This window comes from Lacerta agilis, chromosome 7 (genome assembly GCF_009819535.1).
Source record: "Lacerta agilis isolate rLacAgi1 chromosome 7, rLacAgi1.pri, whole genome shotgun sequence".
NCBI lineage: Eukaryota > Metazoa > Chordata > Lepidosauria > Squamata > Lacertidae > Lacerta > Lacerta agilis.
Window position 1 is genome coordinate 76,645,901 of NC_046318.1, and position 132,004 is coordinate 76,777,904.

General features: G+C 46.1%; 3 protein-coding genes and 1 long non-coding RNA gene across 4 annotated transcripts; 3 read left to right on the forward strand and 1 right to left on the reverse strand.

The window, feature by feature from the left end:
- The first annotated feature begins 296 nt into the window (after nt 1-296).
- On the forward strand, nt 297-2,115 carry LOC117050305. The gene is made up of 3 exons (XR_004427074.1): nt 297-401; nt 1,282-1,361; nt 2,039-2,115. It is a non-coding gene; the product is annotated as an uncharacterized LOC117050305 (long non-coding RNA).
- Nucleotides 2,116-12,432: 10,317 nt separating this feature from the next.
- On the forward strand, nt 12,433-25,457 carry LOC117050447 (thyroglobulin-like). Its single transcript, XM_033156111.1, has 7 exons — nt 12,433-12,463; nt 12,694-12,828; nt 14,361-14,525; nt 16,367-16,589; nt 19,544-19,637; nt 20,971-21,133; nt 25,228-25,457. Exons 1-7 carry the CDS (start codon nt 12,433-12,435, stop codon nt 25,455-25,457), a joined length of 1,041 nt encoding a protein of 346 aa, XP_033012002.1.
- Nucleotides 25,458-26,292: 835 nt separating this feature from the next.
- Nucleotides 26,293-52,210, reverse strand: SLA (Src like adaptor). The gene is made up of 8 exons (XM_033155883.1): nt 51,900-52,210; nt 44,988-45,081; nt 39,136-39,235; nt 36,457-36,543; nt 34,115-34,218; nt 33,222-33,353; nt 29,186-29,333; nt 26,293-27,155 (listed from the first exon to the last, which is right to left on the reverse strand). The coding sequence occupies exons 2-8, from the start codon at nt 45,049-45,051 to the stop codon at nt 26,948-26,950; spliced, it is 843 nt and encodes a 280-aa protein (XP_033011774.1). The 5' UTR covers nt 45,052-45,081; nt 51,900-52,210; the 3' UTR covers nt 26,293-26,947.
- Nucleotides 50,334-100,334, forward strand: LOC117050448 (thyroglobulin-like). The gene is made up of 7 exons (XM_033156112.1): nt 50,334-50,429; nt 74,396-74,560; nt 75,611-75,778; nt 82,675-82,856; nt 87,762-87,869; nt 99,237-99,377; nt 100,319-100,334. The coding sequence occupies exons 1-7, from the start codon at nt 50,334-50,336 to the stop codon at nt 100,332-100,334; spliced, it is 876 nt and encodes a 291-aa protein (XP_033012003.1).
- Nucleotides 100,335-132,004: the final 31,670 nt, after the last annotated feature.

Sequence of the window (132,004 nt, forward strand, 5' to 3'; positions counted from 1 at the left end):
GTTTGCTCCTGTCACAGAACACGCTGAAGCCGGAAAAGACTTTTGCTGCCCAGGGAAGTCCTAGCCTAAAGCGAAAGCTTTCTTGTTGCGGAAAATCAGTGGTCACAACATGGCTCCGGCCTGTTCGTATCCCCCTAGTTGTGTGTGGGACACAACCCCTACAATGACTCCAACCCCTGTAGCATAATGCAAGTACCTGCTCAAAGAGACCAGTGGGAACTGGAACAGGCTTCAAACTAGGATCTTTCAATATTTCTTAAAATTGTTAATGTTGTTGTTTGTTTTGCAGTCTCTCTCAAAGGCGCCATAAAGAACTTTTACACCCGCATCCCATTCCGTAGAGTATCGGGGATCTCTGTGAGCAACAAGATGGATGTGTCTGGAAGAACTGTATCAAACGGGTATGCTTGCTTCATCTTTGCTTTGGAATGAGAGGCTCTTTGCAACTTCCTCTGAGCAATTTAAGATTTGTCCTGTATAGGCAGGAGGCTAAAATCAGAGGACTAGACAGGCCTCAGAGCCTCTCTCTGTGCTGCAGTATTAACTGCATCTTCCGTAAATTAACCGCATCTTCTAGACCACAGATGGATTACTCTGTTCCCACTCCATGTCAGTTTTACATGTGCTTATTCATAAATTTCTTCCATCCCGTTTGAGATTAAGGTCACCCAGTTCACTTCGTGGCTGAGTGGGGACTCGAACTCTGGTCTCCCAGGTCCTAGTTCAGCAAACATTTTCAGCAGGGGGCCGTTCCACTGTCCCTCAGACCTTGTGGGGGGCAGGACTATATTTTGGGAAAAAATATATGAAAGAATTCCTATGCCCCACAAATAACCCAGAGATGCATTTTAAGTAAAAGGACACATTCTACTCATGTAAAAACACGCTGATTCCTGGACTGTCTGCGGGCTGCATTTAGAAGGCAATTGGGCCGCATCCGGCCCCTGGGCCTTAGTTTGGGGACCTCTGTCCTAGTCCAACACGCTAACCATTATGTAGCCAGTGCAGACTTCTGAGCACTGGAATGATGTGCTGGAGATTGTCTATCCCCAACCAACAGTCCAGCTGCAGTTCAGTTTTCATCGCTCAAGCTCAAAGTGACATCCTGTCACCCCTTAGGCATCCTATGTGCCTCTTTTCCTTAGAGTAAGGCCCACTGGACACAGTAAATATACATTGGACCATGCTGTTAGTCAAGTACAGAAGTGAACCATGGCTCACAACTTAGTTGTGAAATGATCTCAGTTTTTGTGTTTCAAATACTTTCTGTCTTCCCTGCAGGTTTTTCGACTGTGAGCATCTCTGCGACGCTGATCCTTGTTGCTTGGGCTTTGGACTTTTAAATGCTTCCCAAGGAACAGGTGTGTGTGTGTGTGTGTGTGTGTCTCCCTGCAAACCTATAAGTGGTGGGTTGTCTTATATCACAGGGAAAATAAAAGATGATCTGGCCATCTTGTGTGGGATTCCCCAGCAAACTGACAACTACCCCTTCCCTCACAACAGAAGCTGAGCTGCAAACTGCTTTCTTTCCCAAGTGACAAAACCTTCTGAGCTTGCCACACCAGCTCAGCCAATCAGAGCCAGATGCTTTTCTGCCACAAGTGCCGCATAATGCAGATTTATTTACATGTGTGTCCTCCCACATCTGAAAGACACAGAGGGAGGCAGTAAATTTGAAATAAGCTAATAAAACATCCCTTTGAAATAGTCAGTATTTCACTATTGCTAACCCATTATTTTTTTCTGAACTTGGATTTCTGGTCCTCCTCCCAAAACAGCAGGAGCCAGCACAATGAGTCCTTTAAGCAAAATGAAGCCTTCTCCCTTCCATTCTTGTGCCTCTGTGCACCCTCAAATCAGCTCTGGGGAGGTCAGGACAACCCCCCAGAACAGCAAGTGGTGGGAGGAGATAGGAGATCGTTCCGCCTGCTAGGCAGAAATGCTTGCACTGACGGAACAATTGTAAGAACGCAACATTGAATTCCACCCAACTGTAAAAAAGGGGGCCACCAAAAATGTATATTCCTTCCCCTTGCAGGCGGCAAGGTCTTATGCTTGGTTGTGAACAGTTTGGGAATCCAAACATGCAGTGAAGAACTAAGAAGTGACTGGCAGCTTTCAGATTGCGCAGAAACAGAAACCAGGGTCCATCCCTTTGGTTGGTATCAAAGAACAGGTGAGTCGCAGCACGAACGCTGTAATATTTTATATATACAGTCAAACCTTGGTTGTCGAACGTAATCCATTCTGGAAGCCAGTTCGGCTTCTGAAATGTTTGACAACCAAGGTGCGGCTTCCGGTTGGTTGCAGGAGCTTCCTGCCCTCAGCGGAAGCCGTGTCGGACGTTCGGCTTCCGAAAAACGTTCGAAAACTGGAGCATTTAATTCCGGGTTTTTGGCGTCCGGGAGCCGAAAGGTTCCAAAATGGAGGCGTTCGGGACCCGAGGTTTGACTGTAATATTATGTAACAAGGTATATGCCGTGTTAGGGGTGGGGTGTCATGTTCCTTCCGGGGTAGTTTGCCCCCCCCCATTTGATCCCCACCCTGCACTCAGCTCTCACCTGTGGCTCCTAGAAGCTGTCAGCATGCGACAGCGGCCACGCCCTGGAAAATGGCTTCGGCTGGCTGGCTAAACCAGGTGAGGGTAGCTAAAACCTTTGGCGAGTTAGAGACTTCCGCTGCATGCGAAGACAGGCTCTGGCGAATTGAGAGGAGTGAACCCTACACAAGTCTGGATTGGAGTCCCTTAGGTGGTTGGATGGTGACTGGTATGCCTCCTTTCTTAAGAATGGATAGGTTTCCTTAAGAATGGATAGGTTTGATCTTCTTGCAGTCCATGGGACTCTTGAGAGTCCCATGGACTGCAAGAAGATCAAACCTATCCATTCTTAAGGAAATCAGGCCTGAGTCCTCACTGGAAGGACAGATCCTGAAGTTGAGGCTCCAGTACTTTGGCCACCTCATGAGAAGAGAAGACTCCCTGGAAAAGACCCTGATGTTGGGAAAGATGGAGGGCACAAGGAGAAGGGGATGACAGAGGATGAGATGGTTGGACAGTGTCCTCGAAGCTACTAACATGAGTTTGGCCAAAATGCGAGAGGCAGTGAAGGATAGGCGTGCCTGGCATGCTCTGGTCCATGGGGTCACGAAGAGTCGGACATGACTGAACAACAACAACAACAACATGCCTCCTTCTGGCAACTCCTGCAGCCAAGCTGGTGCCAAACGTATTGGTCTGCTTTCCTTTGGACCACATCAGTGAGGCCGAGATGGGGGTCTTGTCATCTGGGAAGCCCATGACCTCTGTGTTCACTCCTGGAGGTGCACTTCATTGTCTCCCGAGACAAATGGATGCCAACAAGAAGTGTGTGTGTATAAACATAAATTAACCTTCTCCAACATGATGCCATTCCAGTTTTTTGGGCTACAGCTTCCATCATCCCTGACCATTGACTGTGCTGGCTGAGGTTGTTGGTCAAAACATATGGAAGGAACTAAGTTGGAGAAGGCTGCACAAAAACACTCCCTGCCCCGCCACCAAAAATGTTAGAGATTTCAGAGTTGCCTACGTGCAGAAATGCAGCTGTTATCTCCAAGCAATTAAGCAATTAACTAGTTGGCAGAAAGCCCAGATCTGCTCTCTCTCAGACCCTTAGCAACGACCTGTGATTGGTCAATGAGTTCCTGATAAGGTGAGCTCTGTGTAAGAGTGTGTGTGGTTAGAGTGGTTAGTGTGTGGAGAAAGTGGTCAGTGTAGAGAGAGAGAGACAGAGAGGAAAGATTTTATGTTTTGTTTCTTTTATTCTGTAAAGTCTGTAAATAGTAACTTATGGATGCTAGTTGCTTCAATCAATAAATACTGTATATAGTTATCCAGTGAGTTGCTGAGTTCCTGCGTTGAGCTGTCTAGTCAATTTCACAACAGCCAGAAGCTTCCAGAAAAGTCTGCGTCTAACTCTGCGGTGTCTAGGAATACGTTATACTCCTGACACTAAATCTTAAGAAAAAAAACACCCAACCTGAAAATAGCTTCCATTTAATTGCACCAGGAATTCAATGAGATGAGCCACCTCATCCAGCTTTCGAGTGTAGCCAGCCCTGCCCATTTCTGCATCAAAAGATTTCATTCATATTGTCTCATGCACATCTGTAAGCGATTATTTGTTTAACGCAGAGACAGCAAAGCTTCCCTTTGTATAGCTTAATATCCCAAAGGCGTAGGCAATCTGGAATGTAAAGAAGTTTAATTTTTTTTTGTAGCTGAACTCCACTGAACTTTTGGGCCTTTTTATAGAGTAGGGCAGATAATTAGAAAGAACCCAGCTCGCAGATGATGGCTTTTTCTGTAGGCACCCATATTTCAGCCTAAAAGAGTGTTTATATTTTATTCATCTTCTCGCTGACCCTTAAACTATATTGAGCAGCGAAGCTCTGTTCTCTATAACTAGCTGACCACATTGGCATCCTGTACGGGTGGGTGGAGTTTCTTGAGATTTCCTTTCAAGCAAAGCTGGCTTTTGTTTACTCAAAGAAATGGAATCAGAAATGGAAAATGTTGCCTATTTATGTATTACTTTTATACCTATGCTATTACCCTGTATGGTTCTTTACAGTACAACACTAGCAAAACAACGACACTCCAGTTATGTCCACACTGTGCATTTGTTGTTGTTGTTTAGTCGTGTCCGACTCTTCGTGACCCCATGGACCAGAGCACGCCAGGCACTCCTGTCTTCCCCTGCCTCCCGCAGTTTGGTCAGGCTCATGTTGGTAGCTTCAAGAACACTGTTCAACCATCTCATCCTCTGTCGTCCCCTTCTCCTTGTGCCCTCCATCTTTCCCAACATCAGGGTCTTTTCTAGGGAGTCTTCTCTTCTCATGAGGTGGCCAAAGTACTGGAGCCTCAACTTCAGGATCTGTCCTTCTAGTGAGCACTCAGGGCTGATTTCTTTAAGGATGGATAAGTTTCATCTTCTTGCAGTCCATGGGACTCTCAGGAGTCTCCTCCAGCACCATAATTCAACTAAGTTTGTTCTTGGTATAAGCTTTCGTGTGCATGCACACTTCCACATGAAAGCTCATACCAAGAACAAACTTAGTTGGTCTCTAAGGTGCTACTGGAAGGAATTTTTATTTTATTTTATTTTATTTTATTTTTTGTTTTGACTATGGCAGACCAACACGGCTACCTACCTGTAATCAGATGTGAGCGTTGTCTTGGGGGCGACAACATTAGAAAGGCACTCTGCTCACTTTATTTTTTACCAATAATCGGACAGAAGGACTTTGCCACGTTCCATTGATTTCTGTGCTCCAAGATTATTATTATTATTATTATTATTATTATTATTATTATTATTATCAAATAAAGGCATTTATAATGTTTACTGGGGTTTTTTTCCTCCTCCAACAGCTAAAGTCCCCACCATCTGTCCACCTGTTGTTCTACCCGGAAGGCAAGAAAATGGTAAGGAGAAAACAAGAACGCCAGAAGCATTAATAATGAAGCATCTCTGACCTTCAATCCTTCCTCTTTTCAATATTGCTGGCCCTCCATTTTTATTTGTTTATTTGTTCTGAACCAAAGAATCCTGGTTTTCCCCACAGTCTTCATGAGGTTTAATGCAGCTTTTTCATACAGCCAAAACAACCAAGGGGTTTCCGTTATAAAGAAAGCTTACAACGTTTGGGGATTTTCAGCTTAGGGAAGGAGAAAAAAAAGATGAGCTGGGTGAAGAGGAAGCATGATAAGAGATGGCTAAAAGTATGGCTAAAAATGGACATAAATCTGATAGCAGGAATCACAAGACAGAGAAACCAGTAGGAGAACACTTCAATCTCCCAGGACATTCTATAAAAGATCTCAAAGTAGCTGTCTTAATACAAAGGAATTTCAGAAATAGACTGGAAAGAGAAGTGGCTGAATTGCAACTAATCACCAAACTTAAAACCATGGAGAAACCTGGTCTGAACAAAGACATTGGATTCTTATCTCATTATACATAACAAAGCTACCTTTAGCCATCTCACCCCTTGCCTTTCCCTGCAAGACTAATTGCAGCCGTTAAGAGTCGTCAACAGGTTTTCCACACCTATCTGCTGATCACCCATTCCCACCACCCTTCTGAGTAATACCCCTCCCCACTCTCTCACTATATTTAAGGATCTGGTGACTTCTGTTTCAGTGTATCTGAAGAAGTGTGCATGCACACGAAAGCTCATACCAAGAACAAACTCAGTTGGTCTCTAAGGTGCTACTGGAAAGAATTTTTTATTTTATTTTGTTTCGGCTAAAAGTAGGTATTGTATGGGAAAAGTGGTCAAAGAGACTCTTGTCCATTCTTCCATAATACTACAACCCAGTAAGCTCATACCAAGAACATACTTAGTTGGTCTCTAAGGTGCTACTGGAAGGAATTTATTTTTTATTTTGTTTTTACTGCAACCCAGTGAGGCTGATTGTTGACAGTTTCAGGACAGGTAAAAGGGGATAGGTCTTCACATGTGGTTCCATAGTTAAACTATAGAATTCACGCTTGCAAGTTGTAGTGACGGCCGCCATCTTGGATAGTTTTAACAGGGAAGTAGACAAATTCGGGGAGGACAAGGCCTTCAGCTGTTGCCAGCCATGGTGGCTATGTACTATACCAGGGGTGGCCAACTCCCAAGAGACTGCGGTCTACTCACAGTCCGCAGTCTCTTGGGAGGTGGGACTTTGGCAGACCATCCAAGTGTCCCTATTTCCCAGGGACGTCCCTGATATAGAGAAGCCATCCCAGTTTCTGGTTTGATCCCGGAATGTCCCACTTTCCCTTAGAACATCCCTATTTCCATTGGAGAAATGTTGGAGGGTATGGAGTTATCCACCCCCCAAGCCGTCTGAAGGCAATACTGTACAGTCGTACCTCGGTTCTCGAATGCCCCACAACCCGTACATTTTGGCTCCCGAACGATCAAAAACCGGGAGTGAGTGTTCCAGTTTTTAAACGTTCTTTTGGAAGCCGAACGTCCGATGGGGCTTCCACAGCTTCTGAATGCCTATCAGAAGCTGCACTTTGGAAGTCGAACGTTTCGGAAGTCGAACTGACTTCTGCAACGGATTCCGTTCGACTTCCAAGGTACAACTGTATATGGAAGGGGTTTTTAAAAAGTTTTTTGATGTTTTTATGTATGTTGGAGCTGCCCAGAGTGCCTGGGGCAACCCAGTAGGATGTGTTGGGTATAAATAGTAAAATTATCATTAAAGAATGGGATGCCCCTATTTTCATTGGAGAAGAGTTGGAGGGTATGCTTTGGTTTGCTCTAGGAGGGCTCGCTCTCTCTCTTCATGGTTTTTATGAGGTACTTCACTTTCAAGCCAGAATAGGCCACCTCTCATCTCTGGCACACTAATTTGGGCTCTCTGGGAACTCGACTGAAGTTTTCCTTAGACCCCAGAGGGGGGACTTGCGGTGCTCCAGTTGTGAACAGACTAGAACTCCCACCATCTCTCACTTTGGCCACGTTGGCTGTGGCTGATGGGAGCTGGAGTCTGACAAGATCTGGAGTGCTATCCCTACTTTAGAAACCCCTTTCGAAGCGTGCTGCAAAGTAATTCAGATGAGATTGTTCAGGTATATAACCTCAAATAGGCCACGGGTATGCGGCCTCACTGGGCTTGTAAGTACCCATTTTGGAGAGGGAGGCTGTGCCCTATTTATAAGCAGCCTATTTTAAAATGGAGATAAACATCTGGTGCTCTCGCTTTCCCCCGCGTCCGATGCCCTGTGCCACAACAGGCACCACCCAAGGAATGCAGAAGGCTTCCATTTCACATCTGATAGCTTCTCCGTGCCATGAAATAACAGCTTTGTGTGCAGAGAAAAGTAGTACTCCCAGGGGCAAGATTATAGTTATTATACAAGAAGAGTTTTGTGGGTGTGGGTGTGCGGGGGGGATAGCACATGGTGTGTTCTGTCCTTTCCACCTAGACTGACTGGCAAAAACATGTGTGCAGGGCGCCTTCTTGAAATAAATGTAATTCGGTGTGAATTTCTCCTAAATAAGGGGGGGGGGGGAAACATCCCACACATTTTGAATGGCACACAATCCTTTGTGCAGCATGGAAAAGTACCTTTCGGAGTATTCAGAAAGCACTGGCATTTCCAGATTTTGGGAATGATGATTTCACACTGAAGTCCTGCATAGACACTTACCTGGGAGTAAGTCCCATATAACCCATGACCCAACCCCGCCGTGCTCTTGATACACTTCCTGCATTCCAGCGCAAATAACATATGGAAAGCAGAAACCACCTTCACGGAATGCCTGTAATTTAACAATAAAAGTTACAGGCATCGTTGGATGCTGGAGGCTACAATTATGCGACGAAAGCAGCTACTGAAATGTGGTCGGGTTGGCACAGTCTGGTTTGAGTAGAATAGGGAAATTTCTCAGCGACATGGAAGCTGTGTAGAGCTGAGGCACCTGCAGGGATGCTGTAGAAAGTCTCTTCATCATGGTCATTTCAGGCACTAACCAATTGACCTGGGGTAGGATGGAGTCCCACCCAGAGGACAAAGCAATGGCAGGAAGTTAAAGACATAGGAAGAGCCTTTTGGGTCAGGCCAATGGCCCATTTAGTTCGGCATCCTGTTCTCACTGCGGCCAACCAGATGCCTGTGCGAAACCAGCAAGCAGGATCTGAGCATGGGAGATCACTCTCCCCTCCTGTGGTTTCCAGCAACTGGTATTTCGAAGCATTGCTGCATCCAGTCGTGGACGCAGAACAGAGCCACCTTGGCTAGTGGCCATCAATAGATAGTCCTATCCCCTTTTAAAGCCATCTAAGTTGGTGGCCATCACTGCCTCCTGTGGGAGAGAGTTCCGTAGTCTAACAATGAGCTGTGCGAAGAAGTACTTTTTAAAATCTGTCCTGAATCTTCCAAGTTACCTTAGGCTTTTTTCTTTCTCTCTCTCTCTCTCTCTCTCTCCAAGCCACTGTGGTTGTAAATTTCTCTGTATGGCCTTGCAGTGATGCCACACTGCATTAGATGGCTGCTGATGGCGTTAGATTAGATGGCGTTTCCGTGCGCTGCTCTGGTTCACCAGAAGCGGCTTAGTCATGCTGGCCACATGACCCGGATGCTGTACGCTGGTTCCTTTGGCCAGTAAATCAAGATGAGCGCAGAAACCCCTGAGTCGTCCGGGACTGGACCTAATGGTCAGGGGTCCCTTTACCTTTACCTTTACTGCCATGTCGGAACATTTAAGACAATGGCCTGGTTCACAAGGCACAGGTATCCATGCTATGGATTACTGGGGAGTTAATAGGCAGGCTTATAAAGGATCTTGGGGCCACTTCTCTTCAGTCCTTTTCGCTCCCACACTCCAAACCAAGGCTTGGGGTTAAGCTCTCTCCTGTAACCATGAGCTGAAGAATCAGGGTTTGAACAACACGACTGGTTTGGCTTAGGTGAGTGTCATATGGCAGTCATTAGTATGCTATGGAGAAGGATTCAGACTCTCTTCCCATTATTCTACTGCAGTTCTATTGGTAGGGAGCTTTTGTTGAATTTTCTGTGTGCCCAGACATGCAATACCCTACCTTTAGCATGGCATGGTATTACAGTTCAGTTCAGATAAAGCATTGCCGCTCACTTCCGCTGGTAGCACAATCTGGTTCTGAGTTTGCTGCTAAATGGGACCAGTGGTTGTCTTTAGATCCATACGAAATGTGAATGATACAACTGAGAAGGACTGAATGTGGCCCCCCAAGCCTTTCTGCCTGGGCCCTGAAATGCTCCTCATGCTACACCCCCTCCCCAAGCCATGCGGATGGATGCGTGGGAGCCGGTTGAAGTTAAACCCTTCGAAGATAGAGGTCCTCTGGCTGGGTCGAGACGACATGGGGTCGGGGGGCCAACTCCTATCTCTTGCAGGGGTGCAATTAGTGCCAGCGCCTTCTGTCAGGAGTTTGGGTGTAACCTTTGACGCCTCACTTTCTATGGAGGCGCAGGTTACAGCTACAGCAAAGGTGGCATTTTTCCATCTCCGCCGTATTAGGTTGGCCCCCTACCTCTCTCGCCCTGATCTGGCCACAGTGATCCATGCGACAGTCACCTCCAGACTTGATTATTGTAACTCGCTCTACGTGGGGCTGCCCCTGAAGCTGACCCAGAAACTCCAGCGGGTGCAGAATGCCACATTCATCCAGTGCTATACCAGCTGCACTGGCTCCCGGTGGAGTACAGGGTCAGGTTCAAGGTGCTGGTTTTGACCTTTAAAGCCCTATGCGGCTTAGGACCCTCATACCTAAGGGACCGCCTCTCCTGGTATGTCCCAGGTAGGACCTTAAGGTCCTCAAATAATAATTTGTTGGAGGTCCCGAGCCACAAGGATGCTAGGTTGGCTTCAACTAGGGCCAGGGCCTTCTCAGTACTGGCCCCAACTTGGTGGAACAGTCTGGCACAAGAGACCAGGGCCCTGCGGGATTTGGCATCTTTCCGCAGGGCCTGCAAGACGGAGCTGTTCCACCTAGCCTTTGGGTTGGTTTCAGTTTAACCCTGATGTTTCGTTCTTTTGGGGTGATTGGTGGGCTACTTAAAAATGAGGCTGAAGTTTAGATTTAGTTTTAAATTGTATTTTAATCTGTATTTTAATGAACTGTTTTATGTTTTTATTGTGATTTTATTGGTGTTAGCCACCCTGAGCCCGGTTTGGCGGGGAAGGGCAGGGTATAAATAAAAATTTATTATTATTATTATTATTATTATTATTATTATTATTATTATTATTATTATCCTTCACTGGTTCTGTGTTGCAACTTCCTTGAGTGTTTCTGCCCAGCTGGAATGTGCCCTTCAACTCTGGTTCATTCTTCCTTGGATGGAAGCCAGAGGGGAGTGTGGATGGGTGTAGAAACCGGCTTACAGTACGAAGATTTACATTCATTGTTTCGCCTGCTTTTGCCTCTTGTCCCACTCACCAATGACATGTCCCCACCCTCTCCCCAGGAAGACTCCCCAGGAGGCAATGTAGGAAATGGTTGCCTACTTGTGAGTTGGATTGCAATTGGATCTTCCCTGTGCCATGGCTATTTCAAAGCACCCTGGCCTTTCTGCTCGTTTGCAAAGTCTGTGTTAGGACTCTGCGCTTTGAGAGCCAGTGTGGTGTTGTGGTTAAGAGCGGTAGACTCGTTATCTGGGGAACCGGGTTCGTGTCTCCACTCCTCCACATGCAGCTGCTGGGTGACCTTGGGCTAGTCCCACTTCTTTGAAGTCTATCAGCCCCACTCACCTCACAGAGTGTTTGTTGTGGGGGAGGAAGGGAAAGGAGAATGTTAGCCGCTTTGAGACTCCTTCGGGTAGTGATAAAGCGGGATATCAAATCCAAACTCTTCTTCAAACTCTTCTTCATAGAAGGTGGTCTCTGATTTGTCGAAAAGCAAATAATAAGATTCGTTTCCCCATGGTAAAAGAGACTCAAGTGGGCCCAAACGTACCGTTCTGGCCATGTTGTCATCGACAAGTTGAGTCACGTAGAATTATTCCCGATTAACATGCCCGAAGGCAAAACGTTTGCCTCTGTAGCCGTAATATTGCGGCACACGAGGTTTCATGACTTGCTCAAGTTTGCTGACTGAGTCAGTAGACGTGATTGTGAACGGGAACGCTATGGCAATGAATGTATCTGAAAACCATCAAGGAAACCAGACAATTTGGCTCACAATGGAATCCAGACAAAGCCTATTATTTTTTCTAAAGAGCATAACTAGTCATTTTCAGCTTTGTGTCTGGACCTAGACATACCACTTCCACCGCTTTGGAACGCAGTTGCTGACTGCAGAAAATTGATGTGTAGTTATACTTTAAAAACACGTTGCTTACATTCATGTTGCCGAAAAGCTTCCCCTTTTTGTCGTTGTTTTCAAGACAAAAGAGGAATGCACAAATTGCAGTGTTATTATTTTTTAAACGCAATGTGGTACTTTTGAAATGCCCAATTCCGCAAAACGTTCACTCTGGAAATGAAACATTGGGACCAAGTATCATATAAGACAAGTATCGTATGAAATAAAGAATACAAAGATCTGATTCACATAGTTAACTTTCTCAAGGGTCTCTTTCAAAGGGGTTGGCTGATGGGAGTACAGATCCATACTTCCCTATATCCTTAGGGGACCCTTTATTATGTTACTCTTAAAAGTGTTTGTAAGGTAAATTAAGTAGATTTTCCCCTCGGTGACTGAATGCACTGAATAGTTCTTGCGAATGCCCTGGCAAATCCAGGACACAGTCCATAAAAGCTTATTGAACCAGGAAGAAAAGGGTCGTGCGTCTAAGCTTTATCTATGCATAATGAGAAAGCTCTGTCCGGCGTGTGTTTACTTCAGGGGTAACCAATGCGGTGCCCTCCAGATGTTTTTGGACTCCGGCTCCTGTCAGCCCCAGCATGGTCCCCGTGATCAAGGATGATGGGTGCTGTAGTTGGGCAACATCTGGAGGGAGCCATGTTTGCTATTCCTGGTCTACTGGGTTGCCCAGCTGAGCCACAGAATAGTTCCATTATTAGATCAAAGCCAGAGTCGTGAAAAGGGGTACCTTTATCATCCAAATATTTGACCACTGGGATACATGAAGTTGCTCTATGTTGTTCTGGAAAATATCAATTAATACTTTGCGGAATTTTACTCTTCCGAATTTTGATTCCTAGTGATTTTGGAAAACTGGCAGCGTGTGGACAGGGCCTCAGTTCTCATCGATCCCTCCATTTCAAAAATTGACATTCTGCACATCAGCAGAGATGGTTCCAGTGATTTTGCCACCTCCCGAGACTTTTGCCTTTCAGGTGAGAATCCCATTGTTTTTTTCTTCAGGCTTTTCCAACGGTGTTCCAAATATACCTGATTTCACCCATCACTTCTGGGACTATTTAATAAGATATTTACAGAGGTGATTGAATCTTTAAAAAGAAAAAAAGTGAGAGGGATGTAGAGTAACTGTTTCAAACTGGATCTGCTAATTAATCGACAGAGAGGGCAAGATAAGTTGCTGAATTGTGAAACTTTTAAAAAGCGCAATATAGTTCCCTCAAGTTCTCTTTGCTTTGTTTCCTGCCACTTCCTTGCATCGCCCTCCTTTTGTTCAAAGGTTTTGTGGTCTGTAAGGCAGATAAACGTAACCGAGAAACCTTCCTTGGTTTTGCAGTGTTTTTCTATGTATGAACAAATAAAGTATTGCCTGAGTATCTAACAGATGGGGCGAATCGCTGTGTTTTGTACAGCCCAAATCTCCATGAGGAACTAGGCCTTAGTTCTTGATTCAGCTTTCTGAGCCTGCTTGTTAGTGTTATTTAGGGTTTTTGCTTGGCTTATAAAAACACACAGACACACACACCCACACCCACCGAAAAACATCAACCCCAAATCAGACTCACAGTTGAATCTTATCGTCTGCTTGTCTGAGGGTGAAAATGGTAACATCTGTAGAGCAGCAGGGTCAGTTTGGAAGTTACCTCATTTCAAGCGTACTTTTCAGCCCAAATATTTTGCTCCTTTCGGGTTGAGCTCTGAAAACATTACTCTGCACATTTGCAGCATAGGCTGGCTGTGGATGCCATGGATTGGCCAGTGCTTGTGACGTCACGAAAGCACAACCATCAATTCTTGGAGCAGTTAAAAAAAAAAAAGTTTTGGGTGTTGTTGTTTTTTCAAGGGGGGGGGAATAATGAGTGCATGCACAAATAAACATGTTCATGACTCATTGTTAACAAGTGAGTGCAAAATCGTATTTGAAAACCACTCCCTAACTTGATTGCGTTCTGTCTCTTTCCTTTTCCCTTTATCCCATCAATCTGTCTATAAATTTCTTTACCTGTCTTCATCCAGCTACCCATATATTTTCCTTCCTTCATTTGCTTCTCCATCTTTCTCTGGGGTTTTTTGGGTGTGTGTGTGTGTGTAAGACACTATGAATGAGCCATCAGCGGAGGAGAGAGTGCTTTGTTCATTAACTTCAGTCAGTGCAAGACATTTTGACCCCTGAGGCGAAAATGGCAAAGGGGTGAGCAAAGATCTACATTGGGACCTCCTGCCCCTGTAGCTCCTGCTCCTGAGGCGGCCGCCTCACCTTGCCTCATGAGTGGGCCTCTTCTGTGATCCTTACTCCACCTTCACAAATGGTTCCCCAAGTACACTTCCCTTCCCTGGCAGATGCCCAACCTTGGGTGGTGCCAACTCCAGCCATATTCTCCATTCATTTACCTATATATAATGATATCTCTCCTCATCGGTCTATCAAAACAGCTTTCTGCTTCTTGTTGCTTATCTGTCTGTCCATCCACCCACCTAACTCGCAGCCCTTTTCTCTTGTTCTCAACAGCCTGCTCCAAGGACAAGTCATGCTTGGTGACTACTCTTGAACTACAGCCTTCAGTGATGCAGGTGCATATTTACCCAGAAACACAGACTTGCACATTTGGCCTTGAAGGCCCCCACTGTCGACTTTTGCTGAAGGAGCCAGCTACCTATATTTATCGCAGGCAAGGTAAGCCTGTGGCACAAGGGTCAGAGAAAGCAGGAATGTGTTTTCTTATTTCCCTACAGTGTAATACAGAGTGGACACGGGTGGTGCTGTGGTCTAAACCACTGAGCCCCTTGGGCCTGGTGATCGGAAAGGTCAGCGGTTCCAGTTCCCCACGACGGAGTGAGCTCCCATTGCTCTGTCCCACCTTCTGTTCAAAAGCACGCCAGTGCAAGTAGATAAATAGGTACCTCTGCGGCAGGAAGATAAACAGCATTTCCATGCACTCTGGCTTCCATCACGGTGTTCCGTTGTGCCAGAAGCAATTTAGTCATGCTGGCCACATGACCGGAAAGCTGTCTGTGGACAAATGCCGGCTGCCTCGGCCTGAAAGCAAGATGAGCGCTGCAACCCCATACTGTAGTCGCCTTTGACTGGACTTAACCGTCCAGGGGTCCTTTACCTTTACCTTTTAATAGCAGAGTATTTGACAGAAGTACACGAGCGTGACTGTCAATGACCTTGTGAAAAGGGGATAATATTAGGTTCAGGTAGGAGGGAATATTCTGGTCTGCAAACCTGTTACTCGTAGTTATGCAAGGCTGGCAAATGAGAGTGAGGGTATCAGCTGCCTGTACCCCAGGCCTCCTCTTCCACACTCCGTGCTCCTGTCACATTTTTTTCTTTCAACGTTGCATTAGTAGTGGCTTTCTGCTGCTCCCTACACCTTCTCCCTGCCTCAGTCTAGGAAAGGGGGTCCTTCCTCGGAGCGAGGCATCCTGGGTGAGATGGCCAACGCAGTGCTTGTACCACCTTCACAGTTTGCCGTAGTGGCTATTAAAAACAACAACAACAACTCATTCATGGTAGCTCAGTTGGCAGAGCATGAGATTCCAAATCTTAGGGTCGTGGGTTCGAGCCCACCTCTACGATTCTATGATTCTAACTCTTTAAGCGTAGCGGTGAAAGTTCTTTGGTACTTTGGTGAGTTGGGTTATGTTTTTTTCATTGCAAAATAATAATAATAATAATAGTAATAATAGCACCCCATCCATCTGCCCCAGGCACTCTCATTGCAGACACAACCATTTTGACCCCAAAAACAACTGTCATTAAAAAAAAATGGTGTGATGGTGATGAGCCCAATTAGCGGCTGTCACCATTATTTCTTCTTCCTGAGTGAAACAGCTTTGAGCCACTTTCTAGGAACAATGTATGTTAGGGATCCACAACCGGTGCCCATTAGGCTAAAATCCCCGCCCCCCCAAATTGTGAGCCTAGAGGTGAAATATGTGTGGAAGAAACTAGAGTACCAACAGGACATATTGGGTGTGGCGGGGGTCGAGTTTGGAAATCTCTCCGTTCTTTCCAAATGGACCTTCATCCGAACAAGATGATGGATCAATGAAACAGAATTATTTTAACAAGCCTAACAGGAAATAGTAAGATTGAAGAATCTCAAAGCACTTTCTGAAATGTCTATCTAGGAAACTTGGTTTGAGGATAGTCGTTGCTTCTGCAGGGTGATGCTCAGGCTTACCCAAGCCTTTCTTTGACCTAGATCTACGCCCTAAAACAGATTTAATCATAAAATTGAAGAGTTGGAAAGGACCCCGAGGACCATCTAGTCCAACCCCCTGCAATGCAGGAATATGCAGCTGTCCCATACAGGGATCGAACCTGCAACCTTGCCGTTATCAGCACCATGCTCTAACCAACTGAGCCATCCAAAGCCAGACTTAGACCTAGATCTAGGCTCTAAAACAGACTTAATCCCAAATGGAGCCCAGCCTTGTTAGGAATCTTTCAGTTAATCGGGAGCAGATTCGTAAAGGTTTGATTTATTCTCCCTTCGCTCCGTACAGAGGCATTCCTGTCCGTTGCTGAAAGAAGTGCTGCTCCCTCTGTCCACATCCCGTCGCAAGGAACCTTGTTTGGCACTTCTCAAGCAGTTCGTGTGGGTTCCAGCTGGAAGAAGATCAGGCAGTTCCTTGGGATTCCCTATGCACGTCCTCCAGTGGCTGAGAACCGGTTCCGTCCTCCACAAGCTTTCATCTGGGAGGAGTCCTGGAACTCTTCCACAACTCGGTGAGAAGATGTTTGGAAACTTGGCTGCCAAATGTAATCTTGTTCACTTACTTTTAAGAACATGAGAGCTTCCATGTTGGAGCAGATCAAAGTCTACTTGGTACAGTCATACCCTGGTTTGCGCACTCTCCGTGTTGCGTACGTTCGGGTTAAGAACGCCCGTAACCCGGACGCATTTCTGGAGTGCGCGCGACCCCTGGATGCGCAAAATGCTTCTGCGCACTTCGCACATGCACAGAAGCACTCAAATCGAGCTACTTATGGGTTTTCAGGCATTTTTTGTGTGTGTTCAGGATACGCACGCCCGCGCTATGCACTGCGACCCAGAACAGATTGTGTGCGTAACTCGGGGTTCCACTGTATAGATCAAAGTCCTACTCTTTGTACTCACAAGCAGGGTGGGGAATTTGATGGTTGCCCCCTCTTTGAACCCTCTTATCTCTGGTAGCTCCATGGCTGTCCCTAACATATGGCAGGTGAGATAATGAGTTCTGGGATACTGTTAAAGAACAGCAGATTGTCAGTTATAGTATTGTTACTATTATCATCATCATCATCATCCATGAAGGGGCACCATTTGAACTCTTTTGCCTTAGGAAACAACATGGTTTGGGCTTTTTTTGGCTAATTAAGTGGCACAACATCAACAAAAACAGTTTTCGATCAGCTTGCACAACCAGATTTTTGCAGGGCAATGTCACTGCAATGAGAAATATCCCTGTATCCTTAATTGTTCAGACTCTTAGCTGTTAACTTCCACCCCTAACTGTTAGTTGCTAACTGTGCACAAGCTGGCAAACAACAGTAATAAAAAATATAATAAAAAGCAATTAAACAGGAATGAAATGCAAACCCCAGTCAATAATAGTCTCTCAGTTTCTCATTTTATTCCCAGCCTTAAATTCAGTTCTCCACATTTCTATATCAAATTGTACTTTTTTAAGAAAACCTTTGTGAGAATTCAGCAGCAGTAAGAATTCCTGCAGTTTTGCCTCGCATGCACATTTTTGCAAAGCAGTTTCCTTTATTGTAATGCGTTTTAGGTGTGACTTTTACTAATTTTTTAGGAGAAACTTTTATGTACGCTTCCCCATATCAAATGCATGTTAATAAATGCATAATAAACACATTATTGGGCGTGGAGAACTGCGCTGCAAAATTCAGAGAAGTGTGAATTTCCAAAAGTGGCTCCTTTTTGGTTTGCACATTGCTTTCTGAACGCAGCAGCAACATCGAGAGGGCCACAGGTTCCTCATCCTTGACATGGTACGTTTTCTGACCCCACGGAGTCTCCCACGGAGATGCATTTATAAGAAGAAATAACAGTGTAAGTCCTATAGGGCTATTTCAGCTTGTGGCTGAAACGACCATATAAATGTCTCCATAGAGCTTGATGTTTCATACTCGTTTCTTTAGGGGGTTAGAAAAAATGTGGTGATCTTCTACACCTTATGGCCGCCCTCCTCCGCCTCCTGCACAGTGTCGCTGGTGGGTGATAGAACCCAGACCTTTGCTGACCTAATTTCTTGTGCACCTGAGTCGTGTGGGTGACTCAACCACATCAGACTCGCTGTTCCCCACCAGAGAGTCAACATCTTGTTTATCCAGGTGTGCAGCAACATACGGTTAAGACACATGGTTTTATGCACCAGCTTCTTCTGTTTTCTTTTTCTTTTTAAAAGTGTGCTTCAGAAAACGTTCTTTGCTTATGCTCCGCATATATTTGATTTCATCTGCAGACATCCTTTGTCAATGGTGCCGTGCTCTTAATATGAAACATCTCTGGCAAGGTGAAAGCATGGATGTTTCTCATGGGAAAATGCTTCTGGGGAGCTGTTAACACTCAAGTAGTGGCAGAAATGATTTAATGTTATAGAAATACTCTTTGTACTAGAATCATAGAATGGTAGAGTTGGAAGAGACCTAAGAGGTCTTCTCATCCAACCCCCTACAATGCAGGAACCTCAACTAGGTCATCATACATGACAGGTGGCCATCCAACCTCTGCTTAAAAATCTCCAAGGATGGAGTGTCTACTGCTTCCCAAGGGAGTCTGTTCCACTGTCGCTGTTCTTTTGTTGAATATATGCTATATGGTAATTTATGGACCTTGTTGTTGTTCAGTCGTTCAGTTGTGTCTGACTCTTCATGACCCCATGGACCAGAGCACGCCAGGCACGCCTGTCTTCCACTGCTTCCCACAGTTTGGCCAAACTCATGCTAGTTGCTTCGAGAACACTGTCCAACCATCTCATCCTCTGTCGCCCCCTTCTCCTTGTGCCCTCCATCTTTCCCAACATCAGGGTCTTTTCTAAGGAATCTTCTCTTCTCATGAGGTGGCCAAAGTACTGGAGCCTCAACTTCAGGATCTGTCCTTCCTGAAGTTGAGGCTCCAGTACTTTGACCACTTTGGCCATTTATGGACGTAATAGGTATCTAAAGCCATTTGCCCATGTTGCCATGCAACCAGTCCCTGCAGAATGTAGTCAACCTATATATAGAAATGAGCAAACCAGTGATATTTTAGGGACCAGGCTAGCAGGCGGGGCCCATGACTTACATCATAGGAGCCTACACAACACAAAACACTGTTGCTGTATGTAGGTTTTATTTTATTGGTTTTTTTATCTTATATTTTGGAAATGAACATCCAATTTTTTTTCCTTTAAATTTTTTTGGGGGCCCCAAGAGAGTGGGGCCCTAAGCTATAGCTTGTTCAGCTTATATGTAAATCCGGCAATGGCCTCAGGGGGTGCCACAACAATGACGAACAACGGAGAGCGAGAGGCGGGGTGGGGGAGCCAACTTTTGGCATCTCACAGGGTTCTACTGATATTTTAAAACCCAAAGCCCACCACTGGTAGGGAACCAGGCCGTCTGTTTCCAGTGTTTCTCATTTAAAAAGCAAGCAAACATGGACACCCGTTCGTAATAACGCTTCCTTATGTCTCCAGGGCGAGTTGCTGGCAACCAGGGGATGATGGAGATGCTCTTTCCTCCGTCAGCGAAGACTGCTTGTATTTGAACATTTATGTCCCACCTAATACTGTAAGTACTAAATCATGGACACCTCTTTCCAGTTGTTCTTCATGCACAGCAGCACTGGGCTGCTGCTGCTATCAGCGGTAGATTTCGGTCTTTTCAGCGGCACCCTTTGCGAGGTCAAAAGTTGCTGCCCTCCGATCCTTTTGCCGTCAGTTCTGCTCAGTTCACTGCCTTATAGCTGCAAAGACCTGCAGCGCTCAGTGTGGAAGAATTGGTTGCGCTGCCCTAAACCTGCCTCTGCTGGTGTGGGAGGGGGAGAAACTCGATTTCCCATTGCCCTTTAATGAGACACTACATGAATTGCACTCCTCGAACTGATATGTGAGCCCTTCGGCACAGCAACCCATCGAAACAGCCCTTCTCTGAATTTTGTGGCGCAGTTCATCAGCCAAGTAATGCATGCAAAAGCGTACCTCTTAAGGGAAAGTTTGGAACTCTAGTGAAACTAAGAAATGTGTGTATTTGTGAAACTGCATACATTAGTGAATCTAACATGCAGGATAGCAGGGGGAATTGCTCACTTAACTATATGCATTGGGGGAAATTGTGTGTGGAAATATGCATATCAGGAGAAATTTGTGTTACGAGAAAAAATGTTGATGGATTTTCATGGGGGATTTTAAATAAATAAATTTGCAAACCGATGCAGAAATGTAAGGAAGTGAACTTTAGACTGGTACATGCAGCTCTGTCCTTTGACACCGTGCTGCCACTTCCTAACCCCCCCCCCAGCACATCCACTACCCCCTCGTTCTGTCCAGTGGTAGGGCTCGCCCTATGGGATGGTTCCAATTAAAAAGTAAGGCTCCCTTCAGCTTCTTTAATGTAACAAAATGATGAGAGATCAAACCAAGGATCTCACACAACCTGGCTCTTTATTGACCTTGAACTCCCATTGTACACCGTTTGATGGAGAGGGGGACTCATTAGTCTTTACAATAAAAATAAATATATTAGGCAATATTGGGTGGTAGTCATACTCAAAGCAGAACCTCAATGCCAATAGATTCAAGTTCATTTATTTCAATGGGTCTGCTCTGAATACAATGAACGTTGGAGATCACCCATAATCTGTGTCTCCTTAAGGTTGGGACAACATGAATGGATATTACCTGTGGCTCCTTTTGGTTGACCTCAGTTCTCTTTACTCCATTGATGGCCAAACTCGGCCCTCCAGTTGTTTTGGGACTACAATTCCCATCATCCCTGACCACTGGTCCTGTTGTAGTCCAACAACAGCTGGAGGGCCGCGTTTGGCCATCACTGCGTTGTCATTCTACTGTAGACTCTTTCCAAACGTTGACTGATTTCATTTTTCTGCCTGTTGCTATCACAGGGTGGAAATCTACCAGTGCTGGTGTTCTTTCACAACGGTGTAAGTGGTGAGGATGTCAAGGCTCAGAGGACACTCATCGATGGCTCATACCTAGCTGGAACTGGCAATGTCATTGTTGTAACAGCGAACTACCGAGTTGGAGTCTTTGGCTTTCTAAGCACTGGTAGGTCATAGACTTTGTCGAACGCACAAGCGGTAGATGAAACCAGGACTTTGCTGTGTGTAGGGGTTGTGTGGTTTGGATTAAAAAAACATGGAAAGAGGTCTGCTGGATCAGATCAAAGGCCCATCTAGTCCAATGTGATGATCCCACAGTGACCAACATGATGCCTATGGGAAATCCATAACCAGGACATGAGTCCAACAGCATTTCCTCCTCTTGTGCTCCTCAGTAACTAGTATTTAGAGGCCTACTACCTCCAGTCTAGTGACCCAGGTAGCACTGTGGCTTAAACCACTGTGCCTAGGACTTGCTGATCAGAAGGTCGGCAGTTTGAATCCCTGCGATAGGGTGAGCTCCCGTTGCTCGGTCCCAGCTCCTGCCCACCTAGCAGTTCGAAAGCACGTCAAAGTGCAAATAGATAAATAGGGACCGCTCCGGCGGGAAGGTAAACGGAGTTTCCGTGCGCTGCTCTGGTTCGCCAGAAGCGGCTTAGTCATGCTGGCCACATGAACCGGAAGCTGTACGAAGGCTCCCTCGGCCAGTAACGCGAGATGAGCGCCGCAACCCCAGAGTCGGACACGACTGGACCTAATGGTCATGGGTCCCTTTACCTTTACCTCCAGTCTTGGGGGGGTAGTTTCAAGACAACAAAAGGCTAAGGAGTAAACCCTACACAAATCCAGAGAAGAGTCTCTAAGGTGCTCTGAAGCATTGTGGGATATTTAAAATGGCAGTTCATAGCCAACCAAGGCAGGTGTCGTCATCACCAGGGAACCAGTGGATTCCATCCACCTCCCTCAAAATAAGCATCCTATTTAGACTGTCCCAAGTGTGTGTCCTTATTGGTCATGAAGATACTTATTAAATATATGTCTTGTTTATTCTCTCAATGCTTTTACACTATAAATGTAGCTTGCAAGGCAGTTTTCTGTAGTATGAATAAGAAGGAAGTGTTGCAACTCTGTGTAGCTCTCCAGCAACTGTGTTTTCCAGCCACAAAGCGTTATTTTTGGCCTTCCCTTCCCATTTCAATGAACATCTTGCAATTTTTTTGTTGTTGAATGCCTTGCGTAGACTTCTCTCCTCTTGCATTAATCAATGGCAGCAGTGGCGTAGCATGGGATGTCAGCACCTGGGGCAAGGCAAGTAATTTGCGCCCCTTAACCCATGGATTTTAGCTGGGAGGGGGAGCGAAGGAGGCTCACCCCTTCTCCCCGGCTCCCTTTAAAAAAACGGGGATAAGCAGCTCTGAAGGGGCCCACGCACCCCTTCAGAGGGCTTATCCCCACTTGCTTTGAAGGGAGCTGGGGAGGAGGGGTGAGCTTTCACCCCTGTCCCCAGCTCCCTTCAAAGCAAGCGGGATGAGCACAGGGCGTGGGGTGGTGGAGAAAGCAGCAGCATCCCCGCTGCTTTCTCCACCACCCCGCGCCCAGCCGCCGATCCCAAAAGCCTACCGCACGCTTTGGGATAAATAACATGCAGTGAGAGAGAGTGAGTGAGCCAGGCAGGGGCAGAGAGCTGCGAGTGCGAGCGCCCCCCCCCCCCAAGATGTTGCGCCCGGTGCGGCTGGCCCCCCCTGCACCCCCCACGCTACGCCACTGAATGGCAGCAAAGGCACCAGAGTCAATCTGTGGTGAGGCAGAAGGCAACAGTTAAGTTTAGCTTGGTCCGATAGATTGTGGCACATCGTTGTTGTTATTTCATCTTCCCCTTTTATTATTTCTGAGAAATTTCTTCCTTCTCCAATTCTACGCTTCTGCTGAATTTCGGCCAGCAAAGACCTACAAGCAGTATTTCCTTCTGCCATCTCTCCCCCCACTCTCTCTCACACACACACAGTTCTCTTAAACACTTGCACCTCCTCCGTACCCCAATTTTATCATTATTTCTGCCCTTACCAATTCTATTGCCGAAAGAGGTTTCCTTACGCGAGTCAGGTCATTGGTCCATCTAGCTAAGTATTGACTGTTAGCAGCTCTCCATCAGGCAGGAGGTGTCTTCCACTCCTACCTGGAGATGCCAGGAGTTGAACCTGGGATCTCCTGCATGCAGTCATGCTGGATTCCACCCAACATTGTGGGCACCCACAGTAAAAAAAAAAAATTGTGGGCGGCCTGGCACCCACGGTCCCCCAGAGATGGTGCTTAGGTCTGTAGGCAAAGCAGATTCTCTACAGTTTGCCAAGGAGAGGAGGAGTCAACAACATGTCCTCTCGAACTGCAGCAAGATTGTGCCCTGGACTGGTGCCATAAAATAAGACACTGTCCTTGGTACTTTGGGACAGTTGGAACGTGTTGCGTCTGTTCTACCCCACTGTCAGAGTCAGTACGCCTCTGAATAATTGCTAGGAACTGCAAGTGGAGAAAATGCTCTTGCGTTCAGGTTTGGTTTGCGGGCTTCCAGTACCGGCATCTGCTTGGCCGCTGTGAGAACAGCATGCTAGACCAGATGGGCCTTTCGCCTGACCCAGCATCGCCCACCTTGTATTCTTATCCGTGAGAAATCAAGAATTGAAATTGATTTTGAGAAATGAACTTGCAAGGTGAACCGCCGTGGATAAGTTTCGTGATTAGAGCAAACGGAGAATTGTATTGTGTCACCAGTGCACCCAACTTCTCCTACTGGAAAACGCAGGTGTCATAGCATCCTCTATGCTGCCATCGGAATCGCGCAGCTAATATTATTTCCTATGCAGCCGTTGGTACAAAATCTGCATTTGAATTTAGGAAGCACGAGTGTCCAAGGGGTGTAAATTGCAGGCCAGGAGCCCAGAAGAAAACGGACGTAGCAGGAGAAATGGTTAACAGGGAGGATGGAAGTACGTGGCCAATGTTAATTATTCCTGCAGCTGCTTTGAAATCCAGCCATTTTAAATGTGCCTAAATATAGAGTTAAAAGCCTAAATGCATACTCCTGCTTGTGGGCTGAAGACAGCATAATAGCATGGTACTCCAGGGGAATTTTGTTCCATAATAATAATAATAATAATAATAATAATAATAATAATAATAATAATAATTAATAAAAATGCTACTTTATTATATGATGATGATGATTCTGTTCTGCCGACTGTGCAAAAATATATTCAGGTACCTTGTTAACCCTTGAGACCAGCAAACCAAGGTTGGAATTGAAACAACCAGGCAAGATTTAAAATTTGGTGCATTCCTCCACCTGCCCGGCCTGCTGTCTTGATGCGTCTTCCTTTCCTGCTTGTCTGTTCATCCTCTGACATCTTCAGCTGCTTACAGCCTGACTTATACATAGGCTACCTGTTTCCCTCCATTCCCCCTTCCCCCAGCTTGTTGCTTCCTCTCAAGTCCCAGCCTCTCAGTTCCCTCTCAACACTCGGATGTCACACTAAACCATGGTTTAGCAGCCTTTCTCAACCTTGGGTCCCCAGATGTTTTTGGCCTACAACTCCCATGATCCCTAGGTAACAGGACCAGTGGTCAGGGATGATGGGAGTTGTAGTACAACAACATCTGGGGACCCAAGGTTGAGAGAGGCTGGTTTAGTGCAATGTGAATGAGCTGCAATGGGAGTTGGGCTTCTTAATTCCCATCTCTCCTCTCGCAGAAGATTCTTGCCATGTTGTCTGGACCCACAACTGTGATCAGTCTTAACTGCGGTTAGTTCTGGCCTTCACATGTTTGTAGTTGTGTTTTATCTCCTACTAGTACATTAACCCCATTAAATTAATGGGCGCTAGAACATATGTGGTCAAACTGTTGCCCTAGCAATGCCGGGGACATGCGCAGAGCTGACTGAGCAGCTCTCGCTTATCTCATTTTCCCCCCTAAAAACCGAGCAGCTCTCGCTTGACATCGCTCGCCCGCTGCCACTTGTAACGGCCGCTGCCGCTTAGAAGTAACTCCACGCGAGCGCGCACCCGCCGCTTCAACAGTTTTGCCCGGCCGCCCAAAGTCTCTGCACTCCAAGTCCCAACGGCTGTCCGTGGGGCACATGCGCAGTAGCACAATCCCACGAACACAGGGACTGGACGCAGAGACACTTGCACTTTATTATAGAGGATAAGTACAGTGATAACATCTTTTTCCATTCATATTCTCTCTCCCCCCCTCTCTTTGTAGGTTCCACGGTGGCAAGTGGAAACTGGGGGCTTTTGGACCAGGAAGCAGCTCTAAAATGGACCCAGAAAAACATTGCAAGTTTTGGAGGAGACCCTGGTCAGATTACAATTGCAGCTGATCGCAGCGGAGCAGATGTTTCCAGCATTCACCTGGTTACAGGGGCTGTGGATTCTGGGCTCTTCAAGAGGGTTTTGCTGATGGTGAGTACCAATTCTCTCAGATTATGGTAGTGGGGGGGGTGTTGGGTTCAGTTCACACTGAAAGGCAAATCTATCAATGTGCAATTTCTACAACAAGAACTGAGTCACAGTCACCCTTGAAAATTAGCTCCTTTGTGAATTTTGCAGTGCAGTTCTTCAGGGGGTAATGTGTACAAAAGTGCACATTCAAGAGTAAATGTGCATAAAAATGCATATATTAGTCAAAATATTATTAAAATGTGTATATCGGGAAAAATTGTGTATATTATGAGAAATTCACCTTAAAATGCTGCTGAATTTTCATGCAGACTTGCTTAAAAAAAAATCAAGGTGATGTGGAAATGTGAGAATTGAAATAGTGGAAAAATGAGAAATTGATATGTATTCGCCCATCCCTTGTGGGAGAGTGCCATTTCTTCCAAAGATAGCTGCTTTATTGTAGTTCAGATGTATGTGAAACATATGGTAGTCTTTTACCCACAGAATGTTTGTTTAATAATGTTTTATTACTTGGGGTTTTTGTTTTTTTTACACCTTTATACACGTTTTCCTCAGCTTCACCCAAGGTTCATACACTGTTACACAATTTACATTGTACAATTTACATTGTACCCACATAAATAAGTTTATATACGCATATCTGGGACCTCTGAGGGTTATTTAGTTAATAACTCCAGTTATTAACTAAAAACATGCTGGCTCTGGATTTCATAAGGCAGAACCTAATCTGGATTTGATTTAGGCAAGCACAGCAACAGCAACAGCTGGACTACTTTGCTTGAAAACGTAGATTTTCTCTACATTAAAAAAAACAAAAAACAAACAAAAACCAGGGCATCAGAGGGAAAGGATCTAACTGACTTGTCTCCCTGTGTTAGCTTTCTTCTTACATGGAATTGTAAAAAAGAAATGATTCTTCCGGCCGCATTCTGAGGTACAGGGTAGGGCCGTACCACCTGATTTTGATAAGCAAAATAACCCAAGCTTTGGATTATCTGAAGCTGTGTGACGAACTCTCCTTTGTGTGATGAACTCTGCTAAAGGTCTTGTGTGGTCTGGCCAGGTCAGAGGAAGGCCTGATGTTTGGAACAAAAATTCCTCAGGGCAGAAGATTAAGATCTGATAATATTCCAGTTCTATGACCTAAAATGCATGTGATGGTGTACTGCTGTGCATAACTCGCGCCTATTATAAATAGAGTGTGCATTGTGGGGGAAGAAGTGCCTTTGACTTGGATAAGAGCCTATAGAAATAGTAACTAGCCAAACCTGAACGACCTGGTGGATACACGTTTCTTTGTTCTCGCAACCAGAGCCATTCCTGAAAGAGCTTTCCTTATCAGTCGGCGTCTACTGCTTTTCGCTGTACACTTTAAGCCCAGTCTCCAGGCTCTGTCCCCGAGGACATGGTCTCTTGTGGACTGGAAAAAAATGGTGGTCGCGTTATCTCCCAACAGTGCAAAAATTTTGTCGTTTGAACATGGAGTATCTTAAGTTTCTTCCTGGCCACCTTCTGCTTTATCAGGATCGGTTCTCGTGATAAATGAAGGGTGGTTCGAACTTGTTCCGTAATATGACAGACCGGCTTTTCTGCTTCCTGTTGTTTGTGTAAGAGTCAGTTTCTCCAGTTAGGGCAAGATAGGAACTGATGCTGTTCCTCAGCCCAAAGCTCAGGCCAGAGTCCTCTATTCCAAGAATGTCTACAATGTCACTGTCATCTTCAGTTGATCTTTAAAAAGAAGAAAGGAGAGGTTGTTTATTGTCTGAGGTATTGACACAAAATAGGGTACCTCAACTGCCTTGGCTTCTTTGCAGTTTGGCTTAATGCAGTTGGCATCCCCAACCTTCGTGCCCTCCAGATGTTTTGGGGCTACAATTTCCATCATCCCTGACCACTGGTCCTGCTAGCTAGGGATCACGGGAGTTGTAGGCCAAAAGATCTGGAGGGCCGAAGGTTGGGGATGCCTGAGACAGACAAATGGGTCTGGGAATGTGGAACAAAATGGGTTTGTGTGTCCCCAGGCCATTTTGTGTTGTGCCACCCATGTTGGTGCTATCCTGGTCTAACATTTGGACCTGAAGGAAATCGGCATGAACATTTCTGCAACTGGAACTAGAGATGGTTTCTCGTTGAAGAAGAATGGTTTGTCCTGCTTCCAAACCTGGTTTCTTTCTTACCCTAATGATATCATTGTGGTGTGTGTGTGTGTGTGTGTGTGTGTGTTTTAAAGACAGAAATGCACATGCTCCAAGCCATCAAGTCAATGTATCCATGCAGCATTTCCAGAGTGTTTTGGCTGGTTATAACTAAGTTGGAGACATCATGTGTATGCACATTGTAACGGATTGGTTCTAGGTTGAGGGCTTCGGAGTATCCCCAGGGAGTTAAGAGTTAAGTCGCACTCCGTTAGAGTGACAGTTCGCTGTTGGGAGGCGGGACATTCCGCACTTTAAAAGGAGGGAGCAGCCCTCGAGAGAGGTGAAGTGGGTGGAGGGAGAGTGGTGACTGGAAGGTAGAGGGTGGGGGGGCCAGGATAGTGGTGGTTAGGTTTGAAATAATGTTGTTCAACTGAAGGAAGATATGCTCTATCGTAACTAAGCTTGTAAACAAAAGAAATATTAAGACTGTTATGTTTGGTGAAAAATAAAGCCTTGTTCTTGTTGTGCCGAGACATATCGTCGATTATTTGATCCAGCAAGTTAGGAGGGCTCAAAAGAGGATGAACTCGGAGAAGTGGACCGAAAGACTCACAGGGTGATAAGTTAGGTCCTGGAGTGACTCTAAGGAGGGGTGCAGGGACTAAAAGCCTAGAAGTGCCACATAGTTGCCCTGTGAGCTGAGGTAACAGTAGCAGGGAGGGATCAAACATGAGTGAAGCCCTGGACTATAGGCCAAAAGGACTTTACATCCCAGTAGCCCAGAGCCAAGCCTAAAACTGGCCATGGTAGCTGGATTGGAGTACCCTTGTTACTACAGGACACCGAGTGGAAGGGGGGGATGTTGGCAGTTTAGACGGACCTTGAAGTACAGGTGGGGTGGGTGTGTAAGAGTACACGGCACACCACCACAGAGAAATAAATAGTAACAGGGGGAATTTGAGAGTCGCACACATATGCACATGCTACAAAAGTGAGGTGGCTTCTCTGCTAAGGCTTTGCTTGACATAAATCATGCAGGCAACCCTTTGTAAAAATAATAATAACTCTGACATCCACACAACAGAATACTGTATGAACCAGGCTTCAGTGAGAACATGACTTAGAGTGTGCAGAGGGATTATTAAATTATTGTATCACTGAGTAGGTGTGGGTTCAACAAAGTAATCAGCCACTGCCTGTCGCCGTCTCCCGAATTTCAGTTTCCAACCCCTTTATTCCCCACCCCGCTTTTCAGATAATTTATTTTAGCACCCCCCTTTTTTGTCTACAACATCAGAAAAGGAATAAACTAGGCACAGAAGTGTAAATTCTGGAGTCCAAAACTCAATCCCACTATTGCACATGTCGTACGAAGCATGAATGCTTTAGCAAGCTTATATTGGTCAAACAGAGTAATTTATTCCACTTGCAGAACTGGGGTTTTGTAGCTGCAGAATCTCAGAGCACCATCTGCATTGAAATAGCCCTCCAGACCTTTATGGATGACAACTCCCTTAATTCCTGACCATTGGGCCTGGACTGATGGGAGTTGTAGTCCAAAACATCTGGAGGGCGCTGAGTTGGGGAAGGTTGGCATCAGCTGCCCCGGCGAAACATTACCTCTGTTTATCCTTCCATGAGAAGGTCTTGCTGCGCATCACGACGGGGGTTTCTTGGTTCCTCGGCTCTTGATTCCTTACTTCGTTGCTGCTCGTGTGTTGGGTGAGACAGGGAGTGGTGAGTGTGCAGCAGAGGCCATCGGCTACCTCTGGAAGAAGAAACGGGCGCAATATGAGTTGCAAGTCAAAATGGTCTCTGCCTCTTGCAATGTTTTTGTTTCTTTCTTGGTTATGTTTCCACCCCATCTTTTCAGTTCAGTAACTCCCAGGGCAGCTTACAGTGAGAACATTAAAGATGAAATTAATTCCTTAATGTTTTTGTGTCTGAGCTGGCAGAGTTGCTGGAAACTACAAGAGGGGGAGGGGTCCCAATTGTGGGTTTCCCACAGGCATCTGGTCGGCCACTGTGAGAAGAGGATGCTGGGAGAGATGACCCATTGGTCTCTTGATCCAGCAGGGCTCTTCTTAGGTTCTTGAAAACAGGGAGAATGTTTGAAAGCTGACTTTGATTTATACAGACCACACTGCTTACAGCACAGCTGGAGTAAAGCAAGAACTCTGCTGCTCTTTCGTTTTGTTGCTGAAAAGAGAGAGGCAGTGTGGCGTAATGGTTATAGTGTTGAACTAGGACCTGGGAAGGCAGGGTTCGAATCCCCACTCAGCCAGGAGGCTCTCTGGGTGACTTTGGGCCATTCAGCATCTCTGTGTATGGGGGGGGGGAGAAACCTCTCTCTGCAAAACAGCCTAGAACTGGCTACAAAATAAGCTGTCGATCAACGTGTCTCTTCCACTTTTTCACATCCTCTATTGCAAACTTTAAAAAAAGCAAAAGCAAAGAGCTTTGAAATGCATGATGAAGAATGAGATTATCACTCTGCCTTTGGGCTGTTGGATGTTTCTATCCACAAAAATGGCCTAAATATAAGTGTGCTGCCTGTTGATATTTATCTAGCGCCGAGCTGTGAAGCTGTGTTCCATTCTCCCTTCCCGCATTGTGTCAGCCACCACTGAGTTCTGAGAAAACACATGGCTTCTAGGCAAATGTTGTGGCTTCACACTATGCAGAATGCATGTGATATTGACATTAATGGCCAAACGTTTGCATTGTGTGTCCCGTCCCCCCCCCCCCCCGCGCAGGAAGGCTCCTCCCACTTTCGTTCTCTTTGTTCTGAGGGGCACATTCTGCCACTCGGAAGTGGTGTTGCCTTTTGATGGCGAGAGCTTGCGAGCGTGCAGTGAGCTTTCAGCATGACAGCGTTCTAATCGGCCCCAGAGCTCACGTAGCTCAGATTACAGGTGTCAAGCTTGCAAATAATAATCCCTGAGAAGTGCATTGTGGAGACTAGCCCTGCAGTGGCCCAGGGCTGATTTCCTCCAGAATGGATAGGTTTGATCTTCTTGCAGTCCATGGGACTGCAGGGTGTGCAAATATCATATTGGGTGAACCCGTGTCTGATTTCAGCACTGAGCTAGGGGGGAGCTTTTCCTCAAAGCTGTTGCCTCTTCCCTGTGAAAAGCGATGCCTCTCCTTTTTGTCCGTTTTCTTTTACTTGCACCCCTCTGAAAAAGGGAGTCGAAGTGCCCACAAGAGAATGAGTGCTGAGGGAAGAGGGAAATGACCCCTTTGCCAAGGAAATCTGGCTGATCTCCTTTGCCCCCAGTCCAATTGTGCGGGGATGAAAATGAACACTGGAATATGTGTCCTGCTTAAAATAATGCAGTGGATATGGATTTCACCTGCACCCTGCAGGTGCTTCTGAAATAATAATAGTAATAATAATAATTAATAATAATTTATTTCTATCCCACCCATCTGGCTGGGTTTCCACAGCCACTCTGGGCAGCTTTCAACAGAACATTAAAAACATCAAACATTAAAAACTTCCCTAAACAGGGCTGCCTTCAGATGTCTTCTAAAAGTCAGATAGTTGTTTATTTCCTTGACATCTGATGGGAGGATGTTCCACAGGGCGGGTGCCAACACCGAGAAGGCCCTCTGCCTGGTTCCCTGTAACCTCACTTCTTGCAGTTAGGGAAATGCCAGAAGGCCCTCAGAGCTGGACCTCAGTGTCTGGGCTGAACAATGGGGGTGGAGACACTCCTTCAGGTACACTGGGCCAAGGCCGTTTAAGGCTTTAAAGGTCAGCGCCAACAGTTTGAATTGTGCTCTGAAACGTACTGGATTCAGCCTCTGATTCCTGCCGGTGTAGAGATCCCACTGCTGCAGCATCCCTGATAGGATGGCTAACCTATCCGGGATACTGCCTTTCATTCTTCCTCATTGCATCGCTTTCAACAAGATGTGGAGTTAGAATCATGGAATTGTAGAGTCGGAAGGGTCCACCGGTGTCAACTAGTCCAACTCCCTGCAAAGCAGGAATCTTTTGCCTAGCATAGGGCTCAAACCCACAACCCTGAGATTAAGAGCTGCATGCTCTACTAACTGAGCTTTCCCAGAGTTGGTGAGCTTATTCACAATCTTCTAATGCTAGTTGCACCCAGCTACATATAACTGCTGTCGGCACGGGGCCAAAATCTTTATGTGCAATGTTAGCAGGCCATCAAACCATCAAAACAGGATGTGTTGTTCCCATCGCCCCAGAAACAGGAACATTGTTCTCCCCCCCCCCTGCTCCCACCCACATTCAGACTGAGGACAAATGTGAGTACATACATAGTTAGCCACCAGTGGTATCATTACATAGCTATATCTGTTTGGCTCTGAATAGTTCTGGGTCATGATCTTGTTCACCTTGATAGACAGGTGAATGACCCAAAATCTTTGAAGTAGCAGCATTGCAGGGGGGTTGACTAGACAACTTTAAAGGTAAAGGTAAATGGACCCCTGACCATCAGGTCCAGTCATGTCCGACTCTGGGGTTGCGGCGCTCATCTCTCTCTAGAGGCCAAGGGAGCCGGAGTTTGTCCACAGACAGCTTCCAGGTCATGTGGCCAGCATGACAAAGCTGCTTCTGGCGAACCAGAGCAGCGCACGGAAACACCGTTTACCTTCCCGCTGGAGCGGTCCCTATTTATTTACTTGCACTTTGATGTGCTTTCGAACTGCTAGGTGGGCAGGAGCTGGGACCGAGCAACGGGAGCTCACCCTGTGGCAGGGATTCAAACTGCCGACCTTCTGATCAGCAAGCCCTAGACTCTGTGGTTTAACCCACAGCGCCACCTGGGTCCTTAGACAACTTTACAATTCTATGATTTTTTTACTGGGGCTACAAATAAGGATGAAGGGTCCTGGCTCAATGGTGGAGCATGGAAAAGGTTTCAGGTTCAATCCCTGGCACGCAGGGCTGGCAGCGCCCCTTGCCTGAAACCCTGGAGAGCTCCTGCCGGTCAGTGCTGGCAATACTGAACTACATGGACTCCATAGCATTATTATTCTAGATTGATTAGTTTTGTGCTTCATGCAAGTCACCCAAAGCAACTGGCAAACACTAAAACCAGCTGCAACAATCGATGGAAACCTTAATAGCTCCACATCCGCACAAATAAAAGACAGGTCCTTTCAGAGTCTGCCCAACCAGAAGAGGAAAGGCAGTTTTCCTAAAACTAAAAACAACATATTTCTAAAGCAGGGGAATTTTCAGGGGAGTTTAAACAGTTCCCAAGAGCCCACTGTTCATGTAAGAAGTGATTGCATATAAGAGTTTGGCACAATATTGGCACATCCACGAACTTGTGAAGTGTAGGAAGAGAATATCTTGCAAAACTGGATACTTGTTTCCTGAGGACTCATAGTTTGACCCTTGGGTAACTGTTATGCAATGGCCACTACATAGGAGGCGAGCAATACTTGTCCCTGTGCCCCTGCACATCTTTCAGGAATTGGATCTGCAGCCTTGTCAAAGCAGAATAACTGAGCATCCCACGGGGATTACCATTTGCGATCGTGCATCATGTTTCTCCACTCAAAAGTCAAGGTAACCGTATGAATTAAAGCAGACTTATGCAGTGAGCTGTGTTTCTGAAAGCTTGAAAACACTTGTTTTGGTTTTTTTTAATATCAGAATGTGCCTCCTTACCAGAATAGTGATTTACAAGGTCCTCAAGGCACTGGAAAGTTTGCCGAGGAGAGATATAATACCAGTTGTTTGGCAGGCGGAAGATTCTGTAATGTTTCACTTGTACGTGCCGGACTGACAACGAATATAAACCTAGAGAAGGGAGAAGAGTCAAACAATCATCCATTTGTCTGGATACTGAGAAACCCAGGAGCAGTTAAGACATTTTAGAGGAATAGAGACACTGCAAGCACACCTTGTTTTTATCCCATTTGGCTTGTCATGCCAACCTCTAAAGAGTAATTGGAACACCCAAATTAAATACAGTGGTGCCCCGCTAGACGAAAATAATTCATTCTACGAATTTTTTCGTATTGCGGTTTTATCGTCTAGCGAAGCGGCAATGACAGCCGCGCTCCGCTAAACGGAAAAAAGCAGCCCTATTGACTTTTTTGTCTTGCGGGGCGGCTTCCGCTAGATGAATGCCGTTCGTCTAGCGAGTTTTTCGTCTAGCGAGGCATTCGTCTAGCGGGGCACCACTGTAATAATACAGCATTTAAGCCAGTCTGAAATACAGTATTTAAGCCTGCTGTTCTCTAGATGTTTGGACCTCCCATTTGAAGCTTTCGAGTGCATACAAACCACATTATTTCCTTCAAAGAATTCAGGGCACTGTAGTTTACCTCTCACACGGTTACGATTCCCAGCAACGCTTAACAAACTACGGTGCCCAGAATCCTTTGAGGAAAGGAAAGTGATTCGATCGTGTTTTGAAGGTATATAGTGTGTACGCAGTCATGGTCCAAAACATCTGGATGACACCAAGTTTGCGAAGTCTGGCTTAAACTGCTCTTAAGAGGAAGTATCAGACAGAGAAGTGGCAAAAGTTGAAAGCAAAATCTCATTTTTCTCACCTTTCGTTGTTTCGCTCTTTCTAATCATGAACGAGCCAATTCTGGTATTGGGAAGCAGCAGAAGTTCTTCAGCTTTTTCTCTTCCCAGACCTTCAAATAACCAACTGTAGGAGAAGCGAGACTGAGTGAAAAGGCAAACAGGTCTTGTCCACAGAAATGCAGAGTTAACTAGGGGAGTACCGTATAATGTATTTTTTTAAAAAAAATAAATTTTTATTGAAAAATAATAATATTAAAACATACTAATAGACACATACATACATACATTCTCCCATACATTGTGTAGAAAATGATTGGTTACGACTATAAATAACATTTTACATTCCTTCTCACCCCTCTACCACCCTTAACCTCCACCACCCCCTACCTCACCCAGTGCTGGGCTTCCGATCTTCTCAGCTGCAATATCTTCTATCATTTCTCTTGTATACTATTATTTATACTATTATTTTCAATACTAATATTTTGAATTCCTTCTTTTCTCCTTCTAACTTATTTTTCACACGGAACTTATTTCATTCTGATAGGAGTTCAGGTCTTTCAATATAATTTTGTATATATCCCCTAAAGGCATCCCATTCCTCTTCCAACCTGTCCTTTGAGATCACTCCAATATTCCCCATTATCTTAATCGCATTATGGCACTCTATTAATTTGGTATAATGTATTTTTGGTACTGCTACTTAAAAAAAAAAAAATTGCTGCGAATGTAGATGTCCCCCAGTAGCTGGAAAATTGCTAGTTATGAATGGCAAGAGAGATGCCCCAAAATATGGTGCTTTGTGCATGTGTTGGAGAGATTTATATCAGGACGGGGAACCTGTGTCCCTTTAGATGTTGGTAGACTCCAACGCCCATCATTAGGAATGGAGGGCAAATTCAATTCAGTATACATTTTAAGTCAAAACTATCAAATCTATCAAATTCACACTTCCACAATGAAGCAGATTGGAGAGATTTGGGGGTAGCCCTCCTCCTGAGCTGAAGTGTGATGTCAATATTCCCCCACCCAAGTTGAATCAGCACCCCCCCCCCCGAGTGCTATGCCCCTCTGTATTTTTTCTGTACAGAAAGCAGCATGTTTTTTTTCTATCTACCTTATCATCTATCTCTAGGTCCATGGGTTTTGCAAGAGGTTGAGGGTGTCCAAAATGTCGCCTGCAAAGCACTGGAAAACTCTGGGTTGTTTTGCTGTTGTTAAAGCACAGCGGTGGGGAGTTTTTCTTCAGTTAAAAGCTTCTCTTAATTTTTTTTAAAAAACTCCTACACAGCTCTTCTTTATCACCCCCCCATCTCTTCAGAACTCCCCTAGCAGTGTTCTAGACAGTGTTGCGTTGCAAGCAAAGTTTTTTTTTTTTTAAATGTGCATGCAAAAATTTACACCGCTCAGCCACCTCTTATTTATTTTAAGGCTGGAAAGAGCAAAATAAGTGGATCTCCCCTGAGCAAGAGACAACCCACACTCTCCCCACTGCTTATATGGGATGATGGAAGAAAGTGAATCCCTTTGGCTTTCCACACAAAAAGTTTGGGTTCCTCTGCCTGTAAATTACTTCCACTTTGGTCAAAAGATGGGGATGTTGTAGTTGGTTTTAGATTCTTCGTTATGGTGAACAAAGAAACACAGAGGTTCATTTTATACAATGGCTCACAAGCCAAAATACCATAATTTCTAGACACATTATTCAGGTCCTTATCTATCATCTGTCTGTCTATCTATCTATCTATCTATCTATCTATCTATCTATCTATCTATCTGTCCTCTATCTACTGTATCTGTCTGTCTGTTTGTCTAGCTTTTTTATACAGATTATGATTATTATCCTTTATATTTGTATCCCACTTTTCCTCCAAGGAGCCCAAGCTGGCCTACATAGTTCTCCTCCCCATTTCATCCTCACAACAACCTTGTAAAACAGAATAGAAAATTCTTTCCAGTAGCACCTTAGAGACCAACTGAGCTTGTTCTTGGTATGAGCTTTCGTGTGCATGCACACTTCTTCAGATACACTGAAACAGAAGTCCATCTGAAGAAGTGTATCTGAATAAGTGTATCTGAAGAATCTGAAGAAGTGTATCTGAAGAACAAACTCAGTTGGTCTCTAAGGTGCTACTGGAAAGAATTTTCTATTTTGTTTCGACTATGGCAGACCAACACGGCTACCCACCTGTACTTGTAAAACAGGTTAGGATTATAGGCCCCAAGGTCATATAGTGAGCTTCATGGCTGTGTGGTGATTTGAACCCTGATCCCCCAGGTCCTAGTCCGACACCGCTACCTGGCACATTTATATGATGCAAAAAATACAGCTGCGCCAAGACAATACTGGGAGTTTCCTCACCCGTGGTAAACTTTTGCTACACACTTCTCTGGGATGTAGTTTTCTTGACCTGTAGTGAGGGAACGGGCTCTCCACCAGCCCCCTTCGCTGCAAGAGAGAGAGAGAGAGAGAGAGAGAGAGAGAGAGAGAGAGAGAGAGAGAAAGCCATAAAATGCATGTTGAAATTTACCTAATTGTAGTGAAACAAGTCGAGTGAGGAAAATGGTCTAAAATATATCCCTGTGGGTTGTGAACTCCGAGAGACATATGAGGATAAAGGTGATCATCAGTGAAACTTACTAGACTTCCTCTTTCCACCCGTTGTATAAAAAAAGAAACTCAGTAAAGTTAATGAGACTTCCTGTTTCCAGATGAGGTAACACCTCCCCCCCCCAATCATATGTCAGCTGCTCATTTCGCTGTTGTCTCTGCCGGAGATTAGCAATTTACAACTCTGTCATCTGTCTGGAATGCCCACATGCCCCTTACAAGAGGAAGATCGTTTCTCTGTGCTACTTTTGGTCAAGGATGAGGAATCTCAAGTCCAGCGATCTAATGCGGCCCTCTAAGCCTCTCTGTGTGGCCCTCAAAAGTCTTCCCAGGCCACGTACCAGTGTAAACAAGAGATGCATGTCAGGGCAAAAAATATATATCTTAATTTCACATCCACTTTAAAAATATTTGGGAATGGCTGGCCATTCAATAGGATGCACTCACGTTACATTGTGCAAATAAAAAGGATAAAGTGAAGGTGTTAGCATATTAATAAGCATTCCCAAAGAATGACACACATCTAGGGAGAAAATAGGGCTGCCATACGTACAGGTTTTCCTGGACACATCCGGAAATCGGACTGAAAAATGGTGGATTTTTGCTGAATAGGTAATATGTATGGGAAAACCCGGATGTATGGGAGGTAGATTGAAGAATACACTGTCCTTGGGTTGCTTAAGGTTAATATGAAGCCACTGTGATTGTTCACATGCTAACTTTAGCAGGGCCCAAGTGGTCTGGGTGATATTTGACTAAATACCCATACTAAGTAGCGCCAACGAAATCGACAAACTCAAGCAAGGCATGGCTCATTCAAGTCCATAGTTTTTGGTGGGTCTACCCCGAGTAGGGCAGCCTGATACCGTCCTGCTGTATATTTGATTGCAAAGCTGGGATCTTTGCAGAAACTTTTCAAGCCCCCGTACCACTGATTACAACAGGCAGACTGTTGAAGGATAGGGGAAGTAACATTTTCTGCAGCTCTTGGTACAGAAGTTGGCAGCGTAGCCCCATGGCCCGTTCTCTCATTTGAGTTGCAGCTTTTGGCCCGGGCTGCAAGTTCCCTTAGCTTCCTTTCGTGCCTCAGCAGAATCAAAACAGGAAAAGGAAACTTCAACTAAGTGCTGACTTTCACGCTTGTGGGCTACGGTCTCCAATGCGTGATTGGTACACAACAGGTAAATTTGAGCAAAATCCACCCATTGTTTTTTTAATTATTTCTTTATAGAAAAAGCAAACGTCCGTTATGAACAAAGCCCTTTGAATCACCAGAGCCATGCAAAACACCTCAGAGCCCTAACCCCTTAACAGAGGAGCTTTCCCTGTTGCCCAGTTATTTACAAAACAGAGACTTTCGGTTGTTTCTCGCACATAGGAAAAGTGACTTCACCCCCTCAGTTTCACATGCAGAGATAGAGAGGAGGGGGAATTTGTTGGAAACTACTTAAATCAATTGCCCGTTGGTAGGGTTCGGAAACCATTTTCTCCCCCAGCTCAAATGGACTAGAAACTTGAGAGTTGTGTGTTTTATTTCCGGTAGCCCACGGGAGCCCTTTGGGTCTCCTCTGCAGCCCCTCACATGTCCCCTCGCCGTTGATGCTGCAAACCAATTTTGTTGCCGCTGCCAATTTTTGTGGCACAGAGGGGATGGGGGCGCCTACCCAAATCGCATTTCTCGGCAGCACAGCATTGAATAACGCGAATTTCTCAGCTGTCCTTCAATTTAATCAAAACAAAATAAAATAAAAAATTCCTTCCAGTAGCACCTTAGAGACCAACTAAGTTTGTACTTGGTATGAGCTTTCGTGTGCATGCACACTTCTTCAGATACACTGGAACGGAAGTCACCAGACCCTTAAATATAGTGAGGGAGTGGGGAGGGGTATTACTCAGAAGGGTGGTGGGAATGGGTGAAATTTCAGATACAGACTGAATACAAAGAAATTTCAGAAATAGACTGGAAAGAGAAGTGGCTGAATTGCAACTAATCACCAGTCTTAAAACCATGGAGAAACCTGGTCTGAACATTGGATTCTTATCTCATTATACATGACAAAGCTATCTTTAGCCATCTCACCCCTTGCCTTTCCCTGCAAGACCAATTGCAGCCGTTAAGAGTCGTCAACAGGTTTTCCACACCTATCAGCTGATCACCCATTCCCACCACCCTTCTGAGTAATACCCCTTCCCACTCCCTCACTATATTTGAGGGTCTGGTGACTTCCGTTTCAGTGTATCTGAAGAAGTGTGCATGCACACGAAAGCTCATACAAAGAACAAACTTAGTTGGTCTCTAAGGTGCTACTGGAAGGAATTTTTTATTTTATTTTGTTTTGACTATGGCAGACCAACACGGCTACCCACCTGTAACTTCAATTTAATGCAAGCTTCTTTTTTGGAAATAAAATAAACTAGGAAGGTACTCACTCTGATATCACCCGCAATTTTTCTCCAACGTGAAATATAGGCTGGCTTATATCGGGAGCAGGGTAGTTGTCAAGGACAGCAAGGAAGTCACTTCTTTGGCCTGAAGAAGAGTGAAGGATGCAAAATATGAAGTCAGTTGAGGACTGATCAATATGTTCAGCAAAATCCAGTCATAACCTTGGTGCACCCAAGGCCTTGACCCAGTATACCCGAAGGAGCGTCTCCACCCCCATCATTCAGCCCGGACACTGAGGTCCAGCGCCGGAGGGCCTTCTGGTGGTTCCCTCACTGCGAGAAGTGAGGTTGCAGGGAACCAGGCAGAGGGCCTTCTTGGTGGTGCCACCCGCCCTGTGGAACACCCTCTCATGTCAAGGAAATAAACAACTGTCTGACTTTTAGAAGACATTCTGAAAGTGTGGCACAGAGAAAAAAATTTTTTTTGAGAACCACTGGAGGCCCCCATTACCCCTACCTGAGAGCTGCATAAAACCTTTTAAACCCTGTTTAGTTGCCATCACTTATGTGGCACCTGAATGCCATCTCCCAAAGCCTAGCTGGCAACAATCTCAGGTACATATTCAGCCCTGTTCGCTACTAAGACTAGGCCTGCTTTTGCCGCGATGGCTGCTATCTCCTGCCTCTGGGTGAAGATTTATCCTGGGCTGCTACAATCTAATCAACGATGGCGCGTGATTTTCTTATGTCAAACAAGCAGTACATCTTTTATCTTGCCAATAGCCTAAAAATAGTTTGAGGCTTAAAAATAGCACAGGGCGGAAATGCAAAACCACAGGAAGTCTTAAAAATCAAGGTCGCCTTCCTGTTCAGTTAGCAGTTGGGTTGGGCACCTTGGTGACTTGGCTAGTTCCTCTGCCAGCAGCACAGCTGCCATCGGCAGAGAAAACATGACACCTTCGTCATAAAAGGCACAAGATAACATTTACATGTCCCGTTTGCTCATGCGTAAATTTATCGGGAAGTGAGATTGTAAGGACAGACCATAACATAGCGCTTTGCATGCAGGAGGGGTTTGCAGTCCATCCTTGGCGCCTTACCATTTCTGCTTGTTTTCTTCTCCCTCCCAGTACATTTTCCTTTGTGCCGTGTGCTTCTAGGCTGTAAATCTGAGGACAAAAACTGTCCTGTTTGCAGTGACCTGTAAACTGCTCTGGAAGACTCTTTTTTGGGGGGTGGGGGGGGGGCTAAAGAACCGGATGAGGGTGGATATATTGGGAAAGTTAAGTAGCTCAACAGCACACTTCTAAATGTAAGAAGGCATCGTTTTCCATTAAACCCTGTATTTGCCTCATGCAGTAATGTTTCCATTCTCTTGCAGTTCACCTTCCTCTGAAAACAACATTGCTCATCTCACTGTCTGCTTGTAATGACATCACGTAACTATATAATTTACATTACCACATAAATTAAGCTTCCCATTACGCTATTCCAACCTGTTCATTTCAGTGCAAAGGAAGCACAGTGCAAATGGGAACGAGGAAGTGATGAATTGCCTATTGTTTCTGAACTAAAAGCAACAATGACATTGGATACCAATTGTATTTGCTGGAGCGATTTCCATACCAGACATGGGACAAATAAGCAAACACTGGGACTCGCCCTCCCTGACGTCTCAAGTTAAGATGACCCAAGAGCCTGTCAGGGTTTTGTAACCACCCATTGCACCAGATTTGCAGCCGGTGGCACTTGTGAGCAGGGTATTCTTGCCTTGTGTAACGCATGGTGAGTTTTGTGTGCCCAGGGTCAATTCCTACCACGTGCATGTTGGAGTCCAGTGCAAACTGGCCTGGGCTTGTGCTGCAACATCTCTACTTGTCTCCATGGCTCCTGTTCTTTGTTCCATATGGCTAAGCCATATTCTTGAGAGCCAGTGTGGTGCAGTGGTTAAGAGCGGTGGACTCGTAATCTGGTGAACGGGTTCGTGTCTCCGCTCCTCCACATGCAGCTGCTGGGTGACCTTGGGCCTAGTCACACTATTTGAAGTCTCTCAGCCCCACTCACCTCACAGAGTGTTTGTTGTGGGGGAGGAAGGGAAAGGGAAAATGTTAGCCGCTTTGAGACTCCTTCAGGTAGTGAAAAAGCGGGATATCAAATCCAAACTACTACTACTACTACTCCACTTCTTCTTCTTCTTCTTCTTCTTCTTCTTCTTCTTCTTCTTCTTCTTCTTCTTCTTCTTCTTCGAGTGTGGCCCTGCAATGGCTTTATCCTGCCTCCAGGAGCTTCCCAGAACCATCTGGCTTGGCCACCATGTGTGTTTGGGAAGGTGGGCAAAGGATACTGGAACAAATTGACTTTTCATCTGATCCTGCAGGCTGGATTTTCTACATTGTCACCTTGATGCCAACTTGGGTACAGGCCGTGTGACAAAGTCAGCTGCCCTTCCCCATTAATTGCAAGCATCCACGGGTCCCAGCATAACACAGTTCCTGTTTTGTGGTTTTAAATTGCCATAGTTTCTGGGAAATAGAAGCTGCTGCTTGGTTTTAACACCTACAGCTAGCTTGGACTCTGCGGGGTTCTGGTGCAGAGAGGCACGGAAAGGCAACTTAACTGCTTTTTAAAATAATCAGAAGTCAGACGGTCTTATCGGCTATGTTTGAAAAGCAGCATAGGTAGGTATTGCATGGTCGCAGGAGTGGAGCTGGGAGCTAAGGAGTGGAGACCCTGGCGTGTGTGTGATGGTGCAAGGTGCCCTCCAATGAGCAGGAGGGCAGAATTTATTAATGGCAAAGCGGGTTCTCCTTCATGGAGAGCACATGTGCGGTGGGGGCCAGCAAGTCACCCCTCTGTTGCTGGGCAGGATCGTATAGATGGCCATTGCTGTGATTGGGCTCTGGGTGTCGTTGGGGAGATTTCTATGTTGCAATTGTTGATGGACAGCCCAGAGGTTATATATTACTTTGCACGCAGCGTGGGATTCCTCTTTGCTGCGTGTATCGGATCACCCACCCTCCCTCCCTATCATTAGGCTTCTGCATATGACCTTGCTATGCCTGTCATGGGGTCGGTCGTCTGCTTTTGGGGCAGGGGCCTGGTAGGAATTTTTTTTTCCATTTGGCTGATTGGCTGGTGCCATCTGGTTTTCGCCTACTGTGTAGCAATTAGTCACAACTTGTAAGGTTGGCGGTTAGGCATTGGTTATTCATTTGGTTGGTGGAGGGGTCAGGATTGACTGGGGCTGCCCCTCCAATGCTGCTGCTGCACGGGGAATTCCATTAAAGGAATCCAGGGGCTCGCCATGCTTTTGTCCGTATCCCGTGGTCGGGGGCCAGAGCCCCTGGGAACATTTGGGGAGAGGCGAGGGTCAGACCCCTGACTCCCATTCTCCCCCAAAGTGTTTTCCCTTTACTGACTTCCACAGGTGGGTGGATGTCAGTTCTGTCCCCAGTGGGACAGATTTGTTGTTGTTGTTCAGTCGTTCAGTCGTGTCCGACTCTTCGTGACCCCATGGACCAGAGCATGCCAGGCACCCCTATCCTCCACTGCCTCCTGCAGTTTGGCCAAACTCATGCCAGTCGCTTCAAGAACACTGTCCAACCATCTCATCCTCTGTCATCCCCTTCTCCTTGTGCCCTCCATCTTTCCCAACATCAGGGTCTTTTCCAGGGAGTCTTCTCTTCTCATGAGGTGGCCAAAGTACTGGAGCCTCAGCTTCAGGATCTGCCCTTCCAGTGAGCACTCAGTGGGACAGATAGTCTGAACCAATGCCTAAGCAACCACTCACATATTTTGTATTTTGATAAAGTTGCGGCCAAAATTATGCCAAAAACCTTAAACTTAAATTTCTGTGTGAAGTGTGTTTCATTTGAGCGGTGGTTTGGGGACCTAGACACACAAAAGCTTTCATTGGGTCATGCAGAGCACAGCCCCATTCCACACACCCAAACCTTGACTCTAACCCTTTCCTGAGAGACTCCAAAAAGGATACTAAAACTCAGGAAACTAAGGGCGAGCAAGTTTCTGCGAGAAAACATTGCTATGTGGAGTGATCCTGTTCAGATTTCTAGTCAAGCAGCCAAGCCCGCTTCCAGGATATTCCATTCCGCTCCCCACCCAAGTTCTCTTCTCCCTCATCCCAATATTTAGCATTATGTGGAACTTAGTCCTCATTGCTTATTTATTATCCTTTACACAGGTATGTTTCTCTAAGGGCTTTTTTTGTATTTCTTAAAACTTTGGGAACAACCAAGCCACAGGCCAGGCTTGAGCTTACTATTTAAAGGTAAAGAAGATCTTTGTTCTTTTGCGTAAAGGTGTGCTTTTTAAAAAGTCTTACAAAACCCTTTTCACACTTAGCAGTTCAAAATGCACTCCTTGACTTTGGTATGAGACGCAGAGACAGATTAGGGGAACGCAACCAGTTTTGGCCGTGCTGGGTGCAGAGCCTCAGGGGTGCCAGAACTATGAAATAGAACAGAAGGTGAGGGGGGTGGGGGGGGGGTGAATTTTGGCGTCGCAAAGGGTGCCGCTGAAATTTGAGACCCCAAGGTCCGCCGCTGCGAGATGCAAACTATAGCTTGCAGGTGATGAATTAAAGGTGTGAAGCACCCAGTAGCTAAGATTTAGGATTGGGGCAATGCTCGGGTTTATTGGGGGTGGGTGTAAGTAAGTGAGCCCTTAATGAAATCCACAAGACACCCCCACCCCCCATTTTGACCAAACTCTGATGGAACTGTGATTTTAATTCCCCGTCATGTCATGGTGTCGCTCTGTGATAAGGTGGGAAATTAAAATGCGACCCCGCAACTGTGGGGGCCTTGTGGGCAGTTAAAATGGCAGCTGCCCAATTGACTGGAGTCCCATTTGAGGAGGGTCCCAGGTCAGAGTCAGTAGTGGGACCTGTTGGAGGTTTGGGATGCTGACAATTGCCTGAGGCCACCATATGCTGATGGTGTCTCTGAAAGACATTTTTTTTTTTGCTCATGTCATGTCAAGTAGAATCATAGAATCATAGAGTTGGAAGAGACCACAAGGGCCATCCAGTCCAACCCCCTGCCAAGCAGGAAACACCATCAAAGCATTCCTGACAGATGGCTGTCAAGCCTCCGCTTAAAGACCTCCAAAGAAGGAGACTCCACCACACTCCTTGGCAGCAAATTCCACTGTCAAACAGCTCTCACTGTCAGGAAGTTCTTCCTAATGTTTAGGTGGAATCTTTTTTCTTGTAGTTTGAATCCATTGCCCCGTGTCCACTTCTCTGGAGCAGCAGAAAACAACCTTTCTCCCTCCTCTATATGACATCCTTTTGTATATTTGAACATGGCTATCATATCACCCCTTAACCTTCTCTTCTCCAGGCTAAACATACCCAGCTCCCTAAGCTGTTCCTCATAAGGCATCATTTCCAGGCCTTTGACCATTTTGGTTGCCCTCCTCTGGACATGCTCCAGCTTGTCAGTATCCTTCTTGAACTGTGGTGCCCAGAACTGGTCACAGTATTCCAGGTGAGCTCTGACCAGAGCAGAAAACAGTGGTACTATTATTTCCCTTGATCTAGACGCTATACTCCTATTGATGCAGCCCAGAATTGCATTGGCTTTTTTAGCTGCTGCATCACACTGTTGACTCATGTCAAGTTTGTGGTCTACCAAGACTCCTAGATCCTTTTCACATGTACTGCTCTCAAGCCAGGTGTCACCCATCCTGTATTTGTGCCTTTCATTTTTTTTTGCCCAAGTGTAGTACTTTATATTTCTCCTTGTTAAAATTCATCTTGTTTGCTTTGGCCCAGTTGTCTAAGTAGGCTGTTCGTCAACAATTTATGGTCTCCCTTTCTCTTCCCACTCCTCCTCCTCCAAAATTGTAGTTTAATTTAATTTAAGCACACTTACCAGATTGCCAGGGTGTGATATTTATCTCAGGCGTGGTTTTTGTCGTTCTTATAGTGTTCCCCATTGTTCTTCCTTCAAAACGCGAGTTTCAGAGCTAAAGTAGCAAAAACAGATACAGAAACTTGAGGTTAGCACCTGCTTTGCTTACTGGCATTTAGTAGCTTGTCAGAAGAAGAAGAAGAAGAACGCAGACACATACTTTGCATTGATTCTTCTTCTTAATTATTTGACGTTCTGCATATGTCTGAGAAACGCATGCATTCGCTTAAGTTCTCACAACTTCCCTGAAGTTGTCACAACAGTGGCCGAAAACCGCAACCAGAAACGTTGCCAAGAACTGATGTATTAAACAGTATTTTCCACCGATGTTGTATTTGCATAATAGGAAGTTGCAGTCAAAGCATGAAAAGAGAGTGTGTGTATGTGTTTGGGGGCACCAGGGACAATAAGATGTCAATAGGCTTAGTCCACGCAAACTCAGGCATACAAAATACCGGTACATGCTCTGCCTCCTCAAATCCATCTCTGTTCTCCAGGGTTCCTCCCACCCCCCCACTCTGCCTCAGTTTGCTCTCAGCTGAACCACAGAGGGATGGAAACCATTCCCTGAAACGTAGCCACATACTGTACCCTCAAGAATTAAAACAGACAGCGCTGGTTTTATAAGACACAGCTTAGTTTCATAACAATTTGAGCAAGAGACAGAGGCTTGGTTCAGATTCACCTAATTTGCACTCCCCGAAACAATATGCACACTGAAAAACAGCTAGCCTTCAAAGCCCACACTTCTACGAATTTTGTGATTCTCTGACCGAAAATGTGTATAAAAACGTGTAAATCAGGAGAGAGTCTGCATGGGAATTGGCCTATGAAATAGTCACTGGCAGACTAATAAACTAAAAGGCTGAAAATTCCATGGAGTCAGTGTTATAATTTGCCAGATTGAATGGTGGCGATCTTCTGATGCCAGCTCTAAGAGGTCTTTTTGTCAAAACAAAATAAAAATATTTAAAAAATCCTTCTAGTAGCACCTTAGAGACCAACTAAGTTTGTTCTTGGTATGAGTTTTCGTGTGCATGCACACTTCTTCAGGTCTTTTTGTGTATTCCTCAGTTGACATAGGGTGTGGAAATCTGGGGCGTTTTGAAGCCAAAACAGTTGGAGATAATACAGAATAGATTTATTTGCGCTTTATTGGGTCTCCCACCAGGAACACATGTGACTGGAGTATGTCCAAATTTATTTTGTGTTGGAGGCTGTCGTCTTATTTTTTTTTTAAAAAAAAACCAGACATTTGGTAAATGAACTGACAGCATTGTGTACAGAAGGGCAGCCTCATTTATCCTCCCCAAACACCCGAATAGCTATCAGTAAACTGTTACTGGGGAAATATGGACTTGATCATGATTTTATCCAGATTTTCCAGTACTTTGCCCGCCTTAAAATCACACTGTGGGGGAAGAGAAATACTTATCGGAGGACCTTTTCTCTGCAAAACAATTACACCCCTGGATTTTTTTGGACTTTGAAGTCTAATTTTCTGGAAGGGAGATTCAAGAAAATCCCCAGAGATTAGCCCTTTTACCTGGGTAGAAGATACCACATACTACATGTTATACTGTAAATTGTATGAAACAGGCAAATATAATTAGAGAAATCTTTAGTGGTGGTTGTTCCCCGCAGTAATATGGGAAAAGGTACCGGTAAATATCTGTTGTCCAGTTCAGAGAGGTATGTAATGTTTAACATAGCTGTATTTGCAGTAAAGGCTGCTGAACTTAGACAATACCATGTTGCCTCCTTTGAGATCTAAGGTTCTGTTTTCCCTGTATATTTTATTCCTTATATGGGCCAAGTTTTTATTTTAATGTAATAACGCTTTTAATTTTTGGCCACATGTTTCTGTTGGGCTACAACCAGCATGTGGTTTCTCCGTTAATCATTTTGCACACAAATCCATATGTCAGTGAAGATAACATACAAAAATAAAAACGTATTAGGGGAAACTGCAAACCAAAACGGTCCTTTTAGGGAAAAGGCACACTAAAATGCTGGGAAACTTTTTTTATGAGGACTTAAAAATATTGCAAACTCATGCTGAACTGTGGTGAAAGAAGATTTGAAAAAATGAGAAATTGATAGGCACTAAAAATTGCAGGGTCGCCTTATATCATGTGAGTCCACTCAGCTGCTTCGATCTGCAGAACAGGCACTGATAAATATGCAACATAATACTCTTTCTACAGTTGTAACAAATTGATATTTTAGTGTGGCAGAACTTTGGAAGTTCCTGCCTACTGACATCTGTCAGGCGCCATTGCTGTATACTTTTAGACACCTACCTATAATATTTTTGCTTAGGCGAACCTATCCGGACACATAAATGTTGATGCGCCTTAATCTCTCTCTCTCTTTTATATATACTTTTACTATTAACTATTAACATTAATTAATATTGATATTAACAATATTAACTATTTTAAAAGCTTATTAATTGTATCTGACTGGGGTTTTTTTAATTGATAACTTTAATATTTCTTGTAAACCGCTTAGTTTTAAAACCAATCAGCTGGTAATTTTTGTCAAATAAATAAATTGGCGTATTCATCCGTTCCAAATTCCAGCCTGTGGTAGCTCTGGTTTTTCAACAGCCTGTAGGGACTTTTACTTACTCTGTCGGGGTCTCACACAGTTACCTTGAAAGCCCAAGCTACTATTTTGTGCCATTCCAAATCTTCATCATACCTTTCGGTGAAAGGTATGTGTGGACTCCCTTGTTCTGTGGGATTTCGTGCTGCTACGGTATTGATTGTTTCGTCATTTATAAATGTTATTATCCTGCCCTCCAGGTCCACAACTGAAATTCGTTTCTTAATTGAAAGGAAAAAAAGGCTGAAATCCTAACCAGACTTATTTGAGAGTAAGCCTAGAATCGTAGAATCATAAGAGTTGGAAGAGACCACAAGGGCCATCCAGTCCAACCCCCTGCCAAGCAGGATCCAAGCCTCATTGGATCCATTGGGACTTACCTCTATGTTAACTTGACTAGGATTGTGCTGTTAAAATACTAGCAAAAGGCAGCAACAAAATGAGGAATAAAGGAGGCAACTGGTCTTTACTGAATCAGGCAGTTGGTACATTTAGCTCAGTGCAATGTCTACGTTTTCAGAAAGGGTTTCAGAAAGGGAGTCTCTCTCAGTGCCACCTGAAGATGCCAGGAGATGAGCCTTCTACATGCATCTATTAAGTAATATTATATTATATTGTAGTGAAAATAGCATAAGAAAGATGCATTGTGTCAGGAGAACCTGCCCACTAGAATGCGTACATTAGTCAAAACGGCAGACAGGAATGGGTTTATTGGGAGAAATCTGCACTACAATGCTGGCGAATTTTCAGGGAGGGTTTTCAAAGGAACAGAAAATTCACAAATTGCTGCTGAAATACGGAAAACTGGATTTTAGATTGGGGGAAATGAGTAACCGAGAGAACAAAAATTGACAGGTCCACCCCTAGTCAGAAGAAGAGTAGAAGAAGAGTTTGGATTTGATATCCCGCTTTATCACTACCCGAAGGAGTCTCAAAGCGGCTAACATTCTCCTTTCCCTTCCTCCCCCACAAAACACTATGTGAGGTGAGTGGGGCTGAGAGACTTCAGAGAAGTGTGAGTAGCCCAAGGTCACCCAGCAGCTGCAAGTGGAGGAGTGGAGACGCGAACCTGGTTCACCAGATAATTAACCACTACACCACCGCTCTTAACCACTACACCACACTGGCTCTCAGGGGTGATGGGGGTTTGTGCAACAACAGCTGAAGGACATCAGGTTAGATATAAGGCTGCTAGGAACTACCAAGGCAGGATGCAATCCTGAGGTCGAGGTGGAAGGTGCTTCACAGTGACCCTCCAGGAGATGAAAAGGGGTTTCTAAACTTGCCTGTCCAATTGCATAGAGCAGACCCTTAAGGATAACAGGAGATTTTTGCTGGCCCCAAAATGGAAAAATGATGAGATACCAACTAAAGAAGAATGTCAAGAAAAATTGATGGGATATGCTGAAATGGTAAAGCTAACTGAAATACTTCGAAAATTCTTTCTAGTAGCACCTTAGAGACCAACTGAGTTTGTTCCTGGTATGAGCTTTCAAAGTCAGTTGGTCTCTAAGGTGCTACTAGAAAGAATTTTCGATTTTGTTTTGACTATGGCAGACCAACACGGCTACCCACCTGTAACTGAAAGACTTCGAGACAAGGACAAGAGAGAATTAAAAGATTTGGTAACCATTTATGTTGTTACCTACAGAAACACTGTATAGAAATGGACTCACTAGCAGGGTTAGAGTAAACACTTACAATTAACAAACAAATATAGAAATTACAAACATGGTGTTAAAATGATAATAAAATAATAATAATAATTAATTTAGAGAATGCAATATTAAGGTATAATAAATAAGCAGAAGAATGAATGTAAAAAAAAAACCCAGAAGAGGTGCTTGAGGGAAGTCGTGGGGGGAAAGGGAAAACCTGGTATTTTTCTTTTAATTTGATATGATGTTATTGTGATGAAGATAAATATGTAAAATTCAATAAAAACTATTTTTTAAAAAAGAGGGATAACATTAGAATGAGCTGAATGAGCATCGATCTCATTCCCACCCACCAGTTGTGCACACATCCTGCCTCCCTAGAATCCTGGGAACTGTAGTTTACCTATCACAGACCTAGAATTCCCAGCACCCTTAACAAACTACAGCTCCAGGATTTGGACAGGGGAGTGCTTTAAATATATAGTGTTTTTTGTTGTTGTTTTTTTAAAGTAATTCATTTCAGAGGTAGTCAGGAAAAGTAATTCATTTCAGAGGTAGTCAGGACTCCCTCTCCCAAGCCAAAAGTGGGCTTAGAAAAGAGAGAAAGGGCTCTAGAGAGAATGGTCAGTTTCAAGATACTGGAGTGAAATTGCTTCTCATATCTTCCACTGTGACCCTGTCAAGGCATGCAAAGTATTCTGTGAAATGCCGTGCTTCTATTATTTGTTTAACACGTTCACCGAAGGGCTTCTCACTCTGCTTTGGAACAGGAAGCTAATGCGCCCATTTCTCTCGGTGTGTATGTCTTGCAATTTGCAAAAGGCAATTTGAGAGAGGCTGTTTGTGGTGTGGAAATTCACCCTGCCTTTTGCCTCTGCTGAATGGGTTTTGCAGGCTTTTTTATGGCTTCGGACACCTGCAAAACCCACATAGCCAGAGGCAGCAGTGCGGTGGAAGGAAAATGTGTGCATTATATACCATGGGAAGTGATGCGCCTCTCAAAACGCTTCTGGCTTTGCTTAAACAAAGCAAGCGAAAAATGGCTTTTGCCTCTATCCGTGGGGCCAAACGAGACATCCCAGACGCAGCCATGTTTGCTGCCCACTTTGCCCTATTCCTGAGAAGGGAACAGAGGGTAAGAAACAGCTCTTATGTATCAGACCACTGTCCCAAGCCGTCCAATCCTGTTCTCACAGCGGCCAACCAGATGCACAAAGGAAGCCTGCGTGCAGACCGCAAAGCACAGCAGCCCTCTCCCCTCCAGTGGTATTCTGGTATTTAGAAGCATCACTGCCTCCGACGGAGGAGGCAGAGCACAGTCACAAGGGTTGGTTGCCTCGGATATAGCCTTATGCTCCTTTAAAGGTAAAGGGACCCCTGACCATTAGGTCCAGTCATGTCTGACTCTGGGGTTGCGACGCTCATCTCGCGTTAATGGCCGATGGAGCCAGTGTACAGCTTCCGGGTCATGTGGCCAGCATGACAAAGCCGCTTCTGCCAAACCAGAGCAGCGCACGGAAACGCCGTTTACCTTCCCGCCGGAGTGGTACCTATTTATCTACTTGCACTTTGACGTGCTTTCAAACTGCTAGGTGGGCAGGAGCTGCGACCGAGCAACGGGAGCTCACCCCGTCGCGGGGATTCGAACCACCAACCTTCTGATCAGCAAGCCCTAGGCTCTGTGGTTTAACCCACAGTGCCACCCGTGTCCTTTAAAGCCTGCCAAACCAGAGTCCATTGCTACATCCTGTAAATTCCATTGTGCGAAGAACTAGTTTATCTTGTCTTTCCCCCCTCCGAATCTAAAAGAAGCTGGGGGTGGGGACAGGGCAGAGAGTCACCCAGAAGGTCAACAGGGCAAGGCAATTGGAGAATCCTCCTCCATCTCCTTCCTGTTCACACTGCTTAGATGCTCAGAGAGAACGGGAGCCACGGGGCCCCCTGTAGGGAGTTTAGGCCTCGGCAGATGCACCTGTCCTTTTCTTTCACCCCCAAACTTGGCCCTCCAGCTGTTTTTGGACTACAACTCCCATCATCCCTAGCTAGCAGGACCAGTGGTTGGGGATGATGGGAATTGTAGTCCAAAAACTGCTGGAGACCCGAGTTTGGGGGGACACTGCTGTATGTGACGGGCGAGGGAAGGGACTTAACTCGGTGCCAGAGCATCTCTGCCTTTTGTGCAGAAGGTCCCAAGTTCGTTCTCCAGCAACTCCATCTAAGGCTCAGGAAGTCCCCCTACTGGAGAGCAGCTGCTGGTCAGTGTAGACAATACTGAGCTAGATGGACCAAAGGTCTTATTCCATATACAGCAGCTCCCTATAAACCAGGCTGTGCCGGAAAGTGTATGAGGCATTGGGGCAGGTTTAGCACCTCACTCACAGCTTTCAATGGAATCGATGAATACAGACATTTTGTTGCCTCCTCCTATCCCATTTTGGCCTCGTTGAGGAGCTTCTTCCTTGCACCAGCCTAAAGAACCGATTAAACCCCCCACAACCTTTTCTCCAGCAAAACCGCCACAGCTTCCTTGCGTTGTTGTGCAAGAACTCTCAACGTCGCTGTGCGGCAGGGGGCTAACTCTGCGCTGGATTCCAGCAGAGCTTACCTTGCGTTTAGATGCCAAGCATAGTTCCCCGCCCCTCTTCCTTTGCTTCTTCCTTTCACCAGCGGCTCCTGGCTTCCATGTCGCTTGGAAACGCCAGAGGGGAAAGCAGGTTCAGTTCTGATGCACACAGCTGAGCGAAGTGAGGCTTTTTGCAGAGTTCGGCAGCCTATCATGAAACGCCGTTCTTGCTAAACAAGGCTCATACTTCCTCTGTGAGAAATAAGGAAGGGCTCCACGTATTGCGCGAGATAAGTTCCTGTTGCTAGTTGCTAGCTGGGCTGGGAGGTGGTCTGGGGCACTTTTGCTCTCCTTTTTCAACAAGCTGTTTTCACGTCAAGTTTTGGGGGGCCTGCGGGGCAGTGCAAGCGGCTGCTGTGGCTGTACGAAAAGCAAAGGAAGGGGTCCCCCTGTGCATACGAAACCTCTGTGCACTACAGATTTCCAGTACCTGTTGCTCGCTTGTGCCGTTTATGTATTTATAGCTTGCTGCAGGCCTTCCTTCCTCCCAAGAGCCCAGAATGGCATGTTGCATCATGATACTCAGCTGTGCTCAGCTCAGAAAACTGGCATTGTGGGCATGCAGAGAAGCAAGCTTCGGTGTCAGGGATCATACTTGTAGGATTGTAGAGCTGGCTGGAAAGGGACCCTGAGGATCCTCTAGTCTGAAATTTCCCAAACTTGGGTCTCCAGTCGTCATTGGACTAAAAATCCCATCATCTGTGACCACTGGTCCTGCTAGCTTGGGATGATGGGAGTTGTAGTCCAACAACTGCTGGAGACCCAAGTTTGGGAATCTCTGCTCTAGTCCAACCCCCTGCAGTGCAGGAATCTCAACTAAAGCATTTATGACAAGCGGTCATCCAGTTTTAAAACCTCCGAGGAAGGAGAGTCAACAACCTCCTGGGAGAGTCCCTTCCACCATCGAACAACTCTTACCATCCTAAAGTCCTTCCTGGTGTTTAGTCAGAACCTCTTTCCTTGCAACTTGAATCCATTGGTTCAGGTCCTACCCTCCAGAGTAGAAGAAAACAAGCTTGCTCCATCTTCCATATGACAACTTTTAAGATACTTGAAGATGGATATCTCCTCTCAATCTTCTCTTTTCCAGGCTAAACTCCTTCAACCGTTTCAAATCAGGCTTGGTTTCCAGACCCTTGACCATCTTGGTCACCCTCCTCTGCAGATGTTCCAGCTTGTCCATATTCTTCTTAAATTGTGGTGCCCAGATGAACTGGATATGTGGAACCCCCTGGGTCTCCAGATGTCAATTGAGTCCACAAGCCCCAACCAGCATGGCCAAGAATCAGGGGCGGTATGAGTTGTGGGCCACAACATCTGAAGGGCCACAGGACCCCCGTTGCTGACTTATTCACATAAGAGTTGGGTCTAGCAGATAGACAGACACCGGTCAGTGTAGATTATTGCTCAGGGAAAGAGTAAGACTGACCTGGAAACTTTTTTTATTGGATCTTACAAAAATCAGAGGACACCAATTGGTTACTGCCACAAATGGAGGCAAGCTGGAATTCAGTGATATGATACCCCAGGGACCTTTTGATACATACACAATGTGTTTTCAGGAAATTGTATGTTAGGCAAGCATTCTCATAATGAGTCAATGTTTTCCATTGATTCCTATGGGGAAGTTTCTAATGCGTTCCTGAGTGAGCACAGAACCCCACAAAAAAACCCAGGAAAACCCTCTGAAACTTTGCAAAAATGCTCTTAATTTGTCTGATCTCTTCCCTTCCCTCCCACACACCTTCCCACCATGCTTTCTGGTGAAACAGCTACCATGGGCCATCAAGACACAGAAAGTGAGGCTTGTTTGAGGCTGCTTACTTGTTTACAGCACTACACGCAGGTCCAGCTGTTTGGATATCTGAATCTGGGGTGCGTAATCCTTGTGTTTGGATAAGCGATTTTTTGTATAATGATCATTTGGATGGCAAAATCTGCGCGAAGATCCAGAGGTTCTCTGTGCTAGCCCAGTGGCTTCTGACACACCCCTGGTAATGTTTCCTTCACAACAACCTTGTGAGGTAGGAGAAGTCAAGAGGCGGTGGCTAGCCTAAGGAACTTCTGCGGTGAGTTCCCTGTCACCACCATTATTGCTATCTTCTCAGCACCAAGTTAAGGCCTTCCTCTACTCCCAGGCACCCGGTGGTGTTGGACTGATTATAATTTGTCAGGTGGCACTTGCAAAGCAATTGTGTCTTTTAGTGTTTTTATGGGATGGTGCAGTTCTAAATATTGCTTGGTCAAATGGCAGTTCATGGTTATGTTTCTAATCATGCAGAATCTAGTATTCTGGCCCTCGGTTGGCTTGGGCTGGGAGACAGGGAGCATTAGTGAGCACTGTTGATCCCACATGTTCGTATGTTGTGGGCCCACACCTTTTATTGAGCTGAATAGAGTGAAAGACAGTACGAGTCATGGGTGTGTGTGTGTACAGTCTGAACAGTGCTTCGTTTGCCGTTCGGCTGCTCTCTTGTTAATGCTGCTAACACTGTTTTATAGATTATAAACGCTGCATTGATTTGTTAATCGTATAATATACGGCTTCCGCTGTAATCGTGACGCTTAGCTTGTTTCCGAGTTGCCCCCTTACTAATGGTGTTTTGTAGATTGCAATTGATTCACTGACGATTTGATAATTGTTTTATATGAGCGATGCTGTATCTGCGATGTTCAATCGCTTTATTGTTATTTGTTGTTTGTGAGCCGCTTTGGGATTCCTTTGAATTAAAAGCGGCAAAGGCATACAATAAATCGGACCAAGCTCCCATTAGCTCAAGCCAGCGCTGTAACTACTCAAGGATGTTGGGAGTTGTAGTTTGGAAGCACCTGAAAGGCGCTATAGCCACCTCTGTTTAATCTCTTTCTACTACAGATATTCTTCAGGTTCTTTTTTTTCAAAAAATAATATTTTATTCTTTTTCCATATCGTAAGTTACATTTTGTTATTTAACAGTTATATTCCAATTCAACAAAACTAGTGACTCACTCAACATCAATGCTTATAACCCAAATTACATACAGTTGTGTTTTAAGGTTTTGTCTAATCTAACTTCATCCTCCACTTCCACCTGGCCCACTGAGGGGAACGGAGGGTCCGTTAGCATACAGAGAACCCCAACGCCAATTCAGCAGCAGCACCTCTTCCAGCGGGGAAAGCCGCCACACCTCCAGTGGGGAGGAGAGAGGAGGAACCAGCCAGGAGGGGAGTGGGGCTTAGGGATGCCACTGAGAGCCCCAGCGCCTCTTCTAGCCAGGAGCCACAAGCAGGGAGCCTGGCGGGGAGAGGGCTTGGGGATGTTGCTGAGACCCTGCGCTCACCTCGCCTGGCTGGTCAGGAGGGAGGCACGCCATTTCCGGCGCCCCAGTTGCGCAGAGGGGTGAAACGCAAGGAGGGTTGGGGTGCCGAAGTTCTTATGCTGGGGGAGAAGCCGGAAGGGGCCACTCCCGGATTCTGCCAGCGACTGAGACAGACATGCTTTTGTAGCTCTGTTTAGGCTCCTGCTCCGTTACTCATGAAGCACCATCATGCAAACCTTACACTCTTTAACATGTTTCTTAATATATTCTGCTATTTCAAATCCTGCTGTGGTCTTCGCATATGGGAAATAACTTTTTAAAAAGACTGGAAAGGGTTTCCAGGCCTCTTTAAAGGATTCCAAGTTTGTGTCTCTTTATCAGTGCCGTCAGTTTTGCCATCTCTGCGTATTCCAATATTTTCACCAACCTTTATTCCTTTGAAGCTGTCCTCTCTCCCTTCCATTTCTGTGCATAGATAATCTTTGCTGCTGTAGTCACATACAACAGGGGAGTGGGTGGCGCTGTGGTCTAAATCACTGAGCCTCTTGGGCTTGCCGATCGGAAGGTTGGTGGTTCGAATCCCCGCCACGGGGTGAGCTCCCGTTGCTGTATCCCAGCTCCTGCCAACCTAGCAGTTCGAAAGCACACCAGCGCAAGTAGGTAAATAGGTACCACTGCGACAGGAAGGTAAAAAGCATTTCTGTGCGCTCTGGCTTCCATCACCGTGTTCCGTTGCGCCAGAAGCGGTTTAGACATGCTGGCCACATGACCCGGAAAGCTGTCTGTGGACAAACGCCGGCTCCCTCGGCCTGAAAGCAAGATGAGTGCCGCAACCCCATAGTCAACTTTGACTGGACTTTACCACCCAGGGGTCCTTTACCTTTTTACCTTTTTTACCTTGTTGTCGTTCAGTCGTGTCTGACTCTTCGTGACCCCATGGACCAGAGCACGCCAGGCACCCCTATCCTCCACTGCCTCCCGCAGTTTGGCCAAACTCATGCCAGTCGCTTCGAGAACACTGTCCAACCATCTCATCCTCTGTCGTCCCCTTCTCCTTGTGCCCTCCATCTTTCCCAACATCGGGGTCTTTATAACCTAGTCACATACATAATACCATCAAGGCTTTCTTGGGTTTATCTCTTTCTGCTACAGATATTCTTCTGGTTCTGACCTACTGTGACCTCTTCTGGAATGTAGCAACGGAGGAAAAATCCCCTTTCCCCCCAGTAAGAGCTTGTGCTGCTGATGATAAGGCAGTAAGGGAAGGAAGAGACATGATTCTGTAGCTGTACACGGAAGCAGCAGAAAGGACAGTGTGTTACATACGCAACACACTACTAACGCAGCTACTTCAGCATTCGAGCATTTTCCCGAAGTGCCCTGATTCATAACGCAGTGTGCAGAGTTGCATAATTCGCAAATGCCGGGCTTCTGTCCATTGCTGCTGAAGTTAGACTTCATGGAGGAGGACAGGCTCCAGAATTGCTTCACTCCACTGGAGCAATTAATTTTGAAACATGATAACATAAGAGGATGCCCGCTGGATCAGGCCAATGGCCCATCTGGTCCAGCATCCTGTTCCCACAGTGGCCGACCAGATGCCTGTGCGAAACCCACAGCAGGACCCAAACACAAGAGCCCTCTTCTCTCCCGTGGCTTCCAGCAACTGGTATTCAGGATCATTACTGCCTCTTGGCTGTGTAGGCAAAGCATAGCCATCATGGCTAGTAGCCACCCATGAACTTGTCTAATCTTCTTTTAAAGCTGTCCATGCTGGTGAGCACCACTGTTTTTTTCCTGTGGCAGTGAGTTCCACAGTTTAACTATGTGCCATGTGAAGAGATGCTTTCTTTTATCTGTCCCACATCTCCCAACATTTAGCTTCATTGGGTTTATAATTTTATCATGTCACATCTAACTCACCTTTTTCTCTAAATTAAAAGCCCCAAATGCTTCAACCTTTCTTCACCTTTCCTCCCCTTGATCATTTTGGAGGCCCTTTTCCTGAACCATTCCGAACCCCAGAATATCCTTTTTGAGGTGAGGCATCCAGAACTCTACGCAGCCTTCCAAACACAGTCACACCCTAGATTAGTGCAATGGCCTTTACGATACCGGTGGTTTTATTTTCGATTCCTTTCCGAATGAGAGAGCGAGATTTACGTGGGTGTTCCTTTTTCTCGTGGTTTGAGTCAGACGTCGAGCGGCTTCCCAAAAGTCACTGGAGGTCATTCCCCCTCCTCCACAACAGGGAGGCATTGTGGAGATTCTTGCATGATGCAGCCAACGTTCATGCTAGTTTGAAGTATGTTGCATTGTATGTAATAATAAGCGTAAAGCACAATCTCTGTATCACAGGAGCGGGGAACCTTTTTCACATTCTTCTGGGCAGTCAGATGAGTTCCATGCACCAGCTGTGGGCTGGAGCAGCAGCAAAGATAGGAACCAGCGTGTTTTTACATGAGTAGAATGTGTCCTTTTATTTAAAATGCATCTCTGGGTTATTTGTGGGGCCTGCCTGGTGTTTTTACATGAGTAGAATGTGTCCTTTTATTTAAAATGCATCTCTGGGTTATTTGTGGGGCCTGCCTGGTGTTTTTACATGAGTAGAATGTGTCCTTTTATTTAAAATGCATCTCTGGGTTATTTGTGGGGCCTGCCTGGTGTTTTTACATGAGTAGAATGTGTCCTTTTATTTAAAATGCACCTCTGGGTTATTTGTGGGGCCTGCCTGGTTTTTTTTTTACATGAGTAGAATGTGTCCTTTTATTTAAAATGCATCTCTGGGTTATTTGTGGAGCCTGCCTGGTGTTTTTACACGAGTGGAATGTGTCCTTCTATTTAAAATGCATCTCTGGGTTATTTGTGGGGCCTGCCTGGTGTTTTTGCATGAGTGGAATGTGTCCTTTTATTTAAAATGCATCTCTGGGTTATTTGTGGGGCCTGCCTGGTGTTTTTACATGAGTAGAATGTGCTTTTATTTAAAATGCATCTCTGGGTTATTTGTGGGACCTGCCTGGTGTTTTTGCATGAGTGGAATGTGTGCTTTTATTTAAAATGCATCTCTGGGTTATTTGTGGGGCCTGCCTGGTGTTTTTACATGAGTAGAATGTGTCCTTTTATTTAAAATGCATATCTGGGTTATTTGTGGAGCCTGCCTGGTGTTTTTACACGAGTGGAATGTGTCCTTTTATGTAAAATGCATCTCTGGGTTATTTGTGGGGCCTGCCTGGTTTTTTTTTTACATGAGTAGAATGTGTCCTTTTATTTAAAATGCATCTCTGGGTTATTTGTGGAGCCTGCCTGGTGTTTTTACACGAGTGGAATGTGTCCTTCTATTTAAAATGCATCTCTGGGTTATTTGTGGGGCCTGCCTGGTGTTTTTGCATGAGTGGAATGTGTCCTTTTATTTAAAATGCATCTCTGGGTTATTTGTGGGGCCTGCCTGGTGTTTTTACATGAGTAGAATGTGCTTTTATTTAAAATGCATCTCTGGGTTATTTGTGGGACCTGCCTGGTGTTTTTGCATGAGTGGAATGTGTGCTTTTATTTAAAATGCATCTCTGGGTTATTTGTGGGGCCTGCCTGGTGTTTTTACATGAGTAGAATGTGTCCTTTTATTTAAAATGCATATCTGGGTTATTTGTGGAGCCTGCCTGGTGTTTTTACACGAGTGGAATGTGTCCTTTTATGTAAAATGCATCTCTGGGTTATTTGTGGGGCCTGCCTGGTGTTTTTACATGAGTAGAATGTGTCCTTTTATGTAAAATGCATCTCTGGGTTATTTGTGGGGCCTGCCTGGTTTTTTTTTACATGAGTAGAATGTGTCCTTTTATTTAAAATGCATCTCTGGGTTATTTGTGGAGCCTGCCTGGTGTTTTTACACGAGTGGAATGTGTCCTTCTATTTAAAATGCATCTCTGGGTTATTTGTGGGGCCTGCCTGGTGTTTTTGCATGAGTGGAATGTGTCCTTTTATTTAAAATGCATCTCTGGGTTATTTGTGGGGCCTGCCTGGTGTTTTTACATGAGTAGAATGTGCTTTTATTTAAAATGCATCTCTGGGTTATTTGTGGGACCTGCCTGGTGTTTTTGCATGAGTGGAATGTGTGCTTTTATTTAAAATGCATCTCTGGGTTATTTGTGGGGCATAGGAATTCGTTCATACTTTTTTTCAAAATATAGTCCGGCCCCCCACAAGTTCTGAGGGACAGTGGACCGGCCCCCTGCTGAAAAAGTTTTCTGACCCCTGGTAGCAGGTTATCAGCCCACTGAGAAGTATCTTTTGCCCCCTCCAGTTGCGAACCTCAAGGCAAAGCAGATAAAGTTCTGTGGGGGGAGAAGCTTCCTCCATGTGGAGATAACATCCCTTCAGACAGTTTCCATTCGCACGTGGCTATTCTTGAGGTCCCCAGCAGAACTAACATGATTAGTAGCAGGGCTAGTATATGTTTCTTTAAAAAGGACACCCTTTGCATATTTGTTTTTGCAGCTCTTTTTTGCAACCCTCCAGCGACATTGCCGCCATCAAGAATAAGAGAAGGATATTAAGCCCCTTAATAGAAGCCTACAAATCTATTTATTTTTGTGGGATTAAGTGAACGCAACTGCTGCTACTGCAGCCTGGAGCAAATTTGAAAGCTGAACACAGACTTTTCTGGATATATATATAAAAGTTATCCAAAACATTCACATGTGGGAAGTGGCCTGTAATACAGAAGCCAGCAAGGCACTCAGAACTGCTGAATGTATTGCAAACTTACAGCTAACCAGATCAAGCAAATGCTTGTTTATAGCAAAATGACCTCCAAGGCAAATCTGCCTTCAAGGGCAACCCCATGTAGAGGGCATTACAGTAGTCCAGTGTGTGTGTGTGGGGGGGAATCTATTCAGTTTGCATTTAATGACAAATACACCTAATTCACACTTTTCTTCAAAACAACACAAGAACCAAAACACAGCCATCCTTCAAAATTCTCACCATAGGTCTCCAGGCAAATAGTGCACAAAAATGCCTATATTAGATGGACATTGCTTTGCAAAAATACAGCGCCTCCTCTGTGCAATAAAATAAGGTCAGGCCAAAGCTTGGGTGTGTCCGGTGTTCTTTGGATCATACCCGTTGTCTTTAGATGAGTCAGGCTGCAACGCAGCTCCCTGTTTCTTTTCGGAATTCTTAAAATAGTTTCCCTGCAAAGCAGACAGTCGAAGGGCAAAATCCTTGGACAGCAGAAAAATAAGTGGCCTCCTGGGAGTCCTTCACATCTGGTGAGAGTGCAGGATTGACTCAGCGCCTCTTTCTGATTACATTTGGAAACCTATGATAGACATAATCAGAAAATAAAGGAAACGAGTTGCCTTATTTATAGAAACATGCAGACTCGCTCCCTGGGGGTAGGGTGGGGAGGAAAATTTCTTACACCAGCTACCTACTGCAGCCCTCGCCAAAGTGGTACCCTGCAGATGTTTTGGCTGCACTGCTGGGAGTTCTGGTTCAAAACATCTGGACAAAAACCACCTGGACAAAGGCTGGGACAGAATACAATGAATCCATCACCCATAGCTGGCACCATCTTATAAAATCTCCATACACCCCGAACTTCTAATGTAACAGAGAGGAGGGAGAACATCAGGCCTCCTTAAAGAGAAAGTAGCAGATCAAACTTATCCATCCTTAAAGAAATCAGCCCTGAGTGCTCACTGGAAGGACAGATCCTGAAGTTGAGGCTCCAGTACTTTGGCCACCCCATGAGAAGAGAAGATTCCCTGGAAAAGACCCTGATGTTGGGAAAGATGGAGGGCACAAGGAGAAGGGGACGACAGAGGATGAGATGGTTGGACAGTGTTCTCGAAGCGACTGGCATGAGTTTGGCCAAACTGCGGGAGGCAGTGGAGGATAGGGGTGCCTGGCATGCTCTGGTCCATGGGGTCACAAAGAGTCGGACACGACTGAACGACTGAACAACAACAACAAGCAGCTGATAGGAAAGCACACAGATAATTTCCCCCTATCCTTCCAACCCCATGCCCCAACATGCACATGTGTACACGCCCCAGATGTTTTGGATGCACAGACGTCTTGGGATGGGGACAACAGGCAGGAATTCACATGGCGATCATCTAGGCCTAGTGGACAGACTGTATCAATGGGTTCTTGTCCGTCATCAGCACTTACCACTGGAATGGAAGCTGAGCTGGAGATTTTTGTTGCTGACATCTGTGTGTCAAGGGACTATGGAGTGCGCCTCCGGGAGTGAAACCAAACTGCTGGAGAATCACAGTGCCAGCTGTGGCTGCAGAGACCGGTAACTCACAATTGCTGCCTCCTGAATTGTTTTTGCAATATTAGCAGCACCAAAGTGACTTTGCCTGGGCAGTGTGCCTGGAGTTCCTGGGCTGCCCAGACGACAAGACCTCCCTCTTTGCCTCGCTGATGTGGTCCAAAGGAAAGCAGAGCAATGCGTTTGGCACCAGCTTGGCTGCAGGAGTTGTCAGAAGGGAGGTGTACAAGGTGCCACCCAACTTGCCTTAGGGATTCCGCTCTGGATTTGTATAGGGCTGATTCCTTAGCCCTTTCTTTTAGGATCATGATTTGGCCAGGGAGGGTCATCTGTTGTGCAGATTCCCTAGCATGCCATAGTGGAGCCAAGAGGAAATGAGCATAAAGCACTTGGAAGTCAGGTTGAAATAATAATAATAATAATAATAATAATAATAATAATAATAATAATAATAATAATAATAATAATTTATTTCTACCCCGCCCATCTGGCTGGGTTTCCCCAGCCACTCTGTGTGGCTTCCAACAAAAGATTAAAAATACATTAAAACATCAGTCATTAAAAACTTCCTTAAACAGGGCTGCCTTCAGATGTCTTCTAAATGTCATATAGTTGTTTATTTCTTTGATATCTGATGGGAGGGCTTTCCACAGGATGGGCGCCACTACCGAGAAAGCCCTCTGCCTGGTTCCCTGTAACCTCACTTCTTGCAGGGAGGGAACCACCAGAAGACCCTCAAAGCTGGACCTCAGTGTCCGGGCTGAAGGATAGGGGTGGAGACGCTCCTTCAGGTATACTGGGCCGGGGCCATTTAGGGCTTTAAAGGTCAGCACCAACACTTTGAATTGTGCTTGGAAATGTACAAAGGTAGCCCCACATAGAGCGCATTGCAGTAATCCAAGCGAGAGATAACTAGAGCCATGAGGGCTATGCTCTGCCTGCACAGCGAGATAGACAGTAATGCTTCTGAAGACCAGCTGTTAGAAGCCACAGGAGAGGATAGTGCCCTTGTGCTTTCAGGTTTCCCATCTGGTTGACCACTGTGGGAACAAGGTGCTGGACTAGATGGGCCAATGGCCTGATCCAGCCAGCTCTTCTTATGTTCTTACAATGTGCTCACTGATCACACCTCCCAGTTGTGCATGTTCAGCATTGAGGAGAAGGACCTTGTGAACCACTGTTCTGCCCAGTCAGGATCCCTGATTGTCCAGGATTCCCACACAGGTGCCCCCCCCCGTGCATGCCTGTGCCCCTGTCTGCATATTGGACCCTTCTCAGTTGCAGGCATTCTGGATTAAATTGCAGTTTCTGAGTCACCTTCAAAGGTAGTCCCACATGAGCGCATTGCAGAAGTCCAAGCGGGAGATAACCAGAGCATGTACCAAGCGGGCGAGAGGTGTCCACAAGCAGGTTGGGTCTCAGCCTGCGTACCAGATGTAGCTGGTAGACAGTTGCCCTGGACACAGAACTGACCTGTGCCTCCATGGACAACTTGTGAGTCCAAAATGACTCCCTGTGATGGCCTGGGAGTCAGACCTCTGATGCTGACCTGAGGGATCCCAGCCTGCACGGGATTCCCGCCTCCAGAACCAGCTGAGCCGGGGCCAGGGGCTTGAGCCTGAAGGATCCCCACCTGTGCTGGATCCCCAGGTGCAGGCATCAGCAGAGTCTGCTCTGGCTCCTGATGGGAGGGAGGACCCATTGCCTGCAGGTGCTCCACTCCCAGCCTCTTCAGAGGAAGCTGAGGCATCCCCTGGGTCCAGTAACCCACCATCCTCTCCTGAGCTACAGAGGCTCAGGGCAGAGAGGCGAAGGGAGTTAAGTGTCTGCAGGAGGAGTGCTCGCCTCCAGGCCCGGAGGAGAGGCGAGTCTCCGGAGGATCGGGACCGCCCTAAGCATAGGGCCAGATAAAAGCCAGCCAGACCCAGCCCAAGTTGCGTGAGCAACTTAGTTGCAAGCGTGTGCTCAACCTGTGCCTGAACCTGCCTTGGACCTTGATCTGCTCCCTGCCTCGCTCCCTGCCGGATTGACCTCCTTTGGACCCCTAGACCCGGACTGGATTTGGACCTCGCTTCATGGACAAACCCTTGGGGCCAGCACAGTTTGCTCACGCCACACCCGCACTCCCCCTTCGCTGGGGTGCGTTCGGGAGGAACTAGTAGCCATGGCTGACCAGGCGGCTGCGCTGGTGGCATTGGCCCAGGAGAACCAGCCTTGACCCACACCGTGCAGCAGCTAAGCAATGTGGTTACGGCGCTTCAGCAGCGTTGGATGCCTTACTGGCTCCTGGAGCCGCCGCCCCCAGCTCCTGGCAAGTACCCAGTGGCCCTGCCAGAGAAATTTGATGGGTCCCCAGCCAGCTTTCCCATGTTTCTCGCCCAGGCAAGCTGTATATTCAGGGCGAGCTCGGGATTTCCTGACGATCGCACTAAGGTGCACTTCCTGATCAGCTTGCTGAAGGAGACCAGGCGGCCAAGTGGGCGTTGCCGCTGCTCCGGCAAGACTCCCCCTTGCCTGACAGACTATACGGGGGTTTTGCAATCATCTGGAAACCACGTTCGCCAACCCTCAGAAGGGGAGTCAAGCCAATCGGGCAATTTCGTGCGGTTGAAACAGGGCAAGTCCACAGTGGCCACCTATGCCACGGAATTTCGGCTGCTGGCGCAGGACTTGACCTGGAACGGACTCTGCCCTGCGTGACCAGTATCTCGAGGGACTTTCGGACGAGATACTGGATCAGCTGGCCACGGTGGATCGCCCTGCCACACTGGATGCCCTCATCCAACGGAAGTCTGCAGATAGACGATCGGTTGGAGGACCGTCGCCAGGCCCGGGGCCGCCGGCACTCCGCCGCACATTCCCGGCGCCGGTGCTTCCCCTGCAGTTCCATGGGCCAGAGCTGAGTCATTGGAGGAGCCGATGCAGCTCGGGCAAGCGCGGCCTCGCCTCTCCCCCTCGGAAAAGACTCGGCGTCAGGAGGGGAACCTGTGTCTCTACTGCGGTGGGAGTGGACACTACGCCCGAACCTGCCCTGAGAAACGCCAGCCGCAGGGAAAACGGCCAACCCCATTAGCCGAGGGCCCAGGCTACCTGGGGTCCCAAGCATCGCATGATGGGCCCTCACCAGTGGAAATTGCAACACCTCATGATACCGGTGCGTCTATAACCCCCCCGGTGGGCCTGGATTCTCACCCACGCTCTGGTGGATTCGGGGGCAACCCGCTCCTATATGGACTCTGCCTTCGCCACTCAGCATCAGGTGCCGCTTCAGAACAAGCCGGAACCAGTACGGTGGAGGCAATTGACGGACGGCTCCTACGCTCGGCGCTGTTACTCGGGAGACCCAGCCCTTGGTCCTGTGCTACCAGCAGCACCGGGAGGTGCGAACCCTGGACATTGCCACCATGCCCCGGTTTCCCCTGGTGCTTGGGATGGACTGGCTGGAGTCGCACAATGTTCAGATCGACTGGGTCAATCGGACTGTACGCTTCCCAGACCCGGGTTCCCATGCTCAGTCCGAGTAGTAGCAGCTGCCCCCATGGGTCAGGCTTTGTCAATGCTCCCTGCTGTGTACCAGGACTATTAGACGTGTTCGAGGAACAGGGAGCAGACAAGCTGCCGCCTCATCGGTCCTTCGACTGCGGCATAGACCTACAGCCTGGGGCGCCCCTGCCTGTGAGCCGCTTATATTCTCTTTCGGAGCCAGAGCGTGAAGCCTTGCAGGACTTCCTTCGCAAGAACCTGGAACGCGGGTTCATTAGACCCTCTACCTCACCCACTGCCGCTCCTGTACTCTTCGTTAAGAAGAAGTGTGGGGAGCTTCGCCTCTGCCATGACTACCGGGCCCTGAATAAGATCACCATCCCAGACCGGTACCCCTTGCCCCTTATTGCAGAATTGCTGGAGCGGGTGCAGGGGGGCGCAGATGTTCACCAAACTGGACCTCCGAGGGGCCTACAACCTGATTCGGATCCGTGCCGGGGACGAGTGGAAGACTGCATTCGGGACCCGGTATGGGCAGTTTGAATACCTGGTTATGCCGTTCGGATTATGCAACGCGCCCGCCGTGTTTCAACGGTACATCACCACGTGTTCCAGGACTTGCTAGACAAATACGTGGTGGTGTACCTAGATGATATTCTGGTTTATTCCCGTGACCCAGCCCGTCACGAGAGTCATGTTCGGTCCGTGTTGCAAGCGCTTGCGGGAGCACCGACTGTACGCCAAGCTCAGCAAGTGCGAGTTCCACCAGCGGTCAGTAGACTTCCTTGGACACCGACTCTCCCCTGACGGGGTGCAGATGGACCCTGGGAAGGTGGCTGCGGTTCGAGAGTGGGCAGCGCCCCGGAACCGCAAGGACTTACAGCGGTTCCTAGGGTTCGCCAACTATTACCGGACCTTCATTGCAGATTATGCTCATCGCACCACCCCATTAACCCGACTGCTGCGCCCCAAGACGCCCTTCTCCTGGGATGAGGAGGCTGAAGTGGCATTTCAGGGGTTGAAAGCCTGTTTCCAGAGGGCGCCGATTTTACAGCATCCTGATCCCTCTCGTCCCTTCGTGGTGGAGACTGATGCCTCCAGTACGGCTCTCGGTGCCATCCTGTCTCAGCAACACGGACCCGATGCGCCACTGTTACCCTGCGCTTACTACTCCCGGCAGCTCCTTCCGGCGGAGCGTAACTATACCGTGTGGGAGCGGGAACTACTGGCCATCAAGGTGGCCTTTGAGGTCTGGCGCCATCATCTTGAGGGGGCACGACACCCGGTGGAAGTGAGAACGGACCACCGGAATCTGGAGTACCTCCAGACCACCCGCAAGTTGAACCAAAGGCAGATCCGGTGGGCGCTGTTTTTCTCCCGGTTCCAGTTCCGGATCCGCTACAATCCCTAGCTCCCAAAACCGGAAAGCGGATGCCCTGTCCCGGAAACCTGAGGACGTCGCAGACACTGTACAGCAGGCAGTACCGACGACTATCTTACCACCAGCCGCATTCCTGGCCACTCAGGAGGCCAAGCCGCTGCAGGCTCGGGTGCGAGAACAGCAACGGGTCGACGCTTGGGCACAGGAACGGCTCCGGGAACTGTCTGACGGGTCATGCCCTCGATATCCGGGGCTGGCCCTGCACCAGGGCCTACTGCTGCACCAGGGTCGTCTATACATCCCACCAGGACCATTGCGGGCTGAGGTTCTCCAGATGTCCCACGATGCCCCAGCAGCAGGGCACTTTGGGCGGTACCGGACCACCCATCTGGTAAGCCGGGAGTTCTGGTGGCCCCGCCTGAAGGCTGATGTGGCACGCTATGTTGCTGGTTGCGATGTCTGCCGGCGGGCCAAGGGTCCTACCGGGCGACCCCCCGGTCTGCTCCAGCCATTACCAGTCCCACCGCGTCCCTGGCACACGGTCTCGCTGGACTTTGTGGTGGACTTGCCCCCATCTCGTCACTGTACCTGCCTCCTGGTTTTCACGGACCATTTCACTAAGATGGTGCACTGTGCCCCCTGCCCGTCCATACCCACAGCTAAGGAAACGGCTCAACTGTACTTGCAGCACATCTTCCGCCTGCATGGCCTGCCCGAGCATGTGGTTTCTGACCGCGGCGTCCAGTTCACATCCCACTTCTGGCGAGCCCTGCACCAGACCCTTGGGACGGAGGTCTGTCTATCTTCGGCCCACCACCCGCAGACCGATGGCCAGACGGAACGGGCAAATGCGGTGCTGGAGCAGTACCTCCGGTGTTACTGCAGTTTCCAGCAGGATGACTGGGTCGATCACTTGCCATTGGCGGAGTTCGCCTACAACAATGCAGTGAACGCCTCCACCCAGCAGACCCCGTTCCAGGCCTCCTACGGCTACCATCCTCGTTTGTTCCCGGACGTGCTGCCAGCTTCCGCGGTCCCCGCAGTGACAGACTGGCTTCAGGAGCTTCAGTCCCAGCAACAATTATTGATGGAGCAACTGCGCCAGGCCAAGGACGCATACAAGGCCCAGGCTGACCGACATCGTCAGGAGGGGCCAGAACTCCATGTTGGCGATCGGGTGTGGCTCTCTACCCGTCACCTGCATCCTTCTCGGCCCTCACGAAAGCTGGATGCACGGTTTGCCGGCCCATTCACCATCACTGCGCAGGTGTCGCCGGTGGCGTTTCGCCTCCAGTTACCTCCATCGCTCAAGGTTCACCCAGTGTTCCACCGGTCCCTACTTAGTCCAGTCGCCCCGCCTGACGAGTTCCACCCAGACAATCCACGACCGCAGCCAGTTTTGGTTGAGGGGGAGCCTGAGTACGAGGTGGAGCGCATTCTCGACTCACGATACCGCAGGGGGAAGCTCCAATACCTCATCGACTGGAAGGGGTATGGGCCTGAGGATCGTTCATGGGAACCAGCGGAAAACGTCCACGCACCTGCCTGCCTCCGTGATTTCCATGCAGCTTACCCCAGCAAGCCTGGTCCGGCCCCTCGGTTGAGGGGGGGGCCTGGGAGGGGGGATGGTGTGATGGCCTGGGAGTCAGACTCTGATGCTGAACCTGAGGGATCCCAGCCTGCACGGGATTCCCCGTCTCCAGAACCAGCTGAGCCGGGGCCAGGGCTTGAGCCTGAAGGATCCCCACCTGTGCTGGATCCCCAGGTGCAGGCATCAGCAGAGTCTGCTCTGGCTCCTGATGGGAGGGAGGACCCATTGCCTGCAGGTGCTCCACTCCCAGCCTCTTCAGAGGAAGCTGAGGCATCCCCTGGGTCCAGTAACCCACCATCCTCTCCTGAGCTACAGAGGCTCAGGGCAGAGAGGCGAAGGGAGTTAAGTGTCTGCAGGAGGAGTGTTCGCCTCCAGGCCCGGAGGAGAGGCGAGTCTCCGGAGGATCGGGACCGCCCTAAGCATAGGGCCAGATAAAAGCCAGCCAGACCCAGCCCAAGTTGCGTGAGCAACTTAGTTGCAAGCGTGTGCTCAACCTGCAACCTTGTGCCTGAACCTGCCTTGGACCTTGATCTGCTCCCTGCCTCGCTCCCTGCCGGATTGACCTCCTTTGGACCCCTAGACCCAGGACTGGATTTGGACCTCGCTTCATGGACAAACCCTTGGGGCCAGCACACTCCCAGGCTGAGCACCTGGTTCTTCAGGGGCACAGTTACCCCATTCAGGACCATGGAGTCCCTCACACCCACCCGCCCCCTGTCCCCCCAAAACAGTACTTCTGTCTGACATGGTTAAGGCAGAGAAGTCCTGGCCTGGTTGGCCCATTAGTTACCAAGGTAACCAGCCCATGGGTAGGTCATCCATCCCATTGATTTGACCATGAAAGATTTATATGTGATCGCCAAGCAATCAGATGGTCAGGCTTGAAGCCAACTCCTGAGAGCATGAACAGAGCAATGCTTCAATGCTTGCCAGACTGATAGATTTTCAGTGCCACTTCCCCTATGCCAAAAGGACCGTCAGGGAACTGCCAATGGGCAGGGAGGAGGTGTGGGGGCTGTCGAGGGACAGAGAGCCACAGCGCCACTCCGGCAGCAGCCTTGAATCCAGTGAGGAAATCAGGATGTGCCTTAGTGGGGAGGAGCAGCAAACAGATAGTTTGGTGGGAACAGGGCACAGGGATGCTACAGAGCCCCGACATGCACCTGGAAGAGCGGAGGAGCAAAGCGCAGTCGCACTTCCGTCGCCCCAGGTGTGTAGAGGGATGAAACGTAAGGATTCTAGGAGGAGATTCGGAATACCGAAACTTTTATGTTGGGGGAGGAACCGGCAGAGGCCACTCCCGGATTCTGGTACAGACTTGAGCGGTCATGAACTCTGAGGCTCTGCTTGTAAATAGCTTGTAAATAAACTGTTATATATGTATCCAGACGCATCGGACTCTTTACTCCCAAGGAGGGACCACAGCAGCCTTACAAGGACCCCAACCTGTAGACCCCCAACTAATAGTGGACACTTGCCTGAGTTGTGTTTTCACCACAAACTGACAAAGGCAGACTTCTGTAGTCCTGCCCTCTGAAATGCCACTTCACGCATCCATTTTGTTTTGTTCTATACAGACACTTCCTTGTTATAGGGTTGCCATATTTCCAAAAGTAAAAACAAAAAAGACACCGCAAAAGTTGCTGAACTTCTTTTAGGGAAAACCACAAAATTGTCAAGCTTTCTTAAGGAAACCCCCCAAATTGTTGGACTTTTTTATTAGTGTTGTTGTTGCTGTTGTTGTTTTACAAAAACACCAATTGACATGTCTAAGGACACAGCGCCGCCTTTCGGAAATCCCGCCTTTGAATTCCCAGCAACGTTCGGGGAAATCCAGACGTATGCCAGACTGCTCACCCCTCATACATGGCATTTTGTGTTCTTTTTCTGATACAGCGATTAATCTTCTTGCTAGGTAAAATAACGTGAGAATCAACTTGGTGGGTGTTGTTTTCTTGAGTTTCCTATGCTGAAAGACAGGGTTCTAACCAAAAGGCACCACAGTATTATACGTAAATTTTGTTTGAAACAGTTGCTACGTGCTTCAGAATGAATGTCTGCGTGCTTAATTTATGTGCAGTTATATATATTCTTTGCAGAGTCATCAATGCAGTACTTTCCTGGCAAAGTCAAACATATCCCAGTACATGACTTTTTCATGTCTTGCTATTCGTGTGTAGTGTGTGTGTGTGTGTGTGTGTGTGAATGAAGTTTCGACAACTCAGAGTGTTAACCAATGTTCCAAACTTAGGATGAGTCATTTGTGAAACCACTTTTTTTCCTTTTTACTGAATCTGCTTTAGTATTATAGTTCAGATGTTATCTGCTTGCTGTCTACTATTGTCTTCTTCGCGTCAAGTTAACGTCTCTTTGTAAGGAGCTGAATAGCATCAGTCTTAAGTGTAAAAGCATCGCTCTGCCATTCATAGCCAACAGACGTGGGGAAAACAGGCATGAGGGATCCAGTGTGTAGCTGAAAGTGGGTTCTAAGGGATTCCAAAATCATAGACCAGGAACCAGTGAGATGGTAAATTCAGAAATAGCATCACATTAAGAGCCACAGGTGATGTAGAGGCATACCACAAGCAGAAGCAAAAGGTGCTGGTTCTATTCTATAAGTTTTGTGGGAATGTTCAGGGTGGCAGGAGAGGATATACTGTTTATTAATATCCTTCCTAACTTGCGCTAGCAAGTTCCTTTATGTAGCAGAGTTACATTCCCCCCTTTTATATGCACAGCAGATAGCTGGTTGCAGGCTCGTGTGAGCCTCTCACTATTATACAATTCAATCTGTCTCAGATTGAATTGTGCGTTCTTACTGAGATCCCTTGAATCCCTCTTAAAAGAATAAAGACGCAACAATCTTACTCTAAATCAATAAAAGAAGTTTACTCACATCAGTTCACAGTTGGATTCCTGAAGGCAGACTTAGTTACAAATATGTACATGTGGATCTACCCATAGCTGTCAACCTTCCCTTTTTTGCAGTGGGAAATGGCACTGGAATAAGGGAATTTCCTGCAAAAAAGGGAAAGTTGACAGCTATGGATCTACCCCATATGGGGGAATAATCCCAGTGCTTCTGCTGGCTGAGAGCTAGCAGGGCAGTCCTAGCTAGAAGCTGGTCAAACGAAGAAGGAAGTCAAAAAGAGGAAAGTGAGCTGCGTGACTCGTCCTTTTGTTACCTGGACAGGTTAGGTCACGCCCACCTTCTATCACATGCAAAAGGAAGGATGTTCCAGCCAGGAGGAAACAGGAAGTTTTGACTGGCTGGACCAAACACTCCCTCGCATGTCTTCTCTAGCATTACAAGGAATGTTGTACTTGACTGCCTCTCATGGATCACATCCCACAGGTTTTACGTCCCTTTAAGGAAAAAGGGAGTAGAACGTGATGACATCAGTGCCCTGGGCATATTATTATTATTGTTATTATTATTATTATTATTATTATTATTATTATTATTATTATTATTATTATTAACAATGGATGCTCATTTCGTGTAGTTGTCCCAGAACATGCTCTTTCCTCCCATGAAAAGATGCAAGTAGTCCAAGGGAAAGAAGGGTTTTCTTTCTTGCTTGCTTGCTCTTTCTCTCAGTTTCAAGGCACTAACCCTCCCCTGGCATCTCATTATTTTATTTTATATACCATCATTTTCCTCCAAGGAGCTTCAGGTGGTGAACATAGTTCCCCCTCCCTATTTTTGTCTTCACAACAACCTGTGGGGTAGGTTAGGCTGAGAAGCAGTGACTGGCCCAAGGTCACCCAGTGAGCTTCGTGGGCTGAGTGGGGATTTGAACCTTGGTCTCCCAGGCCCTAGCCCAACACTCTAACCAGTGCACCATAAAGGTTAAGGTGAAGGGGACCCCTGACCATTAGGTCCAGTCGTGTCCGACTCTGGAGTTGCAGCGCTCATCTTGCGTTACTGGCCAAGGGAACCAGTGTACAGCTTCCGGGTCATGTCGCCAGCATGACAAAGCCGCTTCTGGCGAACCAGAGCAGCGCACGGAAACGCCGTTTACCTTCCCGCCAGAGCGGTACCTATTCATCTACTTGCCCTTTGACATGCTTTCAAACTGCTAGGTTGGCAAGAGCAGGGACCGAGCAACGGGAGCTCACCCTGCCGCAGGGATTCGACCTTCTGATCAGCAAGCCCTAGGCTCTGTGGTTTAACCCACAGCGCCACCCATGTCCCTAGTGCACCATAGTGGCTCTCAATTTTTGTCCCGTGGCTCCATATCCCATGGCTCTGTGTCCATGCAAAGTGTGGATACCAATGGGAAACAACAGAGAGCCTTTTCCATGGCTGCTCCCAGATTATGGAATGCTCTGTCCTGTAATTGTGGTTGACAGCTTCCCCAACCCACCCTTGTTATAATTATTATTATTATTATTATTATTATTATTATTATTATTATTATTATTTTGTTTGTTTATTTATTTATTTATTTATACCCCGCCCATCTGACTGGGTTTCCCCAGCCACTCTGGGCAGCTTCCAACAAAATATTAAAAAAAATTACAATATGTTGTTTATCTCTGGTTGTTAATAACCATTTTATTCCAGATAATGCTTTCTTATGTTTTGGCTTTATCTCTTTTAACTGGTTTTAACCCCTCCGCGTTAGTGGATTGTTCTTATATTGCTATTTTATAAAATTTTAATTTTAAAATGTTGTAAGCTGCTGTGAGTCGTGCTTCCACCAAGTTAATAGTTCCCAGATCCAGTTTTTTTTGGGGGGGGGATGTGCCCCAAGCTACCAGAACTTTGGAAACACAGTCTTAGAAGTCATTCAGCTATACAGGGAGGCAGGGAAGCGAACCAGCTGCTAGGGGCAGTTGAGAGATATCCTAATTTGAGACTATTTCCGCAAGGCAAACCCTCATATTTGACTCCCCATTAACTTGTATAAAGGGGCCTATCAGTTCCCAGTGGGATGTGGCTTCATACTTTCACCAAGACAATTTCCTGATGAGAGAATGCAGCTGAATGTTAATGATAAGGACCTGAGCTGGTGGGGAGAGGCAGAGGGAAGTAGATTTCCCTTAGACCACATTTACACCATACATATAAAACAGTAGTATATACAGCCATGACTTCTCCAAAGAATTCTGAGAGCTGCAGTTTGTTAAAGGTGCTGAGCGTTGCTTTGTTGTTGTTCAGTCATGTCCAACTCTTCATGACCCCATGGACCAGAGCACGCCAGGCACCCCCATCCTCCACTGCCTCCCGCGTTTTGGCCAAACTCATGCTAGTAGCTTCGAGAACACCCTGTTAGACACCACAAAAAATACAGAATCCAGGGTCCTCCCACTGGTTTCCCCGACTGAAAACAGTCAAAACCTGCGCCAATTACTTGGCGAATATCACCGATCCCACCCTTCGGAGAGCTTTCACCATGGCCCGTTTTCAAACTATCCCTACGGCCTGTCAGGCAGATTTGCAAAAATCCCGGTAGAGCACAGTATATGTCCTTGCCACATGAGAACCTATTGTTGTATCCTCTTTTCTGTTTGGTGCGGGGGTTTTGGGTTTTGTTTTTTGTTTTTGTTTGTCTCCTTTGCTGGGACAGCGCGGCATAAATTTTATAACCTATTTTAATAACTTTAATAATTTTAATTCTACCCTTTTAATAATCTTATATGGTATTTTGTGTAAAGGCATGGATCTCACAAATCTAATCAATGATGATTCATCTGTCAGGAATGCTTTGATGGTGTTTCCTGCTTGGCAGGGGGTTGGACTGGATGGCCCTTGTAGTCTCTTCCAACTCTATGGTTCTCAGTGCTGTCAAGTATCCAGTTTTCCCCGGGATTCTCCCTTATTTCAAGCAGTTTCCCGCTGCTCTCCCTTATTTTTTATTTCCCTTAAATTTCCCATTTTCAATGGAAGCAGCTGCTCCCCTGCTGGCCAGGGACTGGGTGGGAAGACCTCGCCTACTTGGAGAGAAAAGCCTCAGCCCTCAAAGCAATTGGGAGCCGTTTCCCGTGCTTACAGGGGGGTGTATTCCTCCCCCTGCATCAGCCCCTATCCGTTGCCACCGAGCCCCTCAGCCAGCCAATAGAGTTAGCTGCCTTTGAGCAGCTGCTGCTTCCTGTCCTGTTTGGATGGGATCAGACAAGACAACGATGGGGCTCCATTGCGCAGAGCACATGGCTGCCCTCCTCTTTGCTCCGCTCCGAGCCCAAGCCCGCTTGGAGTTTACATTGCTGCTCCGCCCACTTTTGCTTCTGGCTCCGCCCACCACTGACATGTGACTGTCCCCGGCATAGGTGAGACTGCTGATCCCTTATTTTCAAATCCGAAACTTGACAGCTATGATGGTTCTATGATTCTGTGAAATAATTATTCTTTGCTTTCCATGATTTAATATGCATCAGGGAAGCACTTATAACCATCCGCAGCCACCTTGACTTGAACGTCTGTTTTCTCTTTTCAGGGAGGTTCTGCTTTTTCTCCTGCGTCAACCATCAGTCAGACGAAAGCACGGGCACAAGCTTCCATTTTAGCTCGTGAACTGGGATGCCCTTCAGCCAGCAGCGAAGAAACCGTATCCTGCCTCCGCCAGCTGCCTGCCAAAGTCCTCAACGATGCACAAACCAGGGTGTGCCTATTTTCTTGTTTTGCTGGCAGAGCTGAAAATGTGTGGGTTGCGGAGGTCATATCTGCCCCATAACAGTAGCAGAGAAGGAAGGCTTTTCTTGTCTTGGTATTTCATTTTGTGTGGGTGAATATTACCCTCCAGTCTGGGGAATCAGTATTTGCCAGGAAGGAAGAAATGGTAACAATATAAATCACATTTAAAGGAGAAACGACCAAACTTGCCCTTCTCAAAGCACTTTGTGAACTGAAACACCAATTTTTGCCATGCGGTTCTCCAACAAAACAATATGCACAAAAATGCATAATAGTGGGAAATGTGCTTGAAATGCACATGTTAATGAAAATACAGAATTGCATTATGCTAGGGAGAATTGTTTGCCCCCCAAAAGTGTATATTGATTAACACTGCTTACAAAGATGTGTTGATTAGGACAAATTCACACCAAAACACTGACAAATTTTCATGGGAATATTTTTTTAAAAAAAAAAAATCACAGTTTGCTGTGGAAATGTGGACAACTGAATTAAAGATTTGAAGGTGGGATGATTAACGTGCTCAAGCAAAGCTAACAGATCAATCCATTCCTCTATCACTATTATGGCTGGAATATTGATGGGTTAAGACAGGCATAGGCAAACTCCGGCCCTCCAGATGTTTTGGAACTACAATTCCCGTCATCCCTTTCTAACAGGACCAGGGGTCAGGGATGATGGGAACTGTAATCTCAAAACATCCGGGGGGCCGGAGTTTGCCTATGCCTGGGTTAAGAAGTTGCTCTGATGAATCAGCCTGCAATTTATTTAAAAAATAAATTGGGCAGGATTCACCTAAGAAGACCTGCCAACAGAATGCTAGTTCCTGGAATTCACGAGTGGGGAGACAGGTGTTGCGCTCAGTTCCTGCCTGTGGGCTTCCCATGGGCGTTGGGTTGGCTAATGTGAGAACAGGATGCTGGACTAGATGGGCCACTGGCCTGAACCAGCAGCTGTGTTCTTATGTTCTTCCTCCCTCCTCTCCCCAACACTGACTGCCTCTCTGCTCATATCGTAGCTCCTGGCTATAAGTGGACCATTCCAGTACTGGAGCCCAGTCGTTGACGGTGTCTACCTTCAGGAGCCTCTCGCAGAAGCTCTGCAACGTTCTCGACCTTCGGAGGTGGACCTGCTGATTGGAAGTGCTCAACAAGATGGGCTGATCAGCAGAGCAAAGGCAGTTAAGGTAGGTACGCTGCTGTGCTGGAAGCCCGTCTTACGCATAGAGGCTAGTGGCGCCAAGTTCTGGAGGGTGCCAGACGAGAGTCCGGGGAAGACCGAACAAGCACGCTGAGTGAGTGAGGGTCCGTGCATTGCTCCCGCCGAGCGTCATCTCGGTTTTTTCCCGCAGACGCCGAATTCCACAGGGGGGGGCGCCAGAAGGCTAAAAGGGAAAAAAATCGAGCCGACGCTCAGCAGGAGCAGCGCATGCGCCCTCGCTCACTTGGTGCAGGCCTGCTCGCTGGGCGTGCTGCCTGCCGTGGCACGAAGCGGCCAGCTGAGCTGCGAGGTGCTGCGTCCAGCCTCTGCCTCTTCCCTGCCGGAGGAGCCGCCTTCCAGCCACTGCCCACCTCCTCCAGCCCCAAAAAACGGTTGACAACTCTGGGAAAGGGTGGTGGTGGTGCTGGAGGGATCTTTGCACCATGGCGCCGGATATGCTTAAGACGGCCCTGGCTGGAAGAAGAAGAAGAGGAGGAGGAGGAGGAGGAGGAGGAGGAGGAGGAGGAGGAGGAGTTTGGATTTGATATCCCACTTTATCACTACCCTAAGGAGTCTCAAAGCGGCTAACATTCTCCTTTCCCTTCCTCCCCCACAACAAACACTCTGTGAGGTGAGTTACTGAGAGACTTCAAAAGAAGTGTGACTAGCCCAAGGTCACCCAGAAGCTGCATGTGGAGGAGCGGGGATGCAAACCCGATTCACCAGATTACGAGTCTACTGCTCTTAACCACTACACCACACTGGCTCTCACTGGAAGTGAAAGTATAATTGCCAGAATGGAGATAGACTGACTGAGAAGAGAGGAGGAAGAGGATGCCCATCCTCTGTTGCTAGAGAACCATGCACTGGTGTTAAACAGTCTGCGCCATCCCTGCGGTTTCTTCCCATAGGAGTGATGCTACCAGCAGCTGCATCACCCTTGATGGCTTTGAGGAAATTAAAATAGCAACTGATGGCTGCTGCAAGGATCTACAGGCGGGGGGAAATCCATCTATACCACCTTCATGTCCTTGGGGGAAAGCTGGGATAGAAATGTAATTTAGTGTCCCTACGAATATTGCCCTCCCCATGCCTAAAACACCCCACTTTCATGGCCTGTGAAAGCGTGTGTGTGTGTGTTTTGTTCAACAACCGTGGCGTATATTTGCCTTAGATATGGTTTTGTGTATGTTTGTTCTTAGCTGGCTTGTGAGATTTAGCTGTGTTCCATTAACCATTTTATTTCTAAATAAATAACCTCATTGATCAAGTGGTTTACAGACCTTCGAAATAAATCGCCTCTTGCCACTCCACCCCCCACTGAAAGGGACTCTTCTTGATATAAGGCGACTCTTGTACACATTTGCCTGCAGATTTGTCATCCGGGGGGGCCTCAGTCCCTGCAGGCTTCCTGGCAAGCAGATTCCACACGACGCCGCTTTGACTAGGGACTGTAATCCCAGATTTGCTCTTGGAGATGTGGGCAGTGTAACAGAGAGTCCCTGGGGCTTCATCTCCCCAGCTGCCCTGCCGAAAGAGAAGCCCACGTTTTTCAAATTAAGATAACGAGAGACGAAATGTCTGTGAGTGTGCCGAAGTATTCAGGAGGCAGACAGTCCTGAAAGCGTTTCTTCCCCACAAAGAGCAGCACACGCTCCTTTTGTTCTCGGTCATTTCATCTCAGCATCCTGGCCGATGGCTCCTTGCTTTCTCTTTTCCCCCTGTGAAGCACTCTGCGCCGACCTGTTGCCAATTATCGCCAGTTTTACTGCACACGACTGTCTGCCTTTTCATCATCAGATGAAAAGAATAGCCTCTTGGTTGCTCCGAAATGTCAAAAAGAAGTTAGGCAACCACTCGTTCTTTTTTTCCTTTTAATGTCTTCATTGATTCTTCCCTGGTAGAAGAGAGCAACTGGAAGAGAGGGGAGACCACTCTTTTTCTTCCGGTTCCTCTCATCCTCCAGGGAACTGTGAATGCAACGGGTAACACAGAATAACTTGTACACACTGGCAAGTTCATTGCAGCACAGCAGTGCCAGCTTTGAACTTCTAGGCTTTAGGTATGACTGTACCAGCCTGTTTTCATGTCCATACCTTTGCTGTCAGAAATGAGGCCCTTTAGCCATGATGTGAGCTGGATATTCTTCCGACTTCGTAATCAGAATATCTATACCTGCCACTGAATCAGACACCAGTTCAGTTGCATGTCAAGGACCCTATCCCTCCCCCGGAGAAAGAAGACACAAGACACCATATGTAAGGTTCAAATTGGGCAAATAAAGGGCCACAACTTTATTGGTTATGGATGTTGAGCGGTATTGACTTAGGCATTGGATCAGCCGACTATATCTGACTCCAGTACGTTGTGCTGGCAGTCCGGGAAGGGTTAACCACAGATGGGTGAGCCCCTGCTGCTGCACATCAGCTAGGGACTCACCCTGCGATCACCGGCCTGGGGCGTGCCTGGGGCCCTCACCTTCCACGGCTCCGGACAGTGGCCACGCCCCACCGAACTCCTTTACCGAAGTACCCTTCAGCCATTTGGGGGGAGGTGATGGCCAGTCCTCCCCCCCCCACCTTTCCAACCTACCCTAAAATCCAATGCCTAGGGCAAGAGACCGAGCCCTGGATGCGCCCTGCTTAAGTGCAGCAGGCACACCCAAAGCGACCGCGCCAGTTGGCCGGCCGCCTGGGCACCGCACCCAGGGCTCGGCCAATTAGTGCCAGGGGATGACCCCATCCCCTGAGCACGTGTAGGGCTCGTGTTGCCTGCAACTCCCCCTTCTTCCAATGGGCGGAAGGGGCACTCTCATTTTGCCTTCCGCCTCGTATCTCCGACCGACAACTCACCTGTTGCAACTTTCTTTCTAAAGCATCACGCATAGGTCGGTTGATACCATGCCCTCTCACATGTTGAGTCCCAAAATCGGGACGCGCATCTTCCCAGCTGGGCTCCCACGCGAGTCACGTGACCCGCATAAGATCACAGAACCCAAAAGACACATGAGAGCATAGCGCCCCAACATGTGCATTTGGGGGCACCACGCGAGATAGCTTTTGGGGGTGAGATCTCAGCACCCAAAATAGCCACTGTACTCTTGAAGGAAAAAAATGTGGAGAACTAGATATCAATCAGGGGAAAAGCTTCTAGCCCAACCTCCTCCCTGACCAGCTAGTTTCCTATTGTGGGTAGGAATGGGGGATCAATTTTAACACAAGCCTACCTAACTCACACTTTTCTAAACCAGATGCGAACCAAAACACAACTATCTTTTGAAATCTTCTCCGACACACACACACACACACACACAGGTGAAACTCGAAAAATTAAAATATCGTGGAAAAGTCCATTTATGTAAGCAATTGTTTTCATTAGCCAATGGAGTTTAATATATGAGATAGACTCATGACATGCAAAGCGAGATATGTCAAGCCTTTATTTGTTATAATTGTGGTGATTATGGCGTCCAGCTGATGAGAACGCCAAAGTTTAATAATTTGGGGTTCTCATCAGCTGTACGCCATAATCACCACAATTATAACAAACAAAGGCTTGACGTATCTCGCTTTGCATGTCATGAGTCTATCTCATATTTTAGTTTCACCTTTTAAGTTGAATTACTGAAAGAAATGAACCTTTCCACGATATTCTAATTTTTCGAATTTCACCTGTATATATAGGGGAAGCTATGGATGAAAATGTGCCTTTTAAGGGAATTTGCATTATGTTGGGGGAAAATTGCTTGCAAAAGTGTGTGTGTGTGTTAAGTGAAATGCTCACTAAAATTTTGGAAAAAATTAGGGAGGTTTCCCCTCCCCCTTCAAAAATAAATCAATCACAAATTCAGGCATGGATGTGGCAGACTGAATATAGGATTGGCAAAATGAGAAACTGATCTGTCCAGCTAGCCCTAGTGCGGGAGAATTTTTTTTTTTCACCATGTGAGATCCTGTCAGCAGCATAAATCGTTACATTCCAAACATACGTTGACCATGAGGGATCTGGCATTTGTGAGTTTGAGGCCTAAACATCCATTTGAGTGTACAAACTGATACACACACAAACAATTTTGGTTTTTTTCCCCCGAGTCAGGCCAATGATAAGAAAGCAAAATGGTGAGTTGCTCTGTGGAACTATTTGGAAAGAGATGTTTCCAGGCAGTTTCTTGAGCCAGTCGCACGTCTCCCGCCAACAAGATGCTCAGGTTTCCAGCTTTTCAGGAAATGACTCTATAGCCAGTTCGGGGGTGGGAGAAATCTACTCTTTAAAAACAGACGGTAAAGGAAATTATATTTCAGAGACATATTATTCCTTAAAAGATGTATTGGGGGGGGGGGAGTCCTCCCCAAAACCCTTTGCTCTGTTGAGAACGGGGGCGGGTGCTTGACATCTTTCATCGTTTCTGAATGGATTTCTGAATGACTCACGCAAATTCCGGAGCTTCCAGATGACCTGTTTACTGAGAATTCATCCTGGTTTTGTTTGCAGGGGGATTAGGTGACACTGGTTAATGAATGAGCATTTGTTCCAATTTGTTTGCGGGGAAGTTAGTGTGGGATGTAAACACAGAGCAGCCAAACCCAACACTGCTAGAGTGGACATGAAGGTAACTCAGTCCTCCAGGCTTAACTTCCTGTTTACCTGGACTGAGTTACAGGAACCAGAAGTAGGTGTGGTCTTACCTGGGAACAAGATCCCAAAGATCACTCTCCATTTTGCCTCGTCTTTTGAACAAGCAGGATGCTCTCTCTCAGCTTGCAGCTGAGAGGAGCAGAGGTGAAGCCTGTCCCCCTATGGAATGAGATTCACCACATGTAAATATATTTATCTAAGCTTATCTGCCTCTTTGAGCCTGTACTGTAACTCATGGATGACTGTAAGTAAACTCTTTTATATCTTATAATCAGTACTGTGTTGTGTCTTTACCTTTAAGGGGGAACAAGGGGAATATACCAGGAATACATATTTCTTATAAAGGCTTTAGCAAGCCTATGCAACCGTTTTCTGCTGTGTTTTAAAAGGGAATGTAACTGCTAAGTTTGGAGCTTGCTCACACAAGCTGGGATGATATATATAAGATAATATATACTCATCCACACTCCTAAATATTCCCACAGTTAGACAATGCTGTGTTGAAGCAGGTGTTATCTCACATTTCCCCCCATCACTTTCCTTACTGAAGAAAAAAAAGAAAGGCTGATTCTCAGGCAAGCAGGTTTGTTGTGCGACAGCTCCAATCCAGCTTGAATTTCCCAACATGAGTTTGCTAGTATGCGATTGAACTCCACCCGAATATAATGATAGCCCTTTAGGTGGCTCCTAGAGAATTTAATCTGCTGTATTATGGTCACTGAAAACTCCAGCTACCTGATGGTACTCCGGGCAACTATGGCAGGCCTGAGAGGCAGTGTGGTATAGTGGTTAGAGTGTCAGGATGTAGGACCCAGGAGGCCAGGCTTCAGGTCTCCACCTGCCCATGAAGTTCCCTGGGTGACCTTGGGCCAGTCACTGTCTTTCAGCTTAACCTACCTCACAGGGTTGTTGTGAGGATAAAACGGGGAGCAGGAAAAGTACCATGTATTTCTCCTTGGAGAAAAAGGTATAATATGAATGTAATAATAATAATAATAATAATAATAATAATAATATACAGACCTATATATGTATTCCACAAAACTGCTGCACAAGGACAGAAATAGATACTGAGAATTCATTATTCTGAGAATCCAAATTTCCATCTTTTGTGAACTTCTGTGAATGCCAAGTCCCACAAACAGAGGAAGGCAGGATTCCAGGTCAGCTGGGTTGTGTGTGTGTTCCTTGCAGTGCAAACTTCTTTGACCCTACCCCATGGAAGAGAGAGGTCATTTAATTATTGGTCCTATTTAAGGTTTTGTTACCAAACAACTAGGGACTAGATGCCTTGGAAGACTGCCTCCGGCCTTCCTGTACAGACCTGCCCGTTCACTATGATCCTTGGACAAGGCCCTGTTAGTGGCAGTGTCATCTGCAGAGGTGGATCGTACGGCATTTTGGAACAGGGCCTTCTCGGTGGTGGTGCCCGGCCTGTGGAACGATCTTTCCTCTGAGTTGTGGCAGGAACTTACAGCAGTGTGCTTTCCACTGGCTGTTAAAAACGACCTTTTTATTTCCCTGTGTCAGCAGTGGGACCTGTCCACGTAAGCAGGAAATTGTGGTTTCTTGTTAAGCCTGAACTGAGCACATATCTCAGTGTAGGTGACAATTTATAGACATTGCAGGGAATTCATTGCCACGGTCTTCCGATCGTTCTGGCTCCACAAGCCTTTCTGCTTGCCGGATGGAACGAACCATCGTCTCCTCCCCCTGTGTGCTGTTTGGGAAGTTCTCCTGACCCTTCAGAGCAGAATTTGGGCGGGGGGGGGGAGGACAGGGGGCACCCAGGGGCAGGAGAGGGGTGGAAAGCCCCATTGCTCTTGCCCTGGCTTCCCCTAGCATGCCAGGTTAGTTGAATCTGGGCCATTGGGTTGTGTTCCACAATGCCCTACTCAGAGTAGACCCATTGATATTAACGAACCCGAGTTAGCCATGTCAATTAACTTCAACGGATCTGTTCAGAGCAAGGCTAGCACTGAATACCACCTGCTTATTTTAAGAGGGTGGTTTTCTCTCGACTGAAATAGCAAAACCAAGCAGCTTATTCTCTGAAAAGTCATGCAGACACTGAATATCAGCGGAGAGATTCATACATGTGCAAACTAATGTGTTTCTGTCCACCTTCCGTGCACGATTAGGCTTCAGGGAAGGAAGGAAGGTAGCAGTCTGCCTGTTGTTGTTGTTTTTTAATTCTATAAGCTGTGCTCCTGAGTTCTTCTAAATCCCATTTTCCTTCTCACCTAGCGATTCGAAGTAAGCCAAGGCCGCGTCAACAGCAAGGTAGCCTTTTATAAGGCTCTCCAAAACTCCCTGGGCGGAGAAGACGCCGATCCTGCCGTGCTGGACGCAGCCACCTGGTTTTATTCCCTGACGCACTCCTCCACCGAGTACGCCTCCTTCTCCAGGGCTTTGGAAAACGCCACACGGTGAGAAACTCTTCTGCGGTGCTCGGATGCCATTTTGTGTTTTTAAAGGAGACCTACAAAAACATTGCAGTGTGGAGCATTCCTGTTCAGAGTGCCAGCCAGCCAGCCAGACCCTTTTCCAATGCACTCCATTCCACACATCCTCTCTGGTTTCTGTCCATCTTCTCAATAGCCAGCCAGAGTTCCATGTCCCCTGATCATGCTCAATCTTCAAGGCCCTTTTGGTTCCAAGCTCCCCCTTTTCCCACAATCTAAGTTGTTTTATTTTTCTGCTAAGGTTCCCCTTGGACCTGCTGGAAGCTCCTTCGTGTGGTGGGGAGGCAGTTTTGACTACATAATGATCCACACTTGAAGAACAAGTTCGCTATTAGGATTTCACTAGCTGAATACCCATTTGCATTGCACTGAAATGGACTTCCATTTCAGTGTATCTGAAGAAGTGTGCATGCACGCAAAAGCTCATACCAAGAACAAACTTAGTTGGTCTCTAAGGTGCTACTGGAAAGAATTTTTTTTTTATTTTGTTTTACCAATTTGCAGCACATGCAAATGTATATCAAAAGGGAATCTCAGTGTGGTTTTTTTCCTCACTGTAGAGCAATCCGATGCTTAGAAGTTTAAATAGTCAAGAGACCACCGGTGTCCTTGATTTGTTTGAATTGAGTTTAAAAGGCTGATAAACTGCTCTGATGGATGAGGGCAAGGAGGGGCTTGTGACGTCATGGGCACAAGCTCGTCAGTGCTGTGCGCAATTTGGTACCACAGCAAACCAGTACCACCAGTTACTGTGGCCTTGGGAGCCAGTGTGGTGTAGTGGTTAAGAGCGGTAGACTCGTTATCTGGGGAACCGGGTTCGCGTCTCCGCTCCTCCACATGCAGCTGCTGGGTGACCTTGGGCTAGTCACACTTCTCTGAAGTCTCTCAGCCCCACTCACCTCACAGAGTGTTTGTTGTGGGGGGAGGAAGGGAAAGGAGAATGTTAGCCGCTTTGAGACTCCTTTGGGTAGTGATAAAGCGGGATATCAAATCCAAACTCTTCTTCTTCTTGAAGGGGGTTAAACATGTGTGGCAAGTCTGCAAGGCGTGTGCACCCAGAGCGTAGCAACCCCGCTTTTCTGTGTACATTTTGCACATTTTTAGTCAGCCACTGCAGCAGTACTGCCTCGTTCTGTTCCCTTCTGCTCCTTTCCATGTGATGCTGGTGGTCTGACTTCCCAGTCTAGTCCGTTCGGTTTCCCTGCGTTTACAAGCCACTACTTCAGGAGAAAACAAGCACTCACAGAAAACCCATTTCCAGCTAGGGATGGGGAACCTGCGGCCCTCCAGATATTGTTAGACTACAACCCCGTCGTCCATGACCATTGGCCATGCTGGCTGGGCCTGATGGGAGTTGGAATCCAACAACATCTGGATGGCTGCCGGTTCCCCATTCTTACACTCCACTCCCAGTGGTCATTTACAGAAGAGAAGTGTTTTCTATCAACTGCCTGCTTGTTTACTATAGGTCCTGTATAGACTGTAAACCAGTGGAGACGTTCCATATGTCGTATTGCTCCATCAACCCCAGTCAGGAATGACAATGGACTACAAATCCCATTATCCATGACCACTGGCCATGCTCGCTGTAGCTGATGGGAGTTGTAATCCAAAACATCTGGAAGGCAACAGGCTACCCATTTCTCTGTCTTTCCTGCTCTCTCTCTCTCTCTTTAGGATTATTGTAAATGATGTTGGGAGTGCCACTGAGTAAATGGGAAATTAGGGCTCATACTCATTTTTAGGTCGGTAGCTTGTGTGTTTCCCCTGCCCCACCTGTTCCCCGTTGTTGACTGCCACAATTGAGTGACGGGGAGCAAAACACACAGTGTGATGATGTCGGGATTCCATTTATGTTTTGCTACTCACTATAGAGGGGGTCAAACTTGAGATGGGGTTCCTGACTTGTTCCTAAGCGTATGGATGGAAGATGAAAGTGGTTTTAACAAAGAAAAAAGTCCTTAGATAGATAGCCCAGTTTTGAATTGTGGGTTGCGATCCTTCTAGCAAACTTGAGATGAGGTTATAAACAGCAAGAAGGAGGTCTTAGCGGTTAAGCTGTAGCCCCTGCATGCCGTGTCTTGTGGTTTACGAGTGTTTCTTTCATTTTCTTCGGCCTCTCCTATGTGGTTTCCGCAGGTTTAAATTTGGCCAGTTCCCCATATAGGTCCTTAATAATAAGAAACCACCCCACCCTCACTCTCCAGCATGTCAGCTCCATCATGTCTTCCTTTGCAGCACAACTTTTCCACAAATCAGAAAAGCCGCTGAGATGCAGAGAACCTTTTCCGCACACGTTACGAAGTCCCACAATCTTTTGCAGATGAACCCTTGCCGTTCTGCTTTTCATGCTAGCGGCTCCCTTCTCCAACAAGCAGATCAGCGACACCGCAAACTTCCTAATGTTTTAAACATGGGTTGAGAGTTGTTGGAGGTGGCTGGGTCACCGCAGGAAACATCTGCAGATGAACAACAGTGACATGCTAAGGACGGATGAAATCTGGGAGGAATGTTGTGGGTGTCTGGGACATCGCTCCCCTTAAAATTATTCCTGTATTTTCTTACATTTGTATCCTACTTTTCTCGCATCCTGGAGTAGAAGGCAGTGTTCCTGTGGTTCCAAGGTGATCTCCTATACAGGTGCTGACCAGACCCATATCTGCTTATTAGCAGCAAGGTGATGGCCGCATGCGCTTTCAGACCAGACCCTGGGACTTTAGAGGTAGCAATTATGGCTGAGTCTCACCAGGCAAGGGACAATTGTTTCAGCAACTACATGAGCCATTGGCTCCTGGTTTGGCCTAGACCCAGTAAATCCATCAATGCTTTGAATGGTAATGCAAGAGATTTTTTTACTAGCAGATGTCAGGGTGCAACATTCAGTAAGAAGCAGCCTTAAATTGAGTTAAACCATTGGTTCATTTAGCTCAGTATGGTTATTATTATTATTATTATTATTATTATTATTATTATTATTACCCCACCCATCTGGCTGGGTTTCCCCAGCCACTCTGGGCGGCTTCCAACAGAATGTTAAAATACAATAATCTATTAAACATTAAAAGCTTCCCTAAACAGGGCTGCTTTCAGATGTCTTCTAAAAGTCAGGTGTCTTCTATGGATGCCAGAGATGAGTTATGGCCTTCCCCCAAATCGCAGGAAGCTGTGCTGTCTGCCATGGCGGGCCATTCATCTGCCTAGCTCATCATGGTCTTCACCAGCCTCTTGCAATCTGTTGCCCTTCAGATGTTTCAGACTAAAACTGCCACCAGTCCCCGACAGCATGGCCAGTGGGGGTTGTAGCTCAAAACATCTGGCTCCCAGGAACAAGAGCATCACTTGTTAAAAACTGGAATGGCTTCCTGTCGTTGCTAAACATCATGAGGTGGTTAGTCAACCTTGTGGTTTTGCAGTCTTTGTGAAATGAGCATTTTGGAAGCCTCAGATTATTTCTCAGGAACGTGTAGGAAAGGACACATATCTTGTGTCTGTACAGCAGAGCTCTTCCTCCCAGCTTTACAAAGGAAGGCAAAGGAAGAAGCATACCATGAAGCAGCCTTCCCCGACCTTTGGTCCCCAAATGTCGCTCCCACCAGCACCATCCACCTTGGTCAGGCATGATGGGAGTCATAGTTCTCATGGGACCCAAAGGAGAGGAGGGATGGGGAACCCACAGGGCTAAATAGGTCTCCTCATTTGGCTAAGTCTCTCCCACCTGCCCTATCATGCATGATGTCATGTTTAGGGAGGGTGAATATGCAACTCCCTGCCAGAAGTGGGGTTTGCAGAGACAGATGACCTCTGTGAGCATCATTCAGCAAGGGAAGCAGCAGTAGGTCTTGTCTGAAGAGCTGATGGATGGATGGATGGATAGATAGATAGATAGATGATAGATAGATAGATAGATAGATAGATAGATAGATAGATAGATAGGTGGGTGGGTGGGTGGATGGATGGATAGGTAGGTAGATAGGTAGGTGAGTGGGTGGGTGGATAGGTAGGTAGGTAGGTAGGTGCTAGGATTTTCCATTTTAAAAAGAACAGAGAATAGCATGAGTAGAATGAGTAGAGCAAGCATTCAACTGTAAATGGAAGATTGCAAGGGAAGATCAATAGTGGTGGGTAAAATTAAACCCCAGGGAGTCTGGCCCTCCATTATGAATCTTCTTGCTGTGCAATCCCAGGTGAGTCTTGTCCTTATGGAAAAAAGCAACTCGCAATTTAAGACCAGCAGGTGGAACAAAGCACAGAGACACCTTCGCGGGAGAATAGTGGAGCTTTGTTTTCATTCGCAAATACTCCGGGGGAAAACCCAAAGACCAGTTCTGAAGGTTTATACCAACTTGCAGATCACTTCGTTAAGAATGTGTTTTACAGATGTGCACTTGCGGTGTCTGAATGGGAATGCAGGTTTCCATCATGTATTCATTTTTTGGGGGGGGAGTGTCTCTGAGGAAATTTGAAGAACAAAAATAAATAATAAACAACTGGTCTAAACCTTCTCCCAGAGAAAACATACCAGTATTTAAAATAGCTTTTTCCTACCCCCCCCACCCCCGGTTTGGTGGCACTCTTTTTATATAAACAGATTTGTTTCCACAAAACAAAAGAGCGGTTATTTGATTGTATAAGATTTGTGCAAGTTTATTTGTTGAATTATTTGTTGTTTTTGAACAATGGGATAAAAGGAAGTTTGCAAGTTTCAGCAGCGCTGCTTAGCCCCTGTATTGTTCACTTAGCCCGCTATTATGAGGCCTCTCTGTACATTATCTCCTTCCTTTCTCCATTTGAGGCACCTTCGTTGCAACTTGTTATTATTTGGCCATTTGTTTCTTGAGCATAGCATCGTTTTCTTTTGCCGTTTCTCAGGGACCAGTTCATCATTTGCCCCACAATAGACATGGCTCGGCACTGGGCTGGCAATGGCAGAGGGAAAGTCTTCATGTACCATGTCCCAGACACCTCCTCCCTGAGCAGGTAAGAGCATGGACAGAGTTCTGTTTTCATGGATCATGGGATGTACAGTTCAACTCTATGATCATTGCTGCTGTTGACGATGATGATGCATAAATACTCCCATCAATCCATTCCTTTCCATTTCTTCATATATATATTTTTTTAAAATCACATTCAAAAATGTTTTCTCTCACACACATTTCATAGAATTATAGAATAATAGAGTTGGAAGGTTGGAGTGGCCGCCGAGACCATATAACACCGGTCTTGAAAGACCTACATTGGCTCCCAGTACGTTTATGAGCACAATTCAAAGTGTTGGTGCTGATCTTTAGAGCCCTAAATGGCCTCGGTCCAGTATACCTGAAGGAGCGTCTCCACCCCCATTGTCCAGCCTGGACACTGAGGTCCAGCTCCGAGGGCCTTCTGGCGGTTCCCTTGCTGCAAGAAGTGAAGTTACAGGGAACCAGGCAGAGGGCCTTCTCGGTGGTGGCCCCCTCCCATCAGATGTCAAGGAAATAAACAACAATCTGACTTTTAGAAGACATCTGAAGGCAGCCCTGTTTAGGGAAGTTTTTAATGTTTGATGTTTTATTGTGTTTTTAATATCCTGTTCAAAGCCACCCAGAGTGGCTGAGGAGTCCTGGCCAGATAGGTGGGATATAAGTAAATTATTATTATTATTATTATTATTATTATTATTATTATTATTATTATTATTACTGCTGCTACTACTACTAACCCAAGGGTCATTTAGTCCAACCCCCTGCAATGCCAGACCCTCCAAGTGTCCCAAATTTTCCAGGGCTATCCCTGATTTATAGAAGCCATCTCAGTTTCTGATTTCCTCCCAGAATGTCCCGCTTTTCCTTAGGATGTCCCTATTTTCATTGGAAAAATGTTGAAGGGTATGGAGTTACCTGACCCTCAAGCCATCTGAAGGCAATCCTGTTTAGGGAAGTGTTTAATGTTTTATTATGTTTTTTATATATGTTGGAAGCTGCTCAGAGTGGCTGGGAGAACTCAGTAAGATGTGTGGGGTATTAACAGTAAAATCATCATTATGGAATTGGACGTCCCTATTTTCATTGGAGAAATGTTGGAGGGTATGCAATATGCAGGAATCTCAACTAAAGCATCCATGGCAGATGGCCACCCAACCTCTGCAGTAAGCTAGTGTCTCCTCTCTGTCGCTCATCCAGGGAAGCAAAATGAAATATCAGATTTCCAGGGCACATTGCAACCTGACAAAAATGCTCAAAACAATCAAAACTGAAAAGGAAAATCACTGGGGAAAGGATGTGACTTGAGAGGTCTGGAGGACAAAATTTGCCATTCCCCAGCCCTAAGGTTCTCCATCCCTGCCCTGTCACTTTCTCAATGGTCTAGATAAGAAGGACGAGAGTTTGATTTGGGCCATATCTGCAAGCCATGCAAGCTGGGGTAATTAACTGATTACAAACAACAACAACAACAACAACAACCATCAGTTCTGCATTCCAGTCCTTTTCTATTCCTTTCTTCTGAGTCTTTTGTGTTTCGGGCTGTGTTATATATTTGCATCTGGTTGGCGATGTGCCCCAGGCCGAGGGTGTAAGAAGGAACCAGGTGTGCTCAGCTTCCGTTCCTTGCATTGTGGTTTGAATGTGGAGTCACTCAGCTGAAATAACTGGACGAAAAGGAGGCCTCTCTACTTTCTCTTTCTATTGCTTCCTGTGTTTAAAACATTTTCACACACACACACACACACGCACCCTGCCCATTCTTCCTCTGCTGCTTTTGCACAATTATAGGAAGCTGCCTTATACTGAATCAGACACTTGGCTCACCTAGTTTAGAGTTGTCTGGCGTGACTGGCAGTGACTTTGCCAAGACCTTGGAGCAGGCAGAGGTCTTTCCCATCACCTGCTTTTTCCAGGTTCTCCAGCAAGAATGCTGGTGGGGCAGCAGACTGTGAGCCCATTACCCCTCGCTTTAAAACAGCTGCATGGGTTTCCAGTTGTTTTCCAGGTTGGATTCAAGTTGCTTACTTGATTGTTTAAAGCCTAAATGGCTTGGGACCCAAATATCTCCAGGAGCATCTTCTTCCATATTGACCTCTCCATGCAGTAGATGCGGGCTACCTGGTGTGACAGCCCAGAAAAGTGCCTCTTCCAGGACAGATCCTTGTCTCCCTAATGAGGTCCCCATCTCTTTATAATTTTAGTAGCCTGTTTGAAGACACGCCTTTCTCGGGCAGGCGTTTGGAGGAGAAGAGACTTGATCGCTCTGGTCTGATCCACTTATAAGCTGCTGTTGTGGCTGGGAAGCTGCAACGAACCTCCACTTCACACTCTCCCCTTGTTACTAAGTGAATTTCTAATCAGGTGTTCTGGATCAAATTTACTATCCACCCCACCTGTCCTTCTGAGGTCTGTCTGTTATTTCAAATCCCTTTTATTTATAATCTGGGGATCTCTTAGTAACGGGAGTTTTCCTGTCCAGCGGCCGTGGCCGGTTATATCCTCCGCTCTGGGCTTCAGGGGTTAAACTCTTCTTTGCCTACAGTTCGGGGTCTCTCTTTCATTAGATCCCTCACTATATCAGTTAGCTAAGCCCTCTTAGCAACTCTGTGGCAATACCAAGGTTTCCGCCCGCTAACCCCTCCTGAAGGAACTCCAAGACACAAACTATCAGCCTGCAGGTCAGTTTTGTCCTTTCCCTGAGTTCACCTTCTCAAGAGCCTATATAACTCGCTGGACCAAATAATCGACGATACTTTCTTAGCTCAACAATAACAAGTCTTTATTCCTTTCAGAACATAACGGTTTCAGTAATGCAATCGTTTATAAGCTTAGTTTCGTAACAGTGTAAACTCTTTCTTTCAGCATCATATACACATCTTCAACCTATCCTAACCTACCCACCACTATCCTGGCCCCACGCCCTCATTCTTCCAGTCAACACTCTCCCTCTCTAACGGCTGCTCCCTCCTTTTAAAAAGTGGAATGTCCCGCCTCCCATGAGATATCTGCCACTCAAACTGGGGTGCCCATTAACTCATAAAACACCGTGGGTTTCTGAAAATCCCTTAACTTAGATCCAATTCGTTACAGAAGCTCTCTGATCACATGCTGGGCTCCAACGAAAAGAGGAAGGTCCCTTTCTGCAGAGGTTGCAGCTGAACTCCTGCCATAGCCGGTGCTACCAGTGTAAGGACAGGGCTGAAGCTAAAAGCACAGCCCCCCTTGTACTCACTTTCTCTCTTCCTGCGAGAAAAGGGCTAGAGAAAGCAGAAAGAAAAGGCACAGACTCAGCTCATAGTGGGTGTAACAAGGGAGACATTAGAAGCAGTTTAAATATATGTTCATTCAGTGTCAATAGAGCCCTGAAATCAGGAGATGGGTTTTTTTTTGGCACTCAGGAAAATGAGGTCTAAACTAGTTAAACAGACTTGGCTCGGCTCCGGTTTTCTAACCCTACAGTAGAAGCCAGGAGCGCTCCCTCTTCTTCATGCCATCTTCCCGGCCCTTTCCAAAGTCTTCCGAATATCAGCAATGTTTTCTGCAGCTCCTCCAGACCACATCCACATTCTTAGCATAGCTGCAGATTAGCCTACGGTCTTCCGGGCCTGTTCCATCTCTTCCTGTTCCCATGCTTTGCAGTTTTTGGAAGCTGCCTGACGTCACGTCAGACCTTTGGTCCCTCTAGCTCAGTGTTGTCTATGCTGGCAGACAGCGATTCTCCGGAGACTGTTTGCAACCCTAGCTGAAAAGATTGTCTCACCTGCTCTCTATACCCAATTGATCACTATGCTCTACAGCAACGGGACTCCTGAAGATGCCGTCTTGTCTGGAAACAGGCCTTTAGTGTTGTGGCACCTGCCCTTTGGAACATTGCCCCTTTGAATATTACATACCCTCCAACATTTATCCAGTGAAAATAGGGGCATCCTATTCAATAGTTAAAGCCATGGTTTTTCCAGTAGAAATGTATGGAAGTGAGAGCTGGACCATAAAGAAGACTGATCGCCGAAGAATTGATGCTTTTGAATTATGGTGCTGGAGGAGACTCTTGAGAGTCCCATGGACTGCAAAAAGATCAAACTTATCCATTCTTAAAGAAATCAGCCCTGAGTGCTCACTGGAAGGACAGATCCTGAAGATGAGGCTCCAATACTTTGGCCACCTCATGAGAAGAGAAGATTCCCTGGAAAAGACCCTGATGTTGGGAAGGATGGAGGGCACAAGGAGAAGGGGACGACAGAGGATGAGATGGTTGGACAGTGTTCTCGAAGCGACTAGCATGAGTTTGGCCAAACTGTGGGAGGCAGTGAAAGATAGGGGTGCCTGGCATGCTCTGGTCCATGGGGTCACAAAGAGTCGGACACGACTGAACAACTGAACAACAACAATTCTATTATTATTATTATTATTATTATTATTATTATTATTATTAATATTATACCCCCCATCTGACTGGGTTGCCCCAGCTACCATAGGCAGCTTTCAACACACACACACACATATATATATAAATAATAAAACATTAAACCTTGAAAAAATTCTGTATATTTATTAATTTATATACTGCCTTATACCCGGGGGTCTCAGGGCAGTTCACAGAATAAAATCAATATATAAAACCACAAGATACATAATAAAACTAAAAACAACAACCCAATAGCCCCCCCCCAACAAAACAACAATACATTTTAAAAGGACATAGGATGAAAAACTTCCCCATACAGGACTGCCTTCAAGTGGTCATAGCGTTACTTCTCTCCTTGGTTCGGGAGTCGCATAACTCCATACCCTTCAAAATTTCTCCCATGAAAACGGGGATGCTCTGAAGAAGAGCAGGACATTCTGGGATCGAATCAGAAACCAAGATGGCTTCTGTAAATCCAGGACTGTCCCTGGAAAATGCGGGCACTGGGGGGGGGGAGAGAAGAAGAAGAGTTTGGATTTGATATCCCGCTTTTCACTACCCGAAGGAGTCTCAAAGCGGCTAACATTCTCCTTTCCCTTCCTCCCCCACAACAAACACTCTGTGAGGTGAGTGGGGCTGAGAGACTTCAAAGAAGTGGGACTAGCCCAAGGTCACCCAGCAGCTGCATGTGGAGGAGCGGGGACGCGAACCCGGTTCCCCAGATTACGAGTCTACCGCTCTTAACCACTACACCACACTAGCTCTCACACTGGCACTCACACTGGGATCTAATATTAGACAGATGCCATCTCTTGAAAGATAGCGAGCTGTTGAAGAAGGTTAGCATCTCCCATTATGGTCCCTTTCCAGTTGACATTAGACTGCCATTCCATCAGTTCCCAGGTCCTCAGGTCCAAATCCACCTGAATCCCAGCAGCTGTTCAGGACATTTACGCAGGCATTGTACCCACTGTCAGGGGCTGAAGGGGACTTGGAGTCCACTAGAGGACTACAGGTTCCCCATCCATACTTTAGTCTGCCCCCAGGAAGGCTGCTGTGCGATATGCTGATTTTTCAGTACCTTCATGTTTGTTAATCGGATAATCCAAAATTCACCCCCTGCTATCGTTTTTTTTTTAAGTCTTTTGGGGGTAATGTGAGATTAGTGGTCCCTAAAAACCCCGCAGAGCTCAAATCATTCCAGCAGTGGTAAGAGAGAATAAGTGACATATGGAATGGAGGGGAAGGAGACTTGATTGTACTCCAGTTGTTCTTGGCCTGAATATAAGGCTCTCCCGCCCCCAAATTCTGACCATGAAAAGTTAAAGTGCGGCTTAAATTTGCGACCTTACAAAAATTGGCTTTTATGATATCGCTGCTGAAACAGACATACGGTAAAATGGAACGGGTGTGAGTGCCTGTGGAATTTTAAGGGAGCGGCTTATATTCAGGTGCGGCTTATATTCGGGCTAATATGGTATTAACGGCCTCGGCCGAGTATACCTAAAGGAATGTCTCTACCCCCATCATTCAGCCTGGACACTGAGGTCCAACTCCGAGGGCCTTCTGGTGGTTCCCTCACTGCGAGAAGTGAGGTTACAGGGAACCAGGCAGAGGGCCTTCTCGGTGGTGGCACCCACCCTGTGGAATGCCCTCTCATCAGATGTCAAGGAGATAAACAGCTACACAACTTTCAGAAGACATCTGAAAGCAGCCCTGTATCAGGAAGTTTTTAATGTTTGCTGTTTTGCTCTTACAGTATATCTGTTGGAAGCTGCCCAGAGTGGCTGGGGCAAACCAGTCAGATGGACAGGGTACAAACAATGAAATTATGATTACTAGTGGTAGCAGTAGATCGTATGAACATATTGTTTATTCAACACGTACGAAAGATCATATACAGATGGTGGCATCTGCAGTGAGTTTATAGTTTACAGCTAACCATCAGGGCTTTTTTTTCCAGCCGGGACTCCGGCACCTCTCAGGTGGGTGCCATTGCCAGTCTAAGAGAACAAGGGTGGTGTCCATGGAGAGTCTCAGTGCCTCTTTTTCTAGAAAAATACCTCACCAGGACTTGCTGTGGCAGGGGTCAGCAAACTTTTTCAGCAGGGGGCCGGTCTACTGTCCCTCAGACCTTGTGGTGGGCCAGAATATATTTTGAAAAAAATAATAATGAACGAATTCCTATGCCCCGCAAATAACCCAGAGATGCATTTTAAATAAAATGCACACATTCTACTCATGTAAAAACACGCTGATTCCTGGAACGTCCACGGGCTGGATTTAGAAGGTGATTGGGCCGGATCCGGCCCCCAGGCCTTAGTTTGCCTACCCGTATGCTATGGCATCCAAGAAAGGTCTCTGTAAATATTCCCTCAAAGGTCCGCAGTGCGTGAGAGATTATCTGCTCTTCCTGCTCAGTTCCTGTTATCGTTCATCGTAATTGCGTGAGGGATCAGATCTGTGTAGCGTTGGCAGGGAGGGAGTCAGCATCTGCCTCCCTATCGAAAGCAGGATCTAAAGTTGTCTGATGTCCAAACGTATCCGAATAAGCTGCTGATCCAGTGTTTGCCTTGAGCATCTTGTTAGCCCTCGATGTTCTTTGGTCACCGCGCTGCCAAATCCACAGCAACGCAGCTCAGGAAGCAGAGGGGATTTATTGCTCTCTCCTTGTAATTTACTTAATATGTATTATCAGAAAACTTGGCCAAAAGTGCGGGGGGGGGGAGAGAAGGGGGGAAGAGGCAGAACAAATGAAGAGAACAACTGAATTCCATCCACATATATAAATGGTTTTGGTGTCTCCCCTTATATGCTGTTCTGTTTACTGCTCATGGATAACAACACAGATGGCTAGACATCATAATCTTTCTCATTTAAAGATGTACAGCTGAGATCAAAGCCTCCTCCGAATGTCTTTGCAAAGCTCTGGGCTGCCTGTGGGCATCCCTTTTATTCTTGGAAAGGAACTGATGAGCACAAAAAGACCACTGGAATATCCAGCTACCCTCCCAGTTAAAACCCATGAGAATGTTTTCGCCTGGTGTCTAAAAAGAGACAACAGTTGCACCAAGTTTGCTTCCTTTGGGATGGGGAATTTGCCATTATTCAATATGGAGGCATAGTTGCTGAAATTGCTGAGCCAGTGTGGTGTAGTGGTTAAGAGCGGTAGACTCGTAATCCGGTGAACCAGGTTCGCTTCCCCACTCCTCCACATGCAGCTGCTGGGTGACACACTTCTCTGAAGTCTCTCAACCCCACTCACCTCACAGAGTGTTTGTTGTGGGGGAGGAAGGGAAAGGAGAATGTTAGCCGCTTGGAGACTCCTTCGGGTAGTGATAAAGCGGAATATCAGATCCAAAACTCTTCTTCAAACTCTTCTTCTGAAGGCAAAGTTGATGCACTTAGTTAGAGAAAAAAACTATTGCTGACATTGCTGTGTTCTGGGCACTACAATTTAAAGAGGAGATTGGCAAGCTGGAACGTGTGCAGTGGAGGGCAACCAAGATGATCAAGGGTCTAGAAGCCAAGCCTGATGAGGAACGGTTGAAGGAGCTGGGTGTGTTTAGCCTGGAAAAGACGAGACTGAGAGGAGATACGATAGCCATCTTCAAATATCTCAAAGGCTGTCTCATGGAAGGTGGAACAAGCTTGCTTTCTGCTGCTCCAGCTAAACATTAGGAAGAACCTTTTGACAGTGAGAAGGTGATGAACTCTTCTTCATTTAGGTTTTTAAGCAGGGGTTGGATGATCATCTCTCAGGGATTCCTTAGTTGTGATTCCTGCATTGCAGGGGGTTGGACTAGGTGACTCTTGGAGGACCTTTCAACTCTACCGTTTTATGATCGTATGAAATGTTGCCCATGTTCTCCCCCATTTTATTTTAAAGAATTCGAGTTAATCCAAGGTGAGCTTCAGAGAGCTTGCCTGTCTCTAGGCACGTTTGCAATTCATTAGTTCCATATTGGCTCAGATTCTAAAGTGAGCACAAGCTATTTGTGAATGATGGCAAATTGGCTACTCCTGCTCTAATTTAATCTCAAATATATTCCCAACTGTCCCCCCACCCCACCTCATCACAGAATTATGATTTCCTTTTTCTTAACAAACAAACAAAAAAGGAAAGAAAGAAAGATGACTTTACATGGTTGCAAAACAAAGTTTCCAGACTTCTGTTTTGGAGTGGGAACATAACTTCAGCATCTCATCATAGCTTTCTCTGGTTCATTTGATTTCTTTCTGAACTGCTGAAACCAAAACTATTCACAAGAGCAGCTAAAATGCAGAAGGCAAATACCTTAAGAGGTGAAATCATGCAGTGCTAAAGAGACAATGAGGTTTTGGAAAGATTTTGCAGAAATGAGAGGAAAGTGCTTTGGTTAAGAGGTTATTATGATTATTCACTGGAAATGCCAGCCACTGGTACCCAGAGAAAAAACCCCAGGTTGAGGTAATGCCGTAAGATTCATGCTCACTGGGAAGGATAAAAACTGGCCACATAATATGTTTTCTGCATTTTAAGAACCGGGTCTTTTAGTGTGGCAGCACCTACACTTTGGAACTCCCTGCCAATTGATATCAGGCAGGCAACTTCATTGGACTCTTTTCAGCAGCTGATAAACACATTCTTACCTACCCAGATGTTCAGAAAGTTGACATGAGTTTTAAGACGCTTTTAGTCCAGTGTTATTTTTAACCTTTTGAAAGTTTTAAATCATTGCCATTAATTTTTCTTACCGATGATTTTATTGGTTTATCTTTTTTTTGCGAACCGCTTTGAGGTTGTTGGTTGTTTTTTTTTTTACAATTAAAAAAAATCCTTTTTCTTCCCTTACAATTATTTAAAATTGCTTCCCTCCCAAAGGAGCCCTGGGCAGCAATCACACAAGCAATAGAACATCGTAAAAAACAATTCCAGTACAGATGTGGACTGGATACCAATAAAGGAAAGGATATCCTTGGGTTTTTTTTATCGATGAAACCTAATAAAACCTCCATGTTCAGTCAGTGTACCCCTGAAAACTCAATCCAGAGATGAGCAGCAAGGAATCAACCTTAGCTTCTTCTTCCTCTTATTGTATCTGTTCCAAAGCTCTTGATGTGACCCAGCAAGTCAGTTCTTTTGACGTCATTGCTGTGGTTACTTCTCTGAACAAACTTGTACTGTGGACAGACAAAACCATCACGTTGTCAGCGGGCCCCTCCCTTCGCCCCCTTCTATATCTCTGTTCCTATAGAAGCACTATTTGTGGCCAACATAACTGCAATATGCATGTGGTTGAAAGATACTCGGAGTCCAGTGTGACTTTCATGCTCTTTATTCAGCTCATAGTAGTGAGGAATGCAGTTCCCCCAAAACGTTTGCTTTATATACACTATTTACACAATGGGCCCCACGTGATTGGCTAATTCCGGGATACTCCTGTATGCCAATCGGAATGCGGATTCACTTCCACCTGGAGCTGGATTGGGTGGCTCCTGCGGACCAATCAGACTGCTGCAATCTCAATCCTATTGTTCTGGGACCAATCAGACTGCTGCAATCTCAATCCTATTGTTCTGGGACCAGTCAGACTGCTGCAATCTCAATCCTATTGTTCTGGGACCAGTCAGACTGCTGCAATCTCAATCCTATTGTTCTGGGACCAATCAGACTGCTGCAATCTCAATCCTATTGTTCTGGGACCAATCAGACTGCTGCAATCTCAATCCTATTGTTCTGGGACCAGTCAGACTGCTGCAATCTCAATCCTATTGTTCTAGGACCAATCAGACTGCTGCAGTTTGGATCCTATTCAACTCAGTACATAACAGTGGTGAAGCAAGCCCATTATAGTTAAAGCAGAATGAGTGAGCTCCGATCCAGCTTAATCCCTGTCTAAACATTCAGAGATGGGAAAATATGCTTTAATCTGGTTTCAGGTCTTGCTTGTCTCTTCAGCTGCTGGTAAATAATTTGCTTTCCAGATGCAATGTTGTTTTGGCGCTTTTGGGGGTGAGGACAGAAAGGCCCAAGATTGCCTTGTGTGTGTAAATATATTAGGGCTGTCATACATCTGGTTTTCCTGGATTCAGCCCTCGGAAATTATGTCCGGGGAGGCAGGGGCAGAATTTCTGTTAAGCAGTAAAATGCCCGGGGAAACCAGGACATATGGCACCCCAGTGCAGCCTCCCCAATAGCTCCAGTTACAGACGCAGCAGCAAAAGGAAGGCAGAAAAAGAAGCAAATGCTCCTGGAAGGGTTGCCTCAAGTGAGGATCTCTGTGGCTACTAGCCAGGATGGCTTCGCTCTACTTCCACAGTTGGAGGCAGCAATACATCATAATACACAGGGCCGGATTTAGGTTTGATGAGGCCCCCTAAGCTACTGAAGGTAATGGGGCCCTTTATATGTCCAGCTGTCCTTTGTCAACCACAAATTGCCGCTGTTTTTTTGTGTTGAATATATGCTATATGGTAATTTATGGACCTCACAGGTATCTCAAGCCATTTGCCCATGTTGCCATGCAACCAGTCCCTGCAGAATTTAGGCACCCTATATATAGAAATGAGCAAACCGGTGATATTTTAGGAAGCAGGCTAGCAGGCGGGGCCCATTACTTACATCATAGGAGCCTACACAACACAAAACACTGTTGCTATATGTAGGTTTCATTTTATTTGTTTTTTTAATCTTATATTTTGGAAATATACATCCAGGTTTTTTTCCCTTTAATTTTTTTTTTGGGGGGGGGAAATAGTGGGGCCCTAATCTATAGCTTGTTTAGTTTATACGTAAATCTGGTACTGTCCACACCAGGACCTGCAATGCCAATTCCTTACTACATTCTTTGCCAAATCTATGACTTGAGTTCTGCCTCCCGCCATCTCCTTGTCTTCTGTAGCTGCAGCTTCTAACCATGGGACTGTTTTCTCCATCCAATAAGACCACTGCTGTTGTTTTTCATTCAGTCTCTTCTCTCTTATTTTTCTTTCAAGCTCAAGCCTGGAGTTATTGCCTGATGTCCAGTATGCCTTTGGACTGCCTTTCCATCCCCAGTACGAAAACCAGTATACTCCGGAAGTGAAGACCCTCTCCTTAATGGTCATGCAGTTCGTAGCCAACTTCATAAGATCTGGGTGTGTATTGAGTTACTTGGAAGTGGTTGGTTTGTCATTTTCTCCACCCCTAACAAAGCTTCTGAACCTCTCTTCTTCTTCTTCTTCTTCTTCTTCTTCTTCTTCTTCTTCTTCTTCTATTATTATTATTATTATTATTATTATTATTATTATTATTATTATTATTATTAGCTTTTGTTAAACATGTCCTTGTGTAACAAAGAAAGAAAAGCACATATAGTCTCTGCACTATTTGTCTTTTTCATCATTTGTTTACATCCAGGATGAGACACTGTTGTGTTGAGAGCCAGTGTGGTTAAGAGAGGTAGACTTGTAGTCTGGTGAACCAGGTTCGATTCCCTGCTCCTCCACATTTAGCCACTGGGTGACCTTGGGCTAGTCACACTTCTCTGAAGTCTCTCAGCCCTGCTCACCTCACAGAGTGTTTGTTGTGGGGGAGGAAGGGGAAGGAGAATGTTAGCCGCTTTGAGACTCCTTTGGGTAGTGAAAAGTGGGATATCAAATCCAAACTCTTACCTTTACCTATTTTTAAGACACTCACTAGTATATAGCAAGATCAGTAGATCATGGTTATTAAAAGAGCAAAAACTTTACAGTCAGTCAAGACCTGCTTCTCAGTTCAAAAGCTGATTTCTCAATCCTAGCTTTTGTTCCGTCAGTTTTGCTTTCCTGGAAGTCTTCTCGTGTAGTATTGTTGTCAGTAAGCGGCAAGCTGAGCCGGGTACATCTAAACGCCCAGATGTGCAAGCTGTCTCTCAGTTCCTCTTGAAGCTTTGCAAGACAGCTCTGCTCAATTGCAAAAGGATGCCTTTTCTTAAAACTGAGCTGCTGGTGAACCCTGGCAATTTCCAATGAGTATTAGGGAAGAGGAACTGTTGAAAGATGAGGCAGATTACACAGAGTCATCAGAATGAAACACAACTTCCCTGTACCCTTGAAAGTGTTGCCAAGAGCTAGCCAAAGAAGAGATGATTCTCCCAAGGACAATGAAGTTCGCTTGAGGGTTTTCGTTTTTGTTTTGGTCTTGTTGGAATGAACCATCTCAGCCGTGGTTGATCTTCTGCCAGCCACTTTCAACCACTGCTCCCCACCTGAAAAAACGATGATATTGGCAACTCACCTGAAGGCCTTGTTGCAGGGAAGGAGAGAATTCATGTAAGGCACAACTTTAGCAGAACAACAGAATTCATTTGCTGGGTCAGAACAAAGCTTGAGAGCAGTACATGTGAAAAGGATCTAGGAGTCTTGGTAGACCACAAACTTGACGTGAGTCAACAGTGTGATGCAGCAGCTAAAAAAGCCAATGCAATTCTGGGCTGCATCAATAGGAGTATAGCATCTAGATCAAGGGAAGTAATAGTACCACTGTTTTCCGCTCTGGTCAGACGTCACCTGGAATACTGTGTCCAGTTCTGGGCACCATAGTTCAAGAAGGATACTGACGAGCTGGAACGTGTCCAGAGGATGGCAACCAAAATGGTCAAAGGCCTGGAAACGATGCCTTATGAGGAACGGCTTAGGGAGCTGGGTATGTTTAGCCTGGAGAAGAGAAGGTTAAGGGGTGATATGATAGCCATGTTCAAATATATCAAAGGATGTCATATAGAGGAGGGAGAAAGGTTGTTTTCTGCTGCTCCAGAGAAGCGGACACGGGGCAATGGATTCAAACTACAAGAAAGAAGATTCCACCTAAACATTAGGAAGAACTTCCTGACAGTAAGAGCTGTTTGACAGTGGAATTTGCTGCCAAGGAGTGTGGTGGAGTCTCCTTCTTTGGAGGTCTTTAAGCGGAGGCTTGACAGCCATCTGTCAGGAATGCTTGGATGGTGTTTCCTGCTTGGCAGGGGGTTGGACTGGATGGCCCTTGTGGTCTCTTCCAACTCTATGATTCTATGATTCTATTCTTATCAACACTGCAATATTTTATTGCAGATCCCCTCTTATAAATAATGGTCATGAGAGTATAGATCTGGCTTCCTCAACCTCAGCCCTCCAGATGTTTTTGGCCTACAACTCCCATGATCCCTAGCTAGCAGGACCAGTGGTCAGGGATGATGGGAATTGTAGTCTCAAAACATCTGGAGGGCCGAGGTTGAGGAAGCCTGGTATAGATACATGCCTATACTCTCTTGTGTTAAAGGCTGTTGCACAAACTCTGGATGATGCCGGCTGGTTGAATAACAGCTGTTCCTCTTTCTTTCTTCAGTAACCCAAATGGCCCTTATAAGTTCTCCAGAAAAACGACTGGGGTTGCATCGTCTTGGCCTCTGTTTCGAGCAGATGCTGATGGAGACAACTATAAGGAATTTACCGCTTCCTTTGAGAACCACAAAGGGCTGAAGAAGGCCGAATGTTCATTCTGGTCCGATTACATCAAAACCCTCAAAATTTCCTTGAGCTGTAAGTACACAGTGGAAGACACACATTTTCTCTCTTAGGGCTGTGATGTTCAGAAAGATAGCATCAACTCTTCGTTTAGCAGTGCTGTTTTTCCTAGCAAAAAAGGGTGCCTGAACTCACCATGAATGCCTCCTTTGCTCTCTTATACTGGCAATGGCGCCCACCTGAGAGGTGCCTGAACTGAGTTCTGGAGAGTTTTGGCTGGGGGGGGGGAGCCCTGACTTTTAGTACAGTGGAACCTCAGTTTTTGAGCGTCTCGGAAGCCAAACATTTTGGTTTTTGGATGCCAAAAACTCAGAAGTAATTGCTTCCATTTTCGAACGTGCCTCGGAAGTCGAATGGCTTCTGAGGAACATTTGTCAATTTTCTCTGTTGAAATTGCGAACTGCCCATTAAGCCTCGGTTGTCGAACATTTTGGAAGTCGAATGGAACAGACTGCGTTCGGCAACCGAGGTTCCTCTGTATATGAAATGATGTGGCGTGAACCAACCCCTTCTGGGGACACAGGCCAGCATTGGTGGAAGGAGAGCCCAATCACGCAGGATGGAGGCCTTTCTCTCCCCCACAATTGGCCGGTTTGTGTGACCCTGGGGAGGAGGAGCAGGATTGTGTTACCCCTGTCACAGAGCTCGGAAAGTTCATTCCCAACACATCCCACTAAATCCAGTTCATGCTCATCCTGTTACAAAGTGAACTAGTTCAGTTCGCAGCTCAATTCAAGTTCGTCTGCATGATCTTGCTTCCATGGCACCAGAAATTGCATGCGCACAGACGCTGGAAATCACGTGCGTGTGCAATCCAGCCCACGGAGGGATCTCCGCTGGAGTGAACCGGCCCAGGTGAGGTAAACCTTGCTGACCCCTGGTCTCAAGCGCTTTAAAAAAACAACAACACACATGCATGACAATGACCTTGAAGATGAACTGCAAATTGTTCCAAGTCCCACCCTGCTCTTCTTGACATTCCCTGTTGAGGTCTGTTGACACGTCCTTTTCTATGGTTTCTCACCGTAGAAGAATACTTTGCAAAAGTAGAAAAAGAAAAATACTGAGGGCAGGAGTCAAAATAGCACACACACACACACACACACAAATGGGCACAGATTGCTCAGGAAACCACAGAAGAGGGGAAATGGAGTGAAGTGGGATAGCTGGAATCAGGCACATCCTCTGCTGCAACATTTTGTTGCAGATCCTACTTGTAAATAATGCTCATTTGTTTTTGTTTTCAAATTCAAAAAGTTAACAGCGCTTCAGAAAAAGAACTTACAATCTTTGGAACCCCAAATATTCTCCCAGGCACTGTATTTTTCTGATCTATTTTGATGCAACACTTCTGAAACCCTAAATTGCCGTGCTTTGTCCACGTAGAATTGTTGTTGCACTGAAACGTTTTGCTTGGTCTCTGCTGCAAGAAAAAATCGTGGATAATTGAATTAGCATTAAATAAATGATTTGTAAGTTCTACCGCGGAATCTGCTGGCAGGCTGTTCAGTAATTATTAGCTCGCTGCATTGTTCCCAGACAATACAGTGTAGCCCAGCAGACTAATGTGACACAATAATTAGTGGATTCAATGAGAAATAATGATTTGCATGAGTTTTTCATGGAGTGATGCATCTTGTTTGTGTTGTGGTTGCAGGCAGACGAGAGCCGCCCAGCACAAGCAAGCCCAGCAGCGAATTTCTTTCCAAAACCACCCAGAAGAAGCCACTTGGAGACAAAGTAGCCTACAAGAAATAGAACCAAACACTTTTATTGGTTTTGGATCGGCTGGATGAGATCAAATTACTACAGATCTGCGGGGGCGTTGGAAAGCATCTTGCAAAATCACAAAAGTGTGTCTGTGATAGATTACTGAAATTTCAAGTATTTTTGCCGTCAACACAAGATGAGAAGGCTCCAAAAACCTACAGGCACTGCACCATCCAATGAATCACATGCGCTGGGTATCGGTGCATCAAATTGAAATCGTAGCACTCAATAAAGCTTCAAAAACCTTTTAAATAGAGTTGGCTTCTTACTGTTCTCAAAGTGGCATACCCACAAACTCAACATGTGACCTGCGATTGGCGAGTGATCTGGTTAATCACAGAAGCATAGAGTCATGGAGCTGGAAGGGACCATGAGGATCCTCCAGTCCAACCCTCTGCAATGCACTACAGGACGCGGGTGGCGCTGTGGTCTAAACCACTGAGCCTCTTGGGCTTGCTGATCAGAAGGTCGGCGGTTCGAATCCCCACAATGGGTTGAGCTCCCGTTGCTCTGTCCCAGCTCCTGCCAACCTAGCAGTTCGAAAGCACGCCAGTGCAAGTAGATAAACAGGTACCGCTGCGGTGGGAAGGTAAACGGTGTTTCCGTGTGCTCTGGCTTCCGTCACGGTGTCCCGTCGCGCCAGAAGCGGTTTAGTCCTGCTGGCCACATGACCCATAAAGCTGCTTGTGGACAAACGCTGGCTCCCTCAGCCTGAAAGCGAGATGAGCGCCGCAACCCCATAGTCGCCTTTGACCGGACTTAACCGTCCAGGGGTCCTTTACCTTTTACCTCTTCTGCAATGCAGGAATCTTTTGCCAAACATGGGGCTCAAACTCATGGCCATGAGATTAAGAGCCCCATGCTCTGCCAACTGAGCTATCCCAGCTGACTTGGAATTGGCTCTATGTTTACAGTCTTCCTTAGGGGCCATTTAGGAGGGGGCAAAGTCCATTTGTTTATCTGAGAGTTTCCCCCCAGCTCCTAAAGTTGATGCGTGCATACTGAGGATGCCACACACGAGTGTCGTCATATTGCTCCCTGTGAATGGTAGTTTGGTTTCGCTCACCTGTGCCCAATCCAGAACAGTGGGGATGAGAGAGAGAGAGAGAGTGTGTGTGTAATTCAACTGCCCAACTACCTGACCAGGTGTACACTCAGGAACCTAAAGAGGGTTTCGATCCAAATGGAGAACAACAACAACATAAAACAGTTGCAGAAAAAGTAAGGTCACACCCACATCATACATCCTTGGAACTGTTGCTAGTTAAGGGTCCTGGGAAATGTAGCTCTTTGAGAGAGATGCTACAGTTTCCAGGATTATTTGGAGGAAGTAAAATGCTTTAAATGTATGGACTTGTATCCAACATGAGTGCTAAGCAAGCCTGCTGTCAGTGCAAGGATGTCCACTGCTGCAATGGGACTCCCATCCCTGCCTCCTCCCCTGGACTCCGATCCCTACATCCGTTCTGGGGGCTCCCCAACCCTTCAGAGCAGATTTGGGGGCAGTGCAGGTCATGCAGGGGATGATGCTTGTTTGGGAAAGTTCGGCTGCTGACAGGACACTTAGGTAGGATCATATAATCACACAGTTGTAGAGTTGAAAGGGACCTCTGGCAATGCAGGAATCTCATCTCTGACAGATGGCCATCCAACCTCAGCTTAAAAACCTCCAAGGGAGTCCACAACCTCCTGAGGGAGTCCGTTCCACTGTCAAACAGCTCTTACCATCAGAAAGTTCTTCCTGGTGTTGAGTTGGAATCTCCTTTCTTGTCACTTGAAGCCATTGGTTCCAAGTCCTGCCCTTCAGGCCAGGAGAAAACAAGCTTGTTCTCTCTTCCATGTGACAGCCCTTGAGATATCTGAAGATGGTTTTCCTATCTCCTCTCACTCCTCTTTTCTAGGCTAAACATACCCAGCTCCTTCAACCATTCATCATCAGGCTTGGTTTCATCTGCTTGGCTTTCTGGTTTGGTCAAGTAGCCCACAGCAATTCCAGGCAGAGGAGGAAGTTAATATGCAAGAACTTTTACACTTGCACCTACAAAGCACATGAGTTCTCAGGTCACTTAAGGCAGTGATCGCCAGTTTTTTTAAAGGTTATGACCGCATTTGGATTACTGAGGGATGGATTATGGGCTATGTCAGTGGTGCACACACACTGGGGACTGAGTTAAGGGGGTGCCACCTCAAAGCCCAGTAAGTGGGCATCAGGGCTTTAGGGAGGAAGCATGAAGCTCTGAAATGGTTCCCCCTAGAGTTTTTCCGCCTCCTTCCCGAAACATAGTTGGCACTACGACCCTGCCAGAGCCCTTGCACCTCTTTGCCAAAGCTGGGGCTTCCTTATCCATCTATAGCAGGGTTACAGGTGGGTAGCCATGTTGGTCTGCCATAGTCGAAACAAAATAGGAAACAAAATAGGAAATTCTTTCCAGTAGCACCTTAGAGACCAACTGAGTTTGTTCTTGGTATGAGCTTTCGTGTGCATGCACACTTCTTCAGATACACTGAAACAGAAGTCACCAGATCCTTAAATATAGTATACACCTATCACCAGATCCTTAAATATAGTATACACCTATCAGCTGATCACCCATTCCCACCACCCTTCTGAGTAATACCCCTCCCCACTCCCTCACTATATTTAAGGATCTGGTGACTGCTGTTTCAGTGTACCTGAAGAAGTGTGCATGCACACGAAAGCTCATACCAAGAACAAACTCAGTTGGTCTCTAAGGTGCTACTGGAAAGAATTTCCTATTTTGTTTCCTATTTTGTTTCATCTATAGCAGGGACGTCCAGCTCCCAAGAGACTGTGATCTACTCACCGGGGGGGGGGGGAACTGGCAGTGATCTACCCCATTTGTGGGGGGTCAGGTCAAAGTTGATGAGCTTATTTAGGGAGGAATGTCCTGTTTTGGGGGGGTTCAGGCCAAATTTGTTGAGCTTTTTTTAGGGAAGGGGAAAGGGGATTAGTTGCTCTACAAAATGTCACTATGCAAATAATCTGCCTCACAGCAAAAACTCCGTCTTCCGTTGCAGCAAAAATGGAGGGCGGGGAGAGGGGGCAGAGCCGCCTGCTCTTAGGCAAAAGGAAAAGGAAAAGGAGCACGCGATCGGCAACAATCAACCGGAGCCTCCCAGGGATCGACCTGCTGGACACCACTGATCTATAGGATGGCGCTGCAAGAGCTGGGAGGCGACACCAAATCTACCCAAGCCTGCCACTGAAGTGCCAAGGGCACCGTCCCCTCGGATCAGTTCTGTCTCTTTCTGCTGAGTCAAACCCACTCCACCCCCTGAGACAAAGCGACAGCGTATACAGACAAATGTCCCTTTTCCAAGGAATCTGAGTAAAAGATCCAGTAGAATTAACCCACTTCTTGAGAAACAGAGAGAAAGAGAGAGTGTCAGAAAGAGGGGAAAAGAACAATAAAATCACAGAATCATAGAGTTTGAAGGGTCATCTAGTCTAACCCCTTGCAATGCAAGAAGGGTGACCCTACGCATTTGGGTTCCGGCTGCTCCGCACACTGCCTTCAGTCCTGCCCACCACCGGCATGTAATTGACAATATTCAATTAATAGGTAAGAGATTTAAAAAAGAGTAGAATTCAAGGAGCACATTGATTTTTTTTCCTACTAATCTGCACATCTTCGTATGCAATCTTCCCAAATATACACCTTTGCAAAGCAATTTTCTCTAATATAATGCACTGCTGCAGGTTAGCTTCACTAATACATTTATTTTTATGCACACATTATATAGCTGGCGAATGGAACTCTTTCGGAAATTGGGTAGGCCCACCTTTAAAAATGCAAGCTCCGTCAAATTTAATTTCCACCTCTGCATGCGAAAAGGGAAAGCTGGCCTTGTGTCTTTGAATGCTCCTTCCAAATGAGCAGAGCTGTGACTCCCTAGACTTGCATGTTCCCTACGGAACGTATCATTCACGATTTGCAACACAGCCTCCCAGTGGATCTCAAATCATTCACAAATTTCTGCCCGGAGCCGGTGATCAACATGGCAGCCGCCTCCAGCTCAGCAAACTCTCCCACCCCCTCCATTCCAAATGTATGAAACTTAAGAGAGAGAACTTAAAAACTTTCCTGATTCTGGTCCAGTAACTGATGACTCAGAGCCTTTAAATGAAGACCTGGTCATAAGAGTTGTCCTCCGGTTGTTGTGTGTGTCCCCCCCCCTCTTTTGCATAAGAAATCCAGACATCTCGGTGTCTGAAAATGCCGGGGCTCTTTTATTGGAGTCATTCCTCATTAATGTCATGCCCACTGAAGAGCAGAACAGCAAGGTGATAAATAAGACAGGGAAGGAAATCAAAGCCTGAGGGCATGTCTAGCCAAAGAGAAGCACACTCTGGGTTTCATGCTCAACAGTTCCACAAGTACGTAAGGAGAGCTTTGCTGGATCAACCCAAAGACCCATCCGACCCAACATTCTGTTTTCACAGTGCCCAACCAGATGTCTATGGAAATCCTGCAAGCAGGACATGAATGCAACAGCACTCTGCCTGCTTGCAAATCCCAGCAGCTGAGACACATACTCTGTTGATAGCCTTCCCCTCCATGAATTACTTAGAATCGTAAAAATAATGTAGATCCTAAAAATACACATTTCAAGCATCATAAGCCAGGGTAAAGAGGCATAGAATCATAGAAGTGTTGAGTTTGAAGGGACCCCAAGAGCCATCTAGTCCAACCCCTTGCAATGCAGGAATATCAACCAAAGCATCTATGACAGATGGCCACCCAACCTTTGCTTAAAAACCTCCAAGGAAGGAGATTCCTTGGAAGCTGTATAATGCAAAAGAGAGAGATGGGGTCTGCTTCCTGTGGTTTTGTGTAAACCTCCCCAGGTGAAACCACACCCATCTCCAGTTACATAGAGGAAGTTGTCTCAGTCCAGGTAAACAGGAAGTTAAGGCTGGAGGACCTTCATGTCCACTCTAGCAATGTTGTGTTTGACTGCTCTGTGTTTACACCCCACAATTTGGAAATGCAACCCATCCATTTCAACGGGTGTGAATGGGTGCTCTAACTCACATGGTTGATTGTCCATAGATATCATACTATAATGATTATCTTGTGGCTGCTGCCCCTTTAATCTGAGGTATTGGGCAGAAACTGAACGATCTCCCCGCTGTTCTATTGCTTTTTCAGATGGTTTATTCCACCAGGCCAAACACATGCAAGAAGCCATGGATTCCGTCTCAGCGAAGGAAATATACATGAAAGACAAAGTTAACTACAACTGGCCAGATAATTTTGGACTGAAGAAACGCTGCAGGTTCCAGGTTTCCAGGTTACGCAGTACACACTGGAACAGTTTTGCTTTTAATGAATGCTCCTTAGGTAACACCCCAAAGCCTTGGGGCCTGCTGATGGTCCAGAATAAATTGTTGGCATTCTGTGCTCACGATCGAAAAGCAAGCCAGCTAGCTGAAGGTAAGCCTTGGTGTTTCTATTTCCTGAATGGGGTGAGTGCACTGGACTTTCCATTATGGCAAAGCAGACTTCGCATTTTTGTTATGGAGCCAGAAGAGCAAAAAGGCTGGCTGCCTAGTCTGGCGAAGGAGATCAGCAAATGAAGCTGCCTTATCCCAAGTCAGGCTGTTGGTCCATTTGGCTCATTATTGTCTACACTGACTGGGAGCAGCTCTCTGTTTTTTTAAAAAATATAATTTTTATTATTTTTACATTAAACTACATTTAATACTACATTCAAACAAAAACTTTCTTACATTCATCCTTGGCTAACAAGCCATGACTTCCCTCAACCCCTTCACATGGCTTTCTAGTTTATAACTTGACATTATACTTCTTAAATCAACCATTGCTTACAACTATCAAACAAAAATTCTTTCTTACTACTATCCTACTTACAATGATAACTCTACAAATTAGCTACAAAGCTTCTTGAAGTCCTATTAACGTATTCAATTGTAAATTGTCTTTTAAGTAATTCGTAAACTTTGACCAGTCTTTGATGAACTTCTGGTCCCGCTGCTCCCGGATTCTTCCTGTCAATTTGTCCATTTCTGCGTATTCAGTCAATTTCACTGTCCATTCTTCTACGGTCGGTAATTCATCTTGTTTCCATTTTTGTGCTAGAAGGATTCTAGCTGCAGCCACAGCGTATTGGAAAAGTCTAATATCCTTCTTTTCAATGTCTGTACCTACCATACCTAGTAAGAATGCTTCAGGTTTCTTAACAAAACTGTATTTCAACATTTTTCTTAATTCAAGATATATCTTATCCCAATACATTCTCACCTTTTTACATTCCCACCAAACATGATAAAAGGTACCAACACTTTCTTTACATTTCCAACACTTATTGTCTATCTTATACATCTTTGCTAGTTTAACTGGGGTAATATGCCATCTATACATCATTTTTAACAAATTCTCTTTTATTGATGTGCATGCTGTAAACTTCATTCCTTCCCTCCACAGTTTTTCCCAGTCTTCTAGCATAATATTATGTCCAATGTCTTTTGCCCAATGAATCATCACCGACTTTACTTCTTCATCTTTCAAGTTCCATTCCAACAGCATTTTATACATCTTAGCAAGTACTTTAAAGTCACTATTAAGTATTTCTACTTCAAGACTGGGAGCAGCTCTCTGGGGCTTTTCACGCAAGAGTTTTTCTCAGCCTCCCTGGCCTTGATGACCTGCAGACCAAGCCTTATGAGGAACATTTGAAAGAGCTGGGTATGTTTAGCCTGGAAAAGAGAGGAGATACAATATCTCAAGGAGATTTGAAGGAGATACTTCAAATATCTCAAGGGCTGTCATGTGGAAGGAAACAAGGTTGTTTTCTCCTGCTCTGGAGGGCAGGACTTGAACCAATGTCTTCAAGTGACAAGAAAGGAGATTCCGACTGAACATCAGGAAGTACTTTCTGACAGCAGGAGCTGTTTGGCAATGAAACAGACTCCCTCGGGAGGTTGTGGACTCTCCTTCCTTGGAAGTTTTTAAGCAGAGGTTGGGTGGCAATCTGTCATGGATGCTTTAGCTGAGATTCCTGCATTGCAGGGGGTTGGACTAGAGGACCCTTGGGTTCCTTCCAACTCTACAATTCTATGATTCTATGAACTTTGACAGAGAATTAGACCAATTCATATAGAATAGGCCTGCCATTGGCTTATAGCTGCTGCTGATTTTAGGGAACTAAGCAATTAGATTCAGTTCACATTTAAAGGCAAACCTTCCTGATTCTCGATTTTTTGATACAGTTCAGGAACCAAATTTACGCTGCTCTGAATTTTGGAACACAGTTCTCCAGCCAAGTGATGTGTACAAAAATGCACATACCAGGGCAAAGTCTATATATAGTCGTGAAAATAATTTTCAAAGATGCATATTGGGGGGAAGGACTTTGAGAAAATGTGTATGTCGCATACGGACCTGTGTATTTTAGCCGAAATCTGTACTGAAATTATGACGAATTTTCACAAGTCCCCTGCTTTCAAAAATTCGCAAACCGATGCGGAAAGACAGAGAACTAAACTTAAGCCTGGAAAAATGAGAAATTGAGAGAAACTGAAATTGACAGATTTGACCGTCCTTATACAGTACTTTGGTTTCAGTACTTTGGCCACCTCATGAGAAGAGAAGACTCCCTGGAAAAGACCCTGATGTTGGGAAAGATGGAGGGCACAAGGAGAAGGGGACGGCAGAGGATAAGATGGTTGGACAGTGTTCTCGAAGCTACTAACACGAGTTTGGCCAAACTGTGGGAGGCAGTGAAGGATAGGCGTTCCTGGTGTGCTCTGGTCCATGGGGTCACGAAGAGTCGGACACGACTGAACGACTGAACAACAACATACAGAACTTCCTTGTCCAGAGGCAATGTGCATCTATATATCAATCGCTGGGCAGCAGCGCCTTCACCCCCCATCGTCCAACCTGGACACTGAGGCCCAGCTCCGAGGGCCTGGTGGCAGTCCATCCCTGTGAGAAGTGAGGTTACAGGGAACCAGGCAGAGGGCCTTCTTGGTGGTGGTGCCCTCCCTGTGGAACGCCCTCCCATTAGATCTCAAAGAAATAAACAACTATCTGATGTTTAGAAGACATCTGAAGGCAGCCCAGTTTAGGGAAGTTTTTAATGACTGATGATTTAATGTATTTTTAATATTTTGTTGAAAGGCGCCCAGAGTGGCTGGGGAAACCCAGCCAGATGGACGGGGTATAAATAATAAATTGTTGTTGTTGTTGTTGTTGTTGTTGTTGAGAGAGGGCAATCACCTTCTTCCTTGTAAGTTTCATGAGCCGCATGGCTCTTCTTTTCGTCCCCACCATTCCTCCTCGTGCTCTTTTACAGTTGGATGGAAAACAAAAAGAAAACTGTATTCAGGTTCCAACGAAAGAAATCAGACACTGGGTTCAGAATGATGCCATTTGATCAGATTGGTTAGCAAAAAATAAAAACGAGCCTTTCTTGCCAGGCAAAATGTCATAATCGCAGCACAATCAAGAATTGGAACTATTAAAGAAGAAATGTACTTGCGAAGGAGAAAGAGGTTAATTTAGCCTTTCCCAAACTGGCAACCCCCTGATTGTTGCTGGGTTCCAACTCCCATCGGCCCCAGCCAGCATGCCCAGTGGTATGGGCTTGTGGTGGCTTTAATCCAGCAACATCTGGAAGGCACTGGCCACCCTTGGATTGGAGAAGCTTGCCCAAGGCTGCCTGAATTCTTTGTTTTCACTTAATGTGTGTCTGTCCTCTGCTGGAAACATAACAAAAGGTTAGATGGACTTTTGAGGAAGTTCTGAGTTCGCGTACATCCTTCGTTGCATGGCATGCACAAGTTCCCACATTCATGTTTCAGTGGGATAGCAACTCGTGGAGCTGTTCCAAGAAGGCCATCTAGGGGAGGGAGCCGGCATGCTGAGGAGAGCAATGGGATTTGCAGAAATTCAATTTAAAATGAAAATGAAACCTGATGAAGACTGGGCATGCTCAGGAGCCACAGAGTGTTGACTGTGGGCTTATTCACAATTTACCATGTCCTGCCGCTTCACCCCTTGGGAAAACTGCTCTTTAGCGCTCAGTCGGAGCAAACAGCCATTTGGGTTTTCTTCAGGCTGATGTTTGATCCTATTTAGCATTAAAGAGCAGGTTTTCCCTGGGAAAGCAGTGGGGCAAAAGGGAAACTGATTGGACCAGGGTTTTCTAGGTGCTTTCTAAGTGTGGCCGAGCCCTCACATTTGGGGTGGGGGGAGGAAAAACAGAAGATGAGTTGGGGATAGAAGAGTTTTCTTGACCTCTCACAACTGAGGGTATCCTTGAGTAGAGCATGGCCGGCTGGCTGAAAGCCTGGACAAGAGCATTCCTGTTGGAAGAGGTGGATATGCTGCAACATTTTGTTGCAGTTCCCACTGGTCTGTTTTGATTTTCACAGTGCAGGTGTTGAAAACTTTTAAGAGCATGTCTTTAATTGGAAACCATAGTGAGGGGCCGTCAGGTCCATGATGCGTTGTAAACATTATATAATAGGGAAATTGCATCAAACAGGAAAACAGCTGTGCAGTGTTGCAATGCAGCAGTTATCACTTATATTCCACCCAGCAACCCTTGCAAAATGGACACTTTCCTCGTTCTTCACTCCAAGGAGCATCCTCTCTGTTCTTTTTCAAAATGATCAAAGAAGGAAAAGATACACACTCTGTAATTACGCTGAGGTTGAGTATTGTGAATGAAATAAAATGTAAATATACATTTGTGGGGTGTCTTAAAATGTCACAGAACAATCACAGAACAGCACATCTGCTTCTAGCAAATTATTTTTGGTTCGACCCTGAAGTTGTTTTTTTTGGAATATCGGATCAGAGCCACCAACAGTGTTGAAAGAGTACAGTCATACCTCATGTTGCATCCAGTTCAGGTTACGTCTTTTCAAGTTGCGTCCCGCGGCAACCCGGAAGTACTGGAATGGTCACTTCCAGGTTTCGCCGCTCACGCATGTGCAGAAGCGCTAAGTTGTGCCGCGCATGTGTGCAGATGCGGCGCTACTGGATGCGAACGCTTCGAGTTGCGGATGTTCCTCCAGGACGGATGACATCCGCAACTCGAGGTTCCACTGTAGTTGGCTTTCTGTTTTTATTCTGCACAGTACATAATTTCAAATGCTACCCATGGAGGTCTGGGCACATGGCTCCCAACAGCCAGTTTTGCTATAGCTCCTAAGACGAACGAGATATAAAAGTAGGCGCAGGAGAGACATGATCAATTAGCTGCAAATCAACAAGGCTGTGAGAGAGCGTTCCTCCTTGCACATTTCCTGGAATGGCTATAAAAATTCCTTTAAAAAGCCCGAGTGTAAAGTATAAACAGAAATATGTGGTTCAGGGCATTTCAAAATCAGGGATGTACAGGAGCAGTTCATTTCCAGCTGCCTTCCTCAGCTTGTAACTCAGCTAGCAAAAATCAGATTCCATCCATTATTATGAGAACTGGCTTCCAGTGGAGGCAGCCCTAGTCAGCAATCTCACAGAGGCATCTGCCTGCTTTTTGCAAGAAAAATTACCTTCCCATCATTGCCTTTGAAGCCATGGAGACCGCTTTTGCTATAGAGTGGGTGTGAAACTCAATCAGGCAATTGCGAAATGTTCGAGATTCGAGAATTGCATTCTGACATGCCACAAGCAAAACGGAGAAATATCTGCTCTTCTTTACACTCCCTCTTCTAGTAGTCCTACTACAAATAATAATAACATTAATTTAAAAAGACTGTGTGTTCTTTGAGTAGATTACTGGAATAGTTTGCAAACCAGTTCCATTGCTTTGCCAACCATTCCAATGGTTGTTTGTTATATAAAAGAAATTAATTAATTAAAACCAGAAACCAGTGATCAAAATTATGTAAGTATATTTCCAGGAAAATTTGTTTGCAGTAGAAGAGGAATTTGATATTTAAATGTAAAAAAAAAAATGCACGCACAGAGACACACCAAAAACTGCTAGATCTTCCAAGTTGACATTGAGCATTCAGGCAGATTTGGCAGGTTTTATTTTTGAATGAGGCATTTCAAATTCAAAATATGCATTCCTAATTCTGGCCATGAATTTTCCCTCAGCAAAATTTGATCCTGAATCTTTTAGACAACTTTTGCATTCTTTGGGCTTCACATATGAGAAGATCCCATAAACGGTCAAGTCTAAGGATGGAACTTCCTTTTTTAAAAAAAATCTTGATGCCATGCTTATCCACATAGATTTTATTCCCCTAGTTCCTCTTTCACTTGTCCTTGAAGACAAGCTAGTTCCCTGCCCCAGTTCCCTTGAAAATAAAAAAAAACCAATTATCAGATACTCTATGCATTTAAGCAGGGGTTGTATGACCATCTGTCATGGATCCTTCAGTTGAGATTCCTATGCATTGTAGGGGATTGGACTAGATGAACCTCGGGATCCCTTCCAACTCTACAGTTCTATGATTATTATACACATATCTAAATAATAATAATAATTTATTTATTTATTTATACCCCACCCATCTGGCTGGGTTTCCCCAGCCACTCTGGGCAGCTTTTGTGGACCACCTTCAGATACCCTTTTTATTGTATAACCATGATTATCTGGACTCATGGTGATATCGGGGTAATTATGTGCAATGTTCTCCAGTTGATGCGCGTGCACTCCACAGTTTCCTTGCTGAAACCCTGTAACTTTTCATACCACTAATGTTCTAGTTCTGCGGGTGGCGCTGTGGTCTAAACCACAGAGCCTAGGGCTTGCTGATTAGAAGGTCGGCAGTTCGAATCCCCGCGACGGGGTGAGCTCCCGTTGCTCGGTCCCAGCTCCTGCCCACCTAGCAGTTCGAAAGCACGTCAAAGTGCAAGTAGATAAATAGGTACCGCTCCGGCGGGAAGGTAAACGGCGTTTCCGTGCGCTGCTCTGGTTCGCCAGAAGCGGCTTAGTCGTGCTGGCCACATGACCCGGAAGCTGTCTACGGACAAATGCCAGCTCCCTCAGCCTATAGAGCGAGATGAGCGCGCAACCCCAGAGTCGTCCGCGACTGGACCTAATGGTCAGGGGTACCTTTACCTTTACCTTGATGTGTTTTTTTGTTTGTGTGTCTTGCTTTTGTTGTGCTATAGTGCAAAGAGTGCCCCTCCAGATGCCAATATGGTAGTAACTTTGGGAAACGTCTGTAGAAAGTGGAACGATGTTATGTGTGGACAGTCCAGCAGAAATTCACCACTAATAAAATTTTATTGCATCAATGGCATGTTGTTGAAGTCAAGAGTAATGAAATTGCAGCTAAGAAGCTGAAATCATATATATGACACTCTTCTTTGGAAATTAAACCAATGTTCCGACTTTAACATTCTAAAAACTTTACTTGCAGAAACTTATAGCTATAGACAAATTGAAACAGAATATTTGCAGTCATATGCTTTTTCAAGCATGGACTTACAGTCTCCTCTTCTAATTCCCAAACAACTGTATTTTCCTCTTTTTTCAGAGCTCAGTACTCAGCCTTTTGTATCTCAATTAGGCCATGCCTTGCAGCTCCTATGAGAGATTTCCACCTTTACCTTCTCCTGCAGTTTCTCTCTTTCTTTCAAGGTGAAAAGTAGCACTCCAACACTCTACTCAACTCATCAGTGTTCACAGTGGATTATAAAATTTATCTTGCTTCAGATAAAATGGAGCCTCCTTCACTAGAAACCTCCCATGTGACCAACATCAGCCAATCCCATGAGAACTCCTAGAGAACTCTCCAGAATTCAGTTACCAACCAACCAAGTTTAAAAAGTAATGCCTACAAGCATTTACAATTCCAGTGAATTAAATTACTAAACACGTTTCGGAATAAACAACAACCCGGTCTGGCAGTAACAAGCAGGAGTTCCATTCTTACATCTGCCAGGGTATCTTGTGGCAAATAACAGACAGTCACGGAAAATATAAGCAAACACAAAACGAAGAGCCGGGACAATAGGCAAAGAAAAATGTATAAATATACTATAGCAATAATGCAATAAATACAAAATGTAAATGCAATGGCCTGACACATATACTCAATAGTGCATATCCGCTACTAATAAATACTGGTCTGTAGTGATTTATTGCACTACAGACTGGTATTTATTAGTAGCGAATATGCACTATTGAGTATATGTGTCAGGCCATTGCATTTATATTTTCTATTTATTGCATTGTTGCTATAGGGTATCTTGTGGGGCAAGTTCATGGAGGGAAGTCCCATTATGAAAAGGATCCCCTCACACGGGTGCTGTAACACCCTGGATAAATCTCTCTCTCTCCTTCCTCCATAAGAGGTCAAAATGGTTAATCAGAGGCTTAATAACAGAACCATTGTGAACCTATTTATGTCTTGAGCAGAGAGGCCACTGAACTAATTTACTTAGAAGGCAGAGGTCGAGACTTCGCTGGAGCCTCGTAGAGTCCCGAGAAACAGCAGGCTCTTGGCATTCAGGAGATTTGAGAATAGCTGGAAGCCTGACTTCAAAACATTATGTGACTGGAAAAGCAGAGATTGCGAGAGCCTCTTAATCTATTTGCTTCCCGGTGTCCATTGACAGGCAAAGACGTCAGCGATGCAGAACAGATACTCTTTGCAATTTGACACATTTACAGCACATGGCTTTCGAATCTTGGGAACTGTAGTTTGCCCCTCACAGAGCTAAGGTTCCCAGCACCCGTTAAGAAAATACAGTTCCCAGGATGCTTGGGGGGGGAGCCATTTGTTGATACACAGCTGTCAGGAACAAGCAGGAGTCTGAAGGGTGGACAGAGAAGGCAATAAGGAGAGAAACAGAGAGGAGAGAGGGAGATCAAAAATGCAAAATACATTAGACCACTAAGTCAGTTAGGGAGCAAAAAAACGACTTGCTGCTATTCAAAGTACAGCGGGTGACTTTTGCAAAAGAGGAATTGCTGCTGCACACGTGGCAGCCTAGTTTGAATGAAGCGACCTGTCTGTAAATCAGAAATCAGGCCAAGAGATTGTAAGCAGATGACTTATTGGCTGAAGCTACTGGACAGCATCCACGGTACATATTTCATTTCGGGGTTGTGGAGTGTGTTTGTGTGTGAGCGTTTTCCCTGTTTACATTTATACTATGCACCTTCGAAGCAAGCCAGCTGAACACAAAGTGCTAAAAAAAAAAGCCCTCTCTAACAGTTTCCTAAAGAACGTTCCAGAATTTAGCTCTCCAGCTATCAAGTAGAGATTGATTTAAAGGAATTATTTCGGGGTGGTTTTGGAAGCCCCAAGCTATGCTCTCTCCAAACGGGATGCTTGCCTGACTCTAAAACAAATAATTATTTTACGTGCCGGCCCAAGCGAAACTCTGCTGTTTGTTGTTGTTGATTCCTTGGGTCAGAAGAAGAAGAAGAAGAAGAAGAAGAAGAGTTTGGATTTGATATCCCGCTTTATCACTACCCGAAGGAGTCTCAGAGCGGCTAGCATTCTCCTTTCCCTTCCTCCCCCCACAACAAACACTCTGTGAGGTGAGTGGGGCTGAGAGACTTCAGAGAAGTGTGACTAGCCCAAGGTCACCCAGCAGCTGCATGTGGAGGAGGGGAGACGCGAACCCGGTTCACCAGATTACGAGTCTACCGCTCTTAACCACTACACCACACGGGCTCTCAGAATGATTCCAGGGGCCAGAATGCTCACTTGCATCACCAAGGCCAGCTCACCACTTTCTCTTCTGGGTTAACAACCAGGGCTGGCCCAAGGCACTGAAAGCTGCTGTCCACTGATGGCAGACTGTTGACCCATTTGGCACAGTAATGTCTACACTGACTTGTAGAAGCTGTCCAGGATTGCAGGCAGGAGACTCTTCCCAGCCCTACCAGGAGATGCTGGGGACTGAACCTGGTGTGGGATAACCAACCTCACGTAACCAAGATGCTTAAGTCTAACTGATGCATGAAGGGGTTAAGACCATAGAGTAAGCTGTCTTGTCAGGCTTAACCTAGGTCACTTCCCCTCATCTTGGGAGGAACAGTAAAAAGTTTTTAGTCTACCTGAGAAGCTCAGCATGTGAGGAAGTCTCAACTGGTTGCTCCAAGCTCAAATTGCATGGCTCTCACAAGCCACTCTTGTGCTAGGAACTTTCACCGCTTTGCAACGGAACCAAATTTTACTACTTTTGCAACTTTCATGCCTGATGTATGGAAAAGCACATGAACCTGACCTTTGAAGAGTTTGTAAGTAAACCAATTTTTAACTCACCAAACGTGTGGACTTTCCCCCCTATACTGGGGTAAAATGGACATTTTGGAATTCACAAGGGTTCTCTTACCAAAGAGTACTTGTTCCAAACCTGGATCTTGGCATCCAAGGAATTATCTTTTTGTACCTATTTTTTCCTTGTACCAAAACCTGGGACCTTCTGAGGCAGCATGGTTGTTCTGCCAGTGAGCTGTAGGCTGCCTTTCCCCTTTTGCTGACTGAGGAGAAAGACAAAATGGAGCTCACTTAGGGATGGCTGAATCTGTCAATTTTGGTTTCCCTCTTTCTCATTTTTTTTTTTTAATCTTACGTCCAATTCCATGCATTTCCAAACCAGTTTGTGAGTTCTTTGAAAAAAGTCCTCATGAAAATGCGCCACCATTTTGGTGCAAATTTCTCATAAAAAACACAGTTTAGAGAATCTGCTGCCACAGGGTGTGGTGATGGTCACTGATGGCTTTATTAAGGGCTAGGCAAATTCACAGAGAATATATCCATCAGGATTAGTAATCATAACTGATTTTGAGAATATTCAGAATTGGTATATCTCTGAATTCCAGTTGCCAGGGAACCAGAAAGAAGGGCAGCTGTTGCACTGATGTCCTGCTTACAGGTTTCTGAGATGCGTCGATTTTCATAATTTAACACTTCCATTTCAGAATTTGCTTTTTCACTTCCTTTATTTTTTGCAGCAACAATAGTCTTGGGGTATTTCCCTCGCAGAAGCACAGAGCGATTGATTGTTAAACTACTCTGGGAATCGCAGCTCTAGTGAGGGGGATAGGAGACCTGCTAACAACTCTCAGCACCCTTAACAAGCCACAGCTCCCAGAATTCTTTGGGGGAAGCCGAGCATGCCAACTCTATGGGGCTGAGGCCTCTACAGCCCTTCCAATTTTTGCTGGGAGGGGGCTCAACCTCCCCCAATCTTGAGGGGGCAGAGGAGGCCTGGTGGGATGTCACCCTGACATGGCATGGCCTGATGGGAAGTTGACTTGGGCTGACCAGTGTGGCCTGATGTGCAAATGTCGCATCACAAGGAGCTCTGGTTGTCCTCTCCTGATGTGATAGTTGTCATGCTGTTCTCATGGACTCCTTCCTTCTGTTGCCTCTCCTTCTGGGAGCACAACCCCCATCTTGACAAGCACTTTGCATGAGATTTGTTTCAGTTGCTTGCAAAAAAAAGAAATATTGTTTTTACAATCCAGCCAGGACCTGTTGGCAAGGCCTCGAGTGCAGTGCTCCTTGCTGTGTGCGGAGAAATGAGCAGGTGTTTTCCATTAGCGGAGAGATGGAGAAAGCGCAGAGGGCATGTGACCTTGGCTGGCTTTTGGGGAACAGCAGCAGGAAGCTAAAAAATTGAGGAGGGGAAGGGGTGGGCAGGGAGCCAGGGTTGTCCTCGAACCATTAGCAATGGTATGTTTAGGACCTCTTGGACAAGGTGTTAAGAGCCGAGACTGAAATGCGGCACCGTTTGGTCTGTGTCACGTAACAAGGTGAGCAACAAACGCCTTATGTGCTATGAAGGACATTAGCCAGAAGGAGACGATCTATGACTCACCTATGCAAGCCATTTAGTCTGGGGGGAAAGGCTGTGAGTCTGGGGACATTCAGGGAGAGGCTCATGGTAAGCTCAGCCTTATAAGCGCCAACATACCAGCCCACATAAAAAGTGTTTTGGGGACAAAGGCTCCATCTGCCTCACCTTGCCCTACGTCTGTTCATGGTAGATAAGTGTGATGGCCTGGGAGTCAGACTCTGATGCTGAACCTGAGGGATCCTAGCCTGCACAGGATTCCCCGCCTCCAGAACCAGCTGAGCCGGGGCCAGGGCTTGAGCCTGAAGGATCCCCACCTGTGCTGGATCCCCAGGTGCAGGCATCAGCAGAGTCTGTTCTGGCTCCTGATGGGAGGGAGGACCCATTGCCTGCAGGTGCTCCACTCCCAGCCTCTTCAGAGGAAGCTGAGGCAGCCCCTGGGTCCAGTAACCCACCAGCCTCTCCTGAGCTGCAGAGGCTCAGGGCAGAGAGGCGAAGGGAGTTAAGTGCCTACAGGAGGAGTGCTCGCCCCCAGGCCCGGAGGAGAGGCGAGTCTCCGGAGGATCGGGGCCGCCCTAAGCATAGGGCCAGATAAAAGCCAGCCAGACCCAGCCCAAGTTCCGTGAGCAACTTAGTTGCAAGCATGTGCTCAACCTGCAACCTTGTGCCTGAACCTGCCTTGGACCTTGACCTGCTCCCTGCCTTGATCCCCGCCGGACTGACCTCCTTCGGACCCCTAGACCCAGGACTGGACTTGGACCTCACTTCACGGACAAACCCTTGGGGCCAGCACAATAAGGCTAGCAATGGCTTCTGACCCTGAGAGATATGTTTTTCCTCCACTGTTGGAGACAGTAATGCTTCCGAATACCAGTTTCTGGAAACCACAGGAGAAAGTGGTGTTATGCTCAGGTCCTGCCTATGGGCTTCCCACTTGATGCTGGCCTGGATGGGCCACTGGCCTGATCCAGCAGGCTGCTGTAAACATAACTGTGTGGACCATTTATAGCAGAGATGGGAACCCTCTGCCTGTTATTGGATTGCAACGCACACCACCCTTGAATATTCAGAGCAGAAACTGTTCCACTCACGCAATGACTATGTTCGAGTCCACCCAAAGTTCTTTTCCTCCTCTCGCTCAGGACTGGAGAAGAGGAAGCGTGACCAGCCCTTCTTCCCCGTGTGACCTCCAGATATTTCAGAGTATAACTCAACACCACCCCAGACTAATGATCTAGCTGGGGCTGGTGAGGGTTGCTGGTCTGGTTGGATGGAGGATGGGTTCTCCATCACCCTCCATATGTCTCTTATGCCCATCAAGATAGTCAAATGTTATCAAGAAGTAACCCAATGCCGGGAATGAAAGTCTCGCACAGCCTTGGGGTGGCTTGGTATCACTTCTGTGGATCTGCAGTTCCCCCTCTCTCTGCGAATAACGCTGCTGTGTCGATTACTTTCTTCTTTAACGAAGGAGCCGAGAGAGGCTGGGAGTGCAGCCAGCATCTTCTTTGGAGTCCAGCTTCAAGGACCAAGGAGAGGCTGCGATGCCAGGGAAACACATTAGAGGCTTAAAGGGGGGGGGAGAAGGAGAGGACTGAGGAGAAACAGGGCCAGCCAAGCTGACCTGGATCCAGGACAATCAAAAATGTTCAGCTTGGCTTTCAGAGTCAAGATTACACACACACACACACACACACACAGAGAGAGAGAGAGAGAGAGAGAGAGAGAGAGAGCCACCACAACAAGAGACTTGGTGCTAATTTGGGTACAAGAGCTGGCACCCTCCAGATGTTTCGGACTACAGTGGTACCTCTGGATTCGAACAGGATCCATTCCGGAGCCCCGTTTGCATCATAAGCAGTCCGCAACCTGCAGCGCCGCTTCTGCGCATGCGCGGGTCATGATTTGGCCCTTCTGCGCATGCGCATGATGTCATTCGATGCATCTGTGCATGCGCGAACCGCCGAGCCTGGAAGTAACCCATTCCGGTACTTCTGGGTTTGGTGCGTTCATAACCTGCGCTGTTCACAACCTGCAGCAAACGCAACACAAGGTACGACTGTATAGCTCCCATCAGTTTCTGATTTTTTTTAAAAAAGAAGTCCTCACAAAAATTCAGTGAGCATTTACTGTGCATTTCTCTCTCCCTCTCTCTCTCCCTCTCTCTCTCCACACACACATGCATTTCTGCGTGCAATTATGTCTAAACTGATGCATTTCTGTATGTTATTTCACATTTTTTATGTACACTTACACCTAATACACACCTGTTTTGCGCACATTCTTTGGTCACAGAGCTGGATCATAAAATTCAGAAACGTTGGGATTTTGAAGGATCGCTGTGCTTCAGTTCACTTATCGTTATCAGGAAGTGCAAATGAGATAGGTTTGAACTAAAATGCAAACCAAACTAAATCTCTCCCCCTAAATCCTTAATTCTAGGTAAAGGTAAAGAAATGCAAGCTCAGTGGACAGGCTTCAGATGCCCCGGCAAACCAAAGTTCGGCTAAACAAACCATGGCTTAGTGTTATGTGCATGCCAGGCCATGAACATTCAGAAATTTGCAAAATATTCATTGTGGCTCCTCTTCAAAACGACCGCAAAGGCATTTAACCAAACATGTGACACTTATTTCTGAGTAAAGGGCTATAGCTCAGTAGGAGAACCATGGATATGGATGCTTATATGTTTGTTTATATTATTATTATTATTATTATTATTATTATTATTATTATTTAATTAATTTTCAATACAGCCCTTCATCCAAGGATCACAACGCAGTTCACAATATAAAAACCACAAAAATGCATAACATAGAAACAAACAAAACAACAACCCCTACCTTACACATTCATATTTATTTGATTTCTATATGTGTGGAATGTGTGGACACCGTGATTGTGTCTGGATCCCGCCATTGATTTCCCCATGTTCCTCCCAAACTGTGATCACAGCCTATACTGGCTTTAGATCAATGAGTAGGTCTCAGGTCAGATAAATAGATGCAGCCCTGATCCCCCATACATTCACATTCATAGATATGTCACTTGCAACAGTCGATTAGAATCTGTTATCAGACAGCCTTAGAATTATAAAGTCAGGGCATTAAGCAGCCGTGGCCTCACTCTGCAAGCAGAGTGTACTAAGAAAACAGTCTTTTAAGGACAAACCAGCACCGGAGACTATGCCTGCTTTGCCAAGTTATATTCTGCTTGGAGAGTTGTTTGTGTTGGTAGGGTGCATTTTAGCCTGTTAAAAATTATTTCCCTACATAGTCAGAGCATGAAAAGAGGCTCCTTTGTTATCGTGTTGTTTGCTTCGCGTACCAGGGACAAATTTACTGAAGAGAATAATTATTTGGAAGGGAAATGTTTATTAGGCTGCTTCTGACGAGAAGATCCGCAGAACAGGGAGTGTTTTCACATACGGAGTACGTTCAGAGAAAACAACTGTGCTTGAGGGCAAGCACCGTTCATACTTTGTAGCTTAAATTTGGCTTTCTCGTTGGGTGACCATGGTTCAGGGTTATGGACCTTAGATCCCCCAGGTATTGTTGACCTACAGCTGCCATAATCCCCAGCTAACTTTGCCAAGAGACAGCCATGATGGGAGTTGTAGTTCTACATGATCCGGTAGGGTACAACCTTGAAAAACAATGCCAGTAATTTAACCCCTTCATGGATCACTGCCCCCTTCATGGATCACTGCCTTGTCGTGGCGAAGGGGCTTGAATTACTCAGAGAAGCTATGGACAGGTCAAGATGGACAGGTCATAGTGGAGAGTTTGGACCAAACGTGATCCACCTGGAGGAGGAACTGGCAACCCACTCCAGTATCCCTGCCAAGAAAACTCCATGGACAAATGGAGGGCACAAGGAGAAGGGGACGACAGAGGATGAGATGGTTGGACAGTGTTCTTGAAGCTACTAACATGAGTTTGGCCAAACTGCGAGAGGCAGTGAAGGATAGGCGTGCCTGGCGTGCTCTGGTCCATGGGGTCACGAAGAGTCGGACACGACTGAACGACTGAACAACAACAACAACAATTTATTAGGGCTGGCCAATTTTCCAGGAATCTACTGGGGCTCAAATATTTGGGAGCTGTCCAAACCCACAGATTAACTTCACAGATGGGTGAAGGGGCCTCTTTTCCTGGATGAACACATGCCCCTTTATCTGGTGCGCTCAGGGCCACACTAAACCACAGAACTGCAATTTGGCTGGGACATTTTGGACCTTTAGCCCAATGCCGTGCTTGATACAGGAAGTTCAGAACTAGGGTGTCCCCAAAAGAATAGGTGTCCAGCCTCTGCCTGAAGACCTCTAGTGAGAGACAGCTCACCAGCCCTTCTTCGGAGAGGACCTGAGATTGGCTTCCCTAGCCCTTCATGTACATACATACATACATACATACATAAATAAATAAATAAATAAATAAATAAATAAATAAATACAGGAAGTGCCCTCAGGATCAAGTCATCTGCACATCAAGTCCAGCATCCTTCCCTCACAGTGGCCAACCAGAGGCCTCTGGGATTCCCACAAGCAGTACCTGAGAACAACAGCACTCGCCTCTTCTGAAGCTTTCAGCAACAGGTATTCAGAGAGCCAGTGTGGTGTAGTGGTTAAGAGAGGTAGACTCGTAATCTGGGGAACCGGGTTCGCGTCTCCGCTCCTCCACATTTAGCCGCTGGGTGTCCTTGGGCTAGTCACACTTCTTTGACGTCTCTCAGCCCCACTCACCTCACAGAGTGTTTGTTGTGGGGGAGGAAGGGAAAGGAGAATGTTAGCCGCTTTGAGACTCCTTTGGGTAGTGATAAAGCGGGATATCAAATCCAAACTCTTCTTCTTCTTCTTCATATCACCTCCAACAGTAGAGGCAGAAAAGAGCCATCGGGGTCAGTAGCCACGGGTTGCCATACGTCCGGATTTCCCCGGACATTTAAGCAATTTCTGACCGGACACTGTTTCTAACGGCCGAATCCTGGCTATGTCTGGGAAATTCCAGACATGTGCTAACCCTAAATTTGTCCAGTCTTATTTTAAAACCATCCACGTCCTGGGGGAGTGAGTGCCACATGGTGCTGCATGAAAACTCACTTCCTTTTATCTGTCTTGAACTTTCCAACATTCACGGATGTCCATGAATTCTAGTGTTATAGGAGAGGGAGCAAAACTTTTCTCTATCCACTTTCTCCATCCATGCATGATGCAATAAATTTCTGTCATGTCATCTCTCGCTTGCCTTTTCTCCGAAAAAGTCAACCAACCAACACCTCCTGCAGAAATGTGGAGCACTAAATTTAAGATTGGAAAAATGAGAAAGCAAGAGAACTGAAATCAACAGACCCTGCCATCTCCACCTTGGAGGTACTTTGCCAGGATTTCAATACAGTGGTACCTCGGGTTAAGAACTTAATTCGTTCTGGGGGTCCATTCTTAACCTGAAACTGTTCTTAACCTGAGGTACCACTTTAGCTAAAGGGACCTCCCACTGCCACTGCGCCACCAGAGCACAATTTCTGTTCTTATCCTGAAGCAAAGTTCTTAACCTGAAGCGTTATTTCTGGGTTAGCGGAGTAAGTAACCTGAAGCGTATGTAACCTGAGGTACCATTGTGGTTTCAAAATGAACTGGACCGCAGGGAAAATGTAGCACCTGCTGCCACTACAAGTTCTCACATCTATCGGTCCAGTAAATTATGTGGAAGTCCACATGCCTGTGATGTACAGATTAATCATCTTCTTCTTTGGCCATCACTCGTAGCCGAGTAAGATTGTGTTCCATAAACACGGTTTTAACAATGAGTCCGTAAGTGACTGTTGAGGCTAATTCTGAATCCACACGTCCTTCCACAGTGGGGACATTGGTTTCCGGGCAGAAGTTGATCACGGTGAAGGTTTGCCAAGCGTGCCTTCCTCTTAGCACGTTTCTCCCTTGCGTCCTGAGTTTGAATGTCTTCAAAGTGCATGACACCTTTGGGAAAGGCTGTTCTCCAACTGGAGCGCTCGCAGGCCAGTGTTTCTCAGTTTTCGGTGTCTATACTACATTTTTTAAGATTTGCCTTGAGACAGTCTTTAAACCTCTTTTGTTGACCACCAGCATTACGCTTTCCATTTTTAAGTTCAGAATAGAGTATTTGCTTTGGAAGACAATAATCAGGCATCCGCACAACATGACCAGTCCAACGAAGTTGATGTTGCAGAATCACTGCTTCAACACTGGTGATCTTTGCTTCTTCCAGTACACTGGCATTCGTTCGCCTGTCTTCCCAAGTGATGTGTAAAAATTTTTGGAGACACCGTTGATGGAATCTTTCGAGGAGTTGGAATGGTGTTTATAAGTGATCCATGTTTCACAAGCATACAGTAAGTTTGGTAGCACAATAGCTTTGTAAACAAGCATTTTGGTTTCCCTGCAAATGTCCCAGTCCTCAAACACTCTGCACTTCAATCGGGAGAAAACCGCATTCACAGAGCTCAGGCAATGCTGGATTTCAGCATCAATGTCCGCGCTTGTAGAAAGATAACTGCCCAGGTACATAGGATAAGTGATCAACATTTTCCAACGTTACACCATTGAGTTGGATTTGTGGCGCTGCAGAGGGGTTATTTTGTGCTTGTTGGTGCAGCACTTTGTTTTTTTGGATGTTGAGCGATAGGCCAAGCTTTTCGTAAGCTTCTGCAGTGATATTTAAGATTAATATTGGCATCCTGGCACATAAACTCTTCCCATTTCAGATAAAAACACTTCTCTACACTTAGATTAAGTAAACAGTTTCATCACACTGCAAGTTGAGGGGGAAAACTGTGATTATTGACTCCTGTGGTTACTGGTTGAGCAAATGTACATTCTTGGAGTTTGCCGAAACCAAGGAGGATGCATTACTTAATGTGTGTGAAGTCATGTTTGAACAGAGCCTTGACTAAGATCCCATTTCCCGAGGAGAGAACAGGGTGACTCCACCGTGGTTTGGCGCTCCCCGCCTGGCTCAGGCCATGCCGGTTTCAAGTTTTCTGGCATTGTCAAAGTTTTCCATTTGTCGCACAGCACTGAGCTTTCATTTCAGACAGATAAATTAAGCGCATGACAGCTTAGGTCCCATCTTGCACCACAACCTCATGCCATCTCTCAGGACTAAGGCCTCATTTTCACTGGGCAGGTAAGGCTGCCTCTCAAACAGCTGTGCCATTTGGAATGCGGTGGCCCACTGGAATGCGGAGTTAAGCAGGGTTATCGACTATCTGGCTCCGAAGCACCCTCTCCGATCGCATGGAGCCCGGACAGCCCCGTGGTTTTCCCCGGAGCTGAGGGCAATGAAACAATCGCTGAGATGGCTAGAGCGCCGGTGGCGGAAAACTCATTTTGAATCGAACCAAACACAGGTTAGAGCTCAAGGTCGGGTCTACCAAGTGGCGATAGCGACAGCAAAGAGGACTTTCTTCACCACCTCTTTTGCATCTGCAGAAAATAGCAGCAGGAGACTCTTTCAGGTGGTCTGCAATTTAATGGAACCACCTTTGCCATCGGGGCCTGGTAAAGACCCCAAGATCTCCTGCAACAGTTTTTTGCAGATAAAGTCGCTCAGATTCGGAAAGAGGTAGACTCCACTGTGGGAGCAGGGCCAGGGCAGGAGAGTGCTAGAGTCCTGCCTGGTGAAGTTGCATGGAATCAATTCCAATCTGTTACCTCTGAAGATGTGGACAGGCTGCTTGGACAAGTGAAACCAACCACCTGTCTCCTTGATCCTTGCCCATCCTGACTAATAAAAGCAAGCCAGGAAGGGTTGGGTAATGGGCTCTGTGGGGTGGCGAATGCTTCCCTCTGTGAGGGAGCCTTCCCAGACCCGCTGAAAGAGGCGGTCATTAATAGTCCAGGGAAATTGTTGAACACAAGCCTCCCTTTCGAAAGGCAGGATCATTGCCGCTTAGCCAGAGCTCGTGAGCAGATCTGATCCCTACTGAAAGCACCGGCGATTGCTTTCTGCACCAAATTTAAGCAGCGCCCAGAGGCATAGGAAGGTCAGGTGGTACCCGGAGCGGAAAATTTCTTGTCACCCCCCATGACCCCCCCGCAAAAATGGTTTTACATTATTTCATATTTTCTTACAAAGGATAATAACAAGTAATAATAATAATAAACTTTTATTTTTATCCTGCCCTCCCTGGCCGAAGTCAGGCTCAGGGTGGCTAACATCAGATACATAACATTGGTATAAAATCAAACAATAATTGAATTACCTCCTAAAAACATCTCAAAATCAAATTAAAGTCTAATTAGATGGCTTTCCACAGGGTTAGGGGTTGGGAACAGTAAGTGCTCGACTGAACTGAAATTTCAGCCTTCACAACATAGGAAAACAGCCAAGTAAACAGCTATTTTGGTGGAGGAGGGTATGCCGATATGCATGAAATTTCATATATCAGTATCTGGTTTTGGAATCAGTGTGATAAAGGCTTCTTTCCACGTCTCTGGTGCCCTATCTCCTTCTAGTATTTTGTTGCAAATTTCTCTCAACGGCTGCAATAGCCAATCTCTCAATGTCTTATAATGTTTTGCTGTTAGTCCATCCGGTCCTGGGGCCTTCCCCAGTTGCATATTGTTTATTGCGTCTTCTATCTCTTGTGTCGATATTGGGTGGTTGAGGGTTGTTAGTTTTTCCTCTGGGACTTTTTGCAATCCATTCTTTTCCAGAAATCGGTCTATCTCTGCTTCATCTATCTTCTCCTCCTTGTACAGTTGCTTGTAGAATCTCTGAAAACACCATCTGATTTCCTCTGGTTTCTCTACGTTTTTTCCATTTACTACCAAATTGCTGATGACATTTGCCTTTTGTCTTTTCTTTAATTGCCAAGCTAGTAGTTTTCCACATTTATTAGCAGATTCAAATGTTCTTTGTTTCATCATTTTCACTTTCCATTCGATATCCTGATTCATAATATTTTCATATTGGGATTGCAAGTATTTAATTTCTTTTTGAATTTTGACACATCTGGGGTGTCCTCTTAATTCTTTTTCCTTTTCTTTGATTAATTTCAACAGTCTCTCCATTTCTGCATTTTGTTGTTTCTTCTTTTTTGTTTTTTCACTTATGAGGAATCCTCTCATTACCGCTTTACTTGCATCCCAGGCAATCCTTTTCTCCACTTCAGAACTCCAATTGGTTTGAAAATATTCTTTCATCTTTTTCGCCGCTCTTTCTACTAGCTTGGTGTCTCTCATCAATGCGTCATCCATTCTCCATCTGAAAGAATCCTTGGAAATCATTTTTAAATTTAGCTGTACCGGATTATGGTCTGAAAGCGTTTTGGGACCAATTTCTGCCTTTTGTATTTTTGGAGCCAATTCATTCGAGATCCAGATGTAGTCTATCCTCGACCATGACTGCTGAGGTTCACTGAAGTACGTTGCCTCTGTTTCTGTGGGGTTTTTTAATCTCCAAGAGTCCACCAAATTCAAATTATCCAAGTGAAGAGTCAGGTCCCCGATTGGCTGCAATATCATCAGGTGTATGAAACATTTAAAATGGACAAAAAAGTTGGTTTTCAAGTAGAAAAATCAAAACTGGAAACAGAACTGATAGAATCGAACTTTAAGAACCTTTCCAAAATGTATAATCTTTTGCTAGAGTGACATACGAAAGATGAACTGGTTAAATCGTCAATGATAGATTGGGCGAAAGATGTAGGGCATAATATTATGATGGATGACTGGGAGAGATTGTGGCAGAAAGGTATCAAATTTACTGCTTGCCATAGTTTAAGAGAAAACATAATGAAAATGGTGTATAGATGGTATTTGACACCAGTTAAGATAGCTAAGATGAATACCAAAATGACAGAGGTATGTTGGAAATGTAAACATGCGAAAGGTACCTTTTTTCATATGTGGTGGTTGTGCCCAGCGGTAAATGCTTTCTGGGATAAGATTTATAATGAGCTTAAGAAGGTAATGAAAGTTACCTTTTGTAAGAAACCAGAGGCATTTCTTCTGAGCATAACCAATGAAGAGATACCCAGTCAGGATAGAGTGTTTTTTATGTATGCCACAACAGCGGCTAGAATTTTACTGGCAAGAACCTGGAAAGGTGAAGAGATACCAACAGTGGAAGAATGGCAGATGAAAATGATGGAATACATGGAACTCGCAGAACTGACCGCCAGAATCCGGGACCAGAGGGAGGAGAAGGTGTCGCAGGAGTGGAAAAAATTCAAAGACTATTTAGTTAAATCAGTCAAATTGAACATTTGAGCAGAATTAAACAGAATATCGGCTTTAGTAGACTTGTGTCAGATAAAACTGTTAAGAGGAAATTTTTTATGCAAATGAGGTATTTGTTAAAAGATGTTAAGATATGATGCTAAGATAAGATTCATAGTTGATTAGGTATTTGATTAAGTAAAGTTATGCATATCAAAATTTGGGCAAATGTTAATTGAACAAGATATAAAGCTACCCAGAAGATATATATGATTTTGAAGACAGTGGAGGGAATGGGGGAAGCCCCTAAATAGAGAAGATAGAAACAAGGAAAGTATGAAGATTAGTGTTAGTTTAAGGTTTGTATAAGTTTCTTTTTCTTTTTATTGTTATTGTTTGCTTGTGTTTATGTAGTGTGTTTTTATGGTGTTAATGTTGGTGTATATGTTATGTTTTTCTTTTGTTTTAATTGAAAATAATAAAAATCTTATAAAAAAAAAAAGAAATTTCATATATAGCTATATAACCCCTAGTATAGTAAGATAAGACCTTCGGAGCAGGCATTTTTTTTTAAAAAAAAAAAGTTTTTTATGAACCGCCCTAATAGGGCAGTAATTGTTCCTTGATAATTTGTCACCCCCTCCATTATGGAACATGGGGCGGACCGCCCCCTACACCCCCCACTTGCTATGCCCCTGGCAGCACCATTAAATGCAGGCCCCATTGCAAAGAGAAACTGGGAACTCACAGTTTAAAGTGGGCTTCAGATCATTCCTTTGCAGCAGGGCTTGCTTTCAGCATGCTTTAATTCCATTGCTGGAAGCAAGCCCTGCTACTTTGCAGTGCATCTCAGTCAAATGTGAACCATGGTATGCTTGCCACTTTTTGATCCTTACAGCATTCACACCTGTGCCATACATATCCGATACCACTTTAAACAGTCATGGTTTCTGCCGCCACCCCACCAATAATCCTGGGACCTGTAGTTTGTTAAGAGTCCTTGTTGGAGTTGTTAAAAGTAAAGGGACCCCTGACCATTAGGTCCAGTCACGGACGACTCTGGGGTTGTGGCAGTCATCTCGCTTTATTGGCCGAGGGAGAAGGCGTACAGCTTCCAGGTCATGTGGCAAGCATGACTAAGCCGCTTCTGGCGAACCAGAGCAGCGCACGGAAACACCATTTACCTTTCCACCACAGCGGTATCTATTTATCTACTTGCACTTTGACGTGCTTTCGAACTGCTAGGTTGGCCAGCATGACTAAGCCGCTTCTGGCGAACCAGAGCAGTGCACAGAAATGCCGTTTACCTTCCCGCCGGAGGGGTACCTATTTATCTACTTGCACTTTGACGTGCTTTCGAATTGCTAGGTTGGCAGGAGCTGGGACCGAGCAACGGGAGCTCACCCCGTCGCGGGGATTCGAACCGCCAACCTTCTGATCGGCAAACCCTAGGCTCAGTGGTTTAACCCACAGCGCCACCCGCATCCCTTGTTGGAGCT

Coding starts and splice junctions, on each gene's coding strand:
- LOC117050447 (XM_033156111.1), top strand. CDS start 12,433: ATGGTCCCCGTGATCAAGGATGATGGGTGCT. Junction 12,464..12,693: donor GATCAAGGATGATGGGTGCT/GTAGTTGGGCAA, acceptor TTTGATTCCTAG/TGATTTTGGAAAACTGGCAG. Junction 14,526..16,366: donor CTATATTTATCGCAGGCAAG/GTAAGCCTGTGG, acceptor CGCTCCGTACAG/AGGCATTCCTGTCCGTTGCT.
- SLA (XM_033155883.1), bottom strand. CDS start 45,051: ATGGGGAACACTATAAGAACGACAAAAACCACGCCTGAGATAAATATC. Junction 33,354..34,114: donor AAAGAGCGAAACAACGAAAG/GTGAGAAAAATG, acceptor TCCCTTCTCTAG/GTTTATATTCGTTGTCAGTC. Junction 27,156..29,185: donor TCATGGAAGGATAAACAGAG/GTAATGTTTCGC, acceptor TTCTTTTTAAAG/ATCAACTGAAGATGACAGTG.
- LOC117050448 (XM_033156112.1), top strand. CDS start 50,334: ATGGCTTTTGCCTCTATCCGTGGGGCCAAACGAGACATCCCAGACGCA. Junction 50,430..74,395: donor TCCTGAGAAGGGAACAGAGG/GTAAGAAACAGC, acceptor TTCTCTTTTCAG/GGAGGTTCTGCTTTTTCTCC. Junction 87,870..99,236: donor GACACCTCCTCCCTGAGCAG/GTAAGAGCATGG, acceptor TTTTCTTTCAAG/CTCAAGCCTGGAGTTATTGC.